At 40.9% G+C, this 144,179-nt stretch overlaps 5 protein-coding genes and 1 long non-coding RNA gene across 13 annotated transcripts; 2 read left to right on the top strand and 4 right to left on the bottom strand.

The window, feature by feature from the left end:
- Window positions 1-15,003: 15,003 nt before the first annotated feature.
- opa1 (OPA1 mitochondrial dynamin like GTPase) lies at window positions 15,004-50,502 on the bottom strand. Of its 4 annotated transcripts, XM_014413728.3 has the most exons (31): window positions 50,306-50,502; window positions 49,439-49,763; window positions 49,239-49,335; window positions 48,989-49,096; window positions 47,831-47,884; window positions 46,296-46,378; window positions 44,517-44,660; window positions 43,157-43,210; window positions 42,964-43,068; window positions 42,594-42,680; window positions 42,108-42,221; window positions 41,802-41,882; window positions 41,623-41,697; window positions 41,463-41,534; window positions 41,132-41,231; window positions 40,897-41,027; window positions 40,414-40,486; window positions 39,762-39,834; window positions 39,559-39,674; window positions 38,196-38,260; window positions 37,907-37,983; window positions 36,914-37,079; window positions 35,758-35,910; window positions 35,467-35,575; window positions 35,098-35,177; window positions 34,744-34,884; window positions 34,524-34,640; window positions 34,221-34,314; window positions 33,488-33,598; window positions 16,764-16,837; window positions 15,004-16,676 (listed from the first exon to the last, which is right to left on the bottom strand). In XM_014413728.3, exons 1-30 carry the CDS (start codon window positions 50,332-50,334, stop codon window positions 16,773-16,775), a joined length of 3,099 nt encoding a protein of 1,032 aa, XP_014269214.3. In that variant the 5' UTR covers window positions 50,335-50,502; the 3' UTR covers window positions 15,004-16,676; window positions 16,764-16,772. The 4 variants fall into 4 exon arrangements, with proteins under 4 accessions (XP_014269214.3, XP_014269216.3, XP_014269217.3 ...); XM_014413730.3 differs by lacking the exon at window positions 47,831-47,884 and having other exon boundaries at window positions 50,306-50,501; XM_014413731.3 differs by lacking the exon at window positions 44,517-44,660 and having other exon boundaries at window positions 50,306-50,501.
- Window positions 50,503-54,605: 4,103 nt separating this feature from the next.
- On the bottom strand, window positions 54,606-103,563 carry atp13a3 (ATPase 13A3). 2 transcript variants are annotated; one of them, XM_014413735.4, is made up of 34 exons: window positions 103,362-103,563; window positions 97,016-97,096; window positions 79,494-79,580; window positions 78,957-79,130; window positions 76,100-76,342; window positions 75,838-75,908; window positions 75,509-75,592; window positions 75,240-75,309; window positions 74,656-74,790; window positions 73,833-73,905; window positions 72,890-73,021; window positions 72,582-72,764; window positions 70,494-70,651; window positions 69,976-70,164; window positions 69,761-69,822; window positions 68,376-68,526; window positions 67,803-67,922; window positions 67,580-67,597; window positions 67,202-67,355; window positions 66,712-66,832; window positions 66,404-66,528; window positions 65,791-65,951; window positions 65,228-65,356; window positions 65,060-65,139; window positions 64,782-64,824; window positions 64,581-64,690; window positions 63,901-63,997; window positions 63,742-63,814; window positions 63,472-63,649; window positions 62,610-62,788; window positions 62,391-62,479; window positions 62,074-62,154; window positions 61,245-61,337; window positions 54,606-60,240 (listed from the first exon to the last, which is right to left on the bottom strand). In XM_014413735.4, the coding sequence occupies exons 3-34, from the start codon at window positions 79,542-79,544 to the stop codon at window positions 60,043-60,045; spliced, it is 3,825 nt and encodes a 1,274-aa protein (XP_014269221.1). In that variant the 5' UTR covers window positions 79,545-79,580; window positions 97,016-97,096; window positions 103,362-103,563; the 3' UTR covers window positions 54,606-60,042. The 2 variants fall into 2 exon arrangements, with proteins under 2 accessions (XP_014269221.1, XP_014269223.1); XM_014413737.4 differs by lacking the exon at window positions 61,245-61,337.
- Window positions 103,564-116,911: 13,348 nt separating this feature from the next.
- tmem44 (transmembrane protein 44) lies at window positions 116,912-124,111 on the bottom strand. 2 transcript variants are annotated; one of them, XM_004561954.2, is made up of 10 exons: window positions 123,784-124,111; window positions 123,578-123,704; window positions 123,401-123,491; window positions 122,964-123,145; window positions 122,750-122,836; window positions 122,500-122,670; window positions 121,631-121,792; window positions 121,260-121,328; window positions 121,005-121,133; window positions 116,912-117,198 (listed from the first exon to the last, which is right to left on the bottom strand). In XM_004561954.2, the coding sequence occupies exons 1-10, from the start codon at window positions 123,966-123,968 to the stop codon at window positions 117,004-117,006; spliced, it is 1,398 nt and encodes a 465-aa protein (XP_004562011.1). In that variant the 5' UTR covers window positions 123,969-124,111; the 3' UTR covers window positions 116,912-117,003. The 2 variants fall into 2 exon arrangements, with proteins under 2 accessions (XP_004562011.1, XP_004562012.1); XM_004561955.2 differs by having other exon boundaries at window positions 121,005-121,130; window positions 123,784-124,110.
- A 1,534-nt stretch (window positions 124,112-125,645) lies between these two features.
- On the bottom strand, window positions 125,646-132,741 carry lsg1 (large 60S subunit nuclear export GTPase 1). 3 transcript variants are annotated; one of them, XM_076874397.1, is made up of 15 exons: window positions 132,617-132,741; window positions 132,255-132,373; window positions 131,618-131,744; window positions 130,967-131,087; window positions 130,784-130,870; window positions 130,541-130,627; window positions 130,376-130,436; window positions 130,019-130,195; window positions 129,484-129,846; window positions 129,106-129,207; window positions 128,701-128,848; window positions 128,487-128,606; window positions 128,130-128,209; window positions 127,593-127,766; window positions 125,646-126,236 (listed from the first exon to the last, which is right to left on the bottom strand). In XM_076874397.1, the coding sequence occupies exons 2-15, from the start codon at window positions 132,351-132,353 to the stop codon at window positions 126,057-126,059; spliced, it is 1,926 nt and encodes a 641-aa protein (XP_076730512.1). In that variant the 5' UTR covers window positions 132,354-132,373; window positions 132,617-132,741; the 3' UTR covers window positions 125,646-126,056. The 3 variants fall into 3 exon arrangements, with proteins under 3 accessions (XP_076730512.1, XP_076730513.1, XP_076730511.1); XM_076874398.1 differs by lacking the exon at window positions 132,617-132,741 and adding an exon at window positions 132,456-132,582; XM_076874396.1 differs by lacking the exon at window positions 132,617-132,741 and having other exon boundaries at window positions 132,255-132,576.
- Window positions 132,742-135,335: 2,594 nt separating this feature from the next.
- On the top strand, window positions 135,336-138,038 carry LOC143412724 (uncharacterized). Its single transcript, XM_076874399.1, has 5 exons — window positions 135,336-135,547; window positions 136,266-136,917; window positions 137,029-137,089; window positions 137,183-137,263; window positions 137,347-138,038. The coding sequence occupies exons 1-2, from the start codon at window positions 135,472-135,474 to the stop codon at window positions 136,871-136,873; spliced, it is 684 nt and encodes a 227-aa protein (XP_076730514.1). The 5' UTR covers window positions 135,336-135,471; the 3' UTR covers window positions 136,874-136,917; window positions 137,029-137,089; window positions 137,183-137,263; window positions 137,347-138,038.
- A 27-nt stretch (window positions 138,039-138,065) lies between these two features.
- Window positions 138,066-140,989, top strand: LOC143412725 (uncharacterized). The gene is made up of 5 exons (XR_013093269.1): window positions 138,066-138,274; window positions 138,387-138,426; window positions 138,535-138,595; window positions 138,698-138,811; window positions 140,320-140,989. It is a non-coding gene; the product is annotated as an uncharacterized LOC143412725 (long non-coding RNA).
- The last annotated feature ends 3,190 nt before the right edge of the window (window positions 140,990-144,179 follow it).

Here is a 144,179-nt window from a genome sequence, read left to right on the forward strand (position 1 = left end):
TCCTGACTATTCACCCCGGCCCAGACGGTCCAGCCCCAGCACTGGGAACAAAATACTCACTGGCCATCTTGTTCCAAACTTCCTCCCACACTCCTCCGTTCGAAGACATGACTCATATAGGCCTGAATCAAGCATGAATGAGGAGGTTTTTTATGTGCGGGGCTTCTCAGAATGCTGGGGTAGTTTAATGAAGTGTCCTAATTTGGACTTGAAAGCAATCCTTACCAATGTGTTTAAATTTTAACCAAAAGAGAGAGAGGAAAAGGGAATAAATGGTGCAGCTGTGAAAATTATGAAGTTTAGGGTTGCAAACTTCTCTTCGTGTAAATGCAAAGCTAATGAATATGATGCATGCTGTTGTAAAATGCCTAAACACACTCTGATGAATTTATCCTTTCATCCTTTCCACATAAATTAAAGATAATAATAATAATAATGACAAATAAATGGTGGGTCTCTTCAACTTTCTAAAGGCTTTCTCATGCCTGTGCAGGACAGCCTGAAATTTTAAATCTAATAACTGATAGATTTCACACATGGTCGCTTTATTTTCAAAACTTTAGATCTATAGCATCTGTCACTTCTTAAGTGTTAGCCAATACTGGGCACTGAGCACCCAGAGAGGACCTTTTGCTGAAAAGCCACACAAAATGAAGACTGATGTGCTGAATAGCATCTTGGGACATCTTATTGATGCCAGATGGGCTTTGTGAGTGCTAGATTGGCCCCAAGAAAGAGGCCTTGCACAAACATTATTGTTTACCAGTCCAGAGTCCATTGTTGGTGTGGCTTACGTACCAGCATCCTGCTAAATTAGACTGCACTGGCAGGGGTGCAGCTATGCCCTCGCTTTCACGCTCCTGCAGCCCCCGTGGCTTGACCACAAGCTCTTTTATCGTTGGTTAGCGACTGCTACAATGAGCCTCTGGGAGACTGACCCCCTGACTCACCACAGGGAGCCAAGCCAGGCCTGAGCAGGGTCAGGGCAGCAGAGGCTATTGGCTGGAGGGCACAGTTCTTGGTGTGGAGGTCAGTCCAGGGTTGTTGACTCTGGTACCTGACCCTGGCCCAGTCTTATCCAGAGGGGTCAGGCTTGCAACTCCGAGGACCGAGATCTCCTGCAGAGAACAGCATGAAGAGCATCTATTCAGTGTGGCTGAACCAGGAGCTGTGTCCTGTTCAGCACTGACCACCCGAGACGGAGCAGGTCAGCTGGGCCAGGCTCCTGCTGCTGGCCACAGATCAGAGCGTGAAAGCAGAGCGTGAATGCTTTCTCATTAGAGAAAGCATTCTGCTCTTAAGATTTGTGTGAAAAGTCCCAATTAGCTGGAATTAGGTTGCACGGGGCAGCAACGCCCCCCAGTTGATCAGATTGATCAGACCCCTGGTGTTTAGTCCAATTCCTCACATTCAACAGGGCATGATGGGAGGATAGAGTGTTTCAAATGCAACACTAACAAACCCAGATGGTGATAGTTTCTTAGATTACACGTGCATCAGTATAACAAAGCATGGGAGAAACTGTCAAGCATTTACATGACAGTAAAAGAGATCCACATTCACCCACTAACCCAAATGCTTAAGGCCATGGCAGTCAGAAAACTTCTTTCTTTTTACTGCCAGAAACACCACAAAGTCCACAAAAGTTCATCTCATTTGTATGTGCATGTTTTTGCACAATTTTGCTTGTGTGTCTGCAGTTTCATCATCAGAAGATTATGTGTAAAGCATTCAGCAAACCTCGGAGTTTTACCAAGAATGTAAGATAGCTTTTTGTCTTATATAGTATCTTTGTATTTTAGATTGTCACGGTCCTGGCCAGGGTGTTTTTTCTAGCTGTTTTTCAACATTGCTCTTCAGGTTAAGGAAAGGTTGGAGTTGCCTGGGGTCCACCTGCTGGTGGAGTTACTCCCTAAGCCCCACTCAACCCAGATTCTCCAAGTGAGAGCTCTATTCCCAAATATTAGCTTCCCGCATTAAAAAGTGCCTCGACCAATCTCCTTCTCCTTTCTTCTGGCATTTTCCGCCCAACCTGTCAGTCCAAATGTCCAGAGTCTCAGTTGTTGCATGCTCTTCTAGTTAATCTACAAACCTTGCTAATAAATCACTTAAACTGTTTGCTGTTGCTTTTTAGGGTCTTATTTTTTCATTTTCACCTTTAGAAGTAATGGCAGCCAATAATAATGAGATACTGGTGCCGGTTTAGCTGTTAGAGGAATTGATCAGGTGACTCAGAGGCCCAAGTTTGAATCCGTCCATGTTACTGTGTCTTCCAGATTTCCTGCCTTCTGTCCACTGTGCTATGAAAAAAGAAAACAAATAAAAAATAACAGAGATGTCAGTCTCACTGTAATACAAGAGGAAATGATGATCACTGGAAAATAGTGGTAGATTAACCAACATCGCCTTCTCTACAGTTCCAGCATTAGTAAAAGCACCCTGCAGAACACCGCAAGGTCTACACGTACTGAGGCGCTCTGGGTTTGAGGCTGGATTGAGGGAAAGGGCAAAAAAGTGCAGGGGTCAGGAGGTGAACTGATAACACAAAAGGACAGGTTGTGTCTTGTCCCATAAGACAGTCTCATGTCTGTCTCCTCCTCACCCATCCATCCTTCCACCCACCCACCCACCAACACATCCATCTCTCTCTGTCGACGCTATGTGACTGAGCTCAGGCTTGGAAAGGAAGCCCCTGTCAAGATAGGGCCCTTATCATAGCCGGGACTCACCCCCCTCGGTTCCCATCATCCATCAGGCAGGCAGCAACCTGGGTGACTGCTGGAGCCTCACTCCAACTTGACTGGACATCCAGGCAGCAATGACACAGAGAAGTAGAAAAGATAAGATGGATAAGAAAAGTGAGCACATTCTTGTAATTCAGCCCTTTTTTCCCTGACGTGGTAAAGGTTTGAAAGCCTAACATAAGTTTTTATACACTTTAAATGACAGCTTAAAAAATTAATAACAAATCAGGTCGGTGAAATTCAACACAGAAGCCTATTTCCTCTAAAGTCCAAGTCAAAGTGGCTCAGAGATGTCACCCTCTCCCCCTCACTCCTCTCCTTTTATCCCCTTCACCTCTTTCTACTCTGTTTGTTTTGCTTGTATTAGCACCCCGAAGGGCCAAATTATGGATCGACGAAAGGACATCCATCTCCATCTCGCCTTAGCCCCTCGCTCGTGCTAAAGTAAGTGGCCAATTAACTCAGCGACGACCGTGTGTGCTTGTCCCCCATCTCGCTCTAGATTAATGACCAACCAACGCTTTCCCTCCCCAGGCCCATTTATCAGAACCCACAACTAGGTCAGATGATGATTAAACATCCGGACCGCTGGGGCCTCCTGGGGACCAGGTCCCAGCATTACTGTGGGCTCCAATTGGATTTAATTGCTCTCCCTTCTCTTGGCTTTGAGAGGAAAAAGAGACAGTTTCATTGGCAGGTCCTATTAGCCTGTGAGGCGACGAGCACTAAAGAGTCTGGGATGTCGCATTTCCTGAGACTGTGTGTTTGAAGAGGACTTGTAGGGCTTAGTGCACTTCATTAAAATACACTCATTTAGACCAACTGGACATCCCTGGAGTTGCTACAATGTGGCTGTCTTGTATCAAAGACTCGATGGCCTAGAGTAAGTTGGTACAGGAGTAGAGAAGCTGGGAAACAGGAAGGCCATTTATTAAAGAGGAATTCAAGTTTTATATAACCTGGGTCTTAGTTTTGGCCATCATGTGATACTATAACTGAATTGTCAAAGTAGCTGATTGCTCAGATTGGGGACTGAGTTCAATTCCAGCCCAGCAGCAGTAAGTAGTTGTATGAGGATGTTTTTTACAAGCTCCTGCGTCATTAGCCAACCTAGCTGAACACGCTATTTTAAATGATGCAAACTCCTCGCACACCTTCGTTTTGGGTCCTGAAGGACCTTTCAGTGGCCCCGCTCGCACCCACCACGCTTCCTCTCCCTGCACGTGTAACTGATCAGTACTTGCTCTGCTGAATGTGTGAGCAGTGCGTGAAGTAAGTTAGCCGGAGATCCTTGATTAAATTAGTTTGGGAGACAGTTCTAATAGAATTAACTCAGTCAGTCAGCGAGTCAGTCTCTTCAGGCGGCCCAAAGCCATCAGCAGCTGGGTGAACTGAAGTGAATTAGGAGTCTGGCAACATCTTTTAATCAGCTGCTAATTCAGTCCTGAGTCAACAACTGGAGGAAGTACTGTGTGTGTTTGTGTGTTTCTCTGTAATTGAATAGCCTGCTACACTCCTCCAAGACTCTTTTTTAGTCCTATTTCCAATTAGAAAAACTAGTTACACAAAAGCTCTTCTGATAAACATAACTGCAGCAACAAGCAATATTTTTTTTTTTTTTTAATTGTTGTTAAACAGTAAATCAAAATGAAACTCTTGACTCTCATAATTCACTAAAGGCCATTTCTGATTCTACTGATGATTGGTAAGGAGACGAGGAGAAATTTTATATTCTTGAAAACATCCTCGTCGCCATCGTGGCAGAGCTCGTCTGTGGCTGACTGCTTGTCACGCGGTGCTGGCCAGAATGAAGGAGGGTATCGATGGCATTTGAAAAGCAGCAGAGCGCTGTCGCCAGTCTGACCCTGTCATGCCCCGTCCTTTCAGCACAAGGCCTTTCAAACGCAGCTGGACAATAACAAATGTCGTCCGGCCTCTGAGCCGATTAGGAACCGGACCAGCCACAGAGGGACAGCGACATGGTCTGACCCCAACGAAATCTAACAACACCCCTCTTACTGACCCATTTGGGGGGGGCATAGGGGCCAAGGTCAGCGGCCAAGGTGACCTCTGATCTCCCGCCATGTTTGGACACGTCCACACACAATGCGTGGCCTAAAGCTGGTGATTAGAATATGTGGCGATGAAGGCGGGCAAGAGGGCTCTGAACTGTTGCAGGCAAGTTGTTTGCATCTGTGTGTATGTTGTTGGCATGGTGACCTGGTCAGTGGACCTCAGACCACCGGACCTTCGCTGAAACCCCCTCCTTACCTCCCCCTGATGTGCAGCTCTTGTCTCAGGTCTCTTTGTTGCAGGGCCAGGAGGGAGGAATTACACCAGGGATGATCCCGTATTACTGGGCCTGCCTGCCTTTCAGGTTGGGCTTAGTTTTGTTGGCTGGCTTTGGTCTTATTCTCCTCGTAGTCTTGCCACCAGTGAGTTGATCCCTTTGATGTCCCCATACACTGACCACCAGATTGCAACAATTCCCAGTTTATCCTTGCACAAACCTGCCCGGACTGTGTGTCAGGGACACGCAGCACAGAGGGTGAAACTGAATCATTATTTTGTACATGAGGTGAAACTTTGGCTTTTACTACAATGCAATTATACACAGGACATGTTGACAGGAAGTAATTCTTCAGTAATAAAAAATATTTGATCATAAATCGTGTTTATCGGGCTTCTATTTAAACTCCAGTCTATATTGTAACATATACATACATACGTATTATTGCAACAAAAACAAAAATGAGATAAAAAAAATAATGCAGTTGTTTATTTTCAAATCATCTGAACTCGTGCCAGCATCCAGTGATGATGAAACTTTCAAATGTAAAGATGGTGAGTTGTCCACTGTGTGGACAAGTTGTTGAACAATTTAAGAGCATTGTTTCTGAGCATAAAATTACACAGAATTTAGGGGCTTGATTGGCTGCAGTGCTTAGTAACTTTAAAGAATTAGAGAATCGGATAAACTCGGTACACAAGTGCCAAGGCCAGAAACTAATAACCTGAGGAATCTTCGGTTCTCAGATGACGCTGCTTTAGAAATGAAGAGACATAATTGTCAGTGAAGACACTTTGTGCCTGCATCCACAAATGCATGTAAAACTCTATCATTAAAAGAAAAGGAGAAGAACTTAAAACAGCTCCAAAAATGGTGCAACCTACTCGAAACCTCGAGCTCATTCGAGATTGACTGGTGCAAAGTGGAAAATGGTAAATGTAGTGATTCTCATGTAAAGCTTTTCTTCTCTACTTGAGCACTCAAAGCGCTTTATGCAACATGCTTCATTTACTCATTCGCACATATTCGTGCAAGCGCTTCTTTTCTATGCCTAAGTGTTGTTTATCTAACATTCACACTCTGTTGAAAGCAACTTGGGGTTCAGTATCTTGCCCAAGAATACTGTTACATGCAGACTGGAGCACCCCGAGATTGAACCACCAACTTTCTAATTAGTAGATGACCTACCTACACAGTTTTCCCTCTTTCTCCTGAGCTAAAGACACCCCAAAAAACCTCTCCTGTGGTATGATGTTTCAAAATCTGAAGCTGTTTGTAGAAATCCTCCCTGGAAAGGAGACCCTGAACACTTGAGGAGCTGAAATTCTTTCTCAAGTAAGGAGGGGAAACACTTTAAGGTCCAAACTACAGTAACAATAATTGAAACATGTCCTTCTTTTAACTGTCACTGAATTCCATTTTTGTTGACATTTTACTCAGCATCCAAACTTTTATGAAGACGCTGGTTTTAATTTGCCATCATATTCATGAACAATGTGGATAAAATCAAACAAGCATGTTTTTGATACTGAGGTTTACACTTCGCCAGCTTTGCTCTTCCTCGTCTTATTTCGTTTTCTCACCATTTCCTTCTATTGATCTTATGTTTTAATCAAGAATTATAAAATCCAATACCACTTTCTTTTTTGTGTCATATAAAAAATGTAAAATCTAGACTAAGCCGTTCCTGATCTCTACAGCGCCCCCTGCATCCTGTAGCTGGCCCGTCCATTTGGCCCATTTGGACTGTATTAATCTGCGACCCACAGCTAACCCCTCACCTGGCAGCGCTGTGCGCATATGTAGGAGGCAGTGTAGTGAGACGCCTTGTGTGTGACCAGTGGTCCTGGGTATGTGCGTGTTTGTATGTTATTGTGTGCATGTGTGTCGCAGTGGAGCAATAATCGCTGGGGGTCTCGCTCTAACGCCCCTGTGTGTACTCATTCAGCACAGAGGTCGTGTGTCAGGGGGTCAAAGGGTCTACTGGGGGGAGGGGGATGTAGTGGTTATCACTGGTGGTGACTTGGGGGTACGAGGGCGGCGAGTGGGGAGGGTGCAGAGGGGGTGGTCGGTGCACATGCCTCAAGGTAGATAGACTATCTTAATTGGCCTCTGGAGATTACAGTGTGTGTGTGAGTGCTCACTGTCTGGGAAGATAAACCTGCTGTATCTCTATGGACATGAAATAAGAGGATAGGATGATGATGATGTGCACGTAAGTGTGAGGAGTTTTTGTGTTTGTTAGCAGAAATGTGTTTGGGCACAGAAAACCTACAAGTGGACATCAGCTGGATTCAGCTGGAACACTCGAGCTTATACAAAAGAAAAGAAAAACTGACTTGAAACAAATGAGCAAAACAAGAAAAAATGATCGATCCAAAAAACGAACCTACAAAGCAAATAAATGGAAACATTTCATCTTTGGCTCATCAAACCTTAGTAAGACAGACGGATCCCCAGTGTTGGTGTGCGTGGCTTTCAGTACTCTGAACACATGTAGGAGATCCTCAGATCCTTACACATAGCAAAGATGAGGCAAAGACTAACACATTTCTCCTTCACATTCTTTATATCTCGTGTTTTCTGAAAGCAGCTGGCCTGTGTGTGTGTGTGTGTGTGTGTGTGTGTGTGTGTGTGTGTGTGTGTGTGTGTGTGTGTGTGTGTGTGTGTGTGTGTGTGTGTGTGTGTGCACTGCTATGCCCGTGTTTGCTCAAGAACAGTCAGTCTTGTGCCCTGTGACCACATTATCCACCTATTAAAGTCCTTATTTACCTCCCTCCTCTTAAAAGGACAGGCCATGTCTGGCTGATAAAAGGCTGCTAAGTGTGTTTCTCTCAAGGCTGGAGAGACGACGACGACTACAGTCGCCGAGTGTTGGCAGAGCAAACATTCCTGAGAACTCAGGATTACATATACACACACACACACAAACCCAGGCAATGGCTGATAGAAATGAAGGTTTAATCTAAAGGAAGCAGACTTGTTAACAAGCACATGCAAACACACTACATGCAAAGAACTACATGCATTGATATCATTGTATCTTTTTGCTTGTTTTAATCTATGAAATGCATTGCATTGTGGGAAAACATTAAGGACAAACATTAAGGATTTTGCTGGTCTTTTGACAGTGAGTGAGTATGCAGTCAAGATTTGGGACATTGATGTTCTTTATGTATATTCAAATGATGACACCAACTTAAACTGATGCACCCCACGCTTAAACTCCATGAAAAAAACCATACTCACACACACACACACACACGGCCTGTAGTTGTCCAGCAGTATTACAGCTGCTCTCTAGCAACAGTCAAACTCAGTGGGCGCAGAAAAAACTTGACTGACTGGTTCAATATTTGCTGGTCCAGAGAGGAGGCGTGTGGAGGTTGCAGGAGGTCAGGAGTTCAGCGGGGCGAAGCGTTGACCTTTCAGCTCTGACTCGACTGACCAGCAGGTGAACAAACAGGAGGATGATCGAATGGCACAGAGGTGGGTTTTACTTTGACAGTTTAGTTTTGCAAGATGCATGGGGAAGAGGGGGCGGGGGCCAAAGAAAGGCACAAAAAGCTTAAAGTTTACATTTTGAAGACATCCCTGACAAACTGCGATCAGACAATGAGAGCTAAAAGTCGCACACACAGAAGAGTGAGGCAAGTTTATTTGAAAATACAGCAAATCAACACCACACAGTTTTGGCGTCATGTTCAATTTAAACAAACGTGCCTTTCTCTGGGCTGTTCGTCATTCGGTTCAGCATCCTGCTGAATCCCGTTTAATCTCATTTTCAGGTCTCATTTGTGCAGAGGTCATGTGAAAAAAGGTGTAAAACAAACGCGCAAAAATTCCTGACAACACTGAATACGTAACGTGGCAATTCTCTTGTCTTAATCCGGCGTCATGTCAGGCAGGTTGAAGTCCAAGTATTCTGGGAAACACTGAACCATTCACGTAACTTAAGCCTGTTTTTTACTGTTAATTCCCTGAACACATGTAAAACAGGCCGGGTTGAAAATGCAAATCTAATTAAAAGTGTAAGCTCAGTGAAAATGAGATTAGGACTCGGTGAAAAAAGACAAAAGGCGCGCAAAGTTGATTACTTTACCAAAGGTGTCGTCATTTCTGCTCGGCTTTAATGCACTAATGAAACAGAGCCTCGCCTCAAACATTCACATTCAGCCACGCTCTGTGTTTGCGTTTGGTTTTAGTGCCTGCTAAGATACTATTGATGGCCAGTCAAGTAATGTCACCAGACCGTTTTTGGTCTGCCCTCACTATGGCACTTAGACGATGAAAGCCGGTCCTCAGCGTCCCCCATCCTGCAACAAGTGCAGTCCCCTGCCACTGCCACTGTGCAGGAGGACTGATGTAAGTAGTGTGGACAGATACAATTTCAGCCTGGCAACACAGCCAGGATCTGTCAGCCCTCCCCTCTGTTTACCTAAAGGCTAAGGCTGCTGAGCCCAGGCCTCACCTGCTGGCCTCACTGGTTGCCATGAAGGCTCACATAATCCCACTAAGTCCATGCAAGCCCAGAGCCGCTTCATGTGCTAAAAGCTCCACATCCCTCCCTCTCACTAAGACCTCCACTCAATCAAGAAACAGTTTGTGGGGTGATCGGTTTTTCCATGGCAACTTTGCATATCTCTATTCTGCGGAGGGAAAGTTCCCACCCCTCTGTCACACACACACACACACACACACACACACACACACACACACACACACACACACACACACACACACACACACACACACCTCTGCCCTGGGTTTCAACATTTCATCACTTAGCTGAGCCTAACTGCCATGAATATTTGAAGTGGGATGTTCCTGAATCCCTCCAAAAGCGTCACTCATTAAGACTGCAGTCACACTGTAAACTCAGTTCTTTATAGAATCAGCTACAAAATTAGGACAATAACTTGTAAAAATTTTACCTTCATACTGTGAAAATTGTCTTAGTTTACAGGCCCCTGAACTATACGTGGATTGGTTGAATTATATCTTAAGTTTTCTTTCCTGTATTATTAAACCTTTATAACATCACAAGTTCACAATAGAGCCACATAAAAGGGCACATTTGATCTCTTTAAAAAATGCAACTAAGTCAGTTTTACTCAAAGTTCCACAATCTAAAGCTACAGTCTCATCTTTGTTCAGCAAAATGTTTCTTTAACCATCTTTAGGCATCAATCTGATAAGAAACACTGTATCATAGTTTCAATAGTAAAATAGTAAATCTATTCAATTCAATTCAATAGTAAAATCTAATTTAATTATTTAACTATGATGGCTTGGAATAACATGTTTGCTTCCTTAATTTCAAGAAGTGCATTTTGGGTAAACTTTAAAGGGTCGTATCAAGCATTCAGCACAATCACTCATCGGTGTAGCCACCTAATCACAGAGACGCCATATAAAGGCACGTGTATGAAGCAGTCTTGTTTTTAAATAAAATGCTGTTATACTAGTCTGCACACAGAGTTCAGCATCCGTTATGACTGGATTTGTCTCTTCGCATTGATTACCCAGCAACAGAAGAATTAGACACATTTTTAATACTACTAAAAAAAATAAGTGATTCAGATGTGAGATAACCCTTTGATGTGATACTTCATGTTACGGTTTGGGGTATGTTTGTTTCTCTCACACAGCTGAGCCTGCGTGTGGGTTGGTAGGAAAATACAGGTCGGCCTGTGGGGATTTATTCATGGGGACCGGTTCCCCTCGACAATGACCTGATTCATTTATGACGTCCTGCGCTGTGAGACGATGAGGTCATTTCATGGATTCTTTCGGGCGGGATGTCAGACATGAATGGTGAGAACATGCGGCGGACCTCTGCAGCGCCACTCCCGTGGACACACACACGCTCACAGATACAGGACCACCACGGGATTCACACGGTCGGCCTTCGTGAGCTCAACATAAGCACAGAGCGCTGCAATAATTTATAACTGGCACAGAGCAGGAACCGGCTCTCTCTATGTGTGTGAGCCTGGGTTGTGACAGGGAAGGTCAGTGACCTCTATGACTTGGCTAAAATCCCCATGGGCCTAATTCAGCTCTGGAATGGACCCCACAGAGCAATGGGAAGATGGCTTCAACATAATGAACACAAAGGCCAATTGTGACGCTATTCTCTGCAGGGCAGAAAGCAGCGGGCCCCGGGGACAGTAGAAGGTTTGTTGGTTAAATCAGAGGAGGAAGCCTGTTGCTTCAACAAGCTTCTGATAAGATTCATCAGCAGTGACTCAACAGTGGCCGTTTGTCTCCTGGGGCACAAAGTGTTAGATTTACATCCACTGTTTCCACTGAGGGGCTGATAAGTGCCTCCCATCAGCCAAATCAGTGTCTTTTATGTATTAATAGTGTCCCCTTAAATTTTACAAGTAGCCCGTCATGCAGCGAGACTAACACAGTGTTTCTTGTAGTATATTTCCTATGGTCTGTGGAATAAATTGCCATTTCTTTAAATATACTGTAATTTTAGCATTTTACTGACTGTTATTGATGTATTCAGATGTTAGGTGCTACAAAAGCAGGATTGGCCCCATTCATCATTTCTTATTTTTTTGCATATTTATCACACCCAGATGCTTCAAATCACCACATTTTTATATTTGACAAAGATAAAGAAAAAAAAATCAGACTCAGATTTATTGTCATTCAATTATTGACATTATATCAACAAATAACCGATTCTTTAGGTCTTGGCATTTTCACCAAACAAGAGGTGAAATAATTAGCATAAACACTAGAATAATCTTTAAAAACAAAGCATTAAATATGCCAAATAAAAGTAACGAATAATCCTCATCATGCCATCTGACTGGTTACAAATTCATTTTGCAACACGACTACAACAACATACCGCCAGAAACATGAAGAGCTGTCTTTACTGGGAGACTGTGACTCCACCGTTATGGATGTAATAATTGAAAGTCCTCTGACTTTGCCTTGCACAAAATCAATAGAGAACAATTCATTGAGCAAGCACAAGAGTGGATGTCTTTAACCCTCATCCACCAGAGGATGTTTTAAATCAGCAGACATGTACAATAAATTCTGAATTTCTGCCTCTCCCTCTGAGTCAACCAGCAAGCCGATAAGAGAGGAGACAGAAAGGCGAGAACAAAGTGGGTGCTGCCAACAAGAAGGCAAACAAATGCTAACACTGCTGCTACTGCCAAAAAACGCCCATCCCCACAACTTATTACCCTTTTCTTGGACTCATTCAAGGTTTTCATCATCTGCCGAGCCACCACACCCCCAGTGAAAAGGCCCTGAATGTGTCTGTATGATTAGATGGTGGATTTAAAAAAAATGAAGCAACAAGATTGGGCTTTTCTTTTTCTGCAGAAAGACTAGAAATGAAGCTTTGTGCAGGTCCACTGCTGTGGCACATTTGACAGGTCTGGCCTGACTGCTTTTGTGTCAGCAGCATAAAGGGGATTGAGAGAAAACACAAACCGCGTCACTGTGCTGTTGTGGCGCCTGGCTATTAGTCAACGTGACGGTCTTTGCAGATGCTAATGGGTTATAGTGTGTCCAGGCCGGCCTCCCTCGCTCCCTGAACATGGCTATCTGATAGCACAAAGGCCTTCTGCTGAAGGTTGACTTTTCCCCCTTTCTTTTCATGACTGCTAGAGTCATTAGGCTTTTTTCTTTTTTTTCACTTTGTTTTTAAGAAAACAGCGGGATATAATAGTAGGACAGAAAGAAGCATTTTCATGTGTAAAGCCTCAGGTGATGGTTCAGAGGCTGATGCCCTTTGAGTAATGCAAGGATGCAATAACAACCAGGCTCTTGTGAAAGAAGAGAAAATGCCCAGAAGTGGAGGACCTCTGGACTCTGACTTATTAATCAGGCAGAGCCTCTCCCTGCTGCCTCGGGCTACAGTGAGTTTCAGTCTGATCTGGGATAAGATAGCAGCCTGCAGAGTTTGTTCAAACCCGGGCCAGGGGCTTCACTCCAAACAGCAGCAGCCAGCTTTATGATAAAAGTACACAACATGATAAATCCATACATAGAACACATAGACGCTTCATCAAACAGGGAAGTAGCAAGCTTGACATCACCCCCGACTTGTTCTGTCTTCAAACTTCAGGCTGAGTATTTTTACTATTGCCACGAGTGTGCTTTTAAACCAGATGTGATGAGCGTGGGGCAGATTTGTATGTCTATATGATATTCACCTGTCAGCCACAAGTAGGCTGTTTATTCATTTCATTAAATTTTCATTCAATAATGAATGAAACTAGTGATTGAGACCACAAAATTATCAGTAAAGCATTTACTGAGAAGGTAAATAAAAAAAACATCTGTCTTTTATATACGGTTCATGTTACAGAGCAGACAAACACTGAAGGTTCAGACAGATGGAGTCTCGACTCTTAATATTTTATTACGTACACCTTGCTGGTACTGGACTAGATCCCCTTTACCTGCCTTCATTCTTCATGGTGCAACAAGATGCTGGAAACATTTCTCAGATATTTTGGCCCATGTTGACATGATAGCATCACACAGCTGCTGCTGCTTTGTTGGACATCTTTCATGAGATGCTCCTGTTGTACCTCACTCCAAACATGCTCTACTGGTGTGTGATGGCTGCAGCTACAGCCATACAGTGGTAATATCTACCAAACATCAGGGTGTTTTTTGTCTGCTGATCAGCCACCATTTATTTCCCCTTTGTCTCTTTAGGCAGGTCTGCTTGTTTGAGTTTGTATTATTGGGTGTCATCAGCTTTTGAGTAGAGTTCTGTTACTTTGACCTCTTCTATGGGCCCAAGATTTAGATTTCTCTGCATAATTTAACCACGTTTGTGTTTGGGTTAAACAAAAAGACTTTAACCTGTGCCTGGCTTTCCTTCACTGCTCGGTCCATCACATGGTGACTGTGGAGGCCATCCGAGTACAGTAAACTCAGTTTTGTAACATGGTGGTTATCCTGCTTTCATGTTGTTTTTATGCTTAATTCTGCCATCTGAATGTTGCAGTAGGAAATCAGACTCAGAAGAACAGGCAGCATTTTTTCTTCTTTTCCCTGGTTTTGGTGGCTCTGTGTTAATTGTAGCCTCAGTTTCCTGTTGTTAGCTGACAGGAGCGAAGCCTGCTGTGTAGCACATCTGCATCAAGGTTTGCCATACTGTGCACTGACAGATGCCTTTCTGCATACTTTGGCTGTAACAAGTGGTTATTCCAGTTAATCATGTCTAGAGTTTCTGTCATGTGATTGGCTAAATAGATATTTTTATGAATGTGCAGTATAGGTGCACCTAAAGACTGACAAGAATGGAAGGAAACTACGTACAGTTAGTGTACTGGAGGCATTATAAGAGAATCATAAAGAATTCTGCCTTAAACTCATTGGGAAAATTTATTAAGAGCAAAACAGCCGAATGAGATGACAAGAGGTTCTAGTGATTCTAAGAATTTACTTTATTTCTCTGTGACCAAGGAAATGAATGATTATTTAAATTGGAATAGCAGTTTGTAGGACGCTGAAGTGCTGGTTAATACAATACCCCCTCCACTGCTGGATGGCCAGAACAGCTGCTCTGTGGATTAAACTGCAAGCTAATAAGCTCACAGTGATAATGTTCACATGCAAACAGGTAGACTGCACAATTTTAGTTTACCCGTTAGTCTATTAACATTAAAACAACCTATTAAAGTTTTTTTCATGTAATTCAGAAAATCATAGCAGCACAAAGCTATCACGAGTCACCCAGAAAAAGCAATCATCTTGATGATGGTACCTTAAACAAATCAGAGGGTCACGATAGTATAATTAGTCATGTTTTGGATCCTGAATATAAAACTGTTATGTCAGTGTAGACTCACCTGAGTAGCATTGTTAGAGGCCACTAGCATGAACCAGCAGGCAAAACTGCAAAAAGCTTCCAGTGCTGCAAACATCGGTTTAACGCTGACATGTCATGAAACAACCAAACAAACGAAATAATGATTTCTTTATTTGTCAATTTTATTTTCAATTTGTACTTTTAAACACAATTTAATAAATAAAGCACAGCGGATGGGATACACCATGCAAACATTATTTTCTACAACATAAAACACGTTTTTGAACCAACTCAACAACTCTGTTACACAGTTCTGCGTTCAGGTGCTGTACATGATAGTAGCTCCACGACTGCCCATTAAGTTTTATATTTTATCTTTTCCCCATGTACAGATAGGAAGGAAGGAAGAGGAACTAACACGGTCTCACCCCCCCCCCTTCAGGCAAATATAAACAGTTTTCCCAGCTTGGTACAATGAGCAGATGTCTACGTGGGTGATGGAGGTGCAAGATAAGAGGGGCTGAAGATAAGAACGAGGAAAGAGCAAAAAGACTGGAAACGAGTGGCTGATGGGAGAATCTGTGATTTGACCAAAGCATTTAAAATCTTCCCTTCCTCTTTTCTTCTTTGTGCGCGATCAAATGCTTAAGCTACAACAGCATAAAGAGGGGACAATCGTGCCTGTGCTGCATACACAAACATTACCGCGAAAGAACATGAAACCTGGTGTAGGTTGGAACCAAACCCACCCTGAGTGACTGGACACTGGACCGGGATGGACTAGACGAGTCCACAGAAATGTGCGATAACTGACAGATGATATCAGCTCTGATCTTTCAAAGGTTATGTAACCTGTTGTGTTTGTTTACTGAAAGCGCCTCAAGCAAACTGCAGAGGTCTTTTTAGTAAGGTGTTTACATTATGCTTAAGTATTCTAAATTAATTCTTAATTAATTTAGAATACTTGTTTTTGTATTGCACAAACCAAGAAACGCCACATAGACAGATCTGCATGGACTCAGACATTTGAGCTTGGAGCTAAATCAGGTAATTGTATGCAAATACTTAATTTTTGCTAATTAAACTTCAAAAGAACCAAATAATAAGAAATAAAATCAAAGTGTTGCATTGTATATTGTATATCATATCCTCTTAATCCTGCAAAGAAGTAGTATGCAGTATTAATTGACTATGTTCTGCAGGTTGCAGAAGGAACACCTAATTTAGGGGAACATATAGCCTGCATGGAGAATCCCCTCGCAGCACAGAGAGACAACGGTAAGTGCTTTAAGTTGGAAGTGCAACCAAACTAAACCAAGACTTGTTCTGTGCCTACCAGCCTACTAACTTGGCATGTTTTAGGAGCACCAGGTGAGACAAAAGGAGCCAATGGCAATAGGGTCTCTCTGTACACAGATCAGTGAATACACACCTGCATAATTACATATACACAAAGAAAACCAGGACATAACATAAAGTGGAAAAGAAATAAGAAAGTTGGAGATAAACATGTACACAATTTACTCATTTATTGAAAACAAGCGGTCAGACGTCTGTCAGGACTCTGCAAGCTTCTTATTAGGTTTGGGCTCCTGTACAGAAGTCCCTCTGGTCACCCCAAGAAAAAGTTACAAGAAAATCGCAGAGAAAGCCTGAAAACTGTTCCTTCATCTTATCGCTCTGTGCAGGTCCGTCTCTCCATAGGTGTCCGCGGGGTGGAGGGGTGGGTATGATGTGTGTGGTGAGTGTTTGGGGCGAAGACAGTCATTTACAGATGAGTCGTCTTTGCTCAGTGCATTTCTCTGTTGTGATCCAAACTTTATTTTCAAGAGCTCTGATAACAACAAGAATACAAGACGGGCTGCGTTTAGTGAACAGGGCATCAGTTTGGTTAGGAGCTGACAGTTACAGAGACAAATACCTGGTTCATCTATTTCTCCTTGTGAAGAGCTTCTATGAAGGCTTCAAGTTTCTCCTGGATCTCACGAACTTTCTCTGCAGAGAAGCAAACGGTGGGTTTGTTAAGAGAACAGAATCGTCAGCAAACACAAAATTAGCTGGCAATAACTTCAGTAACTTTAAAATTGTTTGTCTTCCACTAATAAAAGAAACCACAGAGGTAAAGTTAATATATTACTGGGAACACGTCATACTTTTTAATCTCCGAGGACCTGGCGTCCACGTATGTGGACATTACACTTTGGGTTGTCTAGACCAAAATAATAAATTTTGCTCTACAAGGGCCTGATATCCACTTATGAGGATGTTATACTGCCACTGTTCTATTGAAATTTGAAGCAAATGTCCTCCTACGGGGATCTTATTTTTCTCAGAAACAAAAATGAGGTGAAAAGAAAAGAAAAGAAAAGAAAATCACATCATTCTTTGTTTTTACATTCATCAGGTCCCAATCAGCCCAAATAGCAAAGAGAAATTAAAAATGAATGCCATGAAAGAGTTCAGGTCTTAGGAGGTTAATAACACAGTAAAGTAACATGTTACTGTACGAAATTGAGTAATTAAAATGACCTCCTAAGACCCGAACTCTTCCACGGCATGCATTTTTAATTTCTCTTTGATATTTGGTCACATTGGGTCCCAATGAATGTAAAAACAAAGAATTACCAGAATTTTTTTTTTACATTATTTTTAAGAAAAATAAGAGCCACATATGAGGATATTAGTTTAAAATTTTAGAGCCTTGTAGAGCAAAATTCTGTATTTTGGTCAAAATAACCCAAAATGTGATGTCCACATATGGCCTGGTCCTAGGAGGTTAAAGTTACAATTATGTTGTTACTTGTGTCGAGTAGTTCTTCAGTTATCAGCATGTCAGGCAGACAGAAAGCAAATAAATAGAATGTAAAAAACAACATGAGCTGATTTCAGTTCATGACGATGTTATAATATTTATTTATTGTGATTTGCCTGCCACAGAGAAAAAACCCCACTTAAAGTTTTGTACATTATTTTTACAAGAGCACAACAATGAAGTTCAAACTGCATCCAGGACAGAAACAACCACATTATTACTGCTAACACAAACTCAGCTCTTTGCAACCATCTGCACAGACAGCATGCTAACACAGAGTGACCCAAGAACCCAGAGTGATGCTGAAGCTGACTGTATGCTGACACCAGCCCAGCAGCCAGAGCCTGAACTTAACATAACAAAGGCAGTGATGACCAATCTGGACTTTAAGCCTCCGTTTCTACCTGTTCATGTTTCTAAGGTAGAATCACTGTGAAGATTGCTTTGAAGTCTCTCTGTGAATGTGTTCATCTTTGCGTTGTGTTACTGGCTTTGTGTTCATACTTAAATACTAAGAGAAAGTACGTACGTGTCCTCGTTAGGATGGGGATTTGTGTTGGCGTGTGGAGATGTGACCTGAGATTTATACAGTGAACTGGTAATTATGCCACTTTGGCTTTCAGATCATCGTACATGTGAGGAACATAACAGTAATTAATGAGTTGTGTGACGAGTAATTAAATAACGTACTGCATTACTGTTAAAAAAAAGTAGCAGCTAATGAATTCAGCTTTTGTTGAGTAATACAAGTTATCTGATTTGTCTTTCTCTGTTACATATACAAAAACTATAACTATGTGGACAAATACTGAGCTTTTATTTGCTTGCAGAACTTTACTGTGATTTCCTGTGCATCAGCCAATTTTCTTTAAAAACTGAGAATTTGATTTCTGCAGCTTTTGCAGTTAAGAAAACACTAAAATGTCAGTAAACAGAACCAGGATGAGGTGGAGGTTTAATAAATCTGCTCTCATTCCTGTGATATACCTCTACAGTTAGACACTTCAACACATTCTCCACCAATACACCAGATGGTCCCCTCTGACAGTGACAGCAAAACCTCAAGGCAGGCCTCCTTCGCACATCATGATGACGGCTTGCGTACCCATTCCCGGTTAGCACGGACCACATCAAAGCTCTCGCTCCCCAAAAAAATACTATGTACCTTCAGGGCAGACACGAAGAGAGACACCGTAACAACAACATTTCACATCAATGGGGGTCTACTGAAGAAATAGTCACTCACTTCTTTTCGTGATTAAACTCCTATTGTCCTGAGACTGCGTAAGACGAGCAATCCTTCCACCCAACGTGTACTGTCACACGAGATGAGCGAGCCGTCTAAAGCGGACTTAATCGCTGATTAAACAGTGGTGGAAGGAAGTCTGCGGGCCAGCGCGGGAGAAAAGGAAGCCGTGGCTTGCGATGCCAGCTGTACCTCCAGGCCCGGCTGGCTGGCTGCGCAGCTTCTCTGTCACCCTTGTTAATCTGTCTGGATCTCCCCCAAGCACAAACTCAAACATGAGCTCTGAAAAACAAACTAGCAGTGCACTATATTGATCAGTCAGCGGCAAAGAGATCCAGAGACGAACCATTGTCGATTGTTTTCCTACGAGGCAGGCCGCAGAAAACACGGCTTTTAAAAGACTTTTAAAGAAGATAAATCACTGAGGCTTGGACCCCGGAGCAACAGTGACCAAAGTGTCCATTTCACATCAGTACAAAAGTGATAACTGCGTGCGTGCTTTGCAGTGAAACTAAATATCACACTCAGGCGCTTGTTTGCAGCCCCCCCTTTGAAGGGAGCATGGCTGCTTAGGTATCCTTTCCTTGATTGATGGGAAGAGAAACAGTTGTTGGGAGAGATGAAGGCACGCCCACACTTATGTCCTACAAAACTGAAAACTGGCAAAGCTGAGAAGTCCTGGATTACAAAAATAACCTAAAAAAAAAAAAAAAAAACACAGACACACACACACACACAGGTAGGCAGAACTGAGAAAAACTGACTGACAGCCAGAAAAGCTTGGCTGTGAGACGCACACACCACCCAAATGTCTTGAAAACCAGCAAGCGCTGCACAGTCATGTCACCTCCACCTTTTTTCACCTTCCCACACATTTACCGCTGGCAGGTGGCAGGGAAAAAAAACGAAGGAAAAAAATCCCCGGCCTTTGATACTCCGTTAACACACTCGGGCAAAATGGCAGGGCGTTAGGGGGAGATTACAACACCTAATGGAGGCATTAAAGGGGGCCTGTCGAGGTGCACGCTGACAAGTCGCTGCAGCAGGTGTGGGGCTGAATGAAACCTAAACCTCTGGTATGCCATTCGAACACGCAGCGCACAACAAGGCACGGCTCAAAGGCTGCTCGCAGAGTTTGGCTTCACAGGCTGTGTGTCCTGACCACAGGACAACATAACTCAATCCGACCCAATAAGAACGGGATTAGCAACATCTGTCCGACGTGAAGAAAGAGATGGGAGTTATGGGGTGAAGGGGGAGGTGAGGGGGTTTTGGCTGGTGTGAGGAAAGGAGGATACTGGCTGTCAGATCATCAAAAACTTGGGAAATCCCCTGGCTCAAGCTTCAAAGCTTTGCAGTGGGTTTAGATGTGGCTGATGATAAGGTGCTCTATAGAGCTTCAGCATTTCAAATATAGACTGCTTAGCACAGGTCAAACATTAAGGATCCTTTCCAGCTACCAGGCAGAGATGCTGAGCTCTGCTAGCTCACTGGAGGCAGCAGTGGTCTAGAGGTGAGATTAGGGGGTTTGCGATAAAGAAAAGACACTAGTCTAATTTCCCGAACCGCCTGAGAAAGCTTACACTGGGAGGGTGAAATCCACTCTTCTATAACACCTGCTGCTGAGGCAACTGAAAACCCATCACTCATCCAGTGGACCACAGTATTATCTAACTCCTATCAAGTTAAGTAGATGTCATTACTATTCAGGTGTATTTAGAGAATAATAGTGGTAGAGAGCTGCTGAATGCAACTCTTTTTCGCTGCCTTGGGGGCGAAACGGTAATTTGCCGGTCACCATTATATTTTGGAAATATTCGACAATGGCTTGTTACTGCATTACAAATGCTATTCAAACTTTATTTTAAGACTCTGACATCTGGGCCTGTAGGGAAGCTGTCAGAGCTGGTTTGGTTGATTATGTTGTGAAAGGGTTACAGGCTTCACGCCGACAGTTTGTTTACTCTGTTACAAATTCATTGACGGGTTTGTAAACTTAAAGCTTTTACCTGTGATTCTGCTTAATGTTTACGCAGAGACAATGTTCAGCCCGCTTACTGGTCAGGACGGGAGCAACAAAAGTAAACACAGGAAGCAGGTGCTGTGTTCTGGACTATTGGACAGCATGAAGAATTTACATTTACAGCTAGTTGCTAGCCCATAGAGATCTTTAGCTTGCCTCATCCCAGAACAAGAAGCTGTTTTTAGCTCATACTTACAATGTACACCTGGTAGTTGTTCAGATCGAGGTCGGAGCACGTTCACACCATAAACGAACCGCTCCGGAGACCCTCCGAAGGGTCTCAGTGCGGCTGTTCTGGTTAGCACCCGAGTGTGATTACTGTCTTCACCTCTACGCAAATGAACTGCACCGAAGAGGAAAACAAACCAGTTCGATTTAAGCAGACTAAACACCACAGACGTGAAAACACCTGACACATGGAATAGCAGGAAAGCACTCTGATAAAACAGGCTGGTTGCTTGTAAAGTTAGATCCGTGTAAAAAAACCAAAAGCATACATGAAGTATAATGGCTTCAGGTAGACTGTAGCGGAGTTTGCAGTAAAGCAAAACGTTGATTTATGAAGTAACTTGCTGTAATTCATCAGTTCCACTTGCAGCCATGCTCAATTAGCTGTACATCAAATAGCCATATATATTTTATTTAGACTAGATGTAGATCAAAGGAGCAAAGCCCATTTACCATTCTCTTAAAGCAGGATGCTTAACGACTTTAAAATGAGCAGCTTTCAGGAGCCCAGGAGGACACGGGTGGATGTGAATGGCATCTTTCAGAACAGCCAATATTTTCTGTGGATAGAAACTGTGAGGAACAGATATTTATTCCCTCCTTTACCATCTGTTTGCTACCAAAGGACCGGATAAAAAAAAAAAAAGGCCACAACAAGGCTTTCTTTTCACCGTCCTGTGGAAACGCAACAAAAAAAGTGGACAGAGTCACCATTGCCTGTTCCACACTGAGCAGTGGGAGTAGCGATCTAAAACTCAATTTAAGCGCCTGTTTACCTAAGAGATGAGCCTCAAAACACATTCATTCAACCGCTCACCCCTTTATCTGGTCATGAATATTCCCATAATCCTCTGGCCTCTATCCCAGAGGCCCCTTCTTTAAGATGCTTGGTGGTGTGTGGGTTACCAAGTGTGGAGGGACTGGCAGACTAAAAGAAAGACAGGGGAGCCTTTTCCGTAAATCCTCTTTTTCAAGGCCTTCCCTCGGCTGATCTCCACATGAAATGATATCTCATTCACTCTCACTCTGTAGAAACCCCTAAGCCTGCCATGGCTGAACTGCTGGCAGAAGGACTGATCCCGAAAGCCTTTAATTGACCTGTAATTAGACTGTGTGGCCCTGCTGGACAAGTAGCCACCACAGAGGAGAGAGAAAAAGACCTGGGGGAACTGCAACTTACTGTGAAGAAGGAGGGGAAAAAACCTAATCCCCTTCCTCTGGGATGTGGTCACTCTTCTTCATTCAATGTGAAAGGGAGGGAGCAGTGAAGAAAAGATGGCTGTCGTGAAAAAAGTGGCGACAGAAAGATTTCGCTGGATGAGTTTGGCGCCAAGGTTCAGGCTTCTTTCGCATGCCGCTCTGACAGGAGAGCAACAGTTTGCAGAACGGCCACTGGAGAGAGTGGCGTGGGGGCTTGGTTCCTGTCCCGGCCTGTCATCATTCACGAAGAAACTTTTTATAGCTCATGACTGCCAAGGTCATAGTGTAGGTGGGGACAGCGAATATTTAACTCTCTGGCCTTTCCTTCTCCGAAAGCTGATCTCTTAATGTAACAAACAGAAAAGCCATTTTCCTCAGCATGCTATTGCTTGATTTGTCACTAAATCTGGATAGTCACGCTATAACAGAAACTGGTCCATGGGAGACCCCGGGAGTGCCGGTATGTCAACAGCCCTAACGCCATGTCAGTGACAGAGCAATGAATCAGCCCTCGCACTTGAGTCTCTTATCTAGAAAACAGATGCCTGTGAGAACGCAGTTTAACCTGGGGAAAGACACAGAGTGGTCTGAACAGGTCAAAACGTGGGGTCAGCCAAAGGGCAGTCTAAATAAAAACAGCAAAATGCTTTGAAAAGAGCCAGGTGATGACTGCTGGTCAGACTTTTAGTGCAAAAGATTGTAAAACTGGGGACAAATTTGGAATAAATTTGCATTTTCGATGGCTTTAACTCTACGGTACATAACAGACATATTAAAAATATATCAGGAAATTCTATAAAACAAGTCTGAGACAGTAAATCTGCTCTGACTCATGGTGTAAATCACAGCTCGTCAGGAGTAGACGTTTTCCGAGACTCACCTCGTGCACTCAAATGGAGGCCAGTTGTGAGGCTAAGTGGCAATCAATCACGAGGATCCACATGAGCCCGGGGATGTGAAGCAGAGTCTGGCTAAACTGATATCTTGTCATGATTCCTCAAAGAAACTCCCCTGCACTGAATCAGCCACAGGTGTGCGGCTAAGGTTAACTGCCAATGAACTCTGCATTAAGCACATGCAAGTAAGACGGGGCCAGCGTTCCTCATCCCTTTTCCACCCTCAGGTAAATACATGCTTCCAGCTGCTCTGGACTCCACACACCTTATATCGATATAACACCGGAAAGACAGAAAACGCCTAAAATACCTTTGAGCCACAAAAACTTGGTAACTTAGTGAACTGCAGGTGTTTTACCTGCAAAGATGGAGAAAGTAGCACCGTTTCCTCTTTTAGTTTACAAGTATTCTTGTAAAATACGCTGCTCGAGAATCCCTTTTATTTATAAAAAACACTTATGCAAAGCAGCCGGCATAATAGATTTTTTGGAAACCTAATGATTTCATATTTGCGCCTGTTTAGTTGGACCATTTCCTTGCAAGCTCTCCAATCAATCCTACATTACTTTTATAATAGTATAATGGAAACAAAATGCATCATATTGGCAACAAATCTCTCGCATTTGCACCACATTTTTATTTTGCTATACTGCAACACAGAATCCACAACAATAAAAATCCATTATAAAAAACAAAAACAGAAAACTACACCATGTGCTGTTTTAAACTGCCTACAAGAGAGAGCGTATGGTTTTCCTATTACCTCATTTTAAACAGCACCTGATGTCAGAGCTTGGTGTGTGCATGTGTGTGAGTGACACGGCGATCAGTGGGAATGGCTCCCCGGTGGCCAAACTGTGCTGGGAACATGTGAACAGAAGCCTTGCTTTTCCCTCCCATCACCACACATCTTTCTCTTTCCTATTTTCCCACACTTAACTCTCTCTTTCCCTGAGGGGAATGAGAGATGGCTTCACAATCTCCTTCATTTTTCCCCCTTTTTTTGTTTGCATCACCACTTCCATCATCACCTCTTGCCTGGTTGTCATCTAAAGCACGCAGCTTTTTTTCCTGCTTCTGTAGTCCATTTGATTTATTCACAGATCTTCTATCTAGGGAGGATATTTCCAAGCAGACAAACGGGTGTTATGACGCTGTGGTCTGAATAATGCAGTCCAAAGATTAACAACAAACTGAATAACACTGGAGCTGTTTTAATGAATGAAACTCAATTTTTTAATCTTGTACTGCTTGCGTTTCTTCCTCTTTTTCTAAATTAAACGGTGATGCAAAGGTAATTAAGTCCTCTGTCTAACCCTGTTTAAACAAATGCTCATGACTAATGATCAGCAATAACAACAGCTTGTCAATCATATGATGGGCATGCCTGTGTGTGCACAAGTGTGTGTGTGCAAAACAAAGATTCCTGGTGCTTGACATGGGAGGATGGATAGATGGATGGATGGATGCGCCAGAGTGCAGGAAGGAAGCGAGAAGTCAGCGAGGAATAAAGGGGAAGAGACAGATGATGGGAAAGTGGAAAGAGAAACAGGTCTTGACTTTGGTAAACGGTGGCAGCTGGCTGGTGGGAGAGCTTTGATAACAAGAAAAGAAAGAGCACAATGAAAGAGAAACCAGTAATACACAGCAGTTGGAAAAAACTGTTGATGGTATTATAGCTGGAAGTAACAGAAAGGAGACTTGAAGAAACAGTTAAGCCGAGCAAAGGTAACGAGGGAGTAACTGAAGAAGCAATCCACTTTATTGTGGTAGGAAGTTCAAGCTAGACAGTTTCAAAAATTACCTTGAAAAACAAGACAAGACGCGTTGAAAATCAGCTGGCATTTATGTAAAGATAGCTAGTCTTATTAACCACTCAAAACGCAATTGTGAACCACTATTCATACACACACACACACACACACACACACACACACACACACACACGGAGCTATTTGGAGTTCAGGAGGAGGAGAGGGGGAGCTGGGAATCAAACCAACAACCTTTTGATTGCTAGGCATCCTGAACAACGGCTGCTCTCCGTATGACAACAGCAACAATCAGCGAATATTACGGGGAAATAAAACTCCCTCTAATAAAGCAGATATTATGGAAAAACATCTTAGTCTCTCTTCACTTGTACTTTACTGAACAAGTGAACAAAGAGAGCTGTCAAAATGTGGAAAAACCAAAAAGGATTTACAGATATCTGATTGTGCCTCACAACAGAAAAGCAGTAAGTCCCACAACATTTACTAAACAACATGAAATGAAATACACAAAGTACTGCTTCATATTTGCCAGTGTTATGACAACTTCTAGATCTACTGTTTGTGTACTTGATGCTCCCAAGGAGAAAATGAATCATCTGGCAGTGACTCTGCAGTCTGAGGTTTCCTTCTTTGTGGGGGGAAGGAAAAAAAAACCTACTTGTAACACTAATAAGACTCCCGGTTTACAAAACCACACTTCTGACTAGTGTAGATGCATTCAGAGGCAGTTAGAGTTAAGGCAGGATACCACAAACAGCTACACACGTCTGATTGGTGATCAGATATATACAAAACACAAACGTAGTACACACAGTAGGTGGGAGGTGACAAGAAGCTTTATACTATGTAGTTGCCAGTGGACCAAAAAAAAAAGCTTTGTTAATAAGTGAGGACTAACATTTAAGAAAAAAATAGGAGTGCAGAAAAGTCTGTCTGCAAAATCACTGGTCACTGTAGAGCATGGGTGTCAAACATAAAGCCCTGATACCGAACTTCGTCTGACAAAGATGAATCCAGCCAATGGGAAGCTTCAGAAAAAGGTGAAAGAGGGCATACAGTTTGGACTTTTAACTTTTCACAAGTTTTACAGCTTTTCCTACTGATGACCTCCCCCAAGGCCATTCATACTGGACCAAAGTATTTAAGTAATAGAGTGAAGTAATTGATTTTTTATATATTAAGATATCTCAGGAATTAAATGTGTCGTTTAACTTATTCACACTGTCAGAAGAGGGAGTCAGATCTGGGTTGTGGAGGCAGCAGTTTAAACTCAAACATTCCTCATCCCAGCCAGCTGAGGGACATAATCTCTTCAGCCTTTCCTGGGAATGCCAGAGGGGAGAGTCCCAGTTGGACATGTTCAAACCCCTCACCACACACATTCTGACAGTTCCTAGACAGACGTCTGAACCACTGCAGCACGGTCCTTCTGATTTGCTGGAGTAACAGCTCTGAGTTCCTCTCTCTGAGCCCAGGCACCGTTTCTGCTGCTTGTATCTGTAATATTGTCTTGGTCGGCCGTAAAAAAAACCCCAAAAAAAACAAAACAATATAGTGGCAGCTCTATCTTCAAACAACTTATCAGTACAGAGGCCACATCACTGCAAACACTACACAGAACTGCCTGTAAATCTCATGTTCCACTGTACCCTTGCTTCTGAACAAGACCCTGAAACAGTTGAATTTGTCCACTTGGGGCAGCAACTCATATTTAAACCTGAAGTGGGCACTCACCCTTTTTCGGTTGAGAGCCATGGTACACGCTGCAAGAGTGTGAGCTTGTGGTTGCCATTCAATGAAGCCACCAGGCCCACATCCTCAGCAAAAAAGACAACCCGAGATCCTGAAATCTGGAAGGTGCTGGGTTTCATGAATATAGTCAGTGACAAAGGGCAGCCCTAGAGGATTCAAACACCTGCTGGGAAAGAGTGTGGAAATGCTGTGTTCTGAATGCAGTTGTACAGAGATTAAAAATTATTCATGGAAATTGGCAGCTGTGTTTATTGTAAATGTTCTCATTCTGAATAAAAAGACACCTCTGACCGTGTGCCATTGTAGTTTGACATAAAAACATAGTTGAGGAAAAAGCTAGTTAAGCATCTTTAATGATTGTTTGTGTGCAGATCTGGAAATATGTCTAATTCTAAACAAGCTTCAATAGCAGCAGCATTAATTCCTAATGAATTATGACCTTAAAGTCATAAAGAAAAGCAACAGAAGCACCGCAAAGCTTTGTACAAGCAACAGCAGCAACAGCATGCCACCACCCTCTGCTCCCCTCTCTTCTGAATGAGGGAACATGTGCACACAACACCTTAAGATGATACGTCATCCCTTACAGCAGGGGAGAACAGAGGAGCACTTCTCAATGAGCCTTCCCTAATCACTCTGGAGGAAGCTGCTCAAAAGAGGACGAGGGGGAGGAGATGAAAGGAAACGAAGTGAGCGTGAGGCTGAGAAGGCATTCCGCTGAGCAAGCCCAGACAACCACAGCCTCATTGTGTTCGGCTTCCACGCGAGAAAAAGGAGAAAGTGACTGCATGTGCAAACACGCAAACACTTCACACATTAGCACTGTTTTCAGAGCACCTTCTGTTGACACCTTTCATTCCACGACCCTCAGCTAACCCTCGCGTCACAAAAGCTCAAATCCATAATTTTCCACACGCTCTTGCATTTATCAGAGCCAATGAGCCTGCTGCTGAGGAGATGAACTTAATGTAAAAGGTTATTCGGTCCCAGGTGTTCATCTGAATCGACCCCTCCCAAAATGTGTCAGCAACCAAAGTGTGAGACTGATTGATTTTGTTGTCCAAGCAGCGTGAAATGCCTAACTTCCCGTGTAGTGACAATCATGAGCTGTCAACATGGATTCAAACTTTAAAAAAGGAAAGAAAGACTAAATGTGTTTTATCATTTCTCCTCAAAACAGTCAAACACATTTGTGGTGAACACTGTAATCAATTATTCAGAAGTTTTACGTTTAAAGCAGAGATGCTCAGTCTTGTACAAAGGAATAACAGACAATAAGTTCACAAAAAAGATATCAAAGAGTGATCAAATACATTTAGAAAAATCAAAAAATCCCCCCCAAAAATCCCAAATAACAGATCCCAGAGTAGTCATGCATCGCTAGCAAAGCTGAGCAATACATTTTTTTGTGCTTAAAAACGCCACTGCAGCATGTTCATAGATAGAGTCTAGTCAGTGTTCTGTTAATGGCTTATTTAATGAGTCACAAATACACAACAGTGGCAGTACAGACTTACTGCAGTTTCATTACTGTTTACGTTCAAGTTCTGCCATGATGGCTAACACTGGATTGGTGGGTCTACTGTGACTTTTTGAGTTGGAAATCGAGTTGAGGGGGGCGTTGCAGATGAAAATACCACCTGGGAACTTGGAAATTCAACCGTAATGACCAAATCTGAAATATATTATTACAAACAACCATGACCAGGTTTTAAACTCGCCAACTAACCTATTAAAAATAAATAAATAGGGATGTAATACTGTATGTTGAAAAAACCCATCCATTTGTGGAGAAATATGAGTTTTTAATCTTGGGACTGAAAATATTTTGGGGAAAGTAGAAAGGAGGTGCAAATGTGCATTTCTATTTATATATTCAGGGACCAGTGCACTGTGTGCACGTTCTTCAACAATCTGACAAGGTAGATAAAAAGCCACCAATGTGGGAGTGACTGCTGGAATCTGCTCCTTCCTGTTCCAAAACAGCCAAACTGGCTCTAGGAAGAAATAAAAAACTGTTCCACCTTCCATTTACACACCGGATTTCGATTTGTGGACACTGCAAGCAAAGCAGTATCTATTATTGTATGATCTACTCTGCAACATAAAGCGCCTTGAGGTGACCGTTGTTGTGATTTGGCGCTATATAAATAAAATTGAATTGAATTGAACTGCAGATGTGTGGTGAAATAACGAGTCTGCATTTATACTAATAATAGTATCAGATGATTTTTTTAAAGTATAAAAACGCATGAATACACATGAAGACACATGAATACACTAAACTCAATGTTAACATAAACATTAAACACCAACTCCTTGAACAGATCTGTGTGTTACAACTGACAAATATCTCACACAAAACAAAGTGCTGACATAGAAAAATGGTGCAAACTCACGACATTAAATACGACATTCACGGCTTGATAAAATAAAAGCAATCCTTGAAACAATGTGGTACAGTGCGCTGTCTATAATCAGCCACCACAGTAGCTCTAACAAGCACAGACACATGCAAACACACTCAAACACATACACACTGCACTACGTTTCTATGAGGGTCAATGAAGCAGCCAAGCGACAGCCCAGTGGTCTCCTAAGAGGGCTCTGCCTGCACATTAGGCCTGGGCTTTGCTCCAGAGACGGCACTGTGCCATACAGCTGGTCCGGCACACGCTGACAAACACACACACACCCCCGCTTTGCAGCGTACTATTAATTAACAGAGTTTTCATGCTCTCCCTCACGCACACACCTGACCTGTATTTGTAACCCGAGTGATCGTAGGTCTGTCTGCGAGTAGGGGCAAATACGAGTTTAACAGCAGTCCACCCCTGGAAGCGCATTTCTGCTTTTAAGTGTGTTTATCTTTTCTAATGTCTCCCATCTCTCCCACTTTCTCTCCTCTCTAACCAGAGAGGCTATAAAGGTGAAGGTGAGCCCTCCTCTGAGATTTGCCCATTGTGTTTTTCTTTCCCTCTGCCAAGGGAGAAAAGTGATAGACAGGATCAGGTGGATAGATTTTAACAGAGGCAGTGAAATAGGGTCAGAATGACCCAGGGAGTTGGAGCCAGGTTAAAAAAAAAAAATAGCTGGATCAAGTAGCCTATGGTATCAGCTGGCTGACCTGTGGGGTCAGGCCATAGTTTGGGCCTGAGGCAATCTGACCTGTTGTTTCTAAAAGGTCTGGAGAATGAAGGAGAAACGATATTGCAAAGAAAAGATGATTTCATAATTGATGGAACTACATTGAATAAGGCTGTTTCACACAGATGCAGACAAAAAAAACAAACAAAAATCTTCTCCTGTCGAGAACTGCATGTTTCGGAAGGAACCATGTGTGATTCCTATCATGTGTTCTTAAATGTAGTAACCGCCTGATGTTGCTAAAGACAGATTTAGGGTCTCCTAACAGCGGAAATGTCCTTAAAAGTACAAAGTAATCACTACCTGATACTTCTAATTAAGAATGCTTAAGTTGGGTTTTATTAATTATGCTTTGCCATGTCCAGTTACTATATTTGCACGAGTGAAAAGCTTCTGCAAAGGAAACCTTTATGATGAGCCTTTCAGTTAAAAAAGGAACCAAAACAAAAAAAAGAAGAAATCTTTGCCCAGAGGAGATTGAGGCATGTCACCAACTCAGCCCATAAGCCACGTGGTTCAGTCTAGACTCAAGGACCCACATACCCACACACTTCGGTCTAGGCTGTGTTACACCGAATGCCCTGCGCAAAGTGTCCGACAGCTAATGACCCAGATCCTCCACTCACCCACTAACTCAACCTGACAGACTGACAAAGCTCAAACTCTGGAACATACATTTTATTAGCAGGAGGAAAAGAAAAAAAATTGACATCACTGTAAAATTAGGGCTGCAAAAGGGCGGCGTGCTGTGAGGTACATTTCCAGCAGACTGCAATGTTAGGCTGGAATGCTAGTTATGAGTTACAACAAAATAAGTGGTGTTATATTTCAGTCGGCAGTAGAGATAGGAGTGAAGGGAGTGAGATATGAGGAGTAAAATGCAATAAAGAAAACTGCATCTCATGGTCAGTGGTTCATGGTGACTCACAGAGCATTTTATTCTGTTTACATTTACGTTCATTATACCTTCAAATTACAATAAACAGATTTGTTTTTCCTGATGTCAAAATTCCCATCTGACCCTCCAAATGATGGCTGCTTGTATTGATGCAGATTTAAAGAGTGAAGTAAACACTTCACTACAAATAATTCATAAAGAAACAAAATAAATGTGTGTGCATGCACAGGTGTGGTCCTACACTACATGGTTTCTTAAGAAATTCCAGACACACTCCTACATCTATTAGTGAGGACAGTCTTTCCAGATGGAAAGTGGGGATGTCATGTTTGGAAAAGTTTATGGATCCACTTGCCTTATAGAATTTGCAAGGCCAGGCAGGTCTAGACATGGCTGACGGTGTGTGGAATGGAGAGGGGGCTCTGTGACAGAAAAACCCTCAGCAAAAACCTCCGTGGTGTTTCTGTCTTCTCTGAGTGCCTCTTAATGTAGCATGACTATGCCTACTTAAATACTGTACATGTGGTCTGCTGTTGTTTACATGGAAGGTAATAAAAGCACTAATGTGTTTTTGACAATCAGAGCTTACATGCAACATATGAAAGTCAACAAAATCTAAAAGAAGTTGACAGGAGAATGATTCCTGCAAAAACTGACTTCACTCTAATGTGTGTATTTGAGGCACGTATTGTTCTTTAAACTCTGAGATCATGCAGGCATTTGCAGTGTTTTAACACTGTGCTTTGACTTAGATTAAATGTGAGAAAATTACAACTTAAAGGCAAGTGTGTCTAAATTGTTGTGTACTTCTGTGGTGACAGGAACAGTCATTATGCATGCGCATGCTCGTGTGTGTGTCACAGATACTTCTGAAATGGCAGCAAGCCATGTGTGCCACTTTGCAAACACAAACTGCTTAGCAAGCAGAGCTTCTCTGAATAAGACCAATGCTGGAGAAGACTCATTGCACCAGCTTTTAATTAAGAGCCTTCAAAAGGCTGACAGGTAAAAATTAGCAGATATATCGGTCCACCCCCGAGAAAAGTTTCCCAAAACTCACTTACAGAGGAGATACAGCACATGTGCACTGCGTCGCTGTAGGAACAGAGTGTCTTATTTTGTAATTAACATCAGTACGAATTACTTTTGAGAACGAGTCATTTTATTTGCAAAAACATATCTGTGCTTAAGCAAGAGCAGTTTCCTCAAAATTACAGAAGGAAAGGAGGAGATGGGTCAATCATTAATAATCAGTTCTTGCTAGAGTCCAAGTGAACACTTGTGCAAAATTTAAAGGAACTCCCAGTAGGCGTTGAAGAGATTATGTGCACAAGATTAAAAATCTCTTCTGGGGTTGTGTCAGGAAGGGCGTACCACGTAAAACACAGCCAAATTAAACGGGCAGAGCTAGGCGCTGTGGTTACCCCTTATCAGATTGCTGAAAACAGCTGCTTCTTTTTTTTAATAAAAAGTATAAATTTAAATACACTTCTATTATTTAGCTAATGTCTTAATTTCTTTGTTTATTTAAGCTTAATGTGAGAGCATCTATGCTGCGTGTTGTCATTTATATCAACCTACTGTTACTTGATGACGACTGATATAGATGAATTAACCTCAGCGATTTCTCCAACTCTTTTTAGTTTTAAAATGAGAAGCAGTTTTATTAAACTGAACTATTGCCTGAGCTCCTCTCCATCTCTACTCCTCAAAGACTCAGCATCTCTTTTTATATCCAATCATGTATTTGAACCTATTACTAATTCAATAAATTAGTTCTGAAATGTTCCACGTGATGCGTTTTTAAGAAACACAAAACTTTTCTGGTCTTTTCTGTTATTCTGTTTCCCCCGTTTGAACTTCTCATTGCTGTAAAAAATAAGCTTACATATAAATAAATATTCCTTTAAATAATGTTCTTCTGCTTGAACAATTCATTTGTACGTCTTTGTACATTTTTCAAATAGAAACAGCTTTAAATGATTTACAAATATTTTCTGTCTGCTTTTACCTACTTCTTAGAGAGCATCCTATTTTCTAGGCAACTGAAAACAGGCCTTTTTAGCCGGCCTGTACTGTTAGCTTAACTTAAATGCAATAATACTGCCATACTGGACTAATCAATATAAATTCCTGAAGCATCACTGCCACCTACTGATGACTCTAGGATTTTATAGAATGGATCCACGTGCTTAATATAACGTAGTTGACCTGAGTGGTCAAAGTAAGATATGCATACAGTACGGTGCAAAGGTTTTAGGCAGGTGTGGGGAAAAAAAAGAGAAAGTTTTCAGCCGAGTTCCTTCAAAAACTGTGTGCAAGTGTATCAAGAAGAATTGATGCTGTCTTGAAGGCAAAGGGTCGCTACACCAAATATTGATTTCATTTAGATTTCTCTTTTGTTCATTCACTGCATTTTGTTGATTGATGAAAATAAATGATTAACACTCATTCTTTGTTTACAGCATTTTTTTTTCTTACCTGGCTAAAACTTTTGCACATTACTGTATATAATATCTGATAGTGTAGTAGGTTAACGTCACAGTAGTTTGCATGCTGAGTTAAGAACTGTGAAGTTTAAATAGGAACAATCAGACTCAGCAGGTGTTTCTTTATAGCCTTTGTGTATCTGCAGTGTATTTTCTGCTCTGCAAGTGTTTGTGTGTCTTACTGAGATCCTCAGCCAGCTGGACTCGGCGGCCAGTTATGAGTTGGGTCTTCTTTTCCATGTCTTCTCCAAAGTCATCCAACACTTCCTTCACGTTTTTCTCCAATCGGCGCACTGGCGAGCACGGACACAGAGACAGATACACAAGAAACAATAATAATCAATGCCTGGCCCAACAACAATGAAATGCACTTTTCTGTCGATCTTTTGTTTTGATGAATCAAGTTATGAAAACACTTTATAATGATTAAAAAGACTCGGAGAAGGACTGTCACTCTCACATTTGTCTTTACTTTATAGATAATCTGGATAACTACTGGAACCTTGCTAAAGGATATAAAAATCACTAAGCCCAACAATGAAAGTGCAGAGACGACTTCAGTCAAACATTTCTAACCAACAGTGAAATCTGATCTCAGTATCAGCTTTGGGGATGGCGTGCAACTAGATTCACTGCACTGCATTTTTCACATGTTTCACACAAAGTACCACTGATGGAACAACTTACTCCACCAGGAGGGAAAAAATCAAAAGGAGGAAGTAAAATTCCTGCCAATAACCTGTTGGTTTTACAAAAAGATACAAGAAAAACAAACCCACAGAAATGACAACTACAAGGCTGAAATCATTAAAAATAGAAGGTTTGATATTCTATAGTTTTACCTTTGTTCCATAAATAGCTACAACTGCTGTTATGGAAATAACATAGCCCCCAGCCCCAGTCCACAGTGCTCACCTTCAGTGTTGGTAAGTTGCTGTCGTAGAGTGTTGGCTGTTATAACCAGCATCCTCTGTATCCTCCAAAACAGCACCACATCATTGCACTCCAACTGCAGAAACAAACAGGGATATCACATTTTTATTTTTTATTTTTGGCCTGGGACAGACACAAATCAAGGGTGTGTACCCGCTAGGTCTTCCGCCTTCAGTACACAGGGTGCCCCAGAGTAAAGTTACATTTTTTCCAAACTAACCCTGACCTCAGGTGAAACTGCATAAATACATAAAAAAAAAATAAAAGACAACTCTTTCTACTTACCTCAGAGTCAACAAAGTGTCTCTGGTAGTAGTAGAAACCCCTCTTGCAGAGGTTGCAGTGTGACAGTGCCTTCTGTAAGAAGTGTCGCCGATAAAGCTGATGCCACGTATCCTTGATCTGAGCAAGTATGGAAATATTTCACCAGTTAACAGAGGCCAAACATAAGTGCCAGGTATTGCTGTTACAAAAAAAATGTTTGGAATAATCCGTTCCATCTCACCAGCATCGGGTCAACTTCTACACTCCGTGCCTCCAGGTTCTTCCGTACTGTGGTGACTTCATCATTAGCCAGGTAAGCCGTGTGCTCATCGTGCAGCTTCAGCAGGCGGTCCAGCTCATTTTTTGTTTCATTCCGAATATGCTGCAAGGTTTAGAAAAGCAAGTCTTCACTTCAAGGAGCATTTGAATGTAAAATATTACATATTTATATGTAAGCTCTACAGTGTGGATGGAATTAGACCATTGTGTAAGGTGATAGCTTTTATTGATCTTCCACTTCACAGCTTCAAAGCTCCTTATAAAAACTACTGCACCATCACAACTATGACTTCTGAGGAAATCCTGCAATTCTGACCTGATCTGGTGTACGATTCTTCCAACTCAGCCACCTCTCCTTCCAGTCTGGGCCCACCATGTCTTTGATTACTGATTCAGCTGCAGGTCGAGAGCAAAGAGCAAAACAGAACAAAATTAAATCATACGTCAGAAAAAACAGCATGCCTCATTGTGGCAGCAAAAGCACCACAAAAGCATGATCACCTAAAACCTGGTCAGGACAGGTGTGTGACTGATGTCTGGGACAAAAGTAAGAACCTGAAACTGTGTTGATGTGATTCCAACTAAAAACCAAAACTACAAAGAACCATAAAAGTCTACAAATGTTTTTGTGTGGTTAAGACTGCGAGGAGAGTTTTAACATATGATCCTATCATAGCCAACGTACTGTCTTTGAGGCGTGACTGCAGGGTTTCCTCCATGAACTGGATTGCTGCATCCCACTGGGGCTTGTCTGTGATGGAGCGGTCTTCGAGGGCATTGTGCTGAATCACCCTCTGACACAACCACACACAGAGGTACAAAAAACACATTCCACTTGTTAGCATCAGTGCTTCTTTGCATCACGACTACATTCTCTATGCTGATGGCATCTCATCATGAAATTCTGTCTGCTCTGGGAGCTTCCATAAACAAGTGTGCACTTTCTGCTTGTGAGGGTATTTTACTGTGTGTTTACCAGGCTGTCCAGGGCCCTCTCATTCCACTTATGCCTCTTGATACTGTCATCCTTCACAGCCTCCTTCAACTTGTCAAAAATGTCATCCTGGTCTTTGCCTTTGTATTCAGCCATGAAGCGGGCAAACTCCTCCTGCAGTGTCTCCCAGGCAATCTGACAGGGGCAAAGTATGCAAAATATAAGGAGGGAAAAGGGGCTATTAGAATAAAGCCACTGCTGGATTTAATTGTTTTTACAAGTTCTACAGTCTGTGTTAATCGAATTAGAGTCAAGATACTCATAAAAAAAACAACACACAGCAAAAAGAAAAGAAATACTAAACAATAGAATATGACAGTGAACTAGGGCTGTGCGATATGACCAAAATCTCACATCCCGATATAAGACATCTATCGTCCGATAACGATATAAATCACAAAAATGTAACATTTTTTTTGTAAATTCTGTGAATCTCTGGCGGCTCGACTTGCGTGAAATGTTTCCAGCTGGGCGTTGTGTAGCTGGAGTCGAGTTTTTTAACCGATGCATGAAACGATACATTTTTAGACATAAGTTGTAACGGCCGCCGTTTTCTTTGTGAGTATTTATTACACGGCGTGCTGCGGGGAAAAGCCTGTTCTAACGTTTGAGTCTAAGGTCTATTTTTTAGCACCCGACGGCTCTTTTTTGCTTCTCATCCATAAACTCTGCATACTCTTTCACGTGATTCAGTTTATTTTGAAAAGTCTCAACAGGATCTTGAGCTTTATTGTGAAAGGTTTATGTGGAAAATAAACAAGCGGACACGTGACGCGATGGAGTTACCGTTGTTGTTGCTAACGACAACGCATAAATACAGGCGCTTGTCTGTCCGTAGTGTGGTTATATTAAATATAAGAGAAAGAGAGAACTTTAAGAAATTAATATAGCCACTACAGTGACCATCAAAACGAAAAAATATTGCAGTAAACAGTTTATTTTTGCGACACCACGAAACAAACGATAGCGTAAAATTAAACATAGACGTTTTTATATCGTCATCCGATATATATCGTTATATCAAACAGCCCTACAGTGAACTCACCAAAATGTAATAAAAAAATTCTTAAAATAACAACAATCACTTTAACTGAATTATTCATGATATGAGCTGACTAATAAAGCAAGTGTGCTGCACCTCCAGTGCTTTGTGCGGGAGCTGCTTGTCAGTCCACTGTTTGAGCTTGATGTCTACAGTGGTGTTAAAGGTACCAGAGTCCATTGTTTGGGCAGCAGGCAGGTAGATGTTCTCAATTACATGGGTGGAAACACGTTCCCACAGCTTTTTCTGTAGAATAGATTCCCTACAAGAAGGAAAAAAAACAAGTCAGTTCTGAAAGAGATGTGCGCCGACTTGTACCAAACTTTGTAGCTCAATAACTCTAACCCATGTTAAGATCTTGAAGATTTGGATTATCACTTTTAGTTACAGATAGAAGACAGACAAAAACACAAAAAGAGTGCTTTGGACCAAGGTGTCCAGCTGAGTGCAGTTAAGTCGTCAGCCGGAGCAGGAAAACAATGAGCAAAGAGGGACGCTCGACTGTAAACTCCAACATCTATACTATGACCCTGTTAAAAGCTAACAGCATCCACACTCTCCACAGCGACGCAGAACAAAACCCAGGATTCCCCCGAGTCCCAAATCCCGCTGAGACCAGGGAAGCGTTGCACTTATCTCATTTATCATAAACGCACAGCCATATTTCATTAGGTCCCCTTTTGTTCCAGCTAGCACTCCTCACTGTCAATAAGAGCCATTTCCAATAATGCTGGCTGGCTGCTGGCTGGCTAACAGGGCCACCCCTGCTCCTGTCCATGGGCCATTCATCAGATTATTGATCAGAGAAAACTGATGCCACGCACACAGGGGATTCCCACAACAGCATGCATAGATCTCATTTAAGCAAGGTTTTACTCATTGTGGTATTCACATACAGCTACATGCAGACAAAGATCTGCTTTTTAGCTCATGGCTGGTTAAGTACTAATGCACATTTTAACACTGCTCTTTCCCATAACATGAAATATCATTCACCTCACAAACAACTAAAACTAACAAAGTCACTGAAATGATGGTGAGACCAACTAAAGAATAATAAATCATGATGTTAGTTCAAGAGGAACTTACCAGTGTTGTGGAGTCACCTGACTCAAACTAATAACTTCATCCAAGATTTCATTTTTAGCCTTTTCAAACAGTTCATTCTGCAAAAAGATTAAATACTACATTAAAAACCTTTAATGTAATTTTAAATTACATTATGCAATTTTAACATATTAATAAACTCTTATTTCTTAAGGACATTTTTTTTTAAAAACACAAATGTAATTTATAAAATATCCATCACTAATGAGCAAGCTTGCTTTTATAAAGAACTATGTGAGAGTTCAAAGAAATGGCTGTTTGTGTTTCCTACCCTGTCCAGCTCTCTTAGACGAGGGTAGTTGTTCTTCCATTCTGTCTCCAGGTTGAATCGTGAAGCTGGTTAAAGCAGGGATCATGAAAAGGAATATTTAAACAAACATTTTCAACTTCAATATGAACAAATTTCAATCTTACGTGGTTTAAAATCACTGCACACCTGAATGACCCACAGGAAATAAACAAATAATCCTGATAAGAGAACTAACTGGTAAAAACTTCCATAACGACAGTAATGCAATTGTTGGTTTAGTGATAAAACCTCTAAATAAAGAGCAACTACTGTTATCATCGATTACATCCACACAGTTCTAAAGAGGGACCATCAGCATTCAGACTGGATGGATTGTATGAAAACTGTTTTGTACCTGATGAGGGTCACTTAGTCTGAGATGTTGTGATTTAATAAAATAGTAGTAGGTGAGACAGTGTGCAGAGGCTATAATATATTTTTAAACAGTCTTACACATGAAACGTGACATTATAATTTTAATATAGACGGCAACATCATAAAGCTCCAACAGACCCTAATCATCAAATTATCTAGTGCTCATTCTTCTGCCTGGCTGAAACTGAACACTTAAATCTTTCTTTCTTTTTCACCATGGAGATTATGCTCCATCCTTTGACAGATCTCGATCATCATCAAGCAATGAGCCTATACAGAGAGAGCCTGGCCTTTTCTCACATAGCATGATATGACGGCAGCCTTCAGTCACCAGATGGTGTTTATTCTCTAATAACAGGGGATGAGGGTTTTGCACACTTACTCTCCCTAACTGGTCTCTGGGGAGGAGGGAAGATGGGGCCAATCACACAATTTTATCAAAAGTCAGAGTTTTACCTCTCGCGTATGCACACAGAGACACACTAGCACACTGAGCTTCTTGCCCCTTTCCACAGCTCCCTATCCACAGTGGAGATTAGGCTAATTGCTGGTTTGTGGAGATGTGGTGGCGCCAAGAATGGAGGATGGAAGCTGGCTGCATGTGATTTGATGGGATATGGATCGATGCTCAACACAATGGACCTATGGGATGTGAAGTCTCATGGCCATAAATCTCTTATGCTGTTAGCAATGAGCTTGAGACTGTCTAGACTAATTGTAGTTGGAAGTCAAGACAGAGGGGGTGGAAAAGTATGGCAGAGTGGCTGAGGAAAGCCAATATAGGGAGACTGAAAAGAGTAAGATCAGCTACTCCTTTTACTGTTAATCCTAACATGCCTATTCACATTATTAACATGCACATCACTGCAAACAGATCTGACCATATAAATGTTTCATTGCAAACAACCAATCTATATGAATCAATTGGTTCTTTATAGGATAAAATTAAATGCTGAAGGTGCTGTCATACCTTTGAAGACATCAGCTTGTTGCTCTACAGACTCCCGCACCATCTTCCAGAAGCAGTCAGCGACGGCCAGACTCAAGTTCTTTGTAGTCACCTGGTGAGCTTTCAGCATGCCGTCCCTAGTTGTGCACACAAATTATTTCTCAACTCTGGAATTACTTATTTGATGAACTTTTAGAAGCTGCATATTAGATGGTATAACTTGCCTGAGTAACCTAGAGTTCTGAAAGAAGTCCTCTTCGTAGTCTTTGATGGAGTCTATGCTTTCAGCACTGCTTCCTGGACACAAGCAATTAGCAATAAAAAGTATGAGCAAATAATTTAACATAAATTAGCGACTATTCTATGCAATGCTGTGTGTTACATAATGTATTTCTATCAAATAGTGGCCGAGTCTTTTATTTAGCCCAAAGGCAGAAGGCCTTTATTTGAGAGCAAGCTTGTACTAAATGTAGCCTTCATTTAGTAGAATACGTGTCATGCTCATGTAGGAAGGCTTGCTGCTCTGCTCCAGTTCGCAATTTAAAAATTACTGCATTTGCATTACTGCATTTCTCTGAATGCATCACAGAAAACAATGACTTCCTTATGGCAAAGATGAATGAGACACCTTGTGATTCCCTGCACATGTTCTTTGTTTTAACAGCAGGCATCCCTGAATGCTTTCTGCTTCCCTCACACAGGGAGGGTCATCTACCTGGCTACCTACTTCACCTGCTGTTTAGTTAAGCTAAAGTGGAGATAAAACATTTTAAAACAAATTTCTCTATGGAAATGTGACATTATTGACCTAAAAGTCATCATTAAGGGACACAAAAATAAATGTAGCATGCTGGAGTTCACAGTAGTGGACGTCACCTTTTCCTGTTACAACAGCAAAGTAGCCCAGGGCTTTCATGGGAAACAGCTTGCCTTCCACTATTTGCTGAATCTGAAAAAGAAGATGGCAAAAAAAACCAAAAGACAAATATGACTGAAATTCTCTATTCTGTTGTGTGCACACTGTTTTCTGAAACCAGGTGCTGACTTGCCAAGAAAATCTGGTTAAACTGTAAGGATTTAGCGCCCTCTTGTGGTGTAGTTGCAAATAGCTCTAATCACACTGCAATAATTGCATGACGAATCAACATGATCACTTTTAAGAAGTCATTTTAACACGATGAACAACAATGTCATGATAATGTTTTTTTCAGGTGTCAAGAATCATTAGGCAGACCTGTATTTTTGCCACTACATTAAGAAATTAAAATAAAATAAAGCTTTCGAAGCTGTTAATAGTATATCTTTTACCTATAAAGTAACTATTTTACAACATTTTCTTAGATGGCAAAGACTAGTTACTCTGCTTGGGCTGGCCAGGTTCTTCTCAGCCAGGTCCACTTTGGTCAGGACAAAGATGGTCCTCTTTCCCTGAGGGTCCATCTGGCTAACCAGGTCTGTTACAATGCTCCGCTCTGCATCCACACTGCCATCTGGACAACGAGCAAGAGGGTTAGTCCACGTAGAGATCACCTCTTCTCTCACTTTGATATGTGCTGGTTTTATTACTGTAAATGGAAACATATGCATATCTTACCCTGAATACAGAGGATGATTGCATTGGGGTTTTGCATGTAGGCCTTGCTGATGCTGAAGATGGTTTCCTTAGTGTCTGTTGCCATGCCCGCAGTCACCGTCTACAAGACATTAAATAACTTTTTAAGACTGCAATTTTCACAAAAAGTGAAATAGTGACTCTAACAGCAACTTCTACACTTTAGGAAAACAAATAAATTTTTGATTTTTTAAAAATTATCTATTACATATTGGTAAATCAATATAAGGTAAATTATAGAAAAAAACCCAAATGAAATCCTAATACAGCCAAAGGAATTTGAAACATTATTATACGCAGAATATAGACTTACACTGATTACACCCGGTAAGTCAACGAGTACCATCCTCTGGATGCCAGGCCCTTTAACGCTCAAGGATATTGTCTAACATACAGAATAGAAAACATCATTTCATGAAACACTGCAGGAAAAAAAACTTTATGTTTAATCTGAGTGTTAGTATATGTACAACCTCAGAGCTGACTGTCTGTCCTTCCTTCACACTTTTCCTCATCCTCAGCTCAATCTCATGCCTGAGAGCAGCCAGCTGTGGGACACAGAAAGAAAGAGCACAATAAATACTTTAATGAAACAACTAGCTTGAAGTTGTAGTTTCTATCAAATGGATGGATTGAAGACTGTGTCACTTACATCTTCCTCTTTGGTTAGGTCAAACTCTCGGCCACTGTCCTTGAACATGGCCACGTGGTGAGGGCCTTCACTTAATGTTACCTACACAACATAAGAGTTTTTATGTATTTAAAAAAATGAGTCAATGTTGGTTTAACTTCCAAGAATGCTTGTGTGACAACACTCAAAAACATCTTTGTTGTTCCTTATGTAAACCTGTTTATGATGACATTTTCTGACCATGTTGTGAAAAAATATTCAATTAAATAAGGGCCATATAAATATGAAATCTTTCACACACACGCGAACCACACTGGCCACACACACCTTGACGGGAGAGCGTGTCATCATCTCTCCTGAGCCCCTGGGAAATATCCTGGCTTGTGCTATCATCTCGAGCACGCTGGTCTTTCCAGCACTCTGATCGCCCACCACAACGACCTGAAGCACAAGTTTAGGAAGAGGGTGAGACCACACAAAGAGACAGGGAAAGGTAAACAGCTCAACCAAACAGCGTTGGGATAATGGAAAATGAAACAGAAGGCCTTCTGTGATCCAGTAACAATAAATGCAAGTTTGGCAACATATTTACAAAGTTTTGATGCACACTCAATCATCCACGTAAGGAAATCCCAAAAAGTTGATTCGTTGATTAACAGAATCAACCTTTCGGGTATTTAGGAAGTTGTTTGTTGATTTTTATGAGTCAAGCTATCAATTCTAACACACACCCACGAACACACACAAAAATGACACAAAAATGTTGTTTCTTAAAAAACACACAGATGTTCAACAAATAAAGCTCATATGTACCCTGGGTAGGTGGTCCTGGGTGTTGTAGTTGGCATCATAGTCCGACAAGACATCCAGGACTTCAGAATACATATCAATAAGGGATTTCTACACAAGGAGACAGAACAGTAATTAATTATCAGTCTTTGAGTAATTAGCTGTCACAACAAAGAAGAGCTGGAGAATAACTAAATCTATGAAAGGCAACACTTTTTTTTATCATTAACAGATATTAATCATAATAAAATGTAACTGCCCAACACTCTGGGACCTATCTGGAAAATATTCCAGATATCTGCAATGCTCACATCTGAAAAAGCAATCCCAATTAAAGTAAAATCTAGACCAGGAAAAAGAGAATCTGTATGTGTTTAATATGTTCATAACCCACCTTCACTTTCCTTTGGTGAATGCCCTTATCATCTTTTTGCAGCACCACTTTCCTCAACTCTTTGTTTTCCTTCTCCAGTCTCTCCAGCATGCGCTGATATCTTAGCTAATGGACAAATAGCAGTGTCAAAACTAACAACCAGAAACATTTCAACATTTACATTTAAGCAAGGAGAAAGTCACAGCTACTGTACCTGAGTGCGCAGCAGCTCTTCTTGGAGCTGGTCTATCTTTTCTTTGTCAGATGACTAAAGATCACAGAAGAGACAAAGAAAAAAAAAAAACAACAACAACAACAACAAACGTTAATGCTTCCTTTCTCTTCTGAATACAAGAGCTAACCCCACGACTCTCACAGAACACCTTCAAACAACTGAACTCCCACCGGCATCATAAAGGCTCAATCCGTGCATTCTGTCTACGGAGAGAGTTGAAAGTCAAGTTAATGCAAGAGAGGAACACAAATTTCAGGCACATACTATCATTCTGGCATCGCTCAGCTTCAATCAACACACTATGATTCACAAACAGGCACAAATCACAGAGTGAACTTAATCACAAATTCACTGCCATTACAGCTTAATTTTAATGATTGGACAAACTGTATTTTATTTTGTATATTATATATATGCAACATGTTTGGAACAATGAGATGTGGGACAGGAAGCAGGAGGCACAGCAGATATGGACAAATGATAGAAGAAGAAGAAAAGGAATTTAAAGACACACCAAACTATTTCATTAAAAACCATTTCTATACTGCACAACAGGGGTAAGAAATGTTCTTCAACTTACATTCTTGCAATACATAGCAAAGATTTTTGAAAAGCTAAGAGATCGCTTCATTATTTTTAAGGAGCTTTAAGGAGCTCTTAAAGAGCTTAAGCGTGTTGATGAAGTAAATTGATAAAGAAAAGTTAGATCCACTCATGAGAGTTTAAAAAAAAAAGTGTAGCTCACACCATGCGGCAGGCTTCACTCCACTCCATGCAGCGCTTCTGCACAATAATGCAGTACTGCTGATGATTATCCAGCCACTTGCGTGGGAGAATGACGCTGGCTATAGTCACCATTTCTAGCAAACCCAGCTGTTGTGGTCCATGCAAGCCCTTTCAACAGCACACTGGCAAAACAAACTCAAACTACACAGTCAAAGAAGACGACTGCTTTTTAATACTGTAGAGGGTGGAATAAAATCTGCTGACAGGCCAATTTATGTGGACTACAAGTTTAACAAAAACAAATATATATACACCAACTTTACACCAGCTGAAAATCTTATGAGGTCACCGCTACAGTAACTGTTTAGTATACTCATGTGTGGTTATTTTCACACTTTTAATTGTGCCCATCAGCACCGCTGAGGTAAAGAGGCTTGAACCTTTCAGAGAGGAAACACTGATTTTCACTGGGTGTGAAGTTACTCTAGTGTTTTTTTTTAAGGTAGCGCTGGCTGACATTACTTAGTCCAACGATTTAAATCTGTGCTGTAGCTATAAAGCTTTAGGAGTCTCTTGTATGATAGAGCAGATCTAAGCGGGACTGGACCTTCACCTTGCGTGACTGTTGAGGGGGGCTGGGGTTCGGAGCAGGCTCTGACGGTTGGGGGCGTGCACTACTGGCTGCAGCGGCCCGTCGGACCTCCTCCTCGTGCCGCTGGATCTGCTGCTGAATAAGAATGAGCTCGCCAAGCAGACCCTGCTGAGGTATGTCATAGTGAGAAAAAGGCAGGAGGCGCAACAAAAACATCTGCAGGCCACGGGGCAGGCCAGCATTACAGGCCACTGCAGTAACCCAACACAGGGCTACAGCAGAGGGCGTCTGTCTTTGTCTCTGGGATTTATTTTGTTTTTGAGTCAAAATTAAACTGTATTAATTAAGGGTTGTCATTAAAACGAATCACAGTCTTTGGCTGTGTTAATCTTGCCACCATCATCAGTGTAACTGAGCAAAGTCAGCCTCTCCTAAATCCAAAACACAGAGATGCTGAACTTTGTCAGACTGAAGGCAGAAGAGGCAACTAATACGACAACCAGTGCCTCTCAGCGAGTGGCAGCAACTGTGATACTGTTGCATTTGCTCATTATTATGCTCCACTGAGGATTTTTGGCTATCTGCTCATCATGAGTGGAACAACACTTTGCCTGAAGTTCATAATTCCTCAATAACACAACTTCTGTAAAACAAGTTTCAAGTTTTGACCAAAATGTTTAGATGTGCTGCAAAACAACGTTAAATGGACCTGAAAACAACTGGTCGGAAGTTGATGATTAACCAAGCGAAGCAGGCACTGAGATATCGGTCAGGGTGAAGCACAAAGCATACTAAATAGCAGGAAAAATAGTTCAAGAGTCCCCACCATGACGTATGTCAAATTGTGTGCATCCTTTTGCTTTTTCACTCTGTGAAATGTGCAAATAATATAATAAAAAGTGGTGTTTTGTTCATGTTGGAGACCATGATCATAGAAAAAATAGGGAATAGGAAAGTTTTGTTTTGTAAAAGCACCTCCTAATACTCCAAGTCGCTGTCACTTTCCTTTAAACTTTAGAGACTGTTAAACAAGCACACTTATACACAATCACATACACCACACATACGCACGCAGACACAAACAAGGTAAAAATAGATAAATAAATAATAGGACATGGATGCGCTGAAACAGAAAACAAAACAAACATACATACAAAGTACAAAACATACAAAACAGCAAAAGGACAACAGAAATGAAATAACTGTGTAAATAAGGAAATAAAGTTAAAAGAAGCAACTATCCACCGACGTGAGACAACAGTCAATAAACTTCGCACATGTTCAGCAGTGTGTGTAAGAACTTGCAGTTAACACTTTGATTTGGTGCTGTACAGTTTGCAGGTACAGGTTTAAAACTTTGATGAAGATCAAACTACTCTAGCAGCACTTACAGACAGCTTTTTGGCAATTTACCATCTTTAATTAACACTGTTCTTGTACAAACTTTGTTCTCACTATTACACCTTTATATATCTGTGTATCGGCTGGTAAGATTGTGTTTAACTCACATTTCACATTCAGAAGAACTCACTGAATCAAAACGAACCCCAAGTAGTACACTGCTAAAGACTATGGACCTCAATCGCTGCCAGGTCTTCAAAGCACATTACATTTAAAAATGTACAATTTTTTCGAGTAATACAAACTAACATTTAAGTTTCTTGGGGGGCATTTTGATTTAAATGATCATAGTTCTTTTCCTTGAAGCGAAAAGTAGCAGACAGGAGCTGAGCGAGACCAAGCTGTGTCAGAGTAAAGAGAAGAAAAACTAGGAAGTGTGAGCAGATTCTATCTACTTGCCTTTTTGTACTGCTTGTCACCAGCTTCATGTGCGACTGCAGCAGAGGAATCTGTGGCATTTAGTGGAGGATCACCTGAAGTTTCTATCAGAGGAGACATAACAACCCAGGATAAGATTACTAATGCAAATACATAAATATTATTACATGCAGCTCAAACTAGGAGAGTTGTGACTATGGCTAAAAGACCCCCGATAGAAAAATAGAAGAGCAGAATGACTAAAATTCAAATGTCTGGAAAATGTAGCACTACATAAGTTTTTCAAGCTATTCAGGAACGTATAACAGTCTGATAATCATCAGAAAACTTAGCACAGCTAGGACTAGATGTTGAAGCACTGAAATACTGTAAATGGTTCCATCCGTTTGACGCTGACGTCTTTGACTCTGATTAACTTCCATACCTTGTTAGGAACACAGTTTTAGATGGACAAAAAGCAATTCAAGAATTGACTTCTTTAAGATCTTTACATTTAATTTTCTAATATTCCTTTGGCACCTAATCAAAACTGGTGAAATTAAGTTTTCCAGACATGTTATGACAATGCACAAGGAAAACTCTACTAAGCAACAGAATGAACATGTACAGAGAAAAATGTAGTAGCATTGGGAATAAGTATATTGATTATATCAATGGACAAATATTTTTCCTGAAGCCATTACAGGTACATTAAGTGTTAATAGTGCGTGAGTAAGAGCCAGAGACACTCCCTGCTGTTATTATGACTCCTTGCAAAGGCGTGGTCACATCTGTGTGGGAATCCCTTCAGGTAAATATTTCACATACTGTTGTGCAATGAACTACCTTTATTAATCTTAACCCATTTAAGGGTTACATTATTGTTATTTAATTAATTTCAGCTAATTGTTTGGATTGATTATTAGAATTCATTTACATCTTAATCAGCTTTGTGTTCATTTTCCAACCATTTGAATAACAATAAGTTTGAGCAAAACAAACCTGCCCCAACGATTAGTGATGAAAGAATGACAGAAGCAAAAAACCCTGGTGAGAAAAAAGGGTGGAAGTCAAAGGAGGCAAAGAATACACAACACAGTAGGACAAAGCACAGCCGAGGACAGTCCGGTTTAAAGAAAGGAAAACGGAAAAGGGGAGATACTACAGGTAAAAACAATGATCTGCATTTATGAGCTCTCCAGACCCTTTCTGTAGATTTTTCTTAAAAATAAAAAAATAAAAATTTATGCTCTAAATTAACTATGGAAAGGTAAACTTCAAGGTTTCTATGAATTTGGGGTGACTTCAAGATGCAGTAGAGAAATCTTCTACCAATTCAAGCAAAGCTTAGTCCAAGATTAGACCTTTTAACCCTCATAGTTACACTTACTGAACTCGGTAAATAGTCTGAACAATGACAGCAGCATTTAACTGCATATCCCAGGAAGATGCTCTGCTACTGCCTTCAGAGCCAAAATCATGGCCACCATGCCAGTGCTGTGGCGAGACAATTGTCAGATAGCCACAGAAAGAAAAGAGGGGAGTGGGCAGCACTACTGAGAGCTGGGTTTACACACCTAACAACAGATGCAGACCAGAAGCTCCTTTGACTTCACTACCCAAACTCACACCTGTGAAGAACGTGGAGGACAACAGGAGGGTAGGGGGGGAGGAGAAAGGAAGAACAACACAAGATAAAAATCATAAAAGACAGAAGCAAAGGGATGATGGTCAAAGCAGGGACACAGCTAGCTAGATGATGTATATTAATACAAAGATACTGCTGTGCCAGAGCTTTAAGTGACCTAGCTAATTAATAGAAAACTGTTAAAATTGATAAGAACACCCTCAAATGGGCGTCATCTTGAAAAAAGCCATAAATGTTACAGTTATCATTAGTGCCTTTTCATTATGAAAGCATAGCCGATCCTTCATCATTTGTAGGCAGAATATAATATTTAGTATTTATTTAAACATTAATGCTGATGTACGATGACAAAAAACATGATCAAATCCTCATCCAGTCAAAATGCCTCCTACACAATACTCAGTGAGGCTCATTAGTACAAAGTGTGTGAATGTGTGTGTGAATGGGTGGATGACTGGATATGTAAAGCGCTTTGGGGTCCTTAGGGACTAGTAAAGCGCTATATAAATACAGGCCATTTACCATTTTATTTAAATCTAAGCTTTCATGTTCCCAGGAACAAACTTGTACTGTAGTGAAATTCCTTATCACAGGAAACGTCATACAGTTTACACAATCAGTTTGTACAGATAATGTTTTTAAATGAAAGTCATGAAATAACAGACATGTATACATTTATATTGGTATAATACCACACATAAATGCTGCACATGGACCCATCTAAATGGTGACACCATGAAACCAAAGTCAGCAATAAAACAAAATCGCAATTACTGGACGGTTCAGTTAATAAGGAATCATTTAATAACCACAACCAGAGGTAGAAAGGGTGTAGCAGAAAAATCAGCAAGTAACAGGATACAGAAGTCTACTTGCTCATTCTGCTCAGGTCCCTTAGAGGTCGGAGACCAAAAATGCAACCCTTGGAGTATGTTACAGGTAAGAAGGTAGAAGAGGAAAGCAGGTTTGCTTCAGTGAAGCTACTGTAACCTTCATTCTAAATCCTGACACTCAGATGTCTGCACATGCTATTTTTTACAATAATATGTAATTGCATTAAGTGAATGCTGATGCTTTGTTTACTCACCAGAGGTGAGGAGGCTTTTGAGGAACGTGAAGTTCTCCCCAATTTTGTCAAAGTCGGGTAGTAGTTTGGCTATTTCTTCCATCTCTGGTAGAGCTTTGGCCAGTTTATCTGCAGGTGAAAATGGATAACACAGTCAGGTGGAAAAGACAGAGCTGCAGCTCATGATACAGCTGGTGGAAAACAATGTGAGGGATTTAATCATTATTGTTTGTAAAAAAAAAAAAAAAAAAAAAAAAAAAAAAAAAATTACCAAGATCTATTTGTTCGCTCAGTTCCCAAACAAAATCAGGAATCACCCAGTTGTATTCACTAAAATCAGGCAGCATTTCCTTCCACTCATCATAGGTCTGGTAGAAAACATAAACAAACAAAAAAACATCACCGCTTCAGTATGTTTAACAGTTTTCCTGCATCTCACATGACAAGCAAAGCACAACACTCCACACTGACCTTCTTAGCTGTATACCCTCCTCCCACTGCACTCCCCAGCAGAATATATCTGAGCTTCAGCAACCGAGCAGCAAGGCGAGCCACCCAGAAGTTGCGCTGCTGCTGGTACCCGTGGCCCCCAGAGCCCGGGTGAGGCTTCGGCGGCCGCATGGGCAACCGAGACATGGAGGTGAAATAGCGGGCTGCTGTGCGATGAGGAGGGCGCTGAGGGTTGCCGTTTCCAGAGTAACGGTGATGGATAGCACGGGAGAGAGGGTGCAGCTTCTGCAAGGGTATCCGAAATCTCACCCCCATGTTGTTGGCCACCAGGTTCCTGCAGGCCACGCTGAGATGAGGTGTGGATGAAAAAAATAAAGACACCTCATTTCCACAGAACAGTTACAAAAGCAGTCATTTTTGTTCAAGGTAGCCCCAATAGACTGCAGCAACACGCAGGAAAGCAGATGGCACACGTTTTCAGGTTTGACATTGAACGTTATAAACAACCCAGTTTATTACAATAAATCACTTAACTAAGTGTACAGACACAGTTAACAGGGGTCTGTCAATCTATCGTTTTTGTTTTTAAATAACGCAGCTGCTGTACACACTCAGCGACCGAGCTAGACTTTTAGCCGGTTTATGCTAGGGTAACGTTTATGCTGCAGTAGCACCGGCAACATAAACCAAACGCACTCCACACGTAGACAGCCGTGATAACTCCTATAATATGTGTCCTTTATCTTTCTTACTATGACATGGGGCTGCTGTCATCTACACAGAACCAGGTCGGCCGTCCTGAGCTGTCAGAGGAAGCAGCTTCATATGTGCTCTCCTCACACCGTAGCTAACCCTGGCTTCTGTTACCTTCATTAAATACAAACTCACCAGGCAGCTCTGCTCCCTACACGCAGCATGATGCTGTTAAAGCAGCTTCACGGAGATGTCGTTCAGATTCACTATTTAGGTACAGTTTAATTCATCTTCCCAAACAACACACATTTGCTTGCCCGTTGTGGCGGCTAACTAGCTAACAAGGACACAATCGGAATGACAGTCCACTTCCGGTGAGTGGTTCCACCGCCTAAAGAGCACTGACAAAATAAACGATGTAGGGAATTGGTTCCTATACGTACCTCTGCTATAATATCTCTTTTCGGTTTGACTGCAGAGTTTTATAAATCATTTTCTAATCTCCTGGCTCCGTTTTTACTGCAGATTTTTACAGAAAGTATAGAGAATAACACCCTCCCTCCTCTTACTCAAGGTCTCATAACACTTATTCCAAAACCAAACAAAGACTTACTCTTTATTGATAATTGGAGACCCATCTCCCTGCTCAATAATGACTATAAGATTATGGCTTTAATACTTGCTAACAGAATTAAAGAGGTCTTGGAAACAATTACTGATGAGACACAATCAGGCTTTATGAGAAACAGACACATTTCTAATAACATTAGACTGGTTTTGGATTTACTTGATTACTCTGATCTGGTACCTGACAATAGCTTCATTCTCTTCCTGGATTTTTATAAGGCTTTTGATACAATTGAACATCAATTTATTTTCCACTCTTTGGAAAAATTTGGCTTTGGCAAGTTTTTCTGTAAAGCTGTCAAAACCTTATACACAAATGGCAATGGTTCTATTAAAATGATTAACGGCTCCACCCCGAGATTTGACCTGAAACGTGGTATTCGCCAAGGATGTCCTATTTCACCATATTTATTTTTACTTTGTACACAAATTCTTGCAACTAATATTTCAAACAGTGTTGTACAAGGAATCACCATAGCTGATAAGGAGCTCGTCATCAGCCAGTTAGCCGATGACACCACACTCTTCTCGAAGAATGCAAACCAAATCCCTCCAGCTCTTACTGTGATTAGTGATTTCTCTGAGGCCTCTGGTTTATGCCTAAATCTAAAAAAGTGTGAGTTACTAGCAATTAAAGACTGCCCTGCAAATACTATCTGTAATATCGCTGTTAAATAAGAAGTCACATACTTGGGACTGTTAATATCCAAAGACTAAAAATCAAGATGCTCTTCAAACTTCACTCCAATTGTACAGAAAACCCTAAAAAAGTTCAACCAGTGGCTGCAAAGGGACTTGTCTTTGAAAGGTAGAGTGTTAATTACTAAAGCTGAAGGGATATCCCGATTAACATATGCTGCTCTCTCCTTACATCTGGATAAGAAAATTAGTAAAGATATTGACCGTATGCTCTTTAATTTTATATGGAAAAACCGTACGCATTATATTAGAAAAACTGTTGTGATGAATAAATATGAATCAGGTGGGCTTAACGTCTTAGACTTTTCTACTTTAAATAACACTTTCAAAATTAATTGGGCTAAACATTTTCTTAAAAACCCTACCTCTATCTGGAACTTTATACCATATTATATTTTCTCTCGTTTTGGTGGCTTTAATTTTACTTTAAATTGTAATTACAATGTTGAGAAACTCCCTGTAAAGCTTTCATCCTTCCATAAGCAGGTCCTCTTAAGATAAGATAAGATAAGATAACCTTTATTAGTCCCACACGTGGGAAATTTGTTTTGTCACAGCAGGAAGTGGACAGTGCAAAAGTTATGACGCAAAAATTAGAATACAATAAGAATAAATACAGTACACAACTGTACAGAATAGAATAAAATAAAATACTATATACAGTAGAATAAAATAGAATAAAAATATACAATAAGATAAAAATAGAATACGAATGCTATATACAACTGAGTAAAAATACAACGATGCCAGAAAAGATTATTGCACTTAGTGTTATTGCACATGTGTGGATGTGTGTGCTTGATCAGTTAAAGTCTTTGTTGTGGAGTCTGACAGCAGTGGGGAGGAAAGACCTGCGAAATCTCTCCGTCCCACACCGTGGGTGCCGCAGTCTCCCACTGAAGGAGCTGCTCAGTGCTGTCACAGTCTGCTGCATGGGGTGGGAGATGTTGTCCATCAGGGATGACAGCTTAGCCGCCGTTCTCCTGTCACTCACCACCTCCACTGGGTCCAGAGGGCATCCTAGAACAGAGCTGGCCCTTCGGATCACCCTGTTCAGTCTCTTCTTCTTCTTCTTAGCGTGGACCCTCATTTATAAACACAACTTCTCACCTCACAAATACCTTATCTGGAACAACAGAGATATTTTATATAAAAATAAATCACTTTTCCTGGAAACTTGGGTCCAAAATGGGATCCTATTGGTGGCTCAGCTGGTTAATAAAGAGGGACAACTACTTACTTACAACGACTTTATTGCACTATATAATTTTCCAATCAGTGTTCAGGAATTCTCAATGGTGCTTGGTGCCATACCCTCAGGGACTTTAATGTTATATAAAAACACTGACAGCTCAATCTCTACCTCAGTCACTCTCCCTGATCCAGCTGAGTCACCAATAGGAAAAATCTGCTTTTCACAGGAACTTGGTAACAGTAATAAGAAAATACGTCGTTTATTCCAAGAAGATATCGTCTCTCTCCCATATATAATATCTTATTGGAACCGATATGTTCCAGATATCAAGTGGAAGACAGTCTGGATGGTCCCCCATAAATATTTGATTGTAAATAAGGTGAAAGAAGTCTCATTTAAAATTCTACATAAACGTTATCCAGCCAGTCACTACATGGTAAAATTTAAAAGGGAAATTAATACTAATTGTACTTTCTGTGGGGATCATCCAGAAACTGTGAGACATCTTTTTTGGTACTGTTCTTTTACACAGAGATTCTGGAAGAATTTAGCAGCTTTGTTATTGTCCATATTTTAAGGGAGTTTTCTTTACGATGGGAAAATGTTTTATTCTGTTTCTTTAAGTTCCCCAAGAAGTATGATAAATGTTTACTAACAAAACACCATATTTCTGTCATTATTTTAAGGATGTGGAAATGTACATACAATCAATATCAGACTGCACCAACAAAAAGGCTCTCAAAACAATATATGTGAATTTTTGCGTGTATCCTTATAATTGTTACCTTTTTCTTTTACCCTTGGCTTTTTGTGTTAATGTTCTGTTGTTTTGTATACTTCATCTGTTCGTATGTTGTATACTCATTGTTTGTTAAATAAAGTTAAAAAATAATAATAATAATAATAATAATATCTCTTTTCAAATGACACCCTCGTCATCTGTGTCGGGGTTTTTAGGGATAACCATAACAATGTGCACTACATATGTTTAGGAAATAAAGCTGCCATTATTTCTTCTTTTTATACTGTGTTTTTTCGATTTTTAAATGTCTCTATAGTTCAATATAATTCAGTGTTATTTATGTAATGTCAATTGACAACAACAGGTGCCCCGGAGGCTACTAGAGCATGCACCTATAGTATAAGTTTGACCATCCTAGATGACTTCCTTCTTTAGTCATTACATTCACAAGATGCACAGAAAGCGTAACTTTTCAAATACCTCAGGCTTTCGTCTCCATTTCCCTTCCTTAAGGATGGCTTCTTGATAACCAGCCTTTGCCCATTTCAGATGAAGCTTCAATGAACAGTGGCTCACACGGATCTCAGGTTTTTGTTGGATTTTTCCCTATTTTTAAAAAAAATGCATACGGTCTATGTGATGTAGATAGGACAAGTCGAGGAAAAAAGAAGTAACAGGCCTGAAACTCTTTCCAACACTGCACTTTACGCTGAGATATTTTCTGGAGAAATTGCCTGTTAATGCAAAAGTACGGTTTCATGCCTCGCAAATTATTATCTCCGGCATTTTACGTAGATTCAACTAAAAAGAAGGTAGAAAAATGCGATGGGCTGCTTGCACCTTGCCTAAAACGACCATTTTAATTTGGTTCTTTACCAAGTTGTCTGTTACAAGCAGACAGCATTGCTTTACCCTTTGAGTTAAGTGTCTTTTTATGCTTTAATCAGTCATAGCCCATTATAAAGAAAGTCTGGCTCCTTGGAAACATAATATAGGTTATGAGAGGTGACTCAAGACTTTCACACAACACTAACAAAAGTAATATATTTTAAAATGTTTTAATTTTACATGCAAATAACCCATATCCCAGTTTGGGGGTTCAATTCTGTAAATAGGCAAGCTAATGTATTTTCTGCTCAGGTTGATTCTTGTTAAATCTTCTTCCACTTCATTTTCTGTAGCATTTCAACCCTCACATTATCCTATTCACGAAAATTACTATTATCATCAAGGTTGCTTTAAAAAACATTTATTGAAAAGAAAGAAATCAAGATAAATTTGAAATACAATCCTCAGGGAAAAAGAACTTAACATAAATAAGAAATAAATTATAAAGTACAAAATTCTTTAAAAACAATTTACATCTCTGCTAAAAAGTAAATACATATACCCTCTTGCTGAGGTAAGGGACCTGCAAATAATAAGCACAGCAAATAAATTGCCCTGAAAGAAAAAACAAAAACAAAAAACCCAGATTGGCTGTGATAAAGTTATTAAATCAACTGGGTTTTTTCCCCCCATTCAGTTTGGGTTTCAACTTTTATTTCTTAATTCGTAACAAATACATGATCAAATAGACCCAGTTCCCTGAGGAAACGACATCCACGAGTGTTCATTCACTCAGATTTAATTCAGATTAAATTTAGATTTAATCTAAATGCCATTCGGTGGTGTGTTTTAAATACATGGTTTAAATAAGAGGCCAATGCTAACTGAACAGTTGGTGTCCTGTACCTGTTTAAGAGCATAGAGGTTTCAGCATAAGATCCACTGCTTCTATACAGTTGTTACAGTAAAAGGCAAAACCCGAGTACAGGGAAAAGCAATAGTAGTACTCACACTTTGCACATCTATAGGTGGAACTGTTTGTGTTGAAGTGCACAGTGATGATGCAGCTGAGACTGAAACATTTTGCTCCTAAGCAGCTATGTATGTATGACAACAGGCCTCTGATGTTGAACAACAATGCACATTCTGCTAAATTACATTTACACTTTACATGGAAGTGTTTAAAAAACTCTAGACAAAAAAAAAAAAGAAAAAAGTAAAATACATACACATGACGATCAGGACAAAGATTGTCAGATGATGCTCATATTCTGAATGAGCTAAGCAGAGATGCCTAACCTACTGCAGCTGAATTCCCTTTTTGTGACAGAATTTAATTCATAGTTTACACACAAGAGAAACCAAAGAAAAAGTGAAAAACAAAACAGAAACCGATCTTTTTTTTCTTCTTCTTCTTCTTTTTTTTTTTTTTAAAGAGAAATCTTTGAAATTACGATGGTGAACATTTCACTTCATCCAAACTCTAAAGGTTTGGATGAAGTTTATAACACGTTTTTGCCCAAATGATATTAATCCAAGTGCCCTAATCATACTTTGCAAAACTCGATTCAAACTATGAAATAAATGCCCAGGATTTATGCCCCCAAAACAAAGATAATGCAACTCCATAACAAAAGTGAAAGTACAGATTAATCCATAATCCAAAAATAGACAAATGATTGTAACACAGTACCAAAAAAAGTAGAAAAAGACACACCAGCCCTTTGATAATTCAAAAACCATAATTGTTTTTATAACTTTCGACTCTTCTGCACACACTAGAAATGTACATCTCATATATGATCCAACCTCTAACATTATTAACATTATCACCACTAAAAACCGTCTTTTGCTTTGTTGAAACTGACACAGGACAGATGAAACCTCTCTCTTTCACTCAGTCTTTTTTTGGAAAGAAAAAAGTGTGATGAAAAGTCTTTGGAAATATCAATAATTGTAATATTGCATTGGATTAAATTTTGTAGGTTTTTTTGCATTACATTCATTCTTAACCTCACAGGTCACCTAGAAAAAAAAATATATAATTAATATAGAAAAGCGAGAAAGTCGTGTGACGGATGTGACCAGTGTCAGAGCACACATGCCAAATCGCTTTCAGTCAACATGACGACACACTTTAACCATTCTGCTAATAAGCACAAAAATGCCAATGTGAGCCATGCTTTGAATTCGCATGAATACAAATCATCACATCTGCATCCCATCTATAGAGCCCTCTTTACGCACAAAGTAATAATGAACAATGCATCCAAGGAAAGGTTTATGCAACATGGAGCCCAACTTTCACATGAATGCATCTGAATAGACACTGCTGAAATGGCTTTTAGCACTGGAGCAACCTTACATTATTATTACTAATATGACAATTTCCACTGTATAGAAAAACAATCAGTGAACCAGATGAATACTTGAAGAAGAGTCAGACAATAACAGCGCTGTTAGGATGTCTGAGAATTCATTTGCTCCATTTTCCCCTGGAGGAATCAAGTTTCTTTTTAATCGTTTTTCTTTCTGTACGGCGTCACATAATCTCTAATGAGCACTCTGAAGAAACCGAACCACTACAATTCATGAAAGGCAACCTGCTGTGCTTTACACTTACACTGATACAGTTAACCTGATTTGTGCAAGTTGGTTTAAAGTGATACTACAGTCTTCCTATACTGGTTTTTAATCTGCCTGTAAAGAAGTTTGCCCATTTCTCCACGTCCATGGCTATAAATGCACAATGTAAAAAAAATCTTCAAACTCTTTCATATGAGAATGCTCATCTTTCTCATCCATCTGTTTGGTCAGTAATGACTGAAACCCATTTTAAAAGACTGAACTTTCCCCATTAGATTTTATTAGGGAGAGCCTTCAATCATTTACAGCTCCTTCAAAATCTAGTGGGGTGAGTCTGAAAGACATTTCATGGAGTATTACTGTAAATGCCAAATAAAGAGGAGTGAGCATAAATACAGCTCTTGACTCTTTGCAATCAGGCTACGTGTAATATAGAAATTTGGCTGCGTAAACATCCATCTTGTACAGGTTTTGTCATTTCATGATTGCTTTAAAACAGCGAGTGGATCAGTTGCACAGCTGCTATAATGTAGTACAGTATTGTAATCAGTCTTCCATAGGAAGAAATCGCCTTTTAAAACTGAAAATGTAAGCATGTACTTCTGCCTTTTTGGAGCCAATCTAAAAAGGCTTTGAATATGCAGATGCTTAGATTCATATGGTATCATGCATGTGGTTAGCTGTCCACAATAATCAGACAGATTCATGCCGTTTCTGATGTAGATTCTTTCCTTTTTTGTAATACATAAATGTAATGTTAATCTTTCTTAATTCTATAGTTAAGCTTTGTAACTGAAGTGCTATTTCTAGCATTGCAACCATCAACTATCTTCAGAGCGTGGCCATAGAGAGCTGGTTTCATGCATGTTTTTCCATGTTTTCTGCAGACAGGACATGGCTCATACAGTAGATGCAAACAAAATATTTATGATTTAAAGTTCCACTAGCAGCCCATAATTCTATAAAGCTTATTACACACTAGAAAACAATTTGAAAGAGTAGAGAGAAGCACAGTAAGTAGAGGCGACTTTGCTAGATTTTCAGCACTAGAAGGCCAAAGCAGTATAGATCAGCGGTCCCCAACCCGGGCTGCGAGAGTTGAGGCTCAGGTGTGAAATTTATGGTTTTCAGGGGTTTTATCGGTTTTCAGCGTTATTTTGTTATCGTTTTTATCATTAACTCTGTTTTCCTGGGTCTTTTCACGTGTGTTATGAATAAATCTTCTTTTTTTTCAGTACCGGTACTAGTTTAAATTTGTTGTATTTATCCGCGACACCTTAACGGCCGGTCCGTGAAAATATTGTCGGGCATAAACCGGTCCGTGGTGCAAAAAAGGTTGGGGACCGCTGGTATAGATGGATAGGGAGGTGCCAAACGGAGGCATTGCTGTTCCCAGTCAGCGTTAACAGCATATGATCCTGACAATTATTATAAAGATGCAATATTCTATGTAAATTCTATTAGTATGATATATTAACATTAATGCCAGTACTGTTAAGATAGATGAGAATTCAGTCATTTGTTTTAGAGGTAGCATGTTTGGACAAAACAAACAAAAAAACCCATAATGGAAGTACATCAAATATTCACTGTTTTTTGTTTGTTTTTTTAAACATAATCATATCCTTCTGCAGCATCAAGGTTCCCCCCCTATTATTTACCAAGCCATAATGGCCTGACTGAAAGTTGACTGAAACTTGGCATAAATTACACTTAATTTCAATCAATTTGTAAAAAAACACTCTCCCTAACCTTCCTAACCATGGAAATGAGAAGTTCCCGAGAACAGACTGATTTTGAAACAGGTCACATCTAATTATAGCAGGTCAACAAATCATGGAACAAATTTATCTGATGGTAGATTTAAAAAATAATTCTGTATTCTTCAGATGTTTAACATGATCTCCGATAGCCAATTAGATATGAGTGTGTCTTTACTTCAAAGCAGGAATATAAAGGTACTTCCCCTTATGGGTGTGTAACTGCACAAAGCACTAAATGCAGCCAGTATACAATTGCAAACCTCCCCACAGCTGACTGAAATTCTATGTATCTACATTAGCTGCAAAAGAGCACTACACAGTAGCAATTAGAGCTTGCAATATTCACATCAGCTAAGATATGTGCAAATGTCTGTTGAGAAACACATCCTATCCAACGCCGTACTTCTCCATTCTCTGAAACACCTACACATCCCATTCCACTCTTAATCAAAACTCTAGTATTGTGGTCAATATTGTAATCTGCAGACCTTGTTATTTATGACAATCATATAAAAGGAATAACTTAATTAGGATTAAACACCTTAACTGAGATTTCTGACAGAACACGTATGTGAGAGGCTAGCTCTGGAGTGTAGTGGGCCCCGGCCTCTCTTTTCCACCCCCTTGCACACACACAAAGCGAGGTTATGCTGAACCTGTGTTGAACGTTGATTTGAAGGGGCCAATGCACCATTTTGATGGCTTTTCAATGGTTCTTCTAGACTGAGTTGAATGCTGCTTAGTTTCAGTAAAGACACTGTAATAAAGGAGGATTTCAATTTGTGACATTTAAAGGTGAAACATACAAGACTGGTAGCTTAAAACTGCTTAAAAATTTACAAATTATCAGAAGATTGTATGACAGCTACTGAAGTAAGGATGATAACGAGGTAGCGCCAGCCCGTACTGAAGTGTAATATCGCACTGTATCTCAAGGTGAGACACTGAGTCACTGTTGCATAAAGCCTGCGTCAGTCTAACATGAAGGAAGGAAGAGCTCTTCCCAGAGATTGCTTTTTCTTTTATAAGGAGTAAAACAGTGGAGCCCAACCTGCTATGGTCAGTTTAAGCCTTGTGCTGTTTGCTGCACTTATCCTTCTTTGCAAATGAAAAGCAAAGTAAAAGCAGCACTACTTCCAGAGGAGCTGCTGCATGACCCTGCAAAACAACGCTGACCTTTTCGAGAGTAAGGTGTTCAACATATTGCACCTTTAACGATAAATAAAAAGCGACCTGAGAGCGTGTGTGGGGGTGAACCAAAGAGAGCAAGAGTACTGAGCGAAGTTCAATGTAAATTCATTTGGTAGATGTGTGTCATAGATTTTTTTTGCGCAATAATACAGTATCTGAAACTATACAGCATTGGAGCACGAACAGTGAAGGCAAGCAGTTATCCCATGACAGTTCCATTGAAATTTACTGAACACACCTCATATGCATGTTTCCTGTATGAAAGGTAGAAGCTGAATAAGCTAGTACAGGCTGTGGGGTGCTAGGAGTTGATTATGATTTGATAGGCAGAGCCATTTTCTGGGCGTGGCTTGGCTTCAGTGGTAGTGGTGGGCTTCGGAGGCCAGTCAGGGTCCACACTGAGCTCCTGGGCAAGGTGCATGTAGCGAGCTTTGGGTCTCATCTTGCGGGGGCAACACTGGCAGGACAGACACTTGTGTCCATACAGATCATTGGCTCCCTGTGAATACCACAACATGAAAAATAATCAAATAAGTAAAACTGCAGAAAGGTTCCCTGACAGACAAAGTTTGTGTGTGTTTTTTAATGAATACTTGAACAGCCAAATCAAACAAAACTGCTACATGCAAAATATAAATATGCTCATATAGTGTCAAAGTTGTAATATGCATATTTCTTGACACTGATAAACTATAGCAACTGTGCGTGCATGCAGATTAAAACAAAATTCAGCATGATTCTGGTCTACAGACAGCTTAAAGACTGAGCCTTCTCCTTAAAAACAAGCTCATGGATTCAAAGAACAAACAGACAAAGGATCTTTACATTACAAACATAGACAAAAGGGTAACTTAGAAACCACACACTGACAAAGACATTTAAGGTCTCACTATTCAAATACAAACATACTACACTTGATGAGATCCAGTGACAATGTTGAGTGATGCTAAGAAGGGCAGCAAGCAGAGGGCCTGCAGACTACCACAGGGGATGGAGCGGTGGGGGGGAGGGGTGTGTGTCATACTTGCTAGGCAATGGGAAATATGTATTATTATTATTGTTGTTATTATTAATAAGAGTAGATGAATGTTTTGCTCAGCATTCTGCATGTCTATTGCATGGAAGCATATCACTTATTTAAATGACCTACAGTACAGAAAAACATTAAAACTACACACATTAGATATGATGAGATTATGGGTTTACTTCACCGAAGGCCAGCGCTGCTTCAATAGCAACAATCTATGACATCCAGCAATAGTTTCAACATTTGATGTCATGTGGCTCAGCCTGAATAAAACTGAGTTACCACGTTTTTAAGCCCTGACCAGAGTGCCCGTTAGAGGGACAAAGGGAGGAGCGTACAGATCAGAAGACTGAGGTTTTGCACATGCACGTGGTTAGCAGTTACATTAGAAGAAAAAAGTGGGAACAGAGAGAGAGAGAACACCACACAAGAGTAAAAAGAAAGGGCTAGAGAAAAAGGTGTCAGATATTTCCAACCTGTGGTGCCGGGGCGGCAGGAGTGACGCCAAAGTTGCCCTGTTTGTCTCGGCTGAACACAAGCTTCCGTAAGACGATGTCAAGGATGATGGTCTATGGGATGGTGCAGTGGGCAGGGGAAAGAATTACAGAGAGTCTGGTTTGATTTCACAAAGCTCCTGTTATAGAGGTGGGCAACTGATTTTTAGTGGCACACTGCTTTAAAGTACCAAGTATAGCAGTTTTCTTTCCTTCCATGAAACTGAGTGTTAATCATTGCATGTGAGGTTAAAATTAAGCTTATTAGTAAGAAGGCCGTGCATGGTTATTGTCGTCTAAAAAAAATACTGCAAGCTCTTGATGAAACTGAATCTGCTTGCTGTGTTTTTGTCCCTCCAATTCACTTCAAAGATGAAGGGAAACTGCACTGTTAGTTTAGGAAAAGGCTCCATCTACGGGGGCATACTAAGCAGTACGTGAATGCAAGGGCAGCCATCTAAAAGGAGGGCAGAAACAGTGATACTGCTCCAGCGAGTCAGCAGGCAGGCATTAATAATCCAGTGTCGTGAAGGTTTACAGAAATAAATTCTGAAAAGCATCCTTAATTAGACAAACATGTGGAGTAAAATACCCACAAATGCACATATTGTAACAAAATAAAGTCACATTCTTTAAACGGTTAACTATTAAAAACCTCACACTTTGCTTCTTTCCGTTTCTGCTTTACAACACAAAACTGATCTTGCTGTCCAGTTAAACGAGATAAAGATGAGCACACTGCATGAGAAAACAAAATCTGAACATGGGGAAAACATCAGCTGTTACCCAAGTGTGAACGTGTGGATCTTACCTCCACCAAAACAGACACAGCAGCATTGACTAAGATGATGAGGAAAAGTTTTAGCCTCCATTCAAACGGGATGCAAACAATCTACACAGACAGAGAAACACTCGTCAATGAAGCGACAAGAAAAAGTTATAAAGTTAGTCTTACCAAGACAGCCCTGCCTTAAAGCTTTATGCACGCGCAATACTACAGTAAGTCAAAAACAAAGTCAGAATCTCCATTTACATGAATAAATACCAAGAAAAGATGGAGCCTGAGGTGATAAATAAAGCTGTATCCTACATTAAAGAATATAAAGTGTGCATTTAATGTCTTCCCACCTCCATAAACCCATTAATGACGTCTACTCGGTAGAACAAGATGAACAGCAGGAAAACATATAAACTCCCAGCAGACAGCACAAAAGGCCCTGTGAAGAAAACACGCAAATAAAATTGTAGAGTTTACTTTTTAGGGCATATATATATATGTGTACACACACACACACACGTACACACACACACACACACACACACACACGTTAGGGAAAAGTTTCTTACAATTCTTATAGCTCGGCTGCCTGAAAGGTTTGCCTTTGGAGAAAACAATAGCAACAATGAGATACTGGAAGGAAGAGACGTAGAAGAGGCTGGTGTTCTCATAGTTTTGGATGTTGTGCTCGTCCTCTTCTGTCTCATTTTCAAAGTCCATTTCAATGTGTGATGTGAGGTTGCAGACACTGTGTGAAGACAGAGAAGTCATTAAGAACATTTTCACTCTGTGGTCCTTTTATACTGCATCTAGAAAGTAATCACAGCGCTTCACATGTTCAGAATCTTATAGCCTTTTCCAAAATGGATTAAATTCATTTTTCAACACAAAAATTATACACACAAATCCCACAGTTACAAAGTAAAAAACGTTACTTGAAATTCGTGCAAATCTGGTCACCTCCCTGACTAAGGCCCTGGTGGTTCAAAGTTGATACAATCCCATCTCAGAGGTCTACAGATAATTCCTCGGACATCCTGGCTTGCTTTGCGCTTTGACACATGGGATCTTATTAATTGACATGTGTGCCTTTCCAAATCATCCCCAATCAACTGAATTCGCCACAAGTGGCCTTCAATCAAGTTGAAGATCATCTCACATGATCAGTGGAAACAATAAGATCAATTCTGAGTGTCACGGGAAAGGCTGTGAATACTTATGCACAGGTTATATATTTGTTTCGATTTTTAATACATTTGCAAGAATTTCATTGTGGTGGATTAAATTCTATTGTGTGCAGAATTTAATCCATCATGTAACAAAATGTGGAACACGATAACATGACAACGTTTAAAACTTATAATGAAACCAAGTTATTATTTGATTTGGGTATTTGTCTGCTACACATTAGAAGTAATAGTCAGTGCTCACTCGGTAAGTGGCGTCCAAACTTTGTACCAGGGCTGCTGTTTGACCCAAAGGAATGTCCAGATCTGGAAGCCCAAGCAGATGAGGATCTGGGTCAGCACAGAGAACAGCAGAGGCCCTGAGATCAGACCTGATGGAGGACGACGGGACACCAGCTCTTTCCACGCTGGGTTCAGACTCACTGATAAGGGGCAGAGTGAATAGTGAGGATTATTACATTCAGAACAAATAAACACACATATCGCTTATCCTTGATACTTTAGTTGTACTTACTGGTAAAGACAATGAGGAGGATGATAGCAATGTCGATGAAGAGGAACTGGAAATCGCCAAGGTTACTTAAAATCTAAAAACCAAAAACAACACGGTACAGATGACAAAAATCTGAATTCACTGGATTTCTCATCTAACTAAGCAGGCAGTTTTACGTACAGAGTAGAGGAGAGTGACGCTGATGTACTGGATGATGCTGTAGAGGGCCATAAACTTAAACACACAGAAGGAGGTGATAAGAGCAGCACGGCCCTCCCTGCAAAAACAAAGCAAACTGTGTCTTAACAACATAACTGGGGGAAAAAATTGCTCCCGGAACAACAAATTCAACTCCTCAAAACATTTGAATAATAGTGTGACACTGTGTGTAAGAGCCAAAGTCAATGTTTATGTTTTTCCTTTTTTGTTCTGGTGGCACAGGTGTATAGCTTTACCTGCGTCTCAGGTGATGGTATGTGGGTGTGGTCACAGTCTATTTACCTGATGTCGGTGTACGCAGCAGGTGTGTTGGGTGAGTGGTTTGTGGGCAAACTTTTCTGTTGAACGTCATTTTTTGGCACACCAGTTAATCCATGCGCTAGTTGTAAATTGATTGAAAGCGCAAATGTTTGTTTTTGTTTTGTTCTTAAAATAAATGCGCAAAGTACAAGTTCGACTCATTATGGATTATTGGAGGCGCGTCACAGGGACACAACCAACTCAGCCGGCCGTGGCTTTATTTACGGATGAAAGTCGCAACACTGTGTATATTTGCCAGACTGCAAATTCAGCCTATAAGATACTTATTCTTAATACCGTTTTATTCATTTATGGATCAGCATGTAAATAAAAATACAGACCTGATGAGGTTAGGGACACAGGAGATGTTGGGGGTCCTTGAGGTGAAGGGAGATGCTACTGAGGCTTCGAGCTCCGACAGAGAGATCCCACTATGAGCCCTCTTCAAAGCCTGGGTGAGATAAGTTAGCATTATATACATACTGCTGTCAGATTGTGTCCATTACAGAGAGCTGTTGTCCAAATGATGAAGGTGTACATACCCCACAGTCATTCGCGCCATCGCCACACATTCCAACAAAGTAGCTGCGAGCACATGAGAACAAACAGTAAATCTTTACTCAGTGTAATGCTTTTTAAAGTCGTTGCAAGATCAAAGCTACGATGCCACAAACTTTCAGTTTTGACTTAAAAGCTGATTCTGCTGCTCATTAATGACAAACTGTCCAGCAGCACACGATGGGAATGTTAAATAACAGAATGTTGAAATCTCATTTTTGACAAGTTCAAAGCTACATCCCATATTTGACTAAATACTCACTCGACACCCTGCAGCGTCTCAATCAGCTGGGTTTTCTGGTCAGGTGCCATTCTGGCAAACACTGTGCCGCGCAACACGAGCTATAAAGCAGAGCACACAATCAGGAGTCAGAAACAAAGACGTATTTGATGCAACTTCTGTTCCATTTTCGTTTGAGCAGTTTCTTACCTTTTGAAGCATATCTGGGAAATGTTCATCGATTACAGCAAATGATTTTCCGTTCATAGCAAAGTGGTAGAGCTCTTGGCTTTTGGGATCATCTATGTGACAGACATCCTCCAGGCTTATGTTCACTTCCTGTTCCAAAGTATGAGAAATTTTAAGAAATGCATCGAGATTTAAAAAAACAAAAACAGGAACATTCAATAATTACTAAAAACCAAGTCTTTGAACTGTTTTAACAATCAACAAAGACATCTTTATATTATTTAACAAAGGTTCTGAACCCACACAGAAATTCACTATTGAATGTTAAAATCTGCTGCATTTTATCTAATCAATAAATAACTTCTATAACTTGTAATCGATGTTAATCAAATAACAGGTAATGGGTTTTGGATGATCTGATCACACACCTTTGTTTTGTATTTGATCTGCTGAAAACCTTTACATTTCCTTTAGTAGACAAGATACTGCTCAATTTATATGTGACATTACGAGCTATGTTTAGCTGAAGTATGTTCAGCTGCCTGTGTGTTGTACCAGTGTTAGAATTAGACCCATCGATTCACCTGAAGTCGGGATGCACTGCGAGGTTTGTCAGCGTATCTCCAGGTGATCTTGGCGGCTTGTCCATCGTGTGGAGGGAGGGCATCGGCAATTATGACTGTGTCCTGGGGAGGGATCATTCCGCAGTCGCGGGCCACAGAGATGGCCGTCAGCATGTTGTCACCTGCAAAGTGATTACGATATTAATTTTGCTATAACATCCCACAATTCAGTCATTTGCTTGTCATGTTTTCATCTTCAGCCTTGGGTTATAAATAAGTTACCCAAAGGTTTGCTTGGCTGTGACTGATGATAGATGATGAATTATGAATGATGAAATACAAGCTCAGTGTCACCTCACCCTAAGTGACACCACAGTAGAGTTTGGGGGCTAATGGAGATGGATGAGCTTGCAAAAAACAGGTTAAAAGTGAGCCAGAGTACGTGCAAACCATGGATCAATTGTGAAACAATCAATTCTTTTTAAGGCTCAAAGTTGAATTTGATTCACAGCCAAGTACAGTGAGTCTAGACAGGAACACCTGGTTAAAGTATACACGCAGAGTAAACTATTGCTGGCATACCTGTGACCTCTCATTTGTTATGCAATGATGGAAAATACCAGCATGTTCTCACCAGTAACCATGACTGTGCGAATGTTGGCTTGATGAAGGTCCTGCAGCACCCCTGGAGTTTCTGGCTTCAGCTTGTTCTGCATGATGATGAGACCCAGGAACTCCATGTTTGCTTCTATGTGATCCCTAATTCAACGAAAGACATATGAATGTGTTTGTGTCTAACAAAATCCCCATATTAAACATACATTTCTTCCCAGTAAATTATCTCTCATTAAAATATTTTTTTGTTCCACACAGAGCCACTTCCCTTTATTTTCTTATTCAGATCACAGAATGCATGTATTACATCAATGCAAAGTACACTACCTGTTGATGTTCTGGACCTTGTGCCAAGTAAGTTTTGATTCGAGCCGCCGATGAGCGAGAGCAATGACTCTGAAACCCTGCTTCGTGTAGCCTTCCAAAACCGCTGCAAAGTTTTCTGGCACTGCAAAGAAATGAATACAATAACAAGAGAGCCAATCAGTGATTCATCAGTAACAAACAGCAAGAAAAGAAGACAGAAACCCAAGAATTATAGATTCACAGTGCAAGCACCAACACTAACAACAACACTAAATACTAATTTTGGAGCAACAAAATCATTATCTTGAAGTATGCTCAATCATCCAGGGAAGAAAGTCCCAAAAAGTTGATTCTGCTCATCAGAAAACAGTTTCCAGATGAACAGAATCTACTTTTGGGACAAAATCATGGATATACCAGGTCAAAGATACATTTGTAGAAAAATGTATAAAAGAAAAAATAAAACAAATTGTAAGACAACATGCACATCTCTACATTTTGGACACCTCACCCGTCTCTCTTCTGCAGAGACTAGTCACAACCTCTGGTGCACCTTTCATGTAGGCATCCATACGTTTCTCCCCGAGGAGACGAGCTACTACACTCATTCTCTGGAGCGCTGAAGAAAAAGGGAACTGGCGCACAATACCAATCTCATAGGCTGCCTGCATATGCACACGTAAAGACAAACAAAATAAAATTATTTGTTTATTAGAAAGAGAAAGATGAAATGCTAAAATCGAGTTAAAAGTATACCAGTTATACACAAAGGCACTATAGAAATGAATAAAACACAAATACTCACATCACCAAATTACTCTTTTTAAAAATAAAATGAAATGAACAGTTAACTTTGACAGGCATGAAAAGAAATACAACTACTACTTACCGAGAGCTCATAGAGTTCCTATAAAAACAAAAACACACAACAACAAATAAACCAGTCATTAAGAGTAAAAATACACTGTTCTTTTTAATGTTATAATAACATGGACACACACACAAAAAAATGCACGTTTAGATGCTGGACAGATATATTCATATAATTTTATACTTTTTCTAGACTCTGAAGGCCTGTGGTGTCCTGCTAACAACCGGGTTGCTGTACATACCATGTCCTGCTCTGGTGTTACAGCAGGCTCCGGGGGCAACAGCTGCTTAGGCGGTCGAACGACAGTGGGCATGATACGATTATGAAGAGACGTTTCCTCCTCGGTAGCCTCTTCCAGGATCTGGGCAGGTAAATATAAGTAAATGTTTACATTTCATACCAAGAAGCTTTTTAGATGTGCAACATTAAGACATTGAAATAATGCTTACATGTCTTTTAGGCAGAGGTAACATTTACTTTGAATAATCTTATCCAGACATGCCAAAGACATACTAAAAATCAGAACAGCGCAGCTTTTGTATATAATCTAAAACTCGTACACTAGATTAGTACAAAAGAAGAGGACCTTTCTAATCTCGAGCCATCAACATGATTGGAATCATGCAGATGTTTTTGTGGCAGGTTATAAAGCAATAATGCGTTAATGCCCAGTTTAGCAAAATTGTATCCAGCCTAAATACTGACAGAAGGGAGAATAAAGGGGACACTGCATCACAAAATGGATTCATGAGTCTCATAACTCTAGCCTGCCCTTACAGACATTTAGCTCGTGGATAGATACAGATGAACTCACCCAGCCTGTAGCCTCAAACATTTTGAGGTCCAGCGGGTCCCCAGACAGCTGGCCTTCTATTTTGGTAAGTGAGTGGCATGTGGCCATGCAAGCCACAAACTGGGACTTGACAAGATTTTCCTTGTAGGCATTTTCTTCTGACAGGTGGAAGCTGGAGAGGCAGAAGAAGTGGGCGGTGAAGAGAGATTAAATTATACTCCTTTAACTACATTGTGGGAGTCATAAGAAATTGGGATGATCTGATATCGTCGTGTTGGTGTTGTTCCCACATCATCATAATAAATGTTGTTCCAGGTTCAACATTGCAAGTGACCAATCACCTTCTTGTGACATAACACTTCTGCAAGCCAAGCGATTCGTTCAATTATGAAATTCCAATGTTGCAAGAACAATATGTATAATGCTTACCGTTCATTAAAGAACAGTATCCTGAAATGCAAAGAATTCAAATCGCTGGATCGGAGGACAGAGGGGGTTTCTCGCAAGTTAAGTACTTTTCTTTTCACGGCTGTTTTTTTTCCGAAGTCGCAACAGTATGACGTCACAACAATGTGATTGGTCACTTGCAATGTTGAACCTGGAACAACATTTATTATGATGATGTGGGAACAACACCAACACGAGGATATCAGATCGTGCAAGAAATTGATTGAGAAATGAGCATTTGCAAGATAAAAACTTTTAATCTATCTGGTAAATAAATGATTAGGCCTTTAAAATTCAGAGCTATTACAATTCAGTTTTCTAACGATAACCTTAGTACTAGAAAAAAGACATATCATCCAGCCACTGCTTATTACAATGCATGATCAGTTTTAGGCATCACTGGGAATCTCAGAGACAAGCAGATTTCTTGGTTTCTGCTCGTATCCAAATTTCTTCTGAGCTGTTTGAAACAACCATGACAGGAACAACACATCCGAGTTGATTAAAAGACTAGTAAATGTCTATGTAATTTAATGTTAACACCCCAGATCCTCAGTGTAATTTGTGCATTTACAGCAACTGTGTCAAACATAAGGTCTGGGAGCCAGAATCAGCCCAGCAAAGACTCCACTCCAGCCCACTGGAAATCTTTGAAAAATGAAATGAAAACTTTATATTTTGTAGTTACTGAATTTTACACATTTATCAGAGTTTTACTGTTCTGACCCATTTAAGATCAAAGTGGGCAGCATGTGGCCCACAATGTAAAATGAGTCTGACATCCCTGATTTAGAGGGATATGAAATGTTACACAGATACACTCCAGTATATTCTAAGCTCTTTTTAACAGTTTATCAGTGGCTGAAATAAATGACACCTTCAGATTTTTAGTTTCTTTAGGCTACAACATGCAGTAAAATAGGCTCACGTTTACTAATTTAGGGCACAGAGCATCTTACCTGCCATTCTCAACCCTCTGGACTCCCCACAGGTCTAACCCATCTTCTGTCAGAGTTCCAGTCTTTAAAGATAAAAGATAATGAAATTCAACTGAATCAACACGGGGTGATCTTTGCTACCAGTTGCTTCTACATATGACATGGCACTAAAATTCTACAGAGTGACTTAAGCACCGTCTTTTACAACTGATAATCTGAATAAATTAGAGACTCACTTTGTCAAAGCACACCAGATTGATCTGGCCGCAGATATTAATTCTCTGTGGGCTGATGCAGAAAATGCCAATACGTTTTAGGCGTCGCTGTGCATACACAATGCCGGCTGTCATAGCGGCTGGCAGCGCTGGTGGTACTGTTATGGTGACAATGTCCAGGGACTCAATGATGATGGTCTTAGCTGGCACCTAACAAACAAAAAACTGCAGATGTTTGCATGTTTGACAACCCTGATTCTCGACAACTCACAAAGAGCCCATGTTCTTCAGTGCTAAGAGATACACAAATGTATGAGAAGACTGTCAGTTTTCTGGAGAACAAAATATTTGTTTCTACTGGCCACAGAGGATGACTCACTCTTAGAACAGCTGCCTCAGGCATTTCAACCAACCCGATTAAATTGTATTGCATTAAAAAGGGAAACCATCTGAAAACGTAATCATCTTACAAGATTTTTTGGAGAAAAAGAAAAACTGAAAGAGGAGACCGATCATTCTCCTTTAACTTTCTGCATTACCTCGTTCATGATACTGAGTACAATGGAGTAAACAAAGCCGATTCCAGCCACAGCCACCAGACACAACAGGAAGAGGTAGGCATCGCGGTACAGCTTGAAGTCGGTGGGTTTGGGATAAAGGATGGAGCGCACCAGCTGGCCTTTAGCTGTGCTGAAACCTGAGTGAAGAAAATGAATCTTTGGTCATTTTTAAGTCTTAGGCCCTTTCTCAATTCTCAAGTACGCGAGTCCGTGCTCGCGTTCTCGGCGAGTCCGGACTTGCCGAGAATGCGAGCACGGACTCGCGATTTGTACAACTGGAACACCAGCGTACTTGATGATGTCACAGGTCCGGAGTTTTTACTGCCGTCCCCTCTTAATTTAGCTGTGAGTAATATGTTATGAAGCTTAACTTTAATCACAGCCAAACCGGTTTACTCAGGAACAAATAAAACACTGAAATAAACCAAACATTAACATTTAGAAGTGAACGAAATGACTTATATATCATGTTTAACCTCAGTAGCGAAATCTCTATTAATAAAAATAGTGTACATGTGTGACTTAATAAAAACAAGCAGGTGAGATGTTAGAATGTTTTTATTTTTATTTTAGTGGACACTCAATACAATAGACAGCTGCTGGGGTTTGTTTAACCTGAGTAGCGAAAAGACCGCGGGGGGGTTGAAAACGATGTGCCGGGAGTCCGCTGTTCTCGCCGGCTCTAGTGATCCTCGACCTCGCGGTCTGCTATGGAGTTGGCGGGTCACAGACGTCTCCGAAAACGTCAGAGCACGTTTGGAAATATATAATATCTTGATAAATCGAGCAGATATTTGAAGTTTACACAGCTACATTCTCGCTTGAAAATAACTTAAAAGTTTATTTTGTGACCCAGAAAGAGTAATATTTAAAAGTTTTTAGCCGCGCTCGTCCGCCATTGCTGCGTTTTGGACGAAATGCATTCTGGGTTATTTAGCTGTACCAAGTCCACACAATAATAATAATAATAATGGATTGGATTTATATAGCACTTTTCAAGGCACCCAAAGCGCTTTACAATGCCACTATTCATTCACTCTCACATTCACACACTGGTGGAGGCAGCTACGGTTGTAGCCACAGCTGCCCTGGGGCAGACTGACAGAAGCGAGGCTGCCATATCGCGCCATCGGCCCCTCTGGCCAACACCAGTAGGCAAGTAGGGTAAAGTGTCTTGCCCAAGGACACAACGACCAGGACAGAGAGCCCGGGGATCGAACCGGCGACCTTCCGGTTACAGATACGCTTCCCAACCCCCTGAGCCACGGTCGCCCCAATGCATGCGCGATAAAACGGGCGGAGCGAGAACACATCCGGGAATTTTTCGCTTTCTCGGCTTGATGCGTACTTTGAATTGGAACAGTACTTGCTCTCCGACTGATGACGTATCACGAGTACACGAGAACGCAAGTACGCATATTGAGACAGGCCCTTACTTTCTTTCATTCTGTCATTTGAACTGAGGCAAAATGTTCTGACCAAACGGACTTTTATAGATCAAACAGCAAGCTTGTTGTTCTAAATTGACAAACCATTTTATTCCAGCCAACTTTATCAAGCTCCCACTTTGCAGTAAAGTAAAGGATTTCATTAGAGACTATGTCACTAACTTAAACATATGGTAAATGGTAAATGTCCTGTATTTGTATAGTGCTTTACTTAGTCCCTATGGACCCCAAAGCGCTTTACACTACATTCAGTCATCCACCCATTCACACACACACACTCACATACTGGTGATGGCAAGCTACATTGTAGCCACAGCCACCCTGGGGCGCACTGACAGAGGCGAGGCTGCCGGACACTGGCGCCACCGGGGTCTCTGACCACCACCAGTAGGCAACGGGTGAAGAGTCTTGCCCAAGGACACAACGACCGAGACTGTCGGAGCTCGAACCAGCAACCTTCCGATTACAAGACGAACTGCCAACTCTTGAGCCACGATCGCTCCATATAGGCTAAATCTCACTGTTATACTGTAACAGTACCCCATTTCATTTTAAAAGATCTGGATTATTACAATCACATTAATCATTAAAGCACTTGAATCCAGACCCCCAAACTAACCTGTGCGCACCACTACAGCCTTGACCAGTTCGCCTGTGTAGAAGCGGGTCTGGATTACATTGGTGCCACAGAAGAGTGTGTGTCTCTTATGCTCCTCTGTGTTGTAGGCACTACCAGCCTCCTCCCCCCTGTCCCCTGGCACTGGGTTTGGGAGGTTGGTCTTTGTCACTGGAACGCTCTCACCTAATGAAGATTAAAAGACATTAGCACTGCGTCCAGAAATACATAAGAGGAAAACCAGACTGTTTGGAACTTGCAAAGACATAAAATTTGAAGAAACAAGTCTTTACATGTGCTTCTCTACCAACCTGTAAGCATGCTTTCATTGACGATACAGGTGCCACTGACCAACACGGCGTCACATGGCATGATGGTCCCATTGCTGGGGATGACTATCACGTCACCGGGCACCAGATCAGTAGACAAAATTTCCTCGATATCTGCCAGGAAATATGTGGTAGAAACAAAGTGAGTGAATGTGTGCAATCAGATACAGACATCATACCTAAAACAGGAGAGGTGAGAAATGTATTCCAAGTGTAGACAGTGGACATGATAGGCAACAGGGATGAGGAGATTGTAATAAACCCAAGGCAGACCCGACCACTCGCTCATTCTTTTCAACATATTGTTGTCGTCCTTTACAGACACACACAACAACAACAGTCAGTCAGCACAGAGTTGCAGATGCCGTGCAGGTGTGTCCGCCTCCCCTGCAGCAGCACTGGCAGCAGCCCCGCCACAGAGATATTTTGTGTTTAAGAGCCTCATAGTCTTGTTCAGCACTTCTCTCATTAATAATGCCTCTCTACGCAGCAGTGGAAAAAGCTGAGGCATCATAAGCAGTACCTTACAGCTTATGTGCCCCCACAGCTATGTCTGACAACTCTAAACCCAAGTTCAACCACCCTCCTTTGGACAACTAATGACATGCATTTTGAGATGGTGATGGTATTGTCATCACTTCTGCAAACACAAACAGAACCTTTTGTGCAGAATAACAGACCAAACTGTCCATCCTTATTGTCATATAGACTCTAACGTTGCAGTGTTTCACAGCAGAGGACATTTAGAGGGCAGCCAGTGCAGGGTCTGGCTCGGCATAAATGCAGAAAAATCCCCGTTGTCAGATTTGGATTGGAAATCCCTTTTTGAAACTAGCTGAATATAGAATACCTGATGCATTTTTCCTATGAAAATAATTTTTGAATCTCAAACAAAAGATAAAATCAAAGAAAAAGTTTTACAAACCATTATTGGCTCGGCATACGGACACACGAACAATACTGTGAGCTGCCACCATGTCATGAAGCATGACGTATTGCTGGAGAAAGAGAAGAAAAATAACAATGATTAAAAAACCTTTTTAATTCCCATGAACATCTGTGAATTGCAAGGATGTTTTCATTTGAGTTAGTCAACCATGAGCCAGTAAACCACGTGCATGCGTTGGACTGAAAACGCTAGATTAGATACTCAGTTTAGTCACTGGTATAAATCATAATGGTAGAAGGAAATAAGAGGGGGAAAAAGGTCTTCAACAGGCAGTCGTCTGATTCTGTGGTACTTAATGTAATGTTCCATATAAATGAGTCAGCCTTTGAAGACGTTTATCTGAGACTGAAAACAAAAACAATCGTGGGAACGCCATCAGGCAAAAACACAGCTGGACAAACTGGGCTTAGGCCCCATTGCTAATGAGGTGGGAAAAAAGCAAAAGCTAAGTAAGCCGTCATCATTGTGTTTTGACATAATGATACAATAAGTAAATCTAAGGATACGTTATCAGTGGCTGATATGACATAAATACTTGAATAGTTTAAGTTATTCCAAGGATGCTGAAGATTTTCAAAACAAGTGTTTATATTAGAAAAAAAGAATCAACCTGTTTCTTCTTTCACACATTTGCTGATTAATTCTGTATTAATAGAGCTCTGTGCTAAAATTTAGTTTCATTAAACAAAATCTAAGTATTACAGAAAAACAAAGTGAACTAATTTTCAATCCACTGACTTAAAATTGCTCCTGACAGAAATACGAGTTCAATTCAATCTCATGATGTTGTAGAGCTCACCTTTTTGATGGTGTACAAAGAGGTAGCTATGGATATGACCGACATTAAAACAATGGCCGCAGCATAGTAGTAATACTCATCGGCACTCCACAGGATCACACTGAAGAGTTGGAAGATGTAGAAAGGGTTGAGGACCTGCAGAAGGATTTAGAGAGGAATCGGTATGGCAAGCAAAGAGGTCAAATAAAATAAAACAAAACAAAACAAAGAGAGAAAAACGGAGAAAGATCCAGAAATCACAAGAAAACAGAAATATTTGAAAATGTTGAACCAGTACAATTTCCTTAAATATAAAAAAAAAAGAAAAGAAAAATTTTAAACACAGTTTCATTCATAATGCGCTGAAATGATTAACAACCTACTTCAGCTAATCGCATTAACATGAAAAAGTAGCAAGACAGCAGTACATAAGCACGACTCTGTTCTGACAGAAGAAAAGGATTTCTGTTCTCAAATTATTATACGTGTGCCACACAATAAACTAATTCACTAATATTTGGTGCAAGGTGTCAATAAACCCACAAGATGAAAAGATGTCTCACACACATTCATGCTGCATACAGAAACTCAAACTTTGCTTTTACCTCTTTGATAAGCAGCTTGAAAACAGAAGGCACTTTCACTGCAATTTCATTCACTCCGAAGAACAGTCTCCTAAAAGACAGGAAGAAAAATTGTATTTAGTTTGTGTGTAAATACCAAAGACTGTGGATATTCCTCCTCCACTGTTCATTAACTCCAGTTACAATATCAGGGCTTATAGTTTTTAACCCCAACAACTGAACAACAACAACTCCTTGCACCTACAGTGCCGTACAAACTTGAGTGACTTTGTCTTTTGATTGAATGTTACCTGTACTCCTGCTGGTTCATAGTCAGGCCTGTGCTGTGCTCCGAGTGGAGGGTGGAGCAGCTGACCTGCAGATCCTCCAGGCCACTGTAATAGGAACATTGGAGGAGATACTTTAATTCCACATAACCGCAACAGCAAAAGCAAAACAAGCATGCAAGTTGCTATAAAATGAAAATCTTCTCCCCCTCAAGTTTTTTTTGTTAGTCAACATACAGAGCAAGAGTCATATATTTACTTGTCATTACTGCTGTGTGCAACCTTTGAAGAGTTTACTTAAGAGGATTCTGCAGTGAAAATTGAAAGTTATATAGTTATAAAAGAATGCTTACGTTAAAACCTCAAAGTTCTGCTTCTCGTCGTTCCAATAATACTTTGTGCTATGAAAGGTAAAGTAGCGAATCTGAGGGGAAAAAAGAGCAAAGGGACCAAAATAAGAGACAGATTTATTTGGCAAAAGTAATCATATTTGTATTGTTGTCCATAAAACAACCCTTCTATGAACTTTGAAAAACGACAGTCACATTCATTTATGTGCTTAGTGCATTTCCAGTTTATACTACAGATTTATGTTGAGACAAGTGTTGTGCCTACCTGCGTGGGCTGGTAGTCTGCAAATTTTCTGATGAGCTCCTGAGCAGGGCTGCCATCGGAGGGATGAATGGTGTGTCCGTTGGCCTGAGGTGGGGAAGCAGAGGAGGAGAAGGGGTAGGAGAGGGAGGAAGGAGAGGAAGGGGAGGAGGGGGAGGTGGTCTGGGTCTCCAGGCTGTGGAAGGGGTTTCTCCCTGGGGCAAGCATCACTCGCACCCTGGCCAGGAACCAGCGCCGGAACTCATCCTAAACCACCCAAACAAAGTTAATCTAGTGAATTTCTGAGAAGCTTCATTAAGTAACAACAAATTTCCCCCTATTAAGTGCAACGTTTATGAGGAGGAACAACATTATTCTATATGTCAGTCTCCATTTTTAGTCACTGGGAAGTGGGGTGAGAGCTCATAACTATATTTCCATTAATATAACGGAAAAATACAGATGTGAAATTTTTTACTAAAATAATAATAATAATAATTAAAGCTGCAAGCAGCGTTATGAGGGCCCTCGCACCCCGGCACGTCGAGCCACGCCCAACACCTACAACCAGCACGTCCGATCTGATGTCAAATTGATGGAATTCATGCATTTAACCACCAGTAAAGTAAAGTGTGCATGTTAGTCCCCGTAGGGAAATAGTTCCTCTGCATTTAACCCATTCACCCAGTGAAGCAGTGGGCAGCCACCAATGCAGCGCCCGGGAAGCAGTGTGTAGGGACGGTACCTTGCTCAGGGGTACCTCAGGGTAGCGTTCAGTGGAGTCGAACCACCGACCTTCCGATCATGGGGCCACCACTCTACCTACTGAGCTATCCCTGCCCAGCTAACATTTCATCTCATTCGATCATGATTATAGTCGTCCCACTAGGTGGCGCTCTAAACATTACTGACAAATGGCATAACAACAACTATTTCTGAGCTCGAGTCTCATCATGCCTGCGACCTTTGTGTGAGATTGGACATTGTGTTTTTGAGTGACAGCAGATTACTGCTTTTTGGCGAGTGTTTGAAACTCCACGTGCCGTAATGACCACCCCGTTTCCCTCAACGTAAAAAGCTTCGCAATTTAACATCACAAAGGTCTTCAGATTCCACGCACTGCAGATCACGTCAATCTGATGAAAATCTTTGGAGGAGTTCGTTAAATGATTTGAAATTTTGTAGGGGGCGCTGTGGAGCCATTTTGCGCTATTCAAGGAAAGTGATCACATAACAACAAACCATTCATCACATTGGAGGTGTGCGCCAAATTTCAAGACTTTTTAAACTTTCCAAGCCCCTCAAAAGCCACTTCATTGTTAATGGTGAACCGCGCTGCCACCAGGGTGCGCCGTTGAGTTTAAAGTCACAGTTTTCGCACTGAAGCATCATGAGGGACTGATGGTGATATTCACCGCTTTTGAGGTGTCCACGATGAACCTGTGAAAATCAGTACAACAAAGTACACATGACATTTCCTGTTGCCACTAGGTGGCGCGCTGCGTATTCCTGACAATGGGAATATCAATCTATTCAGGGCGGGTATGACATCATGTCTGGTGCTGATCAGACTGGATTTCATTGAGTTATACTAATTTGTTTCTTCATGGCGAGACATCAAAGTTCGCCATGCTGCTGGGGTCACACCCTTTCGCGAAAACTCAGTTTTCACTGTAACCCAAGACCAACTCCTTAAGGCTTTCCAGGAGAAATTTGAAGCTGCAGATGTCACCCATCACAATACTGTACCCCAAAGTGTAAAACATGACATTTCCTGTTCCCACTAGGTGGCGCTGTCCTTGATGTCAAATGTGGCAGTTGAAATATGTTCAGGGGTGGAGGCTCATATGTGTGCTCTTTGGTCCAGATCGGACAATGTATGACAGAATGAGAGGCAATAAGATTTTCATGGCGAGTCATCGAAATTCGCCGTGGCGCCACGGCCTCACCATATCACGAAAATTCAAAAGCTCCACAATTTAACATGGCCCAGGTGTGTAGTTGACACTGACCAAAGATGAAGCTTATACGACCAAATCCCAAGGAGGAGTTCGAAAAAGTTCGAGGCATGGAAATGGCAAAATTTAGAGCCAAAATGTCATCTTTACGTCCAAATGCCGGACTTCCTGTTGGGTTTGTGTCAATGTGCCCACAGACTTTTTTGTTCGTCTTGGCATGATACACATGTGTGTCAAATTTCATACATGTAGCTGAAATGATGTGGTCGTAGGACTGCATTTAACAAGGCATAGGTGGCGCTGTAGAGCCATTTCCCAGTGCTCATATTTAAAACCATTAAAATACAACATTTTTCACCAGACCTGGCATGTGTGCAAAATTTCATGAGTTTTTGAGCATGTTTAGGCCCTCAAAAAGGCCCTTGTTTTGCCTGAATAATAATAAGAAGAAGAAGAAGGAGAAACGGAGCAGATACAAAAGGGCCTTCGCACTTTTAGTGCTCGGGCCCTAATAATAATGTAGACAGACAGAAATCAACAAAAAAAACAACAAAGAAAAAGCCCACAACTGTGTTTGCACATATTAAAATTAAATGTTAATTATTATTATTATTATTTACTAGTCTTCAAAATAGTTACTTCTAATTACGTCTTTACCATTTTTTTCATGAATTGGCAACACCAAATAATAAATAAAAAAGAAGCCAAAATTGTTTTAATATGTTTTGATTAGTTTGTTGATAAAATGTTTAATCTCTAAAATCCACCACTTCCTTTCTTGATTAGATTTTTTCCAACCAAATATTAAAAACCCATTTAATACGAAGAAAGAGAGAAAAAAATAGAAAAACTTATTTTCTAAGTAAATAATTTTTCTCTCTTTTGAATAATAATGACTCACTGCTGCTTTACTTGCTACCTACCGTGGAGCGCAGCAACACCACTTTGGCCTCACGGGCTGTGGTACGAGTGCAGGTGGACTTGACGCACCATTCTGGCATCCAGTAGAGCACCAGGAGAAGGAAGCCCCCTGTACACAGCACCCCGAGGCCCACCAGGGCCAGCCGCCAACGACACAGACGGTAGCCCTGCAGCTCCTTAACAAAAAAAAAAAAGAGAAAACAGGAGCACAGTATGGCACGTTAGGTAACACAGTATGTAACTTTCTGGTAGTCCCACAGGAGTTAGCAGTGAAGACAAAGTAAGCGTAGCGGTCATCACTGTAGACTGGACCGCAGGTGGGGTCGAGCAGCGTGAGCTCACTGGGGTTCAGGCTGGGAACAGACTCCAGTTTCACAGCCAGGGTGGTTATGGTACCATTAGGGAAACACTCAGTAAGCAGTGAGAAGAAATTGCAAGCCATCAAGAAGTCACTGATGGGCACATTAGATTCTGGATCCTTCAGGATCACGTCAATTCTGGTATTTTTTCAATATGCGTATATGTGAAATGAAAAATACCATCTCCTCCTCTTCCCCCTTGTTGACAATCTTGAGGTCTTCCTTCTCCATGCTGCAGAACAGTTTGCCAAGCCCCTTCCTTAGTCACTGCAAACAGATCAGACAAAATGTCAACGGTGAACAGTGCGGGAAACATTTAATGCTGGGCTTACACTGTGCGATTTTTTGGCCCATTTTGAGCCGATTTTTGAGTCGTGCGACCGTTTTGGCGATCGGCCCGATTTTGGCCTTCATCGTGCGTCGTGCATCGTGTAGTATACGTGGGGTAACGAGACGCGATTAACACCTCACGACCAGCTCCCGATCATCAATCGCTTGGTCGTTTGAAATCCTCGCGACCGTCGTGAGGGTGTCACCGCAGTTTCTCACACTGCGCACGCGCAAACACAAATGTCAGCGAAAAAGACGGCGCAGCACGGCAGTGCAGCGTGTGATCTGGACACAAGCGACGGAGGCACAACTTGTAGAACTATGGCAAGCTGATCCGAGCCTTTTCGATGTGGCCTCACAAAATTATCACGACCACAACAACCGTGAAAATAGTTGGATCTACACTGCTGCTCAATCACAGCTGCCTGATCAATGCTTTTAGCAATTTAGCAAAGTTGATGGCGGTGGTGTGCGTGTCTGTGTGTGAAAGACAGAGAGGGAGAGCAAGCGACAGAATTTCTGTTATAACCTTCATTTTATGGACGCACAGTGTGAGCACTCGGGTCGCATCAGAGCATCGGGCCGTATAGTGTGAGACCCTGCATCGTGACCTATGAACTTCTAACCCCTGCGAGTCAATCGTACAGTTTGAGCAGGAGCTGAATCGCGCGACTGAAAAAAATCACACAGTCTCTGCCCAGCTTAAGCTTCACAGCAGGCTTTGAAACCGAGAGCTCAACAGCACAGTGTCGGAACAAGTCACAAGATAACACCACATTATTTGTTTAAATTAAAGATTGATTAATCAAAGCCCTGTAAAGTGCTTAACAATGACAAATGTCAAAAGCAAATTACAACTTTGGAAAGCAAGTTTCTGTCTTTTTAATCAATATTCTTAACGCAATCTTCTTGACTGAAGTGACCAGGGATTTTGTATTTAAGCTCCACGTGGCAGGTCGGATATTGCTTAGGAAGGAAGCTGATTTTCTGCATCATTCACAAGATCAAAAAAACATTTACCAGCACTCAAAGTATGCACTTTAAGCCAAAGAGGTTTGGACCAGTGGAAGTAACGGCAACTACAGGAGGGTTTTAATCTATAACACATATAGTCACACATATAATCTATAGAATATATATTTTTAGCTAGCAGATCATACACATGTTATACTCGCTAACCCTGCGAGCATGCTATATATTTAATTTTTAGATTTATTGAAAGAAATCTCACTTGTGGATTTTTTTCCCCCAATAAAGTTTGAAGTGACAAATCCTCACCCCCCCACCTCCCTCTTCACCCACGACTGCAGACCTGCCAATGGTTCCAACACTATCATTAAGTTTGCAGATGACACCACGGTGATTGGCCTCATCAGTGACAACGATGAGGCCGCCTACAGGGAGGAGGTGGATCGTCTGGCTGAGTGGTGCGACAGAAACAACCTGCTGCTTAACACCGAGAAGACCAAGGAGCTCATCGTGGACTACAGGAGGAATGCTGACCCACATCCACCCATCTACATTAAGGGGACGGCTGTGGACCGTGTGAGCAGCTTCAAGTTCCTGGGAGTCCACATCTCCGAGGATCTCACCTGGACGACCAACTGCTCCAAGCTGGTCAAGAAGGCTCACCAGCGCCTCTTCTTCTTGAGGACTCTGAGGAAGAACCACCTGTCCTCAGACATCCTGGTGAACTTCTATCGCTGCACCATCGAGAGTATCCTGACCAACTGTATAACAGTCTGGTACGGGAACTGCTCTTCCTCGGACCGGAAGGCGTTGCAGAGGGTCGTGAAAACTACCCAGCGCATTGCCAGAGCACCACTTCCTGCCATAAAGGACATCTACAGGAAGCGGTGTCTGAAAAGGGCTGGGAAAATCATCAAAGACCCCAGTCACCCATCACATGGACTCTTCACCCTCCTGCCCTCTGGGAGGCGCTACAGGAGCCTCCGGACTAAGACCACCAGGTACTGGAACAGCTTCTTCCCCACAGCTGTCAGACTCCTGAACTCTGCCTCCTGACATCTGACCCACATTAAACTCACGGACTGGACATACACACACCCACAACCACCTACACACACACACACACACAACCACCTACACACACACACAACCACCTACACACACACACACACACTATGGACAACTGTACCCTCAAACACACAATAATAACATGGACTGAACCACCACTCACAACCACTAGCACTTTATATAGCCTCTTAACTGCACTACTGTATAGTTCTGTGTAAATAATCATACGATAATTTTTAATTCTATAACTGTTTACAACTTGCATAGTTCCCATTTCTGTATAAGTGTATAAGTTCATTATTTCATATTCTGTATAGTTTTTTTCATATATATATCCTGTTCATAGCTTGTACTCACTACAGCCTGTACATACTTATAGTTATAGCATATTCATAACATACTTCATACCGTGTACATATTACATACCGTAATAGACCCATTTCTGTAATATACTTACATATCTATATTATTGCTAATATATATTGTAATATATCTATATCATGGCTAAAGCACTTCTGGATGGATGCAAACTACATTGCCCTGTACCTGTGACATGTGCATTGACAATAAAGTTGAATTCTATTCTATTCTATTCTTTTCTGGCTGCCACTTCAAACAATACTGTCTTTATTTCTGTGGCTCTCTCTTATTATGAATCACTTTGTGGCAGAATACACTTTAGACAAATGTAAATGAAAGCATCGCCGTATGCCAATTGTAAACTGCAGGCATGTACCAGTCAGGTTAGAATAGTTCCCATTAACTAATTTCACTTGGTAAGGATAAAATTGGAATAAAATATAAATTAAAACATTATGGACATAAAGTTAAGAACATGTCTATGGATACATTAGTGAACCGTTTTGTTTTTCCTATCTCTGTCCACATACAGTCGTGCAGCATTTACATTGGGTTAAAGAGATTTTAGCAAATTACAAATTCAGATGTAGACTGTAGCACACAAAACATGGCCCAGCAGCAATGAACAGCACTCCCCAAAAAGCTGCTCAACCTTAGTACACCTGAGACTATCTCTTAAGTCAATACACCCACACAGTCTGAATGACTCATCAAACTCATGCATTACTCCATATCAAACTTGTTGCTCCATTCCTCTCTCAATTCCCAAGAGGACTACACATCCCGTACAGAAGGAAAATTGCCAGTGTGTTTGGACGTGCATGTGAATTTTGCTGTATTATCCACTGAACAATCTTTGTCAAATGATTCCTAAGGTGCTTGTAAACACAAGTTAGGCTATAGACAGTTTCACTTTTTACTTAAAACCCCAGCAAACCGTCACTAAGTAATATTACAGATATATTACATTTTTTTTTGGCCTCTCAAAGATATTCAAGACTACTTGAAGATTTCCGACTACTTGAAGATTTCCCAGACAGGGAAAGGAGTGAGGAGGTAAGTGACGGAAGTGACGGACAAGGTAAGCGACTCATGTTGTAACTGACGTCAGACGCCGGAGATTTTGGCGGAAAATTAAAGCAAATGGTAGTTTGGATTTGAACAAATTCATTTAAGCTTCAGCATTACCAAATACACTTATCAATTGTCTTATAACTAACACTATTTGTCTAAATAATCTCCAACACCCTGGAGAACAACGAGGAGAGTTTAGAGACTCTCCAAGATTACATTGATCAGTGCTTTCAGGATCTCGTGATGAAGAAGACCCCGTGTGCAGCTTCCCCGGCCAAACCTGAGACGCCGTCGTAGAAAAGACAACGCCCGGCAGATTCCCCCGGCTCAACATCGCCAGCCGGCAAAGATATTGCCGACATATTGGAGTCAATCGACAAGCGATTGTCCAGTTTCGACGCAAGGGTGTCCTTGGTGGAGATTCTTCACCGAGAATTTAAATGCTTGCGAGAATCCCTGGAGTACAGCCAGCAGCAGGTGGAAACGCTTGCTGCTGAAAATGCCACGCTAAGGGAGTCGGTGAAATGTCTCACAGATAATGTTACCCAGCTCAATAGAGAAAATAAAAAAATAAAAGAAACAGTTATCGATCTACAAGCTCGTAGCATGCGTGATAATCTGGTATTTTCTGGTATTCCAGAAGCCGCTGGAGAGGACGCGGAGACCACGGTAAAAAGCTTCATCAAAACCCACCTGAAGCTGCCGGAGGACACTGTGAAGAACATCGTCTTCGATCGGGTACATCGCCTCGGCCCCATTCGGGCTACGGCCGGGAGACCACGTCCTATCGTGGCCAAATTCGGCCACTTCAAACAAAAGCAACATGTGAAAAGCCGCGGCAGGGAATTAAAAGGAACGGACTTCAGCGTGAACGACCAGTTCCCCAAAGAGATCTTGGAACGACGCAGGGTCCTCTTCCCAATCCGACGCGGCTTCATCCAGAAGGGCTCCCGCGCTGTCATCGCTGTGGACCGGCTGTACGTGGACGGACAGCTCCACCGCGACCCCAACATCACTCCGTGGCTGTATTAACCTCACACCAGATAAGAATAAGCTGCACCATTTCCCTATCCACTCACACTAACTTGCATTAACATCTGTTTAACAAATCGCATCTTAAAGTGTGATTTCATAGCAGAATTAACACCGTCACTCTCCGTCAGTGATTTAATTGGAATGTTTACGTTTTGTTTTGTTTTTTTTCTTCTCGTTTTTTTTCCCTCTCTTTTCCCCCTCTTGGTTTTATGCTGCTCACCCCTGTCCTTGGTTTCTTTCTTTATTCCTTTCACTGCCTCGATCACCTGCTTCGATACTCATCCACAAACATCCTTTATTTCGACACATACGCACCATGCGCTCAACGGCAGCACATTTACATCAGTCAGACAGCGCACACAGTCGTTTAGGATACACACACTTAAGCCAAGCCTACTCATATTAGTAACTATGCATACACAAAGTCCGACTCAGGGAGCATCTCGCCACACATTTTTTCTCTCTCTCCTTCTCTTTATTTATGAACAAGTGACGTATTCTCTCCACCTGGCTAAGCGACGCACACAGCATACATCCCTAGTTATACACAAACATCTATGGGTACACTGAGGTTCATTACATGGAATATAAATGGAGCTGGCTCCAGAGTAAAGAGGTTAAAAATATTTAACCAACTCAAAAAACTACAGGCAGATGTTGTCCTTTTACAAGAGACCCACAGACCTCTTAGAGGTTCGAATGAACTTAAAACACCTGAGTTTCCTAATGTGTTCTCAGCTTGTTATAATTCTAGACAAAGGGGAGTAGCAATTTTAATACATAAAAATATTAATTTCACAGTACTCGATACAGTTATAGATCCAGAGGGCAGATTCTTAATCATTAAACTATCTATACTTGATAAAAAGCTATGTATTGCAAGTGTATATGGTCCAAATGTTGATGATCCCTCATTCTTTCACGGTTTTTTCAGTGCACTCTCTGAACACTTAGATGGCACACTTGTTCTTGGAGGCGACCTCAACCTTGGACTAAATGAAGACATGGATAGGCTCAATACAGCGGGAACTCAGCGTAATTGGCAGTCCACAAATATAATCAAACAGTATATGAGCGACTTTGGTCTTTGCGATGCATGGCGCTCCCTTCACCCCACCAGTAAGGAATATACTTTTTTCTCACATGTCCATCACTCCTACTCTCGTCTGGATTATTTTTTGGTCAGCAGCTCACTGCTGAACGACATTTCAGACACTGAGATTCATCCTATAGCTGTCAGCGATCATGGTCCTGTATCTTTAACACTAATGCACAAGAATAATACTACGCCAAGAAAAAACTGGAGATTTAATATATCACTACTTAAAGATGAAGACTTTATTAAATATTTTAAAAAAGAGTGGACTTCATATTTGAACTATAATGACACTCCCGAAACATCAGCTTCTGTTCTATGGGAAGCAGGGAAAGCTGTGATGAGAGGTAAAATAATCTCTTTCTCATCACATAAAAAGAAAAAAGAAAACAAAAATATTCAGGAATTAGAAAAAAACATCAAATCACTAGAAGAAGCCTACGCGTCCCACCAAGATCAGGAAACATTGAACAAAATACGCAAAACAAAACTAGAATTAAATGAGATAATTGATAAAAAAACAAAATTCTTAGTACAAAGACTACGCCTACAAAATTATGAACATGGTAATAAATCTGGTCAATTTCTAGCAAACCAGCTAAAAACAAATAAAGAAAAAACAACTATATGTGCTGTTCAAGATTCATCTGGGAACACAATATATGATCCGATACAAATAAACAACATTTTCAGGGATTTCTATAAAACGTTGTATTCACCACAAATAAACCCATCTAAAAAAGAAATTGATCAGTTTTTGGACAACATAACTCTTCCAAAATTATTGGACACTCAAGCAATGGCACTGGATTCACCATTGACACCAGGTGAACTCCAGGAAGCTCTGATAAGTATGCCCAATAATAAGGCTCCAGGTCCAGACGGCTTTCCTGCAGAATTCTACAAAGAATTCTGGTCGATTCTAGCACCAGTTTTCTACAGAACGTTGTTGGAAATTAAAGAAAAGGGCAGACTTCCATCAAATATGAATTCTGCAAACATTAATCTCCTGCTAAAACCAGGCAAAGACCCTGTATATCCCTCAAGCTATCGTCCAATATCCCTTATAAACGTAGACCTTAAAATAATCTGCAAAGCTCTCTCAAAGAGACTGGAGAAAATAACCCCCCTCTTAATTCATCCTGACCAAACTGGTTTCATAAAAGGCAGGCACTCATCAACAAATACACGTAGATTACTTAATTTGATAGACTACTCATACAGTAAAAACCTAGAAACTACAATATTCTCTTTAGACGCAGAAAAAGCATTCGACAGAGTTAACTGGAAATTTCTATTTGCAACTTTACACAAATTTGGTTTTGGATCCTCTTTCATAAACTGGTTAAAAATATTATATAATTCCCCAACAGCTTGGGTTAGAACAAATGACCAGACATCCTCCAGCTTCTGTCTCTTGAGGGGCACCAGGCAGGGATGCCCACTCTCCCCTTCACTGTTTGCAATTTTTATTGAACCACTAGCAGCAGCAATTAGACAGAATTCAGTAATTAAGGGCATAAAATGCAAGAACGTGGAACATAAAATCAGCCTTTATGCGGATGATGTGTTACTCTTTCTCCAAAATTCACAAACCAATATCTCTGGGGTGATTGAATTGATAAACTCTTTTGCAAGAATATCAGATTACTCAATTAACTGGTCAAAATCTACAGTCCTACCGATTAATTGCTCCTTCCATAATTCCTCTTCTACACCACTGCAATCGGGAAATATAAAATATTTAGGTATTAATGTTTCTCCCAAGCTTGCAGATCTAACTAAATTAAACCATATCCCACTTTTAAAGAAGGTAGAAGATGATCTGGCTAGATGGAAATGTCTACCCATATCACTCATGGGAAGGGTTGCCGCTATAAAAATGATGGTCTTATCAAAAATAAATGATTTATTCTCAATGATCCCAACTAAACCGCCACAAGATTGGTTCAGATCTCTAGATTCATGTATGTCCAAATTCCTTTGGAAAAATAAACCCCCACGTATAAGCTTAAAAACACTACAAAAGACCAAGGATAAAGGAGGACTAGAACTGCCTAACTTTCAGCACTACTTCTTAGCCAACAGGCTTCAGTTTATCTCAGGATGGCTAAAACATACCCTCTTAGATGAACCTTGGCTAGATGTAGAACAAGCACTTTGCAATAATCTAGAGATCTCAGACCTACCATTTATCAGCTCAAACATCCAACGACATGAATGCTTTAAAAGCATCAACATCAGCTCTTCTCTGACAGCATGGTGGGAGTTTCTAAAATTGACGGCGTCTTCATTAATCCCATGCAAACGTACACCTATCTGGAACAACCCTGACATATTACAAAACAATAATATGATAAACTTTTCATATGGAGTGGTAAAGGAATCAAATATTTAGAACATATACTAGAAGGAACAGAATTTATTTCATTTGACGGACTAGTTACACAATATGGGATCAACAAGAAAAGATTTTTAGAATATCAACAAATTAAATCCATAGTAAAAAAGAAATTTAAACCGGGTCAAGTTGAACTACAAACACCACCAAGTGTGGTTCAATTTCTTACTCTTAAAACCCCCAAATTACTATCCAAAATATACAGAATGCTTTCTAAAACAGATGAATCAATATCACTTCCTATTGCAAAATGGGAAGCGGATTTATCAGTTAACTTAGACCTAAACTTCTGGTCTCAGATTTGCTTAAAAACCTTTCATCTAATTAGAAATCCCAGTCTTCAATTAATTCAATACAAAATATTACATAGAGTGCACTATACAGGTCATCGGATGTTCAAGATGGGCTTTACGTCTACCAACAACTGCTCACACTGCCAAACCAATTCACCGGACAATTATATCCACGCTCTTTGGTTCTGTCCACCAGTTCAGAAGTTTTGGCGCGAGATATGTGAAGACTTATCAAAGTGTCTGAAATGTAACATTCCAACTTCCCCCTTAGTGTGTTTGTTGGGCAGCTTAGATAATGTCACTTCAGAAAAGAATATCGCCCATATGGTTTTCACTGCCCTATGCATAGCCAAGAAAACAGTCCTCATGAACTGGAAAAATAAAAATAATCTTAATTCTAACCAATATAGAAATTATCTATTAGATTACATTAGTCTTGATACAGCCTCTGCCACCACATCAGATCAATTGCTCTGGGCTCCTTTGATCAGCTCCATCACCTAGTGGGGGTGGGGGGTCATAGTTTGGTCCCGCCTTCACTGTTGTGATTGGTGTGGGGGTAGGGACAGGCTTAGGGCGTCGGGGGGTTCCCCGGAGGCATTTTCCTTGGGGGGCTCAACCCGGGGTAGCGGTCATGTCCGGTTAGGGGCTCTGTTGGCTCTCAGGTGACTGTTTCCTCGCGGCTGCGTGCAGCGGGACTAGGGGAGGGTCTGTGCTGACGGACGTGGGTTACTGACCTGGTAGCCTGGCTGCCCCTGGGTGGGTCCGGGATGGGCGTGAGGTTCTGGGGGCGCTCCGTCTCTGGGCTGGGGCCCGGGCCGGGCCTCGGGGGCTTGGGTCCTGGTTGGTGTGTTGCCGGGGTTGTGGGCGGGTGGGTGCATGGGGGCCCAGCCCTGGAGCAGGGTGCCGCCGGTGCATCGAGCCACCTGGGGGGCTCTCCAACTGGTGGGGAAGATTGTCACATCTTGCAGGAGCTTTCCTCTCCTCGGGAGCTTTCTCTACAGGAGGGGGAGATACAGGAGAGGTGGAGGAAGATCTCAGCCTGGGTGTTTATTGTCTTATGTAGTCTGGAAGAAGAGTGGATGGTGGGGTGGGTGCAGTTTTCTCTGTGGTGGGGTTGGGTGGACTGTCCTGGGCTCTGTGGGGCCGGGAGGCGCTGCTGCGCTGGGCCCCGGTCTGGATGGGCCTGGGCCCCTTTCCCTGGTGGGTCGCGGAGTATGGGGGTGCCTACTGGGGTCAGCGGGGGAGCTGGCCCCAGGGAGGGGTCACTTGCCCCTCCCTTCCTTCCCTCCCCATCTCCAGCTGCCTCCCTCTTCCCGCTCCATCACAACCACCCACACATGCAGGACCTTGGAGTAGGGGTATGTCACCAGGGTGCAGAGGAGGCCACCCCCCCCCCCCCCGTCCCCTTCTGGCTGCCCCTGCCTCAATTTTATCCCACAACTTAGACATTCACATTACTCACACTCTCATTACACATACATATAGGATCTTGGGGGTGGGCACGATACACGGAATCCAAAGTACCATCAGGGTGTACACCCCACCCCTGGCGTCGTTGCCCACCTCTCAATGTTAAATACATGTAGACATTGAGGGCCAGCAGGAGGGACCATGCGCTTACCTGCTGCTCTCTGGCAGGTAGCTCCATGCCCTCCTGGGTTTTAAATGCACCTTAGAACACACATGCATCAACACTACATATGAGCGGGTGGAGGGAGGTTTGGAGTCTTCTCTCACCCCCGTTCTCTGCGACCTGCTGGAGCGGGGGGGCTAGGAGGAGGAGTTGGCCGTCCGACTGCGGTCTGGAGTGTGGGGCCTCCCTGCTGCTGCGGAGTCGGGGCGGTCTGCCTCCCCCCACTGCAGGGAAAAGGGTAACACCACCTGGGTCTGGGTGCAGTTCCCCCCCCTCCAGGGGCAAGGGTACCTAGACCCGGGGCTTAGAGTACGCTTGGGGAGTGTGATCGTGTGTACAGCGTCTCTTTATGTCTGTCTCCACGTTGGTTGAGTGTGGAGTAAGTGCATATGAGAGCATGAGGGTGGGAATGGATGTTTGTATATGTGTGTGCCTGTATGTCTGTGTCTATATGTCAGGTTGGGTGTCAGACGCCACCTCTCTGGGGACATCTTAGGCCCTCCAAGGTTTGGAGGCCTATCTCCCCCTACCACCACTTCCCCTGCCAGTGGCGGACTCCCTCAGACGTCGGTGCGTTGGTGGTTCTTTGTGTCCGGGGATGGGCGTCCAGGTACACACCGGCTCACTCCTTGGCGGCCGCTTATCGGGGCCTGGAGCCTGGGGCTCGCTCGGGCCACTTCGGAGGTGGGGTGCCCCCGGCCTCTCGGCCTGGGGCTCGGTCACTCAGGCACGGCTGGCTGCCGGCGGAGCTCACGGGCGCGTCACTGCAACTCCCCCTGGCTTCTGCTCCGCGGCTGCTGAGTGAGCCCTCATCTGGGACTCTCCTCAGCTCTTTCTGGGACAGTGGCGCGGCTGCCCCTCTGTTGGTCTTCCTTGGTCTCTTGTGTTCTGGGGGCCTCTGGATGTCTGGAGTTTTGATCTCCTCCATACCTGCTTCATGCCCTGGAGGACGGGGCTGTGGCCCCCCCACACCCTCTAGCAGATCATTACATGAAGGAACCTTTTAAAAAAACAAGCGCGTCCATGCTCACAGGTGTACACACGGGTGATCACACCCACAAACTACACCCTTTTTGGCTCCTACCTCAAAGCACACTGTGTTCTGTTGATCTTCTGGCAAATTTTCTTATCCTTAACGATAAGAAAACTGAAATTATGATCTTTGGCAGTGACGCTCTTCGTGCCAAACTTCATGATGCTTTTGGTTTTCTCACTAGTTCTTTCCCTGACACTGTTAGGAATCTGGGTGTGCTACTTGACAGCTCATTTAAACTTGACAAACAAGTATCTGCTGTCGTCAGATCTAGTTTCTACCAACTTCGCCTTATTTCCAGGGCCAAACATTACATCCCGCACAATGACTTGGAAAAGCTTATCCATGCCTTTGTTACGTCACGACTAGATTACTGTAATTCACTTTATTATGGTCTCCACTCTACCCTTTTACATAGATTACAGACAGTCCAGAATGCCGCTGCACGCATTCTAACTAAAACTAGGAAGTTTGCTCACATCACTCCCATCCTTGCCGATCTGCACTGGTTGCCTGTGAAATTTCGTATTCAATTTAAAATTCTGTTGTTTACTTTTAAAATTACCAATAACACAGGGCCAAGTTATCTTAAGGAACTCTTAAAATCATATCTTCCTACGAGGGCCTTAAGATCTTCCTCACAGTCATTGTTGGTTCAGCCCAGATCTCGCTTGAAGTCTAGAGGTGATCGAGCGTTCGCTCTAGCTGCACCTGAGCTGTGGAACAGTCTCCCGATTGGCATCCGGGCGTCTGATTCTATTCAATCTTTTAAATCACGGCTTAAAACATATCTGTTTGAACTTGCTTTTACTACCAGTTAAATTCTCGCCTTGCTTCTAGTGAGTTGTTCTAATGTTCTAATGTGTCTGGTTGTTTTGCGTTGTCCTGTGCTGTCAATGTTTTCCATCACTGTGTTTGATGGTTCAGCTTTACAGCTTTACTCTGCTTTAGCTGTGTGCTATAGTTTATTCTTATTAGTGGTTTTTACCTGTGAACATAATCTCACACTTATATGACTCTGACGTTATAGTCTTAATTATTTTATTATTTTATTGTTGCGTTGCCTATGTCCTCTATCACTGTGTATGATGGTACAGTTCTTCTTTGCTACAGCTGTGTGCTATTGACTGTTCCTATTAGTGGTTTTTACCTGTGAACATAATCCCACACCTATATGATTCTGATGTTTTAGTGTAAATCATTTTATTGTTTTATTGTTTCATGTAAAGCACTTTGGCATGCCCCTGGCTTTTAATGTGCTCTATAAATAAAGATTGTTGTTGTTGTTGTTATGTGCTGCACAATAATGTTTAATATTTAGTATTTACTGTCATATTCCCATATCATTGTGATGTTGTTTATTCTATTACTCTTGTTCTCTTCTGCTTGTTTTCTTTTTTCTTTCTCAGCAGGTGATCCAGGTGATTGATATATGCATTTTTTTTTCTTTTTTTCTTCTTTTTCTGCTCATTCTGTTGGTTTTTGCCCTTCTCCCCCGTCCCTCTTCTCAGCTGTTTCTCTTTCCCTCTTTCTTTCTCCCCTTCTTTCCCCCAGTCAAGTCTGTCCCATGTTCAGTAAGTGAAAATAAAATAAACAATAAAAGGTGAATCAAATGGACCATTATGGCAAGGCTGGGATGGTCAGTTTGGTAAAGTAAATCCGTTGGGCATCTTTCTTTGCCTTTAGACAACAATTCTGATGGCAAAAGAGCCAAACGGGACAGGCAAAAAAAAAAAAAAAAAAAAAAAAAAAAAAAGTAATATTACAGACAGTTGATCAGGTTCACTCCAGAGGGGCTAAATGGGGCTACTTGGGGAAACATGGCACACAAAGATGCAAATTAATGTTTCAAGAAGTAAGGCCCAGACATTAAAACAGTGCCGCATTTGACCATTTCTACATTACACAAAAGACAAGAGAAAGTAAAAAAGAAATCGGAGAAATCAGAGAATCCAGCTTCTCTGATTACATCAGGCACCACTGGTGGGGTGTGGAGTAACTGAAGGTGTAGCTCTGAAAGTCAAGAAAAACAAGTCAAGAAAAACCAAGGACTGCTTGACCTTTACCTTCCACTGTGCTAGCCTTATACAGGTCAGTATAGACAGGAGTCAAAGTTAACTGAAGTTAGACTCAGGTTACAAGCCTGAATATTAAATAGCAAAATACATCAGTACACACAAAGATAAGCAAATCCAACGAGGTATTAAGTCAGGCAAATGGTTAGGATACCCTCTCTGACAGCAATTATCACTGGAGAGTTCTGGTATGATATGTCAGGACAGAGTGCCAATAGGGCCACCCTTCTACTGCATCCAACGCCCTGTATAACCCAATTATCCTATATCACTGCCTCGCACACTCAGATCTTATCTTGCCTGCTGCACCCGGGTGGACTTTTTCTCTGGCATACTGCGGGATATTTTGCTTAGGACCAAGCCCTTCCTTGTATTTTTCAATAGCAGCCCCCCTAGCCAGCGCTCAGCGGTGGCTGCATAACAACAAGAACATTCCCTCCTAAATTTCTGCTATAACTGGAAATGCCAACCCAAGTACATCATGGACACAAGCACCCACATGACTGTCCAGAAATGCATTGGGAAGGCACAAGCACAACCCGATTGCATTACAGAAACATTTAAGCTAAAGGGACTGGACTGATACACACACACACACACACACACACACACACACACACACACACACACACACACACACACACACACACACACACACACACACACACACACACACACACACACACACAAAAATCACTCAGCTTAACTCAACTACTCAAAACATTGAGACTGGACTGACTAATCAACACAAGCGCAAACACACTGACCTACACCACCAAACTATCGTACACACCAACCTGTAAATGCTCTTTTGCACAATATTATTACTGGACTTTTTGCACTAACTTCTTTACTTCCTAATTTTTGCTGCTACACTAAGGAATGTTTACTGTTCCTCCACTACCTCAACTCATCATCACAAAACCTTATTATTATGTTACGTTGTGTTTTTTTCTCACACTGTCACTTTGTTGCTCTTGTTCGCACATTTGCACGTGCACTTTGTTGTCTGCTGTCTGTTAAAAAAAAAAAAAAAGTCTTCTTTAGATAGTTAGATTTTGTTAATTTATGTTGTCATTTATGTTAGGTCAGTCTGTCTTGTCTCTGCTAGCCAGCTAACTAGGCCTCTTAGTTAGCTAGTTTAGTGTTTTCTGTTAATTTATGTTGTAAATTTATGTTGCATGTACCACCTTGGTCCTGGAGGAACGTTGTTTCGCTTCACTGTGTACTAACTGTATATGGTTGAAGTGACAATAAAGCCGACTTGACTTGACTTGAAAAAGCTCAGGTAATTAGTTCCAGTGATTACCATGGACCAAATGGATTAAAATTTATTAACGGGAATCATTTCATCTTATTTTAAAAGCTTGTACAGATTCTCCCACATACAGCTTAATAATTACAAGCCATTTTTCCCATTTCAGTATTAACATCCTTCTCTTCAAGGACCAAACAGTCTTGGGATCTGGTGTAGGTGAAGATGTATACAGTGGGGAAAAAAATACTCATGAGACACCCAGAAAATTTGCCAAGACAAAGTCTGAAATAAATGGAAAAAAGAAATTAATGCGACAATAGTTAGCATCAAGGAGGATTTATAGGCAGAAAGCATGCTTGGCAATCTTTCCATAAAACTATTTATGGAAATGGAATGCATTAAAACTATTTAATGCATTTAGCTTGACAACAATTTAAGGTTAATCAAAGATTTTTGTACATAAAACTCTGGTAACAGAGAGTGGTGTTATATGCTTTGGACCGTTAAAGGTTACACCTGAGTCATTAACTATTTTGTATTAAAGTGGTACTACAATAGAACCCTGTGGCACACCTCTGTTGACACTAATGAGGCTGGACTGTAAGCCATCAGACCCCACAGCTTGTATAACACAGCTGAGACAATTTGCCACCAAAACCAAAAAAAGATGCCTCATAAGACAGTCACGATAAAGAGTATCAAAAGCCTTAGATCAATGACTAAATATAATCAGGTACTGTTTTGTACCCCAAACAGAAGAATGACAAATAAATGACACATTTTAAAATAGAGTACTATGTTAAAAATGACCTCAATGACATAACATGACACTAGGGCTGCTCAATTAATCGAATTTTAATCACGATTACGATCTGGGCTTTCAACGATCATTAAAAATGACTGAGCCGATTATTAGCCCCTCCATCGTGCTTTACTCTCGCGCTGCTCCGTGTGGCAAATCGAGCGCACCTCTCTGCATTTCGAACACGCGTCACAACAATTAAGAGGACCCGAGGGAAGCTCGGAAAGCTATGCAGAAGTTATTTGGAGAGGAGAGTGACTGCCGTTGGTTGAAAAGAGAGGTAAAAAAAAAAAAAAAAAACTTCAGTGGTGTGGAAACATTATGGGTTGGCGGAGTCAGACGTGGATCAAGTAGACATAGTGTGTAAACTTTGCTACGGTGTCATAGCATAGCTGCACCACAGAGCAACACTGCAAAGTTCACTAAAAGTAGATGTTTACATTTTTCATTTATTTTTTATATTGCAAACATTTGCACTATTACCAGTATTTGCACACTATTTTATATTATTTTTTAAAGTCTTTATTCAATACATTGTTATTGTTAACCCTTTAAATCCCTGTAGAACCGGAACCGTGTAAGCTAGCACAATAATTTGTTTTGCATATGAAACCGGAGGAGTTGTAATTACATCTTATGCCATCAGCTTGTCCTCGGTCACGGTTTCCTTCCACATAAAGCTTTGCAAAAATTGCATATAAAGCGCTTGCAGGAACAAAAACATAATATTCCAGAAACACGCTTTGCCGTTCCTATCAGCTGTTCGTAACACTTCCCACATTGAAAAAGACGTCAACGCGAACTATCGCATGTCCGCCATTTCCTGTCCGAAACCGGAAGTGACGTCATTTTCGTGGAAAATGTAGTTTTTTACTTGTAGGCCTTAAAAGCCTATACTGGTGATTTTATAAGTCATGTTTGACTCTATACTTTTCTGAATAGTTTCTGGGATGCTTGGAACTCGAATTGCACTGCTGGAAATAGTTTATTTTGATGCACATGCTGTTTTCTTTGCAAATTTGCATCATAGGATTGCTTTTTGTTTTTCCTGCAGTATATAAAAATTGCTGTATCTCCAAAATAAAACTATGAAGACACTCAAAATAAATTTCCTGTGGTGGGAAACTATTTTTTGCAACTTTTTGTATTTAAAGTTTTGAGGGATAAGCCTCTTAAATTTCCCCAAGTAGAAATATATGTAAAAAAAAAAAAAAAAAAAAAAAAAAAACGATTTTCAATTTTTTTGTAGTTTATTGCACTTTTTTGCAATTAATGTAATTACTATGGACTTAATGCATACATATTATTAAAATATGGGCTATAACAGTTGTATTGATGTATAGCAACTTGAAATGCTCCCAAAAATGGCACTACAACATGTAAAAAAAATAATATAAGCTCTGGCGGACTTGGTTCTATGGTAGGTCTTAAAGGGTTAAATAAATATCGTCAAATAATCGAGATCTCAATTTCAGTGAAAATAATCGTGATTATCATTTTTGCCATAATCGAGCAGCCCTACATGACACAACATCCAAATATAAATTGCAGCTAAAAAGGATTACAGAGTATCAAGTTTATGTGGTTACTGAAACCAAGACTGTTACGTAGTCTATCCAGATAACAGAGGGTGGTGACCTCTAATTACAGGTTCCAAACAGACAACAGCAGTTGAAACCTTACCAGACTTATGACCCCATTTATGATTCAAGTACCACTATGTGACAACTTAACTGAAGCTAAGAAAAAGTCGAGTCAAATTTTTTTTCCTATCTGCCAGGTTAGGAATGGTTACAAAGTAAATAAATAAGGTGTATGGAAATATTGCAACATAATAAGAAAATTGGGTATGGTTAAAAGTTTGCCGTAACAATAGAACATTTTGCATCATAACAGAGAGAAGAAAAATATAGTATTCGTTGTTGCCTTCCTTTTACTTAATTCATGAAGTAAAACAGCAGCTGGCCATCATATTTGCTGTGCAAGTGACCCCTTGGGGATTAATCAGAATCAGAATACTTTATTGATCCCTAGGGGAAATTATTAACACTTTGCTTGTCTGGTAATTAAAATGAAGATTTTTTTCAGATATGTGGATAAATTAGATATTGAAAACCACAAACAGTTGAACATAACTAAATTACTGCTTAACGTGAATGTTCAACTGACTAATATTAAAGCATGCCTCGGCAGATTTCAGCAACATAACTGAGTGAGTATATCACAAGTCTTTTAACAAAATTATGTTTTTTGAAGGTTTCTGTGCACCTACCTTGAGAGCCAGGGACAAAATGCCCCAGGCGGTCCTCTTCCCCACAGTTAGCTTGCTCTCTAACCACACTAACCTGGAACCCTGGATGGAAAAATCCAAGAGAAAAAAAACATTAAAAATTACATCACACACATTACAATTGATTTCCAAATATTCTGAGTCTTAGGTAGGTTGAAGGTTAACTGAGGATACACATTTACAAACCAATATTACCAAATAGCCAAAACTGTTCAGAGTTTCTCCTTAATTGTCACTTCATCAAGATACAGAAAGATTGCTTCAGAATTTGATTGTAGTTGATCATTTGATTTGGTCCTATTGCCACCTTTTCCAACAACACTTCAATTCTTCTTCTTTTTTTTTTTTTAAAGTTAAGTATCTAAAGAATTAAATAAATAAATAAATAAAAATGGGTTAAATGTGAGTTTAGTCCAAAACCTAAACTGGCACCACTGTGGAATAAGAAGTCTGTTCATATAAGATGGATCTGTTGGGTTTCAAAACTTAAATTATTCATTATGATGCTGTACCTATCTTAATAAAAGCTTTTGACCTATTTTACACCTGAAATTATTAAAAGATTTACTGTGTGACAAACTGTTCATTTGGTTTTGTTATTTATTCATTACTGAGAATATACAAGCATGTTGTGGCCTCCAAACTAAATGTTGAGGATGAAACAGGTTCCAGTTTTACATCTTCCCAGGGACTTCAGAATCTCAGTACTTCAGGTGCCAAGATGATAAGAAATTGTTTCCACTTCACTCCAAAGTTTAGAATTACACCAGCCAATTGCTCAGCAGATAAGGTATGCCTCCTGCTTTGAATACAAGAGTGACAGGAGGAACTAGTATTCACACTGGAACACTGAGGACCTTGTGTGAGGCCTCCAGGAGCCAACATGACTTCACAGATATTTATAGATCGCTTGAGCCCAGCCTAAGGCCACATTGTTGTCTCTTATCTAATCAAATAAGAGACAACAATGTGGCCTTAGACTAATCAATCTGCCATTAATAAGCAATGTTTGCTTGGGGAAAAAATAAAACATTAAGCAGCTGTTGATCTTTTTTCCCCAAACAAGAGAAAACATTGCAATCATCCGAGTTCCTGCAAAAACTCTGTAAGATGAAAAAAAAAAATCCACTTAATATAAATTTATAAAACCTCAGAGGCTCAATCATGAACACCTATTTGAGTCCTAAAGCATCTATGATCCTGTACAGCTTTTACACAGCCCAGTGCCTTATATAACCACAATATTGTCAGCATGTATTTGATTGCGGAGTTTATGGCTTTAATATACAAACAATCATTAAAGTCAGCAAGTGGAACATTACATATGGCCAGTATGGAAACAAATTCTACCAAAGTGGGCTACCAATGTTTCTGGATTTTTATTCTGTGAAATATTTTTTAGTTACTGTACCAACTACAAAAATTGTTAGAAAACACTAAAATATGTCATCAAAATTCTTTGATGCAAGTATATCCACTTACATAAAATTTACACGGCATACAAGAAGCGTCCAGAGAACCGTTCTTGTTCTCCATTCTTTTCTTTTTTTAACAATAACAAATGATTAGCGGTCAAAGATTCACTTAGCATGTGGGATTTAATTAAAAATACTGCTTGCACATAATGCTCGGGCACTTTGTAGATTTTTATCTTAGCAAAGAGACAAATAAATAATGAGAGTAGACATATACTCCTTTCCCTTTCTGTCCTGTTCTACAACACACAAGACAAAAAGGAAAAAGTGAACAATGAGCCATGACCTAATGACATAAGTCTATAATTCATGGAAGCATTTGGAGGAAAAAGTGTTTTGTTGCCATCATACTCTGAACTCAATGCGCTTTCTTTATCACTTCCCCTCCTACTCATTGGGTATTAAAGCCAAACTATGTTTCCCATCATGAGCCAGTCATGTTGTTTATCATTATAGCTTCTGGGTTCACTTTAAAAAATAAATAAATAAAATCTTTTAACTACCTGCCCTTCCTCGCCTGTGTAGACTAAAATGAGTTCCTGAGACAGCCTTCAAAGTTCTCCACCACATAACATAAGTTTATAAATAACTGAATACAATTTTAACTTGCTTGTTTTACCTAAAATGTATGTTCCATTCATGCACATAGAGCATCTACTGCATCCTTTGGGTTTAGGTACATACACAGATATGAAAAAAAAAAAACAATGATGTAAAGTGTTGACTTGTTGGTTATAGTTAATCAGTTTGTGATATATATTGTTATTGGGATAAAAACAAACAAACAATCTAAACACTTTTTCTGTAAATTCAGTGAATAATTTATGTAATCATCACATGGGAAGTACTATTTATTTATTTTTTTACATCTGACAAAGTCGGTGTCAGACTTTGTTACAGAGGTAGCCCCAAATTTAGGAACAAGCGCCTCAACTTGTTTTGGCTGGTCTCTCTGGGATGCCACGGTGACTGTTGCAAACTGTCACCTAAAGCAACAAAAAAACTATTGCAGTAAACAGTGCATTTCCTGCAGCATGAAATAAACAATAGAGTATAACATAAAACGATAGACAAAGTTGTCATCCGATATATTTTGTCAATCTGGGGGAGCATCACAATGGCATAACGATTATAACGCACAACCACAAACCACATGAACCCTAAACCTACACAAACAGAAAATAAGAAAGAACTGCAAGGCTGAGGCTGTGTTGAGCATTCCAATCTTCAAATCTTTAAACCCGACCTTTAAAAAGAAACTCGGACTCTCAAACGTGGGCCGACATGCAATTAAGAACGGGAATCCAATTTGTCTGAAGTGCTGAAGCTAAAACTTATCGAAAATAAGAAGGATTTGAGTGGTTAAATGCTTCATTTATTCAATACAAATCTTGAAATGATTTCAGTGTGTTCATCGGCACGTATAAAGGCATCAGTATAACCACGACACAGTAACACCAACTCTGATCACTAGTTGCAAAATGTTAACAGTAACTCTTCTATCTCATACCTGCCGTGCTCATATTCAATTTTAATGCGATTAAAGAAAGATCAGGAGTCTCCCCATGTATGAACAACAGAATTAATAATGATAGCTGTGTAAGGAATCTGAAGAAATCCAAATATTAGTTATGGTTATAATCGCAGCAATCACACCAGAAAGCCATGTCAAATTTATTCAGCTGCAAGACATCGACCAGAAACACACAGCTTAAGTTGTTTTAAAAAATACATGAAAAAAAGTCCTGCAAAAGATGGTATCTGTTTATCTCAACATCATGAATTCTGTCAGGAATTACCTAAGTCACAGAACCTAAAACTCACAGAGGAACTGTTACAACTTCTCCATGTTATTCGAAGAAACGTCCAGCCGAGGAGCTTGAAAAACTGGTCTCAAGACAAACTAGGAAAACTGGCTTAGTTTAAAGGTAGTTAAAGGTGAGATCACCTTACATCATATACTCTTGCACCTTACTGCAGAAACAAATATAACAAAAACACAAAACTGTGAAGAGAGCTGCTGAAATGATGTGCCATCGTCATCTGTGTCAGGTGAAAACGGACTTCAAGGGATGACTCCAGACGGTGAAAGACAAAAAAGAAAAGAAGACAGAGAGCTTGGTTTCCTTTCCTATGGAAAGAAAATACTAGAGGGAAAAGCCTGGGAAAAACTTTAATCCTCAAGATCAAAAGTATGCTAAAGTTCAAGTCTGACCGCATGATCTTGGATTAACAGGAAAATTGTTTGAAACTGTGCTTTTCACTTTACAGAGGTGTGTACTAGTACACAATTTCAATTAGGTATTAACTTTTTCAACACGGTCGTAACACCAAGACAGCTTTTTTACACTTTCCTATCCTCATATGAGAAACGAGTGAGGAAAATAACCCAAACAGTAGCCACAGTCTGCCAAGTCACAGGGCTGGACTGCCAACGTCTGGTATATTCAGTAGGTACTCTGATTACATGCTACAAGCTAACAGAGTAAAAGGTAGAATTACAGGTCATTTTTAAAGCTACAGTGTGTCAGCAGCAAAGGAGCCAAGTGTCATTCAGCATTTCATCCATGTAATGGTAGTAAAGCTCGACTTCAGCAGTTGTTTCTTATTATGAAACATCAGTTTAGGAAACCCAAAACTTCCCCTGTGTCAATATAAGTGCGTCGCTCCGCTACTGCAAGGTGGATTAGTGGTACAACTGTGCTGTTAACATGCATTACGTATTTTAACCCGGTATAAGGAAAGTTAAAAAAAAAGTTTATATATTCTTTTAATATAACCAATGATCTAATTATCATTAGAAGATGCCTCTTGAATAAACAGACTGGTTCTTTTATAGAGCTATTCTACTCTGAGTAATCAAAGTGCTTTATATAACTTCCCTCATTACCCATTCACACCGATTCATACAAGCACTTTTATCTATGGTTTACTCAACTCAGTCAACAAGTGCTTTTTATCTAACATTCACACACATTCATACTCCAATAGATGCATCAAAGAGCAACTTATAACTTAGTAGAAGACCTACTCTACTAGACTGTATCTAGATTCCACTCATATCACTTGTAACAATTGATTATGCTGAAAGAGCCCGACGGGTGCCGATAAGAGCAAGCAACAGTCACGATCTGCAAATAAGCTCTGCCATATAAGCCTAATAACACCTGATAAACAATGCTCTAAGGTCGTACAGCGCATGTTTGTCAAGATGTTTTCGGTGTTTTTATGACCTCACTTTGCTACCTAAAGCCTTAAAAAGTCTTAATCAACATGACACTGCAATCTCAGGTTTGCACTGGTCTGTTAAATTTTGCAGTTGTTCCTATTTTCATTGAAAGCATTCTCACTTTTGCTGAGAACTTGAGTGTTCTGGTCTTACTGAAGGCAAACTGTGATACCAGCAGTAGAAAGCTGCGTTTCTCTATCACACTGCTCCGAGGCTCCCACATCAAACAGCGCTGGGCTGCTGAGAGGACTTTTACCATGTCAGGATATTTGACATCTCTGCTCTGAATTAACACTGGCAGGCCTTCCATCACAGGTTGATGTGTTCAAGCTCACCTGTAAAAGCCCTACAGGCACTGGCTCAAAGGACAGTGGAATACTGGCACCAAACTTCTTAATTTAAACCGCTTTCAAGTGCTCAGCTTGACAAGACCTCAAGCTCCCTCACAGAGAAGAGCCAAGTCCAAGGGTAAAAGGGCAAGTTAGCTTCTTAGTTCTTCAATTCTTCTTTATCCAGTTTAAAACAAAAAATAGTTTTAAGTGCTGAACAGACCTATCTTATTTACAGACCAATAGTGTCAAATTTTATGAATAAATGCAATTCATCTTACATCTGAATCCCATATTGCTCAAGGTCTCACGTGAAAGAAGATCTAGAGGAATGGATATTACTCCACTCAACTCAACGTTCATATTGTCACTAACTAGTGATACTGAAGATAACACTGGCTCTGTTAAAGTGAAAAGACATCAAATATTTACAAATATATATATATATATATATATATATATATATATATTACTCAATGCAGCTACCACGAGAAGCCTTTCACAAGACCTGTGATTAAATGCTATCAAACATTAGTCAAAGTTATTTTATTAGCATGTTTTCATACGCTGTAGTTATTGCAGGTGTATTAACTTTTCCAATCCTACAAATTACTCGAGGATGAAATGTAGCAGGTGTGTTAGATTAAACTGTACGCCCAACAGTTTAAAGCGTCTTCAGATTTACTTTTTATGCCAACGAAATGATAACTGGATAAGAAAAAAAGCCTTCTGCAGATCAAAAGGCTCATCACAACTGCGCAACTGGCATGCACATGTTTACAACTTGAAGGGTGAAAATTCTTGATTTTCTGTCACTACGTACTGTCAGTATCATAAAGGATATGACCGGATGCTGTCCAGCAAAACTGATCTGTATTAAAAATGGAAAAATTACTCCGGGGGAACAATCCTGGCTACAATCCCAGGTATCCACTTAGGTGGGTCTGGGCAGATAAGAAGACATGATTGAATGTTTGCTAGCTGGCTAACATTAGCCAAGTTGCATTGTTAGCCTGACTAGCTTAAAAACAACGTCCAGGTATCCTCCACTGTTGAGCTGTTTTCCCAATTTAATCGCTGCCAAAAGGAAAACTGTATCTCAGAGGCAACCGTGGTGATTCTCCACCCGTGCTGCTAGAAGGATGAGGCTGACGTCTCCACACGCATCAGCTAGAACCATACCGCTTTTAGCATTTAGCCGCGCTTGATAACGAAAGACACATGGGTGATGATGATGATGGTGGTGACAGCGATGAAGGCAAAACCGCACAGATATTTCATTATAAGACACTCACCCAGAACCACCTGGACACGCTGAAGATCACCTTCGAGTCATATTGAGAAGAAAGTAGCTGTTATCTGATGAAAAACGTCGCTGACGGAGAAAACGGGCTAAGTTGATTAGAAAAATGTTGTCGCGGCAGAGGAGGCTTGCAGTGTGTTGACAGCTCAATGGGATAGACCGAGTACTACAGCAACGATGAACTGGCCTGAACTGGCTGTCTGACTGCAGGAAGTGACGTCCATCTTTTCGCGTGACGTCACGTAAGTAAGCGACGAGCACTTTTCCCTTAGAGAAAATATTATAACAGCTGCAAAGGGAACGCTGCCTCATGCTATAGCCTTGAACGCAATAAATAAATAAATAAAATAATGCTGGGCTAGCAAGGAGTCAGTGATGCCTCTAACACAGCACAGTGTACGCACAATATCAGTGTAAGGAGGAAGTACAGATTTTTTATTGGTTATTTACGAAAATGTTTTAGAGTTTCTCAAGAAGAAGCGATGACGAAAGCCATTGTTGCGAGATCGATCAACTTTAGACCAGACAACAAACGACGGAGGCTCCGGAAAAGTGCAATCAAACGATGAGTTTTATTATCACAGGAGAACAACCAACCGTCAGCATACGGAATGGGTTGCTCTGACAAGAATACATTGGGTTCTGGTTTTATAGGACAAAATATCACACCTACGTCAATACAGTTCAAAAATACATGGTGACAGACGGGCAAAAGTTCAATTCGTGCAGACAAGGGTTCATCACGTACATATAACCTTACACCGACATATAACTTCTCCTTTCTACATTACTTGCCTTTCAAGGTAATAACTTCAGGTCTTAGCATTTCTGAGAGCTAATAATGGACCCTCGTCATTAATCCCTAAGTAGAGTACTTTTGCAGCCAGTCTCAAACTGAAGTAGAAGACGCTTAGGCCTTCACTCAAACCTGCTACTAGATTAATATGTGTATTGTAAGCATGCATGCAATTAACCTGCTATGTTCTCATCTTCTCTCAACATGTATCATCTGGACACTCTCACCAGTGAAGCTTAAAACCTTCTAGAATGGAACATCAACTCTTAACCAAGCACATTTATGCATTGTGTATAAAATGAACTCAACCTGTAAAAATAGAAAGGTCAATGTGATGACAGACATATTCAATGCAATATAAACCCTGTAAGAGATATTACTGATAAATGATACTGTGAAACATTTTATTAATACATTCTTCATAAGGCAAATTATATGGTAGCAATAAAAGAATCTCTGAATCCCAACACCATCAAACGCTTTATTGCTAAATAGAGTAAGAGTTTTAGAGTTTCCCGAGATTCGGGGTATCAAATATCTGCTCTGTCAGCTGTTCATCGTCCTTTTTCGTTGTATTTTTTGCTTGTTTGTTTTACGTTCTACATAGTTTTCAGAGCAGGTTTGCTTATTCCAGCTTTCATTGTTTAAAGTATTTTTGCTTTGGTCAGTTTTGAGTAAGAAGAGAGTATAAAGGCTCTGTGGATCAGGGGCGGATCTAAAGGGGTGGCATGGGGTGGCAAGTGCCACCCTAGTTTTGCATATGACAGTGTGGGGTGGCGTGGGGTGACATGTGCCACCCTAGTTTTGCATATGACAGTGTGGGGTGGCGTGGGGTGGCATGTGCCACCCCTAGTGCCACCCTAGTTTTGCATATGACAGTGTGGGGTGGCGTGGGGTGGCATGTGCCACCCCTAGTGCCACCCTAGTTTTTCGCATATGACAGTGTGGCAGTGTTGTTTATTAAAATAAGATAGCATTAACACTTTAGTCTAGCACTAAACTTCACCATGATATTGTCATGAATAGTAGCGCACACTAAACCAGGTGAGAGCCACAAATATAGTTATTTCACTGTGTTTATTGAGCACATGTTGAATGCTTTCTGCTTTTTGCAACTTCATAAATCTTGGGGGCTTACAAAGAACTGATCAAAAGAAATTAAGATATCCAAACTTGACATATTTAATCCCTAATTCAGCCAAGCTTCATAAAAACTAGATAATTCTTTCTCCTGCCAAAAGCAGTGAACACACAACTTAAGTTCATATACCCCATTTGTAAAACACATACCAAATCAGTTGCTCCTTTGACAAAGAAATTCAGCAACCCACGATTATATAATCCTTTATTCAGTAACAACCATGTATTCATGAGTGAAGATTTAGTTTCTGATTTATTCCTCACTTGTGCACTTCAACTATTGTGTCACTCCTGTGCAATTCACCTCCCCCCTTTGCTAGCCAAATTTCAAGGTAAAAAAAATGTTCTTTTTTTTTTTTTTTTTGGCCTGTCCCGTTTGGCTCTTTTGCCATCAGAATTGTTGTCTAAAGGCAAACAAAGATGCCTAACGGATTTACTTTACCAAATTGACCATCCCAGCCTTGCCGTAATGGTCCATTTGATTGACCTTTTATTGTTTATTTTATTTTCACTTACTGAATACGGGACAGACTTGACTGGGAGAAAGAAGGAGAGAAAGAAAGAGGGAAAGAAACAGCTGAGAAGAGGGACGGGGAGAAGGGCAAAAGACAAAAACCAACAGAACGGGCAGAGAGAAAAAAAAATGCATATATCAATCACCTGGATCACCTGCTGAGAAAGAAAAAAGAAAACAAGCAGAAGAGAACAAGAGTAATAGAATAAACAACATCACAATGATATATGGGAATATGACAGTAAATACCAAATATTAAACATTATTGTGCAGCACATAAGATCAACAGAACACAGTGTGCTTTGAGGTAGGAGCCAAAAAGGGTGTAGTTTGTGGGTGTGATCACCCTTGTGTACACCTGTGAGCATGGACGCGCTTGTTTTTAAAAAGGTTCCTTCATCTAATGATCTGCTAGAGGGTGTGGGGGGGCCACAGCCCCGTCCTCCAGGGCATGAAGCAGGTATGGAGGAGATCAAAACTCCAGACATCCAGAGGCCCCCAGAACACAAGAGACCAAGGAAGACCAACAGAGGGGCAGCCGCGCCACTGTCCCAGAAAGAGCTGAGGAGAGTCCCAGATGAGGGCTCACTCAGCAGCCGCGGAGCAGAAGCCAGGGGGGGTTGCAGTGACGCGCCCGTGAGCTCCGCCGGCAGCCAGCCGTGCCTGAGTGACCGAGCCCCAGGCCGAGAGGCCGGGGGCACCCCACCTCCGAAGTGGCCCGAGCGAGCCCCAGGCTCCAGGCCCCGATAAGCGGCCGCCAAGGAGTGAGCCGGTGTTTACCTGGACGCCCATCCCCGGACACAAAGAACCACCAACGCACCGACGTCTGAGGGAGTCCGCCACTGGCAGGGGAAGTGGTGGTAGGGGGAGATAGGCCTCCAAACCTTGGAGGGCCTGAGATGTCCCCAGAGAGGTGGCGCCTGACACCCAACCTGACATATAGACACAGACATACAGGCACACACAGACACAAACATCCATTCCCACCCTCATGCTCTCATATGCACTTACTCCACACTCAACCAACGTGGAGACAGACATAAAGAGACGCTGTACACACGATCACACTCCCCAAGCGTACTCTACAAACCGGGTCTAGGTACCCTTGCCCCTTGAGGGGGGAACTGCACCCAGACCCAGGTGGTGTTACCCTTTTCCCTGCGGTGGGGGGAGGCAGACCGCCCCGACTCCGCAGCAGCAGGAAGGCCCCACACTCCAGACCGCAGTCGGACGGCCAACTCCTCCTCCTAGCCCCCCCGCTCCAGCAGGTCGCAGAGAATGGGGGTGAGAGAAGACTCCAAACCTCCCTCCACCCGCTCATATGTAGTGTTGATGCATATGTGTTCTAAGGTGCAATTAAAACCCAGGGGGGCATGGAGCTACCTGCCAGAGAGCAGCAGGTAAGCGCATAGTCCCTCCTGCTAGCCCTCAATGTCTACGTGTATTCAAAATTGAGAGGTGGGCAACGACGCCAGGGGTGAGGTGTACACCCTGATGGTACTTTGGATTCCGTGTATCGTGCCCACCCCCAAGATCCTATATGTATGTGTAATGAGAGTGTGAGTAATGTGAATGTCTAAGTTGTGGGATAAAATTGAGGCAGAGGCAGCCAGAAGGGGACAGAGGGCGGGGGGGGGGGGGGGGGGGGGGTAGCCTCCTCTGCACCCTGGTGACATACCCCTACTCCAAGGTCCTGCATGTGTGGGTGGTTGTGGTGGAGCGGGAAGAGGGAGGCAGCTGGAGATGGGGAGGGGGTCAGCTCCCCCGCTGACCCCAGTAGGCACCCCCATACTCCGCGACCCGCCAGGGAAAGGGGGCCCAGGCCCATCCAGACCGGGGCCCAGTGCAGCAGCGCCTCCTGGCCCCACAGAGCCCGGGACAGTCCACCCAACCCCACCACAGAGAAAACTGCACCCACCCCACCATCCACTCATCTTCCAGACTACATAAGACAATAAACACCCAGGCTGAGATCTTCCTCCACCTCTCCTGTATCTCCCCCTCCTGCAGAGGGAGCTCCTGAGGAGAGGAAAGCTGTGACAATCTCCCCCACCAGTTGAAGAGCCCCCCAGGTGGCTCGATGCACCGGCGGCACCCTGCTCCAGGGCTGGGCCCCCATGCACCCACCCGCCCACAACCCCGGCAACACACCAACCAGGACCCAAGCCCCCGAGGCCCAGTCCGGGTCCCAGCCCAGAGACGGAGCGCCCCCAGAACCTCACGCCCATCCCGGACCCACCCAGGGGCAGCCAGGCTACCAGGTCAGTAACCCACGTCCGTCAGCACAGACCCTCCCCTAGCCCCGCTGCACGCGGCCACGAGGAAACAGTCACCTGAGAGCCAACAGAGCCCCTAACCGGACATGACCGCTACCCCGGGTTGAGCCCCCCAAGGAAGATGCCTCCGGGGAACCCCCCGACGCCCTAAGCCTGTCCCTACCCCCACACCAATCACAACAGTGAAGGCGGGACCAAACTATGACCCCCCACCCCCACTAGGTGATGGAGCTGATCAAAGGAGCCCAGAGCAATTGATCTGATGTGGTGGCAGAGGCTGTATCAAGACTGATGTAATCTAATAGATAATTTCTATACTGGTTAGAATTAAGATTATTTTTATTTTTCCAGTTCATGAGGACAGTTTTCTTGGCTATGCATAGGGCAGTGAAAACCATATGGGCTATATTCTTTTCTGAAGTGACATTATCTAAGCTGCCCAACAAACACACTAAGGGGGAAGTTGGAATGTTACATTTCAGACACTTCGATAAGTCTTCACATATCTCGCGCCAAAACTTCTGAACTGGTGGACAGAACCAAAGAGCGTGGATATAATTGTCCGGTGAATTGGTTTGGCAGTGTGAGCAGTTGTTGGTAGACGTAAAGCCCATCTTGAACATCCGATGACCTGTATAGTGCACTCTATGTAATATTTTGTATTGAATTAATTGAAGACTGGGATTTCTGATTAGATGAAAGGTTTTTAAGCAAATCTGAGACCAGAAGTTTAGGTCTAAGTTAACTGATAAATCCGCTTCCCATTTTGCAATAGGAAGTGATATTGATTCGTCTGTTTTAGAAAGCATTCTGTATATTTTGGATAGTAATTTGGGGGTTTTAAGAGTAAGAAATTGAACCACACTTGGTGGTGTTTGTAGTTCAACTTGACCCGGTTTAAATTTCTTTTTTACTATGGATTTAATTTGTTGATATTCTAAAAATCTTTTCTTGTTGATCCCATATTGTGTAACTAGTCCGTCAAATGAAATAAATTCTGTTCCTTCTAGTATATGTTCTAAATATTTGATTCCTTTACCACTCCAATCTGAAAAGTTTATCATATTATTGTTTTGTAATATGTCAGGGTTGTTCCAGATAGGTGTACGTTTGCATGGGATTAATGAAGACGCCGTCAATTTTAGAAACTCCCACCATGCTGTCAGAGAAGAGCTGATGTTGATGCTTTTAAAGCATTCATGTCGTTGGATGTTTGAGCTGATAAATGGTAGGTCTGAGATCTCTAGATTATTGCAGAGTGCTTGTTCTACATCTAGCCAAGGTTCATCTAAGAGGGTATGTTTTAGCCATCCTGAGATAAACTGAAGCCTGTTGGCTAAGAAGTAGTGCTGAAAGTTAGGTAGTTCTAATCCTCCTCTATCCTTGGTCTTTTGTAGTGTTTTTAAGCTTATACGTGGGGGTTTATTTTTCCAAAGGAATTTGGACATACATGAATCTAGAGATCTGAACCAATCTTGTGGCGGTTTAGTTGGGATCATTGAGAATAAATAATTTATTTTTGGTAAGACCATCATTTTTATAGCGGCAACCCTTCCTATGAGTGATATGGGTAGACATTTCCATCTAGCCAGATCATCTTCTACCTTCTTTAAAAGTGGGATATGGTTTAATTTAGTTAGATCTGCAAGCTTGGGAGAAACATTAATACCTAAATATTTTATATTTCCCGATTGCAGTGGTGTAGAAGAGGAATTATGGAAGGAGCAATTAATCGGTAGGACTGTAGATTTTGACCAGTTAATTGAGTAATCTGATATTCTTGCAAAAGAGTTTATCAATTCAATCACCCCAGAGATATTGGTTTGTGAATTTTGGAGAAAGAGTAACACATCATCCGCATAAAGGCTGATTTTATGTTCCACGTTCTTGCATTTTATGCCCTTAATTACTGAATTCTGTCTAATTGCTGCTGCTAGTGGTTCAATAAAAATTGCAAACAGTGAAGGGGAGAGTGGGCATCCCTGCCTGGTGCCCCTCAAGAGACAGAAGCTGGAGGATGTCTGGTCATTTGTTCTAACACAAGCTGTTGGGGAATTATGTAATATTTTTAACCAGTTTATGAAAGAGGATCCAAAACCAAATTTGTGTAAAGTTGCAAATAGAAATTTCCAGTTAACTCTGTCAAATGCTTTTTCTGCGTCTAAAGAGAATATTGTAGTTTCTAGGTTTTTACTGTATGAGTAGTCTATCAAATTAAGTAATCTACGTGTATTTGTTGATGAGTGCCTACCTTTTATGAAACCAGTTTGGTCAGGATGAATTAAGAGGGGGGTTATTTTCTCCAGTCTCTTTGAGAGAGCTTTGCAGATTATTTTAAGGTCTACATTTATAAGGGATATTGGACGATAGCTTGAGGGATATACAGGGTCTTTGCCTGGTTTTAGCAGGAGATTAATGTTTGCAGAATTCATATTTGATGGAAGTCTGCCCTTTTCTTTAATTTCCAACAACGTTCTGTAGAAAACTGGTGCTAGAATCGACCAGAATTCTTTGTAGAATTCTGCAGGAAAGCCGTCTGGACCTGGAGCCTTATTATTGGGCATACTTATCAGGGCTTCCTGGAGTTCACCTGGTGTCAGTGGTGAATCCAGTGCCATTGCTTGAGTGTCCAATAATTTTGGAAGAGTTATGTTGTCCAAAAACTGATCAATTTCTTTTTTAGATGGGTTTATTTGTGGTGAATACAACGTTTTATAGAAATCCCTGAAAATGTTGTTTATTTGTATCGGTTCATATATTGTGTTCCCAGATGAATCTTGAACAGCACATATAGTTGTTTTTTCTTTATTTATTTTTAGCTGGTTTGCTAGAAATTGACCGGATTTATTACCATGTTCATAATTTTGTAGGCGTAGTCTTTGTACTAATAATTTTGTTTTTTTTATCAATTATCTCATTTAATTCTAGTTTAGTTTTGCGTATTTTGTTCAATGTTTCCTGATCTTGGTGGGACGCGTAGGCTTCTTCTAGTGATTTGATGTTTTTTTCTAATTCCTGAATATTTTTGTTTTCTTTTTTCTTTTTATGTGATGAGAAAGAAATTATTTTACCTCTCAAAGAACAAAATGTTCTGCAGGATCGAATCACTCAGTGCCTTGCATGCTCTGCAGTGGAGTGGTCGCTGACAAAGGGCCAAGAAAAACAGAAAGATCCTCTCCCCACTGCAGCTTCAGATGTGCTAATCCAGGCTCTTCATCACTTTTGCAAACAAAATTCCACCTTTTTATATGGGACACACGGGTTGTTTTCTTTTGGCCTCAGAAGGGACTGACATGAGGCCCAGATCAAGCCATGCTAGCTCAGCGTTTGTAATGGCATCAGACCCCTAAATGACAATTTGTCTTTGGGTCTATTTTTAAGATGGTAAAAAGTTTTAATTGCCAAGTCTCCAACAGAAAGGTTCAGGACAGATTTTTTTCAATATAGAATTAAAGTCAATCTGTTACTATGGTTGCAATGACTGATCTGAAGACTTATACAGCTACATACATGGGATATCTCCATATTCATCAATATTCGATAAGCTTTTGTGCATTCACTTTTCAAAGGTAGTTAAGACAAATCTATTGCAGATATATAAATTAGAGATGGACCGATCTGATATTACGTATCGGTATCGGTCCGATACTGACGTAAATTACTGGATCGGATATCGGAGACAAATAAAAAATGTAATCGATCCATTAAATATCAAAAAAGCACCTCACAAAACTTGTGACATGGCGTAACTCGGCTCATAACCGTAGCACGTTGCAGCAGTGTGGTCACATGATAGAGCGGCTGTGTGTATTTGTAGCAGGGGCGGAGCCTGGGGGTGGCTTACTGGGCTTAAGCCCGGGTTGTTTTGTCAGAAGCCCGGGGTCTTTTGGAGTGTAATTTTTCATAGTTAGATGTCTGGCTGACAACTGTATAAAACAAAAAGTACACACAATATTCGAAGCACATAGTGCACACTGTGGGAATTTACGACTGTGCGTGAATCCCCCCTGATATTGGTATGATCCGAGCTCAGGCACTAAGCGACTGAGCGAGGGGGCGGGGCAGCTGCTGCCTGTGAGTGCGCTGTTGGAGAAACTGAGCCAGCCATACTAAGGAGAGCTTAAGTTTGACCAGGTACCAAAGCAAATCATTCGTACCGTATAAATAATGTAAATATGACGGTGAATCACGAAAGATTGATATCAAACTGATCACTTGACCCATATTACGTTACTTGCTCTTCAAGTGAATCAACAAATGGCGAAATGAAAAGCGAACAAATGCAATTTTTTTAAGAGTCTTAGCTTACATGTGTTTATTTCATATTTTCAGTTCTTACCCTCCCCGACTAAATCGGTTTCAGTTATGTACTGAAATATAAGAATGGACATTAGAGGGTTCTTTCAAAGAAAAAACTCTGGTAAATGTTATTTTATATATTATGCTTTGTATGTTGTTCAGTATATTTCTATGCAAAACAAGAGGGATTTCAGTACACAGCAGGATATTCACATTTGTAACCAGATATTTACATACACTTTAGGGAGAAAATTTTTTTACTGTACAACATCAATTTAGAGTAAACTTTTGTTAGATAAATATTGAAATATCTTTTGAATTAGTTTAATGTCAGAATAAAGAGAGACAGAGCTTTCTGTTTTTTTATCACTTTGATCCAATTTAGGAGTACATGTACACTAAGTTTGTTAATTAATAAGAAACTCCAGACGATTCCATTCTGAGCTGAAGAAGCTTCTGATAGGTTAGTAGAGTCCATGTGAGTAAACTGGTGACACACCTGTGGATGCATATAAGGCAAAACACAGAGCCTGTTTCTTTGAAATGGGAAAATCAAGAGATGTCAACCAAAACACCAGGAAAAGAATTGTGGAGCTCCATAAATGTGGCTCAAGTTTGAATACAATTTGGTGCCATTTGCAATTAAGAAATACAGATAGTTTCTCTCTTTACTCTTAAAGTTAACAAATATGTTTTTTATATTTATCAATCTAAAAAAATAAACATTTAGTTTGATTTGATCTTACAATTAAAAAAGTGTTTGTGTTTTGATCTGAAGAGTACATAAATATGTGGTTTCAACTGTATATTTGATGATTGTCAGCACAAAGAGGGAGAGAGAGGAACAGAGAGGGAGATGGAGAATGAGGACAGAACAGAGATGACGAAGAGCAGGTGAGACACACATGTTAGTCAAATGGTTGTTTACCAAAAGTATCACCGTATCATAGGTACTCGTGTATCTCGTACCTAGTGTTTCTTTTTAGGTTTGTTATTTTTCAAATTCTATATTTATTAAGTTATGCAGGCTTTTTTGCACAACAAGGCTAAATAATTATATAAACTTTTCTCAATCTAAATAGTGGACTTTGGTAGAATTAAAAAAATAAGTGTAGTGCAGGTCTATGATGATTTTTAGTGCTACTATCATCTAGTTCTGATTCTGTCTTTGTTAAGTCCTAAGTAGTCCTGATTTTGAACTGTTGTAGTCCTGTTTTAATTCCGGATCAGTTCTGGGTCTGGTTGAATTGGGGTTTAGTCTTCGTGTCTTGATACACCCCCGACTTTGTTCTGCCTTGCTGCTTAATTAAAAAACTAGTTTAAGGTGTCCTGCACATGTGATATATATTTTTCCCTATATGAAGTCATTCATTATTGAACAAAACTCAAAACAGAGCCTATTAATCTTTCAGTCATTTCTAAACACCCCCCCCCCCCCAAAAAAAAAAAAAAAAAAAATCCCACATGCATACTACCCTTTAGGGCTAAGCCCCGGGTGTCTCAAATGTCTGGCTCCGCCTCTGATTTGTAGCCTCGCTACCAAACCAGCATTTCATCTCCGAGGAAGTGATTCCAGAGAGAAGTAAAGCAAGTGTGTAAGTTCATCTCTGAATGTTTGTAAAGCATTCCCGCGTTAAGCTTAACAACCGATTTATGGAGCGATGGCCTCTTCTCTCTCTCTTCCTCCCTCTCCTGCTGCTACTTCAATCATGAAACTGATCAATGATCAGCTGATCGGCTTTTCTGTCGCTAGTCCGTCTCTCTTCTTTGTTTTTGGCCCACTTTGCGCCAGAAAGAGGAAACCAGCGGCTGAACAACAGCAGCACTTTTAACCTTGATCAGCTGTTGTTAGAACTTATTTAATATTACTTTCTACACCAGGATCTTTTTCTACGCAGCTGATGGCTATGCAGGGGCGGATCTAGCAAAGTTTAGTCAGGGGGGCCGATAGGGCATTAACAGGGAAAAGGGGGCACAAAGACATACTTTTCTTTCTTATTCTCATTTTAAATGTCTAGCTTTTAATAAAAAATTATCCGAATCTTACACCCAAAGTTTTAATCTGATGTAAAATGTATAGAAGTCCATTACTGTATATAGTAACTATTAGGTCTAATATACCCTAGTAAGCTATAGTACTTTTTCCTTTGGGAAGATACCATCTGTGCAGTCTGCAATTCTGTTGAATCTATTTAATTATTCTTGAAAAATAATTTATTTTTGTGCATTTTTTTCACACTGCATCAAATTAAAGTTGATTACGTCGATTAAGCATCACGAGGTGGAGGGTGCGGGGTGGTTCCCTATTTTTTTTTTTTTTTTTTTTGCTGGGAGTTTTAGAGCCCTATTAGTTAGGTTGCTTAATATTTCTGCTAAGTACTCTTTAAAATACCAGAATAGGGAGGATGGAGTAGGTTTAAGTTTATTAGATTGATCAGTATTGCTGAACTATGAAATATTTTGGGTGCAGTGTATTTTTATTTTTTTTTTTTTACATACAGGTATAACAGAATAGCTTTAGTGTTTTTGTTTTTTTTAACTTGAGTATGAACTTGTACAAAAAGCAGCAAGATATTAAAAAAACAGTTTTATTGATTAAAAACCACTATATCGGATTCATATCGGTATCGGCAGATATCCAAATTTATGATATCGGTATCGGACATAATCAGAATCAGAATCAGAAAGGGGTTTATTGCCAAATGTTGAGCAGGTTTACAACATTAGGAAATTGCTGATAAAAAAGTGGTATCGTGCCATCTCTAATATAAATGCATAAACCATCTTCTTAAGCATACCTGCTTAAATCTTCGTTAATCAGCCAATCACATGGCAGCAAATCAATGCATGTAGGCATGTAGACACAGTCAAGACAACCTGCTCGAGTTCAAACTGAGCAACAGAATGGAGATAAAATAATTTAAGTGACTTCGAACGTGGCACAGTTGTTGCTGCAAGATGAACTGGTCTGAGCATTTGTAGAAATTCTGGAATGATTGTGGGGGCACTTTCCCCCACAACAATCTCTATGGTTCACAGAGAATAGTCTGAAAAAGAGAAAATAGCCAGCTCTGCAGATGAAAATGACTTGTTTATGCCAGAAGCAAGAGGAGAGTGGCCAGGGTGTTTCAAGCTGAAAGTAAGGCAACTTTACCTCAAGTAAACACTTGTTAAAACCAAGGTATCGCTGAACCTTTAAGTAGATGAGCTACAGCAGCAGAGGACCACACCAGGTTCTCCTCCTGTCAGCTAGCATGAGGAAACTGAGTCTAGAATTGTCATGGGCAATAGAAGAGTGGAAAAATGTACCTTACATCAGTGGTTCAGGCTGGTGGGCTGGGAGTAATGGTGTGGCACATTTTGGGACAATTAATACCAACTGAGCATTGTTTAAACATCACAGCCTACCTGAATACTGTTGCTTACCATACTCATCCCTTTGTGATCAACTGTACCAATCTTCTAGTGGATGCTTCCAGCTGGATAAGGCACCATGCCAAAAAGCTCAGATCCTGCCAAGCTGGTTTCTTAAAACGTGACATAAAATATGCTGTCCTCAAGTGGCCTCCACAGTTAATCCACTTTTGGGATGTGGTGGAGTGGGAGACTCATCATTGATGTACAGCTGACAAATGTGCAGCAACTGTATGATGTCATCACATGGATCAAAATGTCTGATCAATGTTTTCAGCACCTTGTTGAATCTATGCCACAAAGAATTAAAGCAAAAGCACAAGCAAAGTGTACCTAATAAGTCAGCCAGTGAGTGTATATTTAGCATTAGCATATTTAGCACTTGTGTAATCATGAATACTAGCATCAGTATAGCTGAGCAATAGGGTCGTTTACAATATTATTATTATTACAATATTATTACCTTCATTATTATTAAAAAACAAACAACAAAGTAGATAAATCACATGGCCTGAACATCAACACTGTCAGATCAAATAAAATTCAATAAACATTTCCCAGCCATTTCCACAGACAGAGCCAGTTGTTGAGGACATTAATATCCACTGCTGATATCAGCAATTGCTTTGTTACATCTCATTAGTTGTTTCCCAGTCATTAGTCTGAGACCTGTCACTTGAGGAAATGTAACAGGGAGGAGTAAAAATGTAATTGTTCCATAATCAGGCCTTAGGAAGTCCCTTTAGTTAAAAATGCCTCTAGTAACTTTTATTTCATAAAGCTTCACAGCAGGCAGATGGACGGAGGTCTGCTGAATGATGGAGAGGACAGACAAGCTCTGGGCGTCTAGTCTGGTTCTTATCTGCTCTGCCGGCTCTTTTCCCAGTCCAGCCCCGATAACCCAGGTCGACAAGCAAAATACAGGATATGACCCAGTAACCTTGAATGGCAGCAGGGGAGTAATAGTGTTTTATTAGGGAAGGTCTTTTCTGTAAACCTTTCTAAAAGGCCGAACGTCTTCAGGAGCTTGACGTTTGTGCTTCCCTACAGTATTAGAAACAAAAAAAGGTACTCGAAATAACTAAACCAAAAACAATCAGTAATTTTTGTTGTAAAACAAGACAGATGACAGATTTATTTTTGCACTTTTATTTATTTTTTATTCACAAATTACTGCACTCAGCATGTGTGAACTTCACTTAGCTAAGCTTACAACAGAGCCACACTCTTCCGTACCAGATAGAGCTTTCTGTGCGAGTCCAGACGGGGAACGGGCGCAGATGTTAAACGGTTCGGGGTTTGTCGGCCACTCTTGCAGGGGAAACTCGTCACCCTCTTGTTGTTTTGCTGTTGCTTTGCTCCAGTGTGTATTTGCTGCTTCAAAATCCCACTAGAAAATAAGAACATGTCAAAGTAATCGTACAAAGAATTATAGTAAAGTCATATAAACAGCTAATATTCTGAGACTAATGTGTCTGCTATGCTATAAAAGCATTTGGCGATAATCACATGGCACATATGATATATTAATGCACCCTAATGTTGATTTAAAATACAAACAAAGTATGTATTGATGAATTGGGAGGCAGCTCAGAAGTGTACCATACACTAAGTTAGGGCTGGGCCATATTATACCGTTCACGATAATACCGGTATAATGTTAGGCAACGATAGGAAAATGAAATATCGCGATAGAATGGGAGTAAAACGCGCATGCGCAGTGCCTTTGTTTTCATACGCACATGGCCGGTCGTTGAGTGAAACAGATGAACCAGAATTGGTTTGTAAAAATGGTGCAACTTCAGTGATGTGGAACTGGTTTGGTGTTTGTCCGTCAGATACACAACAAAGCACATTTTTTTTGCAGAACATGCAAGCGGCCATCGTTATTGTCGTATTTGTCGGACTAAGATGCTCTTAAATCTGGGAGTAATCTGGGTCCTAAACTCCATATATTTCAGGTCAAACAACACTGCAGCATCACTTAGAGTTAAAAACTGTCTAAATTCTTTCATCTTTAATAAAACGATCAGCATTGCTGCTTTACCAGGTGTAACTATAAAGTTTAACTTCCAGGCATCCATGAAAACAAAAGTTATTACATTTAACGGAGTTAGAAGTTAGCAAGAAGCTAGCGGAAGTTAGCTCGCTAGTTTCGCTAGTTACCTAAGCATGATATAGCATGTTCTGACTGAGAGATTTCTGAAAAAAATCAAACGTACAGTTCTGCTATCACTTCCAACATAAATGAAGACAGGAAACTAAACAGCAGTGACGTTTGTAGGGTTACTGAAGTTGGGCTAGCTGGTATATAATGATGTGCTACGTGATCGCTAGCGACACAGCTATGTTAGCATAACATAAGCAGTGAAGCTGGAGGACGAACACTAACACTTTTCCACTTATAAAAGTTAACGTGAAGGTTCCTCATGGTTAGAGACAAATGCAATCGCATGGCAGGATGCTGTAAACGGACCAAACTTCAGTCAGGAGAACAACTGAGATAATCCATCCACAATACGAGGTTAGTTATTAATATACTGCAACAACATGGGAATAGAGCAGCTGCAGAGAATTCAACATTAATGAATCAATGTTACAGAAGTGGAGGAAGCAAGAAGAATGAGTTTAATAAAGTTTGATTTATCTGACTGCTTTGTTTCGCTTAATGTGCCTTATAATCCCGTGCACCTTATGGTCCGAAAAATGTGTACTGCACACTGCAGTTTAATGTTGCAAAGCACCTCTTTTTAACTTCAGTGGATATTATACATGGTTATGCTCAGGATATGTCAGCCCATTTCTACTGGAAATGCCTTTTGGTTAAACTTTCAGCAAGGAATTTGCATTTGCACTGTTACATTTTTATAAAGCTTTAATGTACATAAAAACCAGCTTCTTGTTTAAGTGAAAATAAATGGAAGGTTGTCTTTTTGCACTAGTAATGTTGTGGAGTTGTATTTTGTCTCGCATCAATTATATCGTCGGTTATATCGTTATCGCAAATTTTCAAATATATATCGTGATAAATATTTTTGGCCATATCGCCCTGCTCTACACTAAGTGTTCCTTAGTTTTCTAGGGGGGCTCATCAATGGTGGTCGTGTTGGATCATGCCCCATGAGAGCGTCAACTCGACACCTACAACACAGGTCTTGTATTGTTCACACAGTGACATTCCTGGCCAGCGAGAGTCAAACAACAGACTATAAACATCTCCCAAAATAGCAGAGGGTACTGGCCCCCTATAGACAAGGCAACCATTTTGCACCACTTCCTAGGCAGACAGACCCAGCCCACTGTTGGTCTTTAATCAAAGATCCTTTACAGCAGAACAATTGGACCACATGGCAAATCTCAAACAATTCCACCCATCACTGTAGCCCTAAGCCTCAGCTCAGCCAAGAACCAGAACTCAGCAGTAATGTGCGTGAAACACAGCACAATGGAGGTTTCAAGCTGCCGGCTGAGGCGACTGTCCAATTATCAGGATCACATGTAAAGTAGGAAAAGCCACTCATTTAAATACTTCAAAAAATGCTCTGTAATCTTTGTTTTAGTTCCCAGTTTGCTTTAAGGCTGTTAGGAAGTTAGGTAACCAAATAAAAAGTAAAAGATTCACTGATAGACCTGAACTCCTCTGGAGCTCTTTGTAATCAGGATTAAACATTAGACACAAAGTCATCTTGGAAAGAATCATTCTTTGTAAGATCGAGTAAAGAGCATCAGTAACTTCCAAGTGCATCAGACAGAAACGGCCCGGCTAAACTTTAAATTGCCTCCTGTTGTCTTTGTGAAGATTAAGCTGAGTGTTCACAGCCAAATAAAGTTATACTTTGTCACATTCAGCATAAACTTACACTTTTCCAACTCGCCTTTACTTCTCGAACAAACCAACTGTGCTAAAAGGGCATTCATGTCTTTTGTTTTTTCCTGTTTGGTGAACAGTATCAACCTGCGATTGTTTGTGCTTGCACCATTTGCCTTTGTTTCTGATTAAATGACATCCTCCATAGCCTGGCTTTCTAGTAAGGGAGTTTTTATGAGCATAAAGGCCTGACAAAGAAAAAAAAACACTTGGAATTTGAATCCTCTTGCAAACTCAGACTGTGTTTTTCAAAAAAGAGAAAACTATATAAATATGAACTGTTCTCTAAAATAAGACTAGTGAAGATTTGATACTGGCTCAGCTATACACTGCAGAAAACTAAAATACAAAACACTGAGCTTGCACTCAGAAAACCACATGCACATCTCTCCATAGACTTCAACTTGTCTGTCCAATAAGAACATGCTGACTATTGTCTCCTTATAAGAACGTCTGAGGGCTGTCTTCTGACTTACTTCCCCCAAAGTCACATGTGCAAAGCACTAAGCATAGTTGCACTATTACGTCTACTTATGAATTCTTCTTACTGCATTTTCATATTTTCATACGCAGACAGTCAATACCATTCCTTTATAATAAAGGATCTCAATCCTAAAGTGGCACTAAAACATAGGCAGTTTTGTCAGTGCCATTCTTATTCACCATTTCCACAAGCTGACTCCAGACCCCCTGTCTTATGATAATGAGTCATGAAGTCATTACCTCTTTAGGAACTTCACCACTGCTGTTGTGCAAATGACTCAATAGCTTAAACTCATAAAAAGACTCATACTAACAGAATCAGGTCATCACAGCATTTCATGTAAGGTGGCGTTACACAAAGGGTTATGTTCATTCATATTTTTATAACAGCCATGCACACTATCCAGCATACAAACATGCTGTCACCACCTAGTGGCACTTTGGAATAACTACATATTATAGCTATCCTTTACACCAGGGGTGGGCAATTCCAGGCCCCGAGGGCTGGTGTCCTGCAGGTTTTAGATCTCACCTTGGGTCAACACACCTGAATCACATGATTAGTTCATTACCAGGCCTCTGAAGAACTGCAGGAGCTAATTTAGCCATTTAAATCAGCAGTGTTGGTTCAAGGACACATCTAAAACCTGCAGGGACACCAGCCCTCAAGGCCCGGAGTTGCCCACCCCTGCTTTACACGGTGAGAACTGACATTTGATGTATTAAGATTACCAGCTTTTTGAAAATATATCATAGCTTTAGAGAGAGGGGGAGAAATGTTTATTTAGTGATAAATTTGATTCATTTCTTAATTTAAGTGATTGTATCCAAGTAGTCCAAGTCACCTCCAGATCCGAGCTGACCGGCGAGGAGTCACAGGATGTGTCTGTGGAGCAGAAGCCGTCGGCTCTGATCGCCCCAACCCTCCTGCTGGGAGGCTCGCTTCCCACGTCTCCCCTGGGTGACGTCACCTTCTCGAGGGGCATTTTCAAAAATGAAAGCACATCTAGTATTTGAAGAATAACGGTGTGCAGTGAAGAGTTCCTATCAAACAAACTGCTGTTGTAAAAATGTAGTGTCACAACAGATTCTTTGCTTACTTTTCTCGCAGGTTGACTGTTGACATCCATGTATTGGCCCACCTCTCTCATCTTCTGGAGATTTTTTATCTTTGAAGAAAAAGAATACTATTATAGTCACACCAAGGCTTTAGTAAACAAACACTATTAGAAGAACAATGCTAATAGTGTTTGTTGCAGAACGATGCCTGCATAGTGCTACTTCCAAATAACTTAATCCACACAAGAAAGCAGTAAGTAAAAATCCAATATTATCAGTATTACAGTAAAAAGCATGTTTATTATGGAAGTCTGATTGAAAACAAGCTATTAAATTCACTCTGAGAAATCCGAGAAGCAGCCTTGCACACACAATAACAAAAAAGTGGTATGATTAAACAAAACAAGCTTACTTTTGTTTGTGCTGATGAAGGAATTTGCTCTTTTGTCTGTCTCTTCATGGCAGTGTTATTCTTTGCAGGGCGCCGTGAACCACCTAAAAGGCGCTCTGTATCTGCAAAAAGTCTCATAGCCTTCTTGCTGGAGCCTCTCTTGCACCAATGAGTAATTACAATCTGACATGACAGGTTAAAGGTCAACAAACCACACCACAGCATGACTGGCATAGACTCAAGCAAATCACCTAGATCTAGATGTAATGGACAGTAGCCCCGGTTTTAGTGAGAATCCACACTCACCATCAATTTTGTTAGGTACACATGTTCAGCCACTTGTTATTGGAAGTATCTAATCAACCAATCACAGCAGCAACTTCATGCATTTACACATGGTCAAAATGACCTGCTGAAGTTCAGACTGAGCATCAGGATGGGAAAGGAAGGCGATTTAAGTCACTTTGAATGTGGCATGGTTGGTGCCAGATGGGGTGGTCTGAGTATTTCAGAAACTGCTGATCTACCAGGAGTTTCCCAAACATTCTGGTTTACAGAGAATGGTCAGAGAAATAAACAGTGACTCAAATAACAGTCAGTTGTCACAGTCTAGGCAAGCAGAAGAGGATCTCTGAATGCACAGTAGCTTTGGAATGTGGTGGAACAAAAGCTTCACATCATGGATGTAGGGCTGACAACTCTGCAGTAACTGTGTGATGCAATCACATCAATATGGACTCAAACGTCTGAGGAATGTTTCCAGCACCTTGTCGAATCTATGACACAAAGCTCTGAAGGCAAAATGAGGCCCGACCCCATACTAGCAAAGTGAGTTGTGAATCTCTACACAGTTTGAGTGATGCGTGGTCACACTTACTGTGTAAGGATACAAGAAGGTCTAGAGTCACACAGCCTGCTGATGACAGAAGCCATGGCATCGCTCTCATAAGAAATCTAAACTGAGTGTCACAGAGGAGTATGGCTGCAGTGTAGAGGGCACCAGCCAGTGAGCACAACAGTCCAGAGAAAATGGCAGTGTGGGTCACTTTATGTCCATTGCACTAAAAGGAAGAATACAAATAACACTAGGAACTTTATTAGAACAGTAACATGATTTTAAGTGAATGGTTTGTCACTTACTACTCTGCAGAGTTTGGGGATCCTGGAGGTACAGGCTATGACAAAAGACAGCAGCCCCAGTAGGTAACCCACGATTTCAGTGTTGTCCTACAGACAGACGGTTTTACGATGCAGCAGAAGGACATTTAGAGTAGCTGCAAAATGGCAATTCAAAAACAACAAAACAACCCAGGTGACAGCACTCATACACATGTGTCTGTTTGTGTAACCACACCATTGAAGAACTCCAGCTGGAGACTTGAAGGACAACATGCAGCAGCGTCCTCCCTTTGACGGGCTGCAGTGCTGAAGTATGGGAGACCCTGGACTTCAGAAAACCTCCTGCAACTACCATCAAGACACACACTGCTAGGAGATGCTGTCTCCTCCTCCTCTTCATCATCCTCAGCCTTTTTTCTGAGAGAGAACACCAGAGAGGACGGTTACAGTTAGAAAGCATTTCAATAGGTCCCCTGTTCATTTGTATGGTTATCTGTAGCGCCTCTCTGATAATTGTACCTACTGTTTTGCCAAAAGGGTTTGGTCGGCTGGATGACAATATTTAAACACCTGTGCTACCTTGCTGCTGCACTTTGAATAATGCACAATTGCTAAATTGTTTGGGAATGATAAGGTTTGCATTATTAAGATAAGGAATTTTCTTAATCATACCTGCTTTCGAATTCCAACACAGGAACACTGGAAAGCACCACAAAATACAGTTCACAAAATCCACAGCGGCAGCAAAAGCACCCATTAAAATCTGCAGAGAGGGCAGCGATAAGGAGTTACGGTATTTTAATGCATAAATAGAGTGAAAATACTTGGTTACACGTAGAACTGTGTTACCTGTATATGCAGCTGCCTGGACAGGATGGCTCCAGTTGTACTGCACAGGTTACCGATGAAGCAGTAGAAGAAAACCGCGGTTTCTCCCGGATTTTCTCCCCGAATTTTGCACCTCTGATACACGAACCTTCACAGTTACCACAGGTCAATGTTAGATATGTATTAAATGAATGGGGCCGGTGGGTGATTAATGATAATCTACTTACAGGAGACATGATAGCAGCAAAAGCAGCGCAGAAAGAAAGGTGAGACCAACAGGGACGCAAAGTGTGTCTGCGTCACGGGACAAACAGGTGTTAACTGAATCCACGCAAAAATCAACCAAACTAGTCAGGAAATAGTCTGATCGTTCCCCGACTTGACCATCCGCGATGTGCGCACTTTTCTTCATTTTAAGCGCAAATGCTCAGCGACAATCCGCAGAACCGATCAGAAACTGAGCCATGCTCCTAGTGCACATTTGACTTCTTGCTCATCAAAAGCACAGCGGCAGCTCTCCAAACGGCCCGCACGCGGCAGGGAGGGGCTTACCTGTGCCACCTGTCATATATGGAAATACGTTCAAAGGCACAAGTGAAAATGTGGATTTTACGCTCTTTCTGTGTTTAGAGATGCCAAAAAATAAATCATCATCCATTTATTTAAAGAGGCGCGTTCATTTGTAGCATTGCGTGTACCTTAGTCCGTTTCAGGAATCTTACGCTTGATCACAGTGACCGCTTGCCAAAAAACGACTACAAATTGTTGTCAATGAGTTGTTGGGCTATGATCTGTCAAGCATATCTCTCATGAATGATAACAAGTGATTTTGAGCCACAAAGCACGTTCCTGTCACAAATGTAGAAGCTGCAGTCAGTTTTTGGCAAATTGACTTTTATATATATCCTTTATTTATCCAAGTCTCAGCAGAAATCTCACCAAATATCACATACAGCTGTTCTTTCAATACATTTAAAGTGGTCAAAAAGGATTGGATCGATTATAATTTAGAACACAGATTAGCTACAATAACAGAGTCATAAAAATACTCGAAAAACAGCTAATGTCTTTGCTTTAGACATAAACCCTTCATAAATCAGGCTGGTTTCAGTCTATCTACCAATATAAGCAAAGACATTAGACATAAAAAAACAGAAACATCAGAAATCACTGCCACAGGTCAGGGGTGTTTGCGATTATTTATTGTATATTATTAATTTGACACTCATGGGAGTTCCCACTTGTTCCCAGGTTTACAACATTTTGTAGCTTGTAGCTATTCTGTGATGGTAAGAAAATCAACTCCAAATTTATTATCTGGTTGATAAATACTCAGTAAGAATTAGAAATGCTCTCAGATTCTTAGACACCTACAACCCTCATGTACTTCTTTAACCTCCTAGGACCTGGCGTCCACATATGTGGACATCACATTATATATATTATAGGGGTGGCTATAGCTCAGGCAGCTGGCTCCCCCAGTTTGTATGCCAAATATCCTTGGGCAAGATACTAACCCCTACTTGCTCTACGATGCATCCATCGGAGTATGAATGTGTATGAATGATAGTTACAAAGCACTCCCTGTATAGATAATAGTGCTCGTGTGAATGGGTGTGTATGGGGTTAATGTGGCGTGTTGTAGAGTGCTTTGAGTACTCCAGGAGAAAAGCGCTATATAAGAACCAGTCCATTTTACATTTTGGGTTGTCTAGACCAAAATACCAAATTTTGCTCTACAAGGGCCTGATATCCACTTACGAGGATGTTATACTGCCTCTGTTTCATTGAAATTTAAAGCCAATGTCCTCATGAGTGGATCTCATTTTTCTCAGAAACAAAAATCTGACACAAAAAAATAAAAATCACATCATTCTTTGTTTTTACATTCATCAGGTCCCAATCAGCCCAAAGTGCAAGGAGAAATTAAAAATGCATCCCATGAAGGAGTTCGGGTAGTTTAACTTATTCAGATTACAAAACTTGCTATTTCATAGTCTTCTATTACAAATACAAAATATTGTATTTACACTGAAGCATTAAGTAATATATTGTTATGGAAATATGACAAAAAAGTGTCACACCAACATGAAAGCACGTGTTTATTCTACGTAACCCGGTTAAGTTACAAAGAGCATTGCTTTAAATGTATAAAAGTCAACATACAGTATTTTAACTGATTCATAGAGACTTTATGTGTCCTCCTTCAATACAATTTTGGATGTTGAATCGATTGGTTGCTCTTTAACTGGTGATCAGCCTGACGGAGTGCACTGCACCATTTTGTTAAAACCAGAGCCGACAGATTATGCACCTCATTAGTTAATGTCATGACGGCCTGACTTTTCCACACTCACAGGATTAAAGGGGGCCTTCATCTTTACAAAGCACTCAGAATTGATTCCCTTGGAATCACACATGAACCGTGCTTCAGGGTTTTTCCTAAAGTACAGTTCACAGATCTAAGTTGCTCAAATTAACTTAGATTTTCTGATCATAATCAGGCATCCAGATGCTTAGTAATCCGCCGTACTTTCTCCTTCTTGTTCCTGTTGCCGTGTTTTTTCCAGGGTTTGCCCACTGCCATCTCTGATTCAGCTTTGCCTGGACCCACAGGTCCACTGCCTGGTTTGTAGCCCATCACAGACTGAATTCCTTTGGAGAGTGCCCGCACGTTCTCCTAAACAGAGGTTCATCATCAACAAAAAGAAAAAATCATTTAACTTCATAATAAACTGCTCCTCTGCTGCAGACACACTTTATATTACCAAAAGTGTTCACTCGTCTGCCTTCACACTCATGTGAACTTGACTGACATCCCATTTTTAATCCATAGAGTTTGATATGATGTCCATCCAACCCTTGCAGCTATAACGGCTTCAACTCTTGTGGGAAGATTTTCCAAAAGGTTTAGGTGTGTTTATGGGAATTTTTGACCATTCTTCCAGAAGTGGATTTGTGAGATTACCACTGAGCTGCTGTCATTCCCAGTGGCTTCCACATTGTTATAATACCACTAAGGCTACGTTCACACTACAGGCGAAAGCGCATCAAATCCGATTTTTTTGACCCTATGCAACCCATATCCGATCATGCTATGACAGTGTGAACGGCTCAAATCCGATATTTTCAAATCCGATCTGGGTCACTTTCGTATGTGGTACTGAACCCGATACATATCCGATGTTTTAGAAAGCGACTGCTGTTTGAACGGTCATGTCACATTAAATCCGTCTTTTACGTCACTGACACAAGACAGATGCCAATTATCAGCGCCGGAGAAGAGCCCGATAAGACATCGCGAACGCTTCCTGGCCATCCAGCGTAGATGTCAGTGAAACTGTTGGGAAGACAACGTTGGAGAAACGTGAACATTTTATTTGTACTGTATAATCTGCAGATTCTGACAGAAATCTGCAGCTATCCTTTGAAGCACCGCTCCTCTAAAACAGCAATAAGCATAATTATTCGGTTATTTACATTATTATGTAAATAACAAAATAACTTAAAGCAAAAATTGGGAAACGTGAAGTCTGAAGTCTTTATATTAAGGGCCATCAGTCAAACAATATTGTTTGCTCTGGGTCTAAACAGAGCGCCTTGTGTGTGACGTCTTCTTTTGCACATGCGGCCGCTTTGGTTCACACTAGAGCGCGTTTGCTGTCGCATTTTATTTGTAGTGTGAACAAGCAGACAAAAAAATAGGATTTGATCAAAAAATCGGAATTGAGCATCAAGACCTGCAGTGTGAACGTAGCCTAAGAGTTAAGTGTGGAATATTTATTAGTGAGGAAATTTCACAACTAGCATTCGATCCCTGGAATTCACTGAGCTCCTGAGAGCATCCCATTCTTCCACAAATGTTTGTTGATGCAGTCCGCGTGACTAGGCGCTTGATTTTACACACCTGTGGGCCTGGAAGTGATTGAAACACCTGAATTCAACGATTGGGATGGGTGACAGAACACTTCTGGTAATATAGCTTATATTACAACATCTACTGACCAAAAATAAGAGATCAGCAGGAATAATTTACCTGATGGAAAAAGTTCTTGTCAACCACGTTTTCGATTCTCTTAATTTTGTGTTGTCTGTTCATTACTGTGGAGAGGTCACTGCTGTCTGAGTCTCTCTTCTCAAACTTTTTGTGCTGCGGCTGGAAGTCTTCAGCTTTTATATGTGGAGGGGGATGGCAGTGCAGAAGCTTGCCCTGTAAGGAAAAGAGCTATCTTAGGCAAAGGACGTTGTAAACATGATGCATAACGTTACAAGAGAACAGCTACACCTTACAAAAGACTGAAGACCTCCACAGTCTGCTTAAACACATAGCCGAACCACAGATGTGCTACAGCTACACTGTTTAACGCTGCAGGTGACAGAGCTGAGCCAAGATGAAAATAACTTATTTATCTCTCCTAGAATTTTCATCTGTTTTTTCCTCCCACTTTGTTAGGCTAAACATTTCATTAATGACCCACACTCACTCAACCACAGTCCAAAATTAAAACGTAAACACAAGCAACATAACTGTGTGTTTTTTCCAACCCACAACAGTTTGCAGTTGTGAACTTACGCTCACATAATCCTTCAGGACGTAACGGGCCGATCTGGACTGATCGGGCTGGCCGTGCGACGTCATGAAACCTCTCATATCTGAAACAGACAAAAAAGAAAAGGCTATGTTATAAAACAACGAAATTACATCAAGGGGAAAGACAGCTAGCAGCATCTAAGGGTGCCACAGTGAGGTGACAGTATCACAATTTGAGCTAGGGACCTCTGATCAAGGAGGAACACAATACATAAAATTAAATCTATAAAATAGTTTTTTTTAAAGAATCTAAGATGGTTTACTCTCTCGAGTTGTACATATTTCACCTATTGTTAATCTATTCTATCCAGACTCATGATAAATGTCTATTAGCCTCACATCCATACGCCATCAGCAGCTCTTCCGCAGTGGGCAGTCTGTCAGGGTCTTCATCTTCCCGCGGTCTGATAATATTGATGCCATAGGTGCCTTCTAACACATGCCGAGGGATCGTCTGACATATGTGACCAATCTGTTAAGAACTACGTGTCGTAAGCATCAGAATCAATTATAAAGCAGAACAGGCAGAGTCTAGCTTTCTGTCACGTAAAGGATATGAGTGAGATCGCAGGTACGTGGTCTCTCATCTGGTCTATGGGCAGAATCCCAGAGCAGATCATCTCAGCTTTGGTAGAAACGAAGGAGGGCATGACCAGTCCTGGGCAGTCACAGAGACACAGGCCTGGCTCCACATATAACGTCTGTCATAAATGTCAAAAACAAAAACACACAAAAAACACCATCATAATCATCCATCCATCCTTTTTCAGGGGCGCGGGGGGGGGGGGGGGGGGGGCGCTGGAGCCTATCCCAGCTGTGTTAGGGCGAGAGGCAGGGTACACCCTGGACAGGTCGCCAGTCTGTCGCAGGTCTAACATCATTATTATAATAATTATCATTATTATTAAGCTTCTTGCTGGTGGAATCCCTAACCTGCATTTGAGCAGTAAGTACCTACCTGAAAGTGTTTAGTGTGTCCAGGAGTGGCTGAGACAGAAACCTTCTTGTTCCTCAGAATAGTGTTGATGGTTGAACTCTTTCCCACATTAGGATACCCGACCTGTTGGTTCCACCACATAATGAACATTTAATTGCTTTAAAATAACTCATACTGAGGAAAGTGTGGAGCTTCTTCCCCGACTATGAATCCAATTAAAATGTTTCCTGTTCCTACGATTCTAGTGAAGCATTAAAAAGCACTCCTGGTGAATTCTGCAAAGTGGTTCAAATGCTCTTACTAAATATAAATATACAACTCGATCCCAAAATTCAAAGGCGGTGTGGCTACAGCATGCAATTTACGCTAGACTGACAGATAGATGGTCCTTTTACTCACCAGTCCCACTGTCAGCTGCCCTTCTTTAACCCTGGAGCCGTTGTGAACAGCCTTGAACATTTCCAGCAGCTCATCCTTGCGCAGCAGACGGCTGGAGTTGTGGAAAGATGCATCAGATGAACCAGCAGTCTCTCCCTCTGCTTCTTCCTCGCCTTCTGAACAGGTCTTCCAGTCCTCCTCATCTACGCTTACCTCTTCCTGCTCTTCCTCTATGTCACTCTGTTCTCCCCCGTTGTCCTCATCCTCCTTATTCTTTACCTCTTCCTCTCCATCTGCACCTTTCTGACTCACATCTTCTTTAATTTTCCATCCTCCTTCTTCTGGATCACTCTCTTCACACTCTGGATCGGCCACCTCCATGCCCTGTGAGGGGACAAGTTTCTGCACTATTTTTCACTGGGATTAAAGACGGCAGGATGATGCCAAAAGGTGACTTTTTCTTCAGTACAATAAATTATCTGTTCCCTAAAAAAAAATGCAAATGCATCACAGTTCAGAGAAGAGAGAAAAGTTCATCAAGCCTCCGCGCTCTCACCTTTTCCTCTGCATCCAGCCTGTTGCCTTCAGCCAGAGCAGACCAGAAAACTGCCCTCAGCCCCTCTTTCTCAAAGTATTTGGCCCAGACTCGCCTCTGCTCCCTGGTCAGTAGATCAGCTTTGTTCACCAGAAGCATGTTCACCTTATGCTCTGAAACTTCTTTAACATAGGACTCCTGGTGCCACACAACCAGAGAATTATTACAATCACTGCAGTACAGTTTAAATGTATGTAATGATGGATACAAGCAAATGTTGACAGATGAAATATGCAAAATGATTAAACAAAGTGCAATTATTTTCATATATGAAACCAGATTTCTATCATCTGTCCATTATTGAAACAAAGCACTTACAAGGTCCAGACATCTGAACAGCAAAGGATTTCTGGCATCAACAATTTGAACAACGACGTCACTAAAATAAGTAAAAAGAAATGTTTGGGGGTTTTTTTCCCTCAGCATCACATAATGAGAACAGATTCCTCAGGAAATGTGATATGCTGTTGATTTGGGTTCTACCTCCTCTCAATCACTCTCCACAGCTGTCTCCAAAATTCAAGGTTTCTCTCAAACGGGGTGAGAATTAACTTCTGCTCCTCTTCCAGCCTTTGAAGAGAACACTTGTAATTAGATTACAGGCAACAATAATCCAGCACAAATGTATCATAAGTCATTAATTAGAAAATTTTGAATGGTTATCCCTGCATTTCACTACTGATTCTTAACACCAAAAGTGACTCAGAGTACAGAAAAGCTGCATACTGTGCAAGTGCTCGTCTCCACTCCAAGAAGCTGTCTTTCTCTGTCTGTTGAAGCTCGTCTGGACTGGTGCTTTCATCCCAGTGGGGTCTTATAACAAGGAAATACACAACAGATCTTATCAATGCAACATATTATTTATACGTTAGACAAATTAACCTGTGAAAACATGTCGACTCAAATCACCGTCTCGGAATTCTGAGGAAATGTTTGTTGTCTTCGTGCAGCTTCATCAGTTCGCTTTTCTCCTCAGCTGTTAATAAGCCCGCTCGAGCTTCTGCCGGCACAAACTTGATATTGAGCTTCTCTAAGAAAACACAGAAATGAATGAAAGTGATTAGATTAACAAACAGAATCAAAAAGGCAGATCTACAGTGGAGATCACATAATATTTAAGACAAAAAATACTTAAAAACACAGGAAGAATTACTTCTGTTAGGTTTATACACGTAAATATTGTGGACTAAAATTCGATGTGGAAGGCTCATTCCCAGTTATCGCAAACACTCGATTGCAGTTGTTGCTACCCAAGGACAACCAGTTGCTAGGTTTATGGGGACAATTACTTTTCCACATAGAACCAGGCAGCTTTGATTTGTCTTTTTCCCTTAGTAAATAATGTAATCATTGAACAATTATCTTTGTCTAATTTATCATTTAATTTGTTGATGTCCTGAAATGTGCAAGTGTGACAATTATTCAAAAAAATAAGAATTCAGAAATGGGACAAATACTTTTTCAGAGCACTGTAGTTTCCCATGTTTAATAAGTAAAAAAAAGAAACATACCTACAATTCACCTGAAAACTAAACATGAGTGAATCAAATTGTTATTTACCTGCAACAAACTCTGTTCCTGCCAGTTCAGCTGTGGCCAGAAAGTCATCCATGGAACTTTGTTCTGTCACTGACTGCAGGTTCAGCCGCCCCCAGTCGTAGCCATCATTCAGTTCACTGGTGTGGAGCTGAAAATATAAAGAAAAAACAATGACAACAAACTTTAATTAGCTTGACCAGCAGTAAGTGCATGTGAAAAAGCGTCGAGATTAAACAAAGCAGCTGTGACTGGAACATCATCGCCAAATAGCGGATCATTTTCACATCCTTGCATCCAAACCACCCTTTGACTTGTTCTAAAAATAGTTGAGATTTTGTTAAAACAATTTCCCAGAAAAGTTTATCCCCATTACAAACGTACCCCAGTCATTCATTTATTTACGTAATAGTCCTTGCGCATTAGTTCGTTTGCTCTAAAACAACAGCATCAGTAAATTTACATCCTGGTAAGCCCGTGTGGGGTGATCGTAACACTAATACTAACAGCTAAGTGGAATTAAAAAAGTTGAGTGGCATTTAAAAACGGGGTCACAACTGCTTAGGGGATGATACTATATCACGAAAGGTCTCATATCTATATCTGTGATTATCTGAATACGTTTAACACAAGCTAAAAAAAAAAAAAACCTGTGTCATACCCAAGAGTCGCCCCTTTTGTTTCCCCGGCCTGCCTGGAGCCTCTCCTTGATCAGAGCTCTGCCCAGCACGGCTCCTCCGCCCGCCTTCTTCTTGCCCATAATATCCTCCGATGCTGTCACTTCACAAAATACAGGAGGAATACAAAACTGAAGAATACTGCGGACAGCCACTCGCTTCAGAGACCCATGTGCACTACCTACAGCCTTGTTGTCGTAAAAACCGGAGATGGAACAAACCAAACGATTAACATATCCGGACAATTAAATTGGTGTTGGACTTTAGAAGTCATGTTATTTTATAAAAAGCTACCCTTTATATTCTTTATACTGTTAATAAAATAAACTCTAAAACAGTAACATACATTATCTTATAATTTATCTTATCTGATAAATGCAGGCGGGAGAGTAGCTGTGGTACATTCCGGTTACACGCTCAGCGGTTAAATGTGCCCTGAAGAAACACCGACAGAAACAACATGAGTTCCTCGTGTGTCACACTTGGGAGTACCGTAATCGGGATGTTAGAATTAGATCAGAAAAGAGTATATCTGTACTGTGCGATACTTCTAAAGGCAAATTGCTTTCCATACTTTGGTATCGTTCCAATACAACGTAAATGCAGTACTACACATAGTTTTACCCTATAAAGACAGCTTAAATGGGAGAAAGCAGTGTGATTTATGAGATAATTCATCATTCTGAACACATTTTAATGACCACCTTTTAATGTCAACAATAATTAGTTAATGCAAGAAAAAAAAACATAACTTTCAGACTATCCTGTATTTTGAAATTGGGTGTTTTGGAGACATGGAATGTAAATGTGCATGTCTCTAAAGGACTTTGCGTCAGCATCTGTTGTTTAGATGTGTTATGGGCTATAAATAAAATGACAGTCAATACAAAAAGGTTCAGTCATTTTTCATAGTGCATGTTTGAGATATATTTTTTCATTAACAAAACCACCAACACAACACAGTTAACACAGTTCAGTGGGCTACATACTGAACTTAGAGGAGAGAAACAAAGTAACAATCATATCTCCCTAGTATTGATTAGATACCAATATCAGTGTTGGTATTGACAGTATCAATATCTGGACTGATCCTCCCACCCCTGGGGTATATGGCCCTCTCAATCTGAGCTGTCCCTCAGATCGGGGTATAGTTAGAAGGGCAAGAGTGAGATGTTTTGGACACCTCCTAAAACGGAGGGAGGATGCCAGGCACCAGCAGCAGCAGCAGCTCATAGGGGAACAAACCATCCCCTTGGTGCCTCTCAGGAAGCTGCTGAACAGACAGTGCTACTACAAACCCCTGGTGGAGCGCAGCCGGAGTGCACCAAAATTGGGCTCTATCACGGAGGACTTGGTGGGGGAGGAAGAGGAGGAGAAAGCAATGCACTTTGAGTGTGAGGACATTCTGGACACGGACAATGATTGTGGTGCCAATGGCAAACAAGAGTTGACTCAAATTATTAATGACTTGGGAGAGATGAGCATAGGAAACGACGATGTTTTCAGGGTTTTTTTTTTCTGCGCTGCAGAAAATTGTAAAACTACTGTGAACTTGGTGGATCTGTCCAGATCTTTGACTGGAAACTACTTCTATGAATGAGTGGTTCAAAAATGTGTAAGTGAAAAGCTGCCACATTTCAGGTCCCAAAGTCAAACGAACACTGAGGGATCACTGAGAGCTAAAAACGGTCCAACTTCTTTCATCTTTAATAAAATGATCAGCATTGCTGCTTTACCAGGTTTAACAATTAAGTTTAACATCCAGGCATCCATGAAAACAGAGTTTATTCTATTTAGCTGAGTTAGAGGTTAGCGGGAAGTTAGCTCGCTAGTTTCCACCTAAACATGATCCTCATAATCAGTGTTACTAATTCATACACTGGTTTATCATCTAGACTTTTTGTCTCATCCAGCACCATGATCAGGTCCAGTTTTTATTTCATCTTTGATTTTTCAGCTGCTGTGCCTGAGCAGCCTCCAAGAGACCCTTTGTTGCAGTTAGTCTTTCTCCAGAAGCCATCTGGCTGCTTGATCCAGCTCTGGCTGCTGCACCGGGAAAGAGCAGTGAGGAGGTGGATTGATGAATGAAATTCATAACAAAAATTCATAATGGACTTTTTCCATTTAGAAATGATAAAAATCAGCTTTCTTTTTAATTGCTATTAACTGACAGTCAGATAACCAGCTTTTAAAAACATATTCATAAACACTTTGCAGTCAACAAAATTTGCACAGAGGTTATAGATGAAATAAAAGTATCACGTGTGTTCAAGGTGTGTTTATAACTCTGTTATTGTACATATTCTGTGTTATACATCATAATCATTCCAGTCATTTTTTTTACTGTTTTAATCTTTATAAAACTGTTATTTATTTATTTATTTTTGTGATTTCTGCTGCCCTATTGGTCTGGTCTCTCTTGAAAATCTGAGAATGTGATATTCATAATAAAAGGATTTAAGTTTACTGCCAAAAAATGATTGCACTTCATAACAGAAATGTGCTAACTGGCTTGAAATAGATTGAAACTGTTATGAGATTGCTTCAGGGAGCAGACATGACACCGTCTTTTAGGTTTCGCCATCACTTTGTATTGTGCGCAAAACACCACCCTCCTCTGGCTTCCACATGAACTGCACCTTAAACATCAACTGTTTACAAATGTCATGACACAAACAAACGTTTCAATACCGTAAATCACTTTTTGGACTGCGATCACTTTTTGGCACAACATCGGCTCTGATAACATTTAAAGCGCACTGAAAAACCATTCTTTAATGCTAAAAACCCATTATCAATTGTAATTATTTATTTATTAATTTAAATTTCAGATATCGATCTTCATTTTTGTAAACTGGTGAATTAATGATTTTTTTAAAGAATTAAAACGACAAAGTTTGGCAATATATTTTTTAAAAAGGATGAATAAAGCAGTAAAATAAAATGAGAAATATATATATTTTTTAAAATCTATGATAATTAGACGAACTTTATTTTAAATAAATAAAATTGATTTTCGGTGGCACTGGGTGTCATGGTGATGATGACGTGTTTGAGTGCAGGTATAAAAGCAGGAGGAAAAAGTGGAATTCGGGTTTCACGTTTGAGCGCAAACAGGAGCTTTTTCCCACTAGTGCTGTGAAAACTCGGATTTTTCAAGCTACAGCTAACGTTTGAAAATCTTCAAGAAGGATTTGCAAAATGACTTCTTCAAACTTGAGTCGCGAGATGCACCTGCTCTCCCTTTTCATTGAGGAGGTGTTAGATCAACGCTATGGTGAGTACAGCAGGCTAATATGTCAGAGTGCTAGCAAACAAATACAACTTCGATTTTTGTCTTTTATTGTTTGGAAGTAGGACTTCATGAGTGTTAACATTTAGGATGAGATGTTTCATACTTGAGTAACATCAATTTTAACATGTGCCAGTACACTATAAAGATGGCGCCATGTTTTTTTTTAATTGCTAACGACTTAAGGCGTTGGAGGACGCTGACGTCAGCGCGCGGCCGTTTTTGCATGTAGAGGGTTTGAGTTGACATGTTTGGGCTGCTGGCGCTGAGTTATACGTGAACGTTTCATAGATTGTGAATGTGTAAAGCTGGAGAAGCTGGAGTTTTAAAAGTTCACAGAGTCGCAGGATGAGTTTGAGATTGAAACAGTGTGTGCCTGCAATAAGGAGGTGGGAGGTTTCTCACCTAAATGTAGCTGCTTTATCCTCAAAATATCGATGCTCAACTAATATGAAGATATTACTCCTTAATGTGAATGCGTATTAAAACCTCAGTGAAAATCCACGCAGCCTTACACACATGAAAACTTTTACCAGGTGAAAAATGTGAAGGCTTTCATAAACAATGAGTTCTGCTGGGAGCTTCTTACTGTTTGTGTGGAAGAGCTTATGATGATGTAAAGCCATGTCTGGACAATTTAAATTCAGGCTTTAATTTGTGTGATCACATGATTAACGTAGACGCACGCTTTGCTTTCTCGTAGCTGATCTGGTGAGTCCAGTCACTGCACCTCAGATGGTCGTCACTAACTTGAGGAACCGTGAACTGAGCAGGAGGCATCTGAACTCCATGACTCACCTGGTCCTCACTCTTTACCATAACCTGGTGACTGGGTCCAAGGACTTTCCTTGCATACCTTTTAAAGGATGGTTCCACCGGGACCTGGTGACGACACCATTTGTCCATGTGAGGCAGAGCCAGAGAGAGAACACCACTCCTTCTCCTCCTACGGACTCACCAGCTGGCATGATGCTGCCGCCTGCGGGCTCCAGCTCTCATCCACGCTTCCTGACTCCAGTTCTTCCAGAGAAAGCAGATCTTGCTGTGCTGAAGGCAGATCGGAGGAACTGTGTCCGCACCCTGACTGTCGACGGCCTCCCCGTCACCAGAGTCATCTCCACTGTTTACCAAACAGAGGACACTGAGATGAAGAACCGCTGGAGAGTAACAGACTACAGCGCGGACGGCAGAGTTCTCACTTCGGTGCTCTGCCGTTTTCTAAATATGTCGGCAGAGCGTGCTAAGAGGAAGGCGGAGGAAGAGAGCAGCATCCGGAGCCCGACTCAAGCAAGGAAGCGCTTGAGATTATAATATACAGTGAAGCATGTCGAACGTCAGCAAGCCTGAACAAAGTGGTAAGTAGTAAACAGTGCTTAAGGTTGTTTCTAAAAGAATGTCCTAAAATATTTGAAAATCGTCGAGGTTTTAACTTTTATTCTTTCTTTTCTGCCTCTTGTTTCTAAAAGTCAGGCAAAAGAGTCACGCTGCGAAGAAACACCACACAGAAGATTTTCCCTCAGTAAAATGGTGAATATTTTCATCTTGTTATGACGTTTGCTCACAATAACCAGGAGTGTTTCTGAAGTGATTCACTCTCATTTGGTGTTATTTGATCCAAAGACAACTGAGGGTCTTCAGAGCAGCGTGAACGGGCGTCATCTGAGAGCAAGACAGTCCTGGCGCCTTTGTGGTTCCCTCCAGGTACTCCAGCTTCATCCCACAGTCCAGAGAGATGCAGTTAGGTTGAATGTGAGTGTGAATGGTTGTCTGTTTCTCTGTGTTAGACTGACCTGTCCAGGTTATACCCCCGCCTCTGGCCCCATAACAGCTGGGATGGCTCCAATGGTTAAGCAGAAGAAATGGATGGAAGGATGATCCAAAGAGAAACATTGAAGGCCCTCTCACAAAAAAAGATAAGAACTCATTTTACACATTGTTGAAACATCCTGAAAGTTATTTGTTGTGTTTAGAAACTGGTTGAACTGTCATTAGAGTTTGTTTCGACTTGTTGTTCATTTCTTATTCGGTTCAGCTGTGTTTCTATGTGTCCTTAGTTCCCATAATCAGCCTCCTGTGTGTAAATATAGTGTCAGTCTCCCTTTGTCCCTTGTCAGAGTGTTAGTCTCCGTCCCCTCGTGTTTCCTTGCCTCAGTAGTTCTGTTTCCTACAGTTTTCCCCCAGTATAGGTTTTGGTTAGACTTTTTCAGTTCCCTTTGTCAGTCTTTGTATTTGGTATTTCCTCATCAGTCTCATCACTTTCCTCTCCAGAGAGAAAACAATAAAAAGACCTGAAGAGACGTCTATGCAAACGCTCTCATTGTGAAAGATAAGTATACATCCAACTAATCTGTGACTCTGTCACAGCTCTGATCAGCAATTCTTTCAGGTTTGTCTGTTTTGATGATGTTATTAATTGTTATTATCCTTTATCCAGTTAACTTTCAGAGAGGAGCGGAGGGAGGAGCGAAGCCAGCGTGCTCTGTAAACGCTGGCTTCGCTCCTCCTAAACTGTCATTAAAAAAAAGATAAGTATATATTGATTTTATATTATTATGACAGCTCCTCCTCAGTGAACACTTCCTCTAGTTGCTGAAATCATTTACTAATTTTTTTCTTCCCATTTGTCTTTTGTTTTTCAGAGAAAACAGAGGAGCCAAGGTGACATTAAGACCTAAGACAGGACGGATTGAACCCTTTCTCGTAAAAAGATAAGTATTCACTCTGCTTTTAATCAGAATATTGATAAATATCTAAAATTCTGCTCACCTGGTTGATAAAGTTACTAAATTGATTCCCTCTTTTCTGTCATTTGTCCTTTAGAGAGAAGATGAGGAGAGTGAACGTCAGCAAGAATGAACAAAGTGGTAAGTAGTAAATAGTGTTTAAGGTTGTTTGTAAAACATCCCAAACATTAAAAAAATTGTTGAGGTTTTAACTTTTATTCTTTCTTTTCTGCCTCTTGTTTCTAAAAGTCAGGAAAAAGAGCCAAGATGAGAAGAAACTCCACACAGAAGATTTTCCCTCAGTAAAATGGTAAATACATTCATCATGTTATGACGTTTGCTCACAATAACCAGGAGTGTTTCTGAAGGGATTCACTCTCATTTGGTGTTATTTGGTGTTTGTCTTTGAAAGGAGAGGAGCAGTAACGACACTGGGAGACAAACAACAGGATGATCCAAAGAGAAACATCAAAGGCCCTCTCACCAGCTTTCATTTATTAAATTTGTCTTTACTGAACGATTTCTGGTGTGTACTTGCGTTGATACTCAGACAACAGCTCGTCTTTCTGTTTGTGCTGGAAGATTCAGGCAAACACATATTACATATATAGATTGTTATATGACACAGTTTCACATTTAGTGCTATATGATAATGATAAGGTCCAGTTTAATGGTATTGCTAGTGTCTAATGAAATGAACACGTGATTTTCAGATCCAGCAAAGTGAAGATTTTTCACTGTGGATAAATTACATGGAAACGTTTAATAATAATAATAATAATGGATACTTTATTGATCCCCATGGGGAAATTACTTGTTTTTTCTCTGCATTTGACCCATTCACTCAGTGAAGCAGTGGGCAGCCCACTAAGCAGGCGCCCAGGGAGCAGTGTGTAGGGACGGTACCTTGCTCAGGGGTACCTCAGGGTAGCCGTTAAGTGGATTCGAACCGCCGACCTTCCGATCATGGGGCGACCACTTTACCTACTGAGCTATCCCTGCCCAAAGTCATCAGCTATTTCACTACAAAGATGATGTGATTAAAGGTTCTCATACATGCAGGTCAGAAGTTTTGCTCCATCCTGGATGTTAAATGCTGATCAATGTTTACACATATCTGCACATTTCTAACAGCTCATTTCACAGGTCATCAGTCTCCTGACTGCATATGCAGAGTTTTATCATCACGTGTTCATGGCAGACAAACATAATTATGAATTCTTGTTTTAGTTCCATTCAGTCACTCAACATCAGGTGTCTGCTTGTCCTGAGCTGTGAGAACTACAGTGAGTTGCTTTCCTCTTTAGCTTAGTATTAATAAACCAGGTCGTAGGTGGGCACCTGCATCAAGGAGTCAAGAAGCATATTTTATTGTTTAATGGTGAAAACAATGGATTGTTGTTCATTTGTTTAATGGAAAGACTGAAAGTGCGGCCTGGTGTTGACTTACACTTATTCAAAGTGATGAAGTACCAACAGATACTAAAAGTCACAGCCTGAAACACGTCAACTGCTTTATTATTTCTAGTTATAAATAAACTGTCAGTTTATGGCCCCTGTGGCTCGATCAGGCCCTTCCGGGATGTGGAGATATTTATTATTTACTATAACTTGTGCTTATGTTGGTTTTTGCTGTGGTTTCGCTACTGTGTTTTTCTCTTTTTGCTTGTTTTTATTTTTCCAGCAGGTGATCAAACAGATTTTTAGTGTCTTCTCTCTCTGTGTCTCTCTTCTCCTATCTTTTTGCTTTCCATCTCCTTCTGTTGAGCATCTTCCCAACTTCTCTTTTCTTCATCTTTCTCTTTCCCATCCCCAGTCCTGTCCGTTCTGATTGTAATAATTTCAAAGTAAAGAAAAGAAAGAAATAATAAAGAGCTAATACACTTTGACAATCAAGTGGACCAGTGTGGCAAAAGCTGAAATGATCCATTTGGGAAAATAAATCTGTTGGACTGGTAAACTAATATACTATAATAATACGGTATGAAAAATGGCAAACATGAGAATTCTGCGTGTTTTCCTTCTTATCTGCAGATTAACAGTCCACAGGTTTGGTGCTCAGACTCTGATTTGTTCCCTGGAGATGGAGGAGAGAGAGCACAGAGGACAGCAAGGTGGAGGAGTGAAGGAGAAGGTGGTGCAGCTCAGTGTCCAATCAGGAGTGAGCATCTCTATATATGTATATAGAATATATATATATTTCAAGTTTTTGTTTTGAGTTTTTGTTGTTTTTTGTTATTTAAAGCAAACACTAAAACTGTCACCCACACCTCTGAAGATGAAGATAACTAATCATAAATAAAGGGAATGTTATGATGATGAGGACACTATCAGAGGTAGTTCAGGGAACTGTTATAGTTCAGATACCAGAAAAATCGTTTTTCTTTTCTTGTTTTTTTGGCTTGACTTCATGGTAGGCAAAATGAAGAAGAGTGCTTGACTGCGCCTAAGCAAGTAAAAGCTGCATGGCAAAACAACACACACCTTCACTGCAGATGCATGCACAGAAACCAGTATTTTTTGTATCTTAAATATTAACTAGTGTGTGTACAGTAGTCAATATAATGGGATGTGACCTAAAGCAGCAAAAGAAGAGTTCTTACAGCATTTTGCAATATTTAGGATTTTATTGAACACTTTTACCTTTCAACATTTGTAAGATTAATGAGTAATGAAGCATTGCACAATAATCCTGTGTTTTTGATTATTTATTGTACACTACAAGTAAACAACAATAAGTTAAACATCTGTGACATCTGTCAGAAGCTTGGATACATTTACTCCTACAAGGATTTTACTCTTATGAAATGTAAAAAGAACACTGAAATTATATTTTACAGAACACGGAAATTATATTTTACAGTTTTTCACATAAACAGTTTTGCTTTGCTTACAGAAACTATAACTTTAATCTCAGCCAAACCGATTTACTCAGGAACAAATAAAATACTAAAAAAAAGCCAAACGATAACATTTTTAAGTTATCTAAGTGATCTATATATGTTTAACCTGAGTAGCGAAAGACTGCGGTGGGTTTGAAAACGATTTGCCGGGAGTCCGGTGTTCTCACGGCTCTAGTGAGCCTTGCCCCCGGCTCGCTATCGAGCTAGTGGGTAACAGACGTCTCCGAAAACGTCGGAGCGCTTTTGAAAATATGTGGTCTTGATAAACTGAGCAGATATTTGAGGTTGACACAGCTACAGTCTCGCCTGAAAATATGTGAAACGTTTATTTTGTGACCCATAAAGAATAATAAGAGTAATATTAAAACTAACTAGCTGCCGCCATTGTTGGAAACTGAGCTGGGCTGCGCTATGAATTCTGGGACACAGCTACTTCTTCTTCTTCGGGGTTTAACGGCAGCTGGCATCCTTGTACATGCAGTGCTGCCCTCTTCTGTTTCAGTCCGTTATTACACTCTTAAATCCTGCTACTTATTCCTGCGTCTTTTGGGATCTTACAAAGCTTCAAACAACGCGTCGACTTTTGATAGTCAACGTAATCGTGACTCTTCGAGGGGGGGGGGGGGAAGCCCAAGATGGCGCCCTGAGCAGTCACATATCGCTGAGCTCTGCGAACCTGGCCTTTTTTAAAATATATATTACACACAGTGAACAGAGACTTTATTTACGCCTACGCAATAGTCATCTTTTACTTCTCATTTTGGTATCTATTTGTGAACCAAAATGAGCAAACCCGAGAAGAGAAAGACCGAATCTAAGAAGTTGCATGCTAACAGCGGCTCCGTTAGCAAGCTTGCTAATGTTAGCCAAGCTGCTCAGTCTTCTCTCGCTACTGAGATGCCCGCCGACACTAAAAATACTCTCATCGACTCCATGCACGACTATTTGGAGGCAGTTTCCGAACCGCTTCAGTATTCACGGATGGAAGAAGAGTTTCCCCCTCTCCCTATCACTCCACGTGCCTCTCCCGCGGGTAAGCTAAGAAAAGTTGCGGATACGGAGACATCTACGGTTCTCTCCCAGCTCTCATCACTTACCATGTTGATTAACTCGAGGTCAGACACTTGAAAAAAATGGTGAGTGACAACTCCATAGCCATCTCCGAGATGAAAAAAGCTGTCCAAGAGAACACTGAACATATCACAGCTGTTAAGGAGTCATTTGATGCTGTCTGTGCTGAGTTAAATGATATGAAGAGCAGAGTTGTCAGTGTTGAGGCACAGCTCGAAAAATATAAAGCAATCGCTGAAGCACAGGAAAAGCGCATCTCTCACCTGGAGAGCTATTCACGGCGTTGGAATCTGAAGCTCTACGGTCTGACCGAGAGGGACAAGCAGGACGTGCGGCAGGAGGTAATCAAAGTCTGTAGATCAGTCATACCGGAGATGCAAGATAAATTCCCCGACGTCGTTGACACCGTCCACCGCATCGGTCCCAAGAGGTCCAACAACAACCAACCCAGGGGAATCATCATTCAGTTTACATCCAGGATCTACCGCGATGCTGTCTGGCGCGCTGCTAAGAAGTCCACCTACCTGAAAGGTAACAACCTAAAGCTGGCTGAGGATCTGTCCCCTAACGACCGCGCCCGAAGAAACAGACTCTGGTCGTCTGTGGAAGCTGCGCGCAACGAAAACAAGCTGGCGTTCTTCGTAGGAGGTCGTGCGTTCGTGGAGGGAAAAGAGATTTTTCCAGCCCTATAATTTGATCCAAGGCATTTTGAGGTGAAAACTGAAGTATCTTAAGATTAACTTGGTTTCACTGCCGTTCTTTTTTTGTTTGTTTGTTTTTGTTGTTGGACTCATAAAACGATCAGAGTTAAACTGATGCAGTTTATTTGTTATAAGTTTATTGGTCTTCAGTTTGGCTGCAATATTTTTTACTGAAAATGTTATGAGCAAGCTGGATAAGCTTCTTTTTATTTTTTACTTTTATTCTTTTTTGAATAATTAGTTATTTAAATGGAGCAAGAAAATTTCTATTAAGCTCCCTTTCAATGCTCATATGTGAAGCGTTTATTTATTTTATTTATTTATTTTTACCACATTGGTTTTATTGTTTTAGGCTATTGTATTCCTATTATTATTCAAGTTCACAATTTCCTTACTCAGTATGGAACGCCAGGACTGCCATAATGAATTAATTAAATACACCATTAAATAATTAATTAAATGTGGCAATAATTAATTAATTAAATGTGGCAATAATTAATTAAAATGTGAAATACATAAATAATTAATTAAATGTGTCAATAATTAATTAAATGTGTCAATAATTAATTAAAATGTGAAATACATAAATAATTAATTAAATGTGTCAATAATTAATTAATTACATGTGTCATAACTATTTATTTAATTAATTAATTCCAATTTTAATTAATTATTGCCACATTTAATTAATTATTTAATGGTGTATTTAATTAATTCATTATGGCAGTCCTGGCGTTCCATAACTCAGGGGTTGCAGTTCTCATCTTATATAGGACTCTCTTAAGTGACCAGGTTCAACTGTTCTTCATTTACTTGGTTTAAGCTTTTTCTTATTTGTCACTTTTAATTTTTGTTACTATCATTATTTCTCTGTCTGTTATTTCTTTAAATGCAAGAGGTTTAAGAAACAATGTTAAACGTAAGGCTATTTTTTTGTTTTGCAAGCAGTTCAATTCAGATTTCTGTTTTATACAAGAGTCTCACTCAACAGAACAAGAAAAAACATTTTGGAGATCGCAATGGGGAGATGATCTGTGGATGTCCCATGGTACAGAGCATGCTGCTGGTGTCTGCATACTTAAAGGAAGATTTAATGGTAAAATCTTGAATTCTGACATAGATAAAGATGGTCATTACATTTTTCTAATAGTTGAGGCTGCACACTCTATCTATATTTTAGTCAGTGTGTATGGTTTTAACTGTCAGAGGGAGAATAAAC

This window comes from Maylandia zebra, linkage group LG15, assembly GCF_041146795.1.
Source record: "Maylandia zebra isolate NMK-2024a linkage group LG15, Mzebra_GT3a, whole genome shotgun sequence".
NCBI classification, from domain to species: Eukaryota; Metazoa; Chordata; class Actinopteri; order Cichliformes; family Cichlidae; genus Maylandia; species Maylandia zebra.

Excerpts from the sequence above, each read along its gene's own strand:
- opa1 (XM_014413728.3), bottom strand. The coding sequence starts at position 50,334 with ATGCTGCGTGTAGGGAGCAGAGCTGCCTG. Across the intron at positions 41,535-41,622 it reads GACAGACAGTCAGCTCTGAG|ACAATATCCTTGAGCGTTAA; the intron begins GTTGTACATATA and ends TCTGTATGTTAG. Across the intron at positions 39,675-39,761 it reads CAGAACTCTAGGTTACTCAG|GGACGGCATGCTGAAAGCTC; the intron begins GCAAGTTATACC and ends GTGCACAACTAG.
- atp13a3 (XM_014413735.4), bottom strand. The coding sequence starts at position 79,544 with ATGGAGAAGGAAGACCTCAAGATTGTCAACAAGGGGGAAGAGGAGGAG. Across the intron at positions 69,823-69,975 it reads ATCTGGTGTGCTTTGACAAA|ACTGGAACTCTGACAGAAGA; the intron begins GTGAGTCTCTAA and ends TTATCTTTAAAG. Across the intron at positions 61,338-62,073 it reads CTGTGTCTGTTTTGGTGGAG|ACCATCATCCTTGACATCGT; the intron begins GTAAGATCCACA and ends ACCATCCCATAG.
- tmem44 (XM_004561954.2), bottom strand. The coding sequence starts at position 123,968 with ATGAAGAAAAGTGCGCACATCGCGGATGGTCAAGTCGGGGAACGATCA. Across the intron at positions 121,329-121,630 it reads CTTCATCAGCACAAACAAAA|ATAAAAAATCTCCAGAAGAT; the intron begins GTAAGCTTGTTT and ends TTTTCTTCAAAG. Across the intron at positions 117,199-121,004 it reads CGGTCAGCTCGGATCTGGAG|TGGGATTTTGAAGCAGCAAA; the intron begins GTGACTTGGACT and ends CTTATTTTCTAG.
- lsg1 (XM_076874397.1), bottom strand. The coding sequence starts at position 132,353 with ATGGGCAAGAAGAAGGCGGGCGGAGGAGCCGTGCTGGGCAGAGCTCTG. Across the intron at positions 129,847-130,018 it reads GGCTGGATGCAGAGGAAAAG|GGCATGGAGGTGGCCGATCC; the intron begins GTGAGAGCGCGG and ends GTCCCCTCACAG. Across the intron at positions 128,210-128,486 it reads GCTGCTGATGGCGTATGGAT|ATATGAGAGGTTTCATGACG; the intron begins GTGAGGCTAATA and ends TGTCTGTTTCAG.
- LOC143412724 (XM_076874399.1), top strand. The coding sequence starts at position 135,472 with ATGACTTCTTCAAACTTGAGTCGCGAGATGCACCTGCTCTCCCTTTTC. Across the intron at positions 135,548-136,265 it reads GGTGTTAGATCAACGCTATG|CTGATCTGGTGAGTCCAGTC; the intron begins GTGAGTACAGCA and ends GCTTTCTCGTAG.